The 141,523-nt window shown below is 42.8% G+C and overlaps 8 protein-coding genes across 10 annotated transcripts; 5 read left to right on the top strand and 3 right to left on the bottom strand.

Annotated features, from left to right (window-relative positions):
- The first annotated feature begins 24,956 nt into the window (after positions 1-24,956).
- On the top strand, positions 24,957-34,023 carry LOC133423289 (vitellogenin-1-like). Its single transcript, XM_061713468.1, has 34 exons — positions 24,957-24,996; positions 25,755-25,775; positions 25,917-26,068; positions 26,155-26,406; positions 26,490-26,651; positions 26,739-26,887; positions 26,976-27,126; positions 27,215-27,372; positions 27,470-27,635; positions 27,717-27,842; positions 27,935-28,153; positions 28,242-28,459; positions 28,550-28,647; positions 28,734-28,858; positions 28,946-29,047; positions 29,127-29,246; positions 29,333-29,522; positions 29,819-29,912; positions 30,024-30,209; positions 30,326-30,446; positions 30,519-30,732; positions 30,821-31,161; positions 31,250-31,285; positions 31,398-31,466; positions 31,551-31,754; positions 31,849-31,991; positions 32,078-32,207; positions 32,288-32,411; positions 32,513-32,693; positions 32,791-32,873; positions 33,041-33,135; positions 33,296-33,461; positions 33,644-33,805; positions 33,897-34,023. Exons 1-34 carry the CDS (start codon positions 24,957-24,959, stop codon positions 33,998-34,000), a joined length of 4,902 nt encoding a protein of 1,633 aa, XP_061569452.1. The 3' UTR covers positions 34,001-34,023.
- Positions 34,024-58,647: 24,624 nt separating this feature from the next.
- On the top strand, positions 58,648-74,786 carry LOC133423665 (cyclic nucleotide-gated cation channel beta-3-like). Its single transcript, XM_061713938.1, has 17 exons — positions 58,648-58,882; positions 59,236-59,290; positions 60,592-60,763; positions 63,341-63,501; positions 65,041-65,555; positions 65,631-65,681; positions 65,764-65,850; positions 65,948-66,012; positions 68,031-68,153; positions 70,343-70,484; positions 71,579-71,738; positions 72,569-72,666; positions 72,750-72,833; positions 72,922-73,040; positions 73,553-73,705; positions 73,960-74,104; positions 74,200-74,786. Exons 1-17 carry the CDS (start codon positions 58,748-58,750, stop codon positions 74,215-74,217), a joined length of 2,283 nt encoding a protein of 760 aa, XP_061569922.1. The 5' UTR covers positions 58,648-58,747; the 3' UTR covers positions 74,218-74,786.
- A 2,745-nt stretch (positions 74,787-77,531) lies between these two features.
- Positions 77,532-90,752, top strand: cngb3.1 (cyclic nucleotide gated channel subunit beta 3, tandem duplicate 1). Its single transcript, XM_061714057.1, has 18 exons — positions 77,532-77,538; positions 77,628-77,684; positions 78,529-78,643; positions 84,748-84,908; positions 84,995-85,294; positions 85,373-85,581; positions 85,670-85,720; positions 87,333-87,419; positions 87,523-87,587; positions 87,696-87,818; positions 88,454-88,595; positions 88,690-88,849; positions 88,973-89,070; positions 89,355-89,438; positions 89,512-89,630; positions 90,166-90,318; positions 90,405-90,531; positions 90,650-90,752. Exons 1-18 carry the CDS (start codon positions 77,532-77,534, stop codon positions 90,671-90,673), a joined length of 2,082 nt encoding a protein of 693 aa, XP_061570041.1. The 3' UTR covers positions 90,674-90,752.
- A 622-nt stretch (positions 90,753-91,374) lies between these two features.
- On the bottom strand, positions 91,375-108,322 carry nsmaf (neutral sphingomyelinase (N-SMase) activation associated factor). Its single transcript, XM_061713937.1, has 31 exons — positions 108,190-108,322; positions 105,533-105,622; positions 103,135-103,213; positions 102,773-102,834; positions 102,514-102,550; positions 102,304-102,354; positions 102,075-102,146; positions 101,900-101,947; positions 101,699-101,751; positions 101,457-101,586; positions 101,288-101,359; positions 101,097-101,205; positions 100,660-100,836; positions 100,491-100,570; positions 99,579-99,669; positions 99,394-99,457; positions 99,232-99,283; positions 98,986-99,106; positions 98,133-98,264; positions 98,010-98,052; positions 97,767-97,933; positions 97,543-97,654; positions 96,652-96,710; positions 96,341-96,408; positions 95,017-95,084; positions 94,789-94,912; positions 94,561-94,644; positions 94,205-94,355; positions 93,333-93,435; positions 92,601-92,710; positions 91,375-92,265 (listed from the first exon to the last, which is right to left on the bottom strand). Exons 1-31 carry the CDS (start codon positions 108,225-108,227, stop codon positions 92,171-92,173), a joined length of 2,742 nt encoding a protein of 913 aa, XP_061569921.1. The 5' UTR covers positions 108,228-108,322; the 3' UTR covers positions 91,375-92,170.
- Positions 108,323-109,344: 1,022 nt separating this feature from the next.
- On the top strand, positions 109,345-115,123 carry LOC133423506 (transmembrane protein 241). 2 transcript variants are annotated; one of them, XM_061713702.1, is made up of 15 exons: positions 109,345-109,533; positions 110,037-110,083; positions 110,418-110,495; positions 110,995-111,076; positions 111,198-111,275; positions 111,465-111,490; positions 111,659-111,710; positions 111,794-111,842; positions 111,961-112,006; positions 112,112-112,147; positions 113,271-113,305; positions 113,387-113,456; positions 114,298-114,391; positions 114,483-114,547; positions 114,743-115,123. In XM_061713702.1, exons 1-15 carry the CDS (start codon positions 109,462-109,464, stop codon positions 114,807-114,809), a joined length of 897 nt encoding a protein of 298 aa, XP_061569686.1. In that variant the 5' UTR covers positions 109,345-109,461; the 3' UTR covers positions 114,810-115,123. The 2 variants fall into 2 exon arrangements, with proteins under 2 accessions (XP_061569686.1, XP_061569685.1); XM_061713701.1 differs by having other exon boundaries at positions 113,154-113,305.
- rbbp8 (retinoblastoma binding protein 8) lies at positions 114,799-122,580 on the bottom strand. Its single transcript, XM_061714056.1, has 18 exons — positions 122,139-122,580; positions 120,823-120,925; positions 119,413-119,455; positions 119,214-119,309; positions 118,793-119,054; positions 118,611-118,708; positions 118,144-118,325; positions 117,972-118,052; positions 117,672-117,742; positions 117,481-117,548; positions 117,142-117,406; positions 116,752-117,039; positions 116,561-116,678; positions 116,283-116,432; positions 116,141-116,183; positions 115,655-115,742; positions 115,441-115,582; positions 114,799-115,351 (listed from the first exon to the last, which is right to left on the bottom strand). The coding sequence occupies exons 1-18, from the start codon at positions 122,547-122,549 to the stop codon at positions 115,251-115,253; spliced, it is 2,610 nt and encodes an 869-aa protein (XP_061570040.1). The 5' UTR covers positions 122,550-122,580; the 3' UTR covers positions 114,799-115,250.
- Positions 122,581-124,460: 1,880 nt separating this feature from the next.
- Positions 124,461-129,980, bottom strand: fam168b (family with sequence similarity 168 member B). The gene is made up of 7 exons (XM_061713667.1): positions 129,827-129,980; positions 127,465-127,556; positions 127,279-127,362; positions 127,002-127,144; positions 126,709-126,907; positions 125,962-126,087; positions 124,461-125,884 (listed from the first exon to the last, which is right to left on the bottom strand). Exons 2-6 carry the CDS (start codon positions 127,532-127,534, stop codon positions 125,975-125,977), a joined length of 609 nt encoding a protein of 202 aa, XP_061569651.1. The 5' UTR covers positions 127,535-127,556; positions 129,827-129,980; the 3' UTR covers positions 124,461-125,884; positions 125,962-125,974.
- A 479-nt stretch (positions 129,981-130,459) lies between these two features.
- fbxo45 (F-box protein 45) lies at positions 130,460-134,186 on the top strand. Of its 2 annotated transcripts, XM_061713179.1 has the most exons (3): positions 130,460-130,935; positions 132,250-132,606; positions 132,691-134,186. In XM_061713179.1, exons 1-3 carry the CDS (start codon positions 130,621-130,623, stop codon positions 132,874-132,876), a joined length of 858 nt encoding a protein of 285 aa, XP_061569163.1. In that variant the 5' UTR covers positions 130,460-130,620; the 3' UTR covers positions 132,877-134,186. The 2 variants fall into 2 exon arrangements, with proteins under 2 accessions (XP_061569163.1, XP_061569162.1); XM_061713178.1 differs by having other exon boundaries at positions 132,250-134,186.
- Positions 134,187-141,523: the final 7,337 nt, after the last annotated feature.

Genomic DNA, 141,523 nt, shown 5'->3' with positions numbered 1-141,523 from the left:
GGACTTAAGCGGTGAATTATAGATGGATGGTTGGATAGAGACTTAAAAAATTAAAAGAAATTGAAGCAGATGGGAGAGCTTTTGAGCGATAAGACAGCTCTCAGATTCAATTCATATGAGAGAGAATGTGGTTGGGGGTTCGTGGGTGGTCCGACGGCATGCATGAGAGCATTTGTGTGTTCGCATACATATGCATTAGTGTGTCCAGTCCAACATCCATATCTAATGACCGTCTGGGTGTAAATAGACAGACAGATTCACCCTGGTTGTTTTGTATCCTGCTTCCCTGCAGTTAGATCTGATAGACACATAGGCCACGTCACCAGATCCCTTGATGTATTTAAATAGCTTTGGAGGGTACAATGAATAATAGATTATGATTGTACATGTTTTTTTCTCTCTAAATATGATCAAAGCCAGTGAAATGGAATAGAGATGTATAAAAGAATAATATCAAAATGTATTTCAATTATGTGCCAACAAGAAGCAGAAGAGCCATAACTACATGATATATTTTTAATATTTGTTGACTTCTCTGTTTTCTCTGCGTCTCTATCTTCAATATTTGACGATGGATTACACACCAGCTTTGCTTTTCAATTTAAAGTACCTAATAGGAATCATAACTGTAAGTACTTTAGGCAGTGACAATGTCATAATAAACAGGGTTCTTGATTAAAAATAAATAAATAAAAAAAGGATGGGCCCCAATATTGGTAACACTGCCTACACAGCGAGTGAGTAAATTATCTCTACTACTGGTTAATCCAGGGCTGTCGGCTTTGATTCACACAATTTATACCATTCTCACAGCACTTTTTCTCCATTTTCTCACACAGTAAAACAACAACAACAACTGGGGCTGTTTTGAAACTACCTGCCACATAGGAGTATAATAGCTGTGTCATAAGCGCTAACTCAGATTATTGGTTTCGATTTGATTTGAAGGAACATTTGATTACTTTTAGGAAGCTCTCGCTGTATCCTGGCCGCACTTTTGGGAAAAACCATTCAGAGGAGCTTCGGTCTCCTGTCTTGGTCGTCTCCAGTGAAAAAACTCCAGCACATTAATATCAATGAAACCAGTTCAAAGAGCTGCAGTGGACATCCCAGCAGAGGGGGACTATGAGGCCCCGTTTACACGGAGAAAAAACTGAGGAGTTTTCATGCGTTTTGGCCATTCGTTTACACGAAAACGCAGCTCAAAGCCCCCAAAAACGATCATTTCTGAAAACTCCGGCCAAAGTGGAGATTTTCAAAAACTCTGTTTTCACGTTTGCGTCTAAACGGAGGAAAACGGAGGAAAACAGAGGAAAACGGATATTTAAGCTTCAGAACGTCACATTATGCACCAGAAACTCACCAGCGTCATGTGTGCGACCTGTTTACAATTAGTTTGGCCACCGTCAATATTTTCTTGTATTTTACCTGTTTTATATTCTAAAGTCACACTTAAAACTAACTCCACTTCTCTGTCACTCCAAACGAAAGACTCTTCTATGGTCCCGCGTTAAATCGACGCAGAGCCAACGGCGTAGGGTACGCGGCGATGCGCGCCGTACGGTGTGCGTCGCCGCGTACCCTACGCCGTAGGCTCTGCGTCGGTGTGCGCGGAACCATTAATAAGCCTGGAAGTTACATGTGTCATTTGTTGATGTTTTTTCCAGAATTCTGATTGGCTGGCATGACGTTAACAGCGTTTTCATGCGGGTCCGTGTAAACTAGGATATTTTTGAAAACGTAGAGGGTAAATACCCGGCTACGTGTAAACGTGGCCTGAGAGCAAAGAAAGTAATGACGGAGGAAAAACAGATAGAGTGAGTAAGACCACAAAAGTAAGACCACAAAAAAGAATAAACATTAGCGTCCATAAAAGTGTCTTAATCTGCACGCCTGTAGGGGAACCACTGAACTAAAATTTGCAAAGGTCTATTTGGTCCAGACTCCCAGGTTGTGCTGGGATAGCAGCTTCCATCTATCTGACAGAAGTATTGCACAGTTTTCATGATGTTTCTCCAACAACAGAAGGAAAAATCTGCATAATACTACTCAGGTTGGCCAAAGTGCCTGTTGCTGTGATTTACTGCATTGAGGGATACAATAATTGAGGTATATACTGTATGTCAGTTGCATAACGGAGATATTTTACAAATATTCATACCACCCAGGTACTTTTATGCAAATTCTGCAATAGTTTCCATTCTGTATAAATCAGTGCATGAGATGAATACAGCGTGTAGTTGAAAACAGCATAATTCATGTCACTGATATCATTGCATGGATCTGCACTTCTGGATTGCAGCAAGTGCATTTTATTGCAGTAGTTTGATTTGAGTGCAAGACTTGGGCTCTGTTCCAGACAGACACGCTGATAAATGAAATGAAGGCGCAGCTGAGGTTGGATGTTGAGCGAGTGCAGACACTAAACACATTATTATGTGTACAAGAGGAACAAAGAAAAAGAGATAAGCAAAACTAAGGGCTATACATATTATTTACTTTGATGTATGTGTTCCAAAGTAATCCCGCAACTCGACATGAACACATTTCTTCTTTGCCTCTTTTGCTATCTGCACTGTAAACATCTACAAAGACATAACATTTGGAGCAAAAGTCAAATCTACAAGACCATTCAAGATAAGTAACACAACTCACTGGAGAAGTGACAAAAGATCTCAGCAAGACATGAATGAAAGTGACGGCCTGTCCCGGCTCAATGAAAGTCAGAATTTAAGACGCTCCAAGATTTGAAAGACATTGGACAGAAATGGCAAATGTAAGTGACAAATTAGATGAAAACCACTCCCAATCCCAAAGATGAGGAAACAAGGAAGAACAAACTCCAGTAAGAGCCTACCGGGTCTAAAAATTGGAGGTGGCAATGTATCAATGTGGGCAAGCTTTGCTTCTTCATCATAACTGATGCAAACACTTCTCACTGTAATCTCATAGATGTGTCCTAATAACTCGTTACACCCTGAAGCCCCCAGTACAGGGGGCAAATGCCATATACAGTAAGAACATAAGCCTGAGATTAGGTAGGGCGTTGAACTCATGTTGACCATTATAGCTGCAAAAGTTACCAAAACTGGCCGTTAAGTTAATTCATCATGATCCTTTTTGCTTCAACACCCTTCAAAACCTATAAACTGTAGATAAACAGGTTGGATTTAATTTATGCTGGATTATATCTTATTATCCGACTCATAATGGAGTGAGACTGATAGCTTTTCATGCCACTGCATCCACAACAATAGCCTATATACTTCACGTCTAAATATTTACTGTATCTAACTATATTTAAACTGGATGCTCAAGGAACACAGTACTTGTATGAAGCACAACTAAACAGTAAGCTCAGCAACTGTGAAGAGACTGTACGACAAAGCAACAAAGACAGAGGGCGTGTTCACTGTTCCTATAAACATTCTACAACACAGACAATAAAGACGTGTGAGCTAATCTGAAAAGAAAAAGGAAGGCGCAACCTTTTAAGAGAGAAAAGTGCTTTCTCTTTGCTGTGTTTAAATGCTCTAAGGGATTACACTGAAAACAGCCCATTCTGCTCTGCAGGCAGTTTCTGAGGGCATTTCTGAATTGAATTTGCTCACATCCAAACCTGCAACTCGCATGAATAACTCTTCAGAGTAAAGACTTTTATGTAGTTTTTAAAAAGCGTACACATGTTTGTGCGAGCATGTATGTGTGTGTGTGTGTGTGTGTGTGTGTGTGTGTGTGTGTGTGTGTGTGTGTGCAAGCATCCGTGTATGTGTGCGTGTGTGTGTGTGTGTGTGCAAGCATCCGTGTATGTGTGTGTGTGTGTGTGTGTGTGTGTGTGGAAGCATGTGTATGTGTGTGTGCAAGCATGTGTGCGTGTGTGTGTGTGTGCAAGCATCCGTGTATGTGTGTGTGTGTGTGTGTGTGTGTGTGTGTGTGTGTGTGTGTGTGTGTGTGTTGTGTGTGTGCGTGCGTGCGTGTGTGCGTGTGTGCGTGTGTGTGTGTGTGTGTGTGTGTGTGTGTGTGTGTGTGTGTGTGTGTGTGTGTGTGTGTGTGTGTGTGTGTGTGTGTGTGTGTGTGTGTGTGTGTGTTTCGCGCCACCAGATAGAGCGGCGGTGATGATGGGGTAATTAGGTTGCCGATGTGGCTTCCTGCTCGCAGAATAGGTCAGAGTCATCAATCACAGAATCTTCCAGAGCGAGGCTGCTGCGAGGCTGCTGATGCTCCAGTGTTTGTGTGTGTGTGTGACTCTGAGAGGGACAAACAGAAATGTTTTGGTGTGTGCTTCGTACATTTACTCATAAGGGTGTGGGCTTGCAGTCCGTGTAATTACAGAAACCTCTGTTTGTCCAAACTGGAGACGTGTTCGCAAAGCAGCTAAGAGCCTCATCGCACATGCACACTGGGGGACTGAAAATAATTTTTTCAATTTTTTTTAATGAAAAAAATCTGATCATTGGATTCTATGGTCTTTAAAAAATAGTCAAAATCTATTTCTCTGTCAAAAAGTATTCACTTTCTATCAAGTCTTGCCTTTTTTTTGATACATTTTAGATTAATAACATGGATAAGATTGATTTTATAATCATGTTCTGTCAATAAATCAAGAAACAAATCTGGAGATCTTCCACTCTGACTGGTTCCAGGTCTTAAAAAAAAATATTCTACAAGAAGCTTTCTGGTTGAAATATATTTTTTTTCATCCAGTTGCAATAGTGCTTTTTTTTTTTTAAATCAGAGTTTGAAACTACTCCCCGCTTTTATTTTTCTCTGTTGCCCACGTTATCTTGTTTTCCTGAACTGATGCTATCGCACATTGACAAGCGATTCGGTAACAGGCCGTTGGCATGATTCATGTTGTGGAGCACGGCGGTGATGAAGAGGCACGCGGCTCTCCCTGCTGTCAGCAGAGACGATGGAGATGTCAGAATATCAAGCATTTATACCACCAAAGACAAAAAAAACCTGAAACTCTGTTGTCAGCGGCAGTTTCATGGGATGAGCGAAGCGTATCCAGCGGGGTCTAGTAAAATGCACGTGGCTTCCCTGCGTGCTACCTGCTAAGTAAGATGTTCTGACTGAATCAGAAAACACTGCGTGATATTGTGAAGCCATGTATTCCTAGGAAATAATAGCTGATAAATGCTTATTTTTGCCAAATTTCAACAGCCAGTGGAAGTTGTGTAATTTAGTGTGTAGACCAACATTTATGATTAAAAAAGAAGAAAATCCTAATTTAGGAAGCAGAAAAGAGTTTCCCTCTCGAGCATGCGTGCTGCTGACTCACCTACCAAACCATGCGTGGCCTCTGACGGCCGAGTCCTCCATCAAGTCTCGCATGGCTGTCGCTGAACTCTGCCGTACCTCCAGCTCTCGCTTTATGTCAGGCCTTGGCGAGCTCAGTGAGCGTGACAGATCGTCACTTTTACATCTCGTCACAGTGAGGCCACCAGGAAATAACCTGTCCGTTATCTGCATTTGATTTCCTTTTCATAGTGCAGCTGCTTCTTTAATCGGTGCTTAATAACTAGTTTATGGTTACTGGGCTTCATGAGAGACAGGATGAGCTCAATTTTTCAGTTTGTCATACTGGAGCCAAAGTAATTGGTGTTTATATGCTGAGCGGCGCTCTTCGAATCTATTAAAGTCATATTTATTGGTTTGTGGACAGTTTCCCTTTTCTTCTGAAGAGTCTGGTGGGAGAGTCTGCAGATGACTTTGCTTTTGTAACCACCAAAGTGAAGCCTGAAGTCTGCCGCAAATGTAATTTTCTTCCATGCATGACGAAATCAGCAGATCATGACAGGTTCCTAGAAGCGCGGGGTCCTAATATCATCTCTAGCATGAATAAAGAATTGGAAAAGTTTGATGGGAAGACACTCAATTCATGTTTTTTTCTAAAGAAAAAAGTTGTTTCTGTCCTTTTCTCCTTTTGCAGAGAATATGATGGACAGCCCTTTAAATAAGTAAAGGAAATTATTCAGCCAATTTGTTGCAGCTCTTTATGTAAAACTTCAGTTTCAACCTTCACAATGACGATATGGTGATTTAGTGTTTTATCCACCGCTTCAGCCATCAACCACACCAGGAAGTGTTGACACCCTGGTGGTATAACCGACTCCAAAATAGTGAAGGGCAAAGTGACTCTCTTGTGGATCATACCTGGCTTTATGAAGTTGATTTAAAGCATTTGCTCTGATGCATTTATGGATTTCTTTTTCGTAGAGGCCGGTGTATTTTGGCCCCGTCTGAAACAAGGATGTTTGGTTCAGTCAGGACAGAGAAGTCCACTCCCCCACTCGCTCTGACGTCCCTCTGCTTTCCAGTCTGGTGAAAATGGTCTGTTTCCAGTAGGCATATACCCCGTGATGTGAAAAAGGAAATAGGTCCTCTTTCTGATTTGAGGTTTTACCTGCCGGGATTTCATGAATCAGCTGGTCCTCATCAGGTCTTGGAATTAGATAAATGCAACCTTAGATCCATAACGACGACAAAGTTATACAGTTTCATGTGTATTTAACAAAGATTAAGCCATAATTTAGCACATCCCTTGGTCTTGGTTTGGGTTTTCAGATTAGACCCTGTGGCAGGGTGGAGGAGCAGCCACTCAGCGGATTGGGCACAGGTGTGCCCAATCAACCTCTCCACCCTGCCTGCCTTCATAAGGAGCAGCTGCACTCCAGAGAGCGGCTGCTAGAGGGGTCTGCTGGGAGAAGGTTCTGCTGGTGCACGTGTGGCAGTGTGATTGAATAAAGGAGTTCCTGCACTAAAGCCTGTGTCGCCTGTCCTGTCGGTCGGCCCCAGTGGCAACGAGCTTGCTACACACCCGTTATTATCCCAGGATGAAGATGAAGCTGGGCTATGTGACTGCCAGGCCAAATCCCACCCACAACGTGCCACGCCACGTCACCTATGCTTACATTAGTCCTGACCCACGATTAAGTGTACCCTCGGAGGTGAGTTGTTAGCGAGGCCAGCTCGACACGCCACCCATGGTCAGATAAGATAAAACAAAAGGACAGGCGCCACGCTTGATGAGGGTGTTAAACGTGGGGTATCCACCAATGTAAAAAGGACTTATTGGTCCGGAGCATTCATGTGTTTATCTTCAGGCATCTTCAGTGATCTGAGAAAAGGCAACTGTTGCCTTTCATCCATCTCTGAAGGGTAATTGGTAATCTTTCCTAGTGTGGACGTCCCACTAAGTTCTTAAAGGAGCATGAGGCTCCTTTTAAGAAATGAGACTCATTAGCGCCACCCTTCACCACGACGGCCGTCGAGGGTACTGCAACCAACAGCGAAGCCGGCACAGGAGAACAGGGAGAACGTGCATGCAGCGTCATGTGACGTCACATCCACAGGACAGCACGGGAAATTCCGGGCACAATTGCAGCACATTTTGCAGCACACAGCCTGTTCAAGGCAACAGAGAGATACGCTAGAGGGCTCATTCTTTTTGGTTTGGAACGCTTCATCTGACATTATTACTAGAAAATTTAAAACGTACACAATTTTTTTTCATAAATCCTGCCTCAATCCTGCCTCATGCTCCTTTAAGGCAGACTGAGAAATGCTCATAGGAAGTGAAGCGACACCAAAGGCTACAGACGTCAGGTGGAATGCTGAATGTCAAAGTGTCAATAAGAAAAAGCTCAGACCTGTTGTCAAACATGGTGGCAGAGTCTTGATTTAGACTTGTTTTGTGGTCCCACCACCTGGGAAACTGAATCATGGGATTTCACTAGTTTTTCAAACACTGCTAAACCATTTTGAGTTTATTTCCTTCATTATGTGTTGATAAAACTCCCAAATTAACCCTGGGTGTCACTGGCCTGATTTCATTTTCTCTACAGACATTGTTCAAGAAAAACCTCTGATGAGACAATGATGAACCTAAAAAACAACAACACATTAAGCAGAGAAGTGAGGGCTGCATTGTTCCCAGATGGGACCGGTTCAACCACCACTTCAACCAGCCCAACTTCAAAGCAACGAATGATTACTGATTCTTCTTGATTTTGAGATTTTTTTTTTTAAATATGGAAATGCAAATCAGAAACTGCAGCTCTGTGTATTTGTTTCTGAAAGCATGTCCCCATGAGATCCTTCAGTTCTCACTTCAGAGGGTGAATGAAGCTCTGAAACAGCAAAGCTCTGCGTTTCTGGAAAGCTCAAGGTTAGGCCACGAGCGGCGCTGGGTCTTCATCCTGCTTTCACAGCACACAAACAGCTCTGATTCATTCAGGTTTCAGCTGTATATTCTCATACCGCACTTGGTCACACTAATCATACATTTCTGAGTGATAGTAGTAATAATAATTGCTCCCACTAATCCTTCCATAGATTTGTAATTAACTGCAGAAGTTTATCATCAGGAGTGCAGGGATGACTTGAATTATTTTTATGGGGAAAAAAAACCTTTTTCTGCAGTGTCAAGGATTCCAAGCTCCTTGATAAACACACACACACACACACACACACACACACACACACACACACACACACACACACACACACACACACACACACACACACACACACACACTCACACACTCACTCACACACACACACAAAAGAATGGTGGCAGATTAATTTATGGAGTGCTTGGACTTTAGATAGCGTGCGTCGTGCATGCGCGCATGCATGCATGTGTGTGTGCTAAGCCAAAGGGTCACTTATGTGCTGTTGCAGTTTGGTGCTGCGTGTAGATTTTATTCAAGAAAACTGTTGTCGTAAAGAGACACGCAGGAGGATTACCCAGCCTCCTGCGCCGACACCGACACACTCCATCCATTCTCGCTCTTGTCACTTCCTTCTGCTGGTATTTACTTTGTCGCTCTGCTTCAGTTTCTCATGCCAGTCATACTTTAAAGGGATTGTGACATGAAAAACACATTTTTCTTGATTTTTTGTGTTTAGTTGGGTGTCTTGACATCAATTACACCCGAAAAAAACGAACTTTTAACATTCAGTGTATTGTGTGCTTTCTGGGAATTTCCGCATAATTATGCAAAAACGGCGCATGTGGTTGGGTGGCGGACCTATACGTATAGACCCGCTAAATCACCGCCCCCTCCAGGAGGAGCGGGGCAATGATTGACAGGAAAGGGGGAAAAGGACGCGTTTTTCACTGCGCAAAAAACACCGTCATAAAAAAAGCCAGGCATGGAGTACTGGAGTGAAGTTTTTCTTGTTACACTCTTTTAGACACATTTGAGGGATATTGGCCAAGACTTTTAATAGTGTTAAAAGCATGTTAAAAATTATGTCACAATACCTTTAAACTCATCCTTTTGTTTTTTTATTAGGCCCCAAATAAAATACCAGTTTACCACGACCTAACACCTACTTAACCTTCATTTAATCATTAACCACCTAACGTGGAGGGGTTTTTTGTCAACAGCAACCACTGGAGCTACATGATGCTTCCTAAAATAGATAAATATTTCTTCATATTAAATTAATATTGATAGTTTAACATGAGACAGACGAGCACGTAGCCCACTCCTGCTGTGCGCCAGATGCTTTTCATGTAGCGTCGATCATTAATCAAAAAAGTCCCAGATTTTATCCACTTAAGGGGGGAACCAACTGTCACTCTCTTCATTTCAATTTTCCATCAAAACAGACAAACACACTCAGACAGAGTGGGAGCCCTGAGTAGCTGCCTGGTTTCCATCAGAGTTGGCAAAGAAACGGACAGACAGCAACGCAACTCTCATAAAAGCAGTGGCAGGCTTTCATGAGAATCATCAGAGCTGCAGGGACACATTCGAGCAATCTCCGTGGTGCACAACTCAAGATAATCTCACGCTTTGGAGTTGTGGCCGCGTGCTGGTGGCCTCTCACTGCTGGAAAAGATTACGGTCCTTCACCATCAGGCTGTCATGATTAATAATCACAGTGATGCTGATCCCAGCCTCTGCCCATCCTCCTCCTTCAGCATCATCTCATCTCAGGTTTCACATGCAGCTCTCTGGCTGTCAAGGTGGAGGATCAGATTAGTCTCGGGTCCACCCGTGTTCAAATCGTCTTGTGCATCAGGGTGTCATTATCTGCGAGAGACCTGTTGTTAGTGACCCAACTAGACGGAAAAGCCCCTCAGCTTTGCCTCGCACTCAAACAGTAACCGCTCTTATCGAGCAGCCTTCGTTCAGACCCGCAGACACTATCTCGCCGGTCGCGTTTCCCACTGACTCCGGTGGATGTGGCAGCAGAAAATTGCAGTTAAAGCAGAGTCAGCCGGTGACATAAATCACTGGGATGTGGCGCTGTGGATAAGAGCTACTGGGGCTGAAAGTTAGGGAGCAAACGAGCGTTGTTGAGGAGATGAGTGGCAGAACTGGGATTAGGACTGAAAAAAGAAAAGCGTTGAGCTTAATTCAAAGTCAAAGTGCCACTTTCTCTCTGAGATAACAACGGGGAGAGGCTTGATCAGCGGGATCTGGACACTTTGATTGCCTCTGTGACGGCCGTGGCTTGTCTGGTCGTTGTCTTGCCTTTGTTGCTCTTTTTCGTCTATAAGAACCTGAAAGGAGGCCAGAGGTCGACGCTGAGGAGGAAGGTAGATTGGTTCAGTTTTAGTTTTCAGCAGGACCAAAGGCCTTCAACAGAAGCCGTGAAATGACTGCGTCTTCAGAGGATTATGGGGCAATGTGATTCTGGTAAAGCCATTTAGAGTTTTATCAGCGCTAGCCAATCATCGTGGTCACTGAGGAGCACTGAGGGCCATCCATCATGGCCAAGACAGCAGGGCTAGGAGCCTCTGTCACCAGATAATGCATTGTGTGGAGAAAAGAGGGGAAAAACACCTCCAGGGGACGGTGCATGTCCTACACTGTCCTTTATGGGCCTGTCTTATTTCTGCTTGATGTAGTCTTTTATTGTAGGAGTAAAGGCTGAATTATGCTTCTGCGTCAAAATGGCGCCGTGCCTACGGCGTGTGGTTTGGGTCGACGCAGACGACACGCCGTCACCTGCGCCGTCATTGACGTGCACCTCCCGAAAATTGTAACTACGCGTCAAGGAGACGCAGACCAGACGCAGACTGAGAGGGCTGTGATTGGTTCGTTTGAAAGCGAAGCATTTCCGGTTTCCGGTTCAAACCAGTAGTGAACTTCCAGGGCTCTTTTCTTCGTTTATATGTGATTTTTTTTGTTTTGGTTTCATGCACAATAGTTGTCCTTATTTCTTTGATTTACTGTGACCGGAAAAAGTCGGATTGTAGGAGTGCGGTTGATGTAGGCAGAGAAACGACGGAGATTAATTCCTCTTTGGAGAGCACTCCATTTAATTCAATTAACACAGTGAGTAACCAAAAACCACAAAACAGCAAACTCTCGCGCAGGTAAAAACGTCAGCACCTCCGAGGTGTGTCTCTACTCTTAAAGTAGCACGTATAATTAAAAGGGAAGAATATCCCTTGTAAAAGGAACAACAAGACATTGTAACATGGGCGAGGTCGCCGTGAATTATAACTCTGAGAATTAACAATTGTCCTGTGTGTGTATATCCACCACAGGATAAACCATTCAGAAAAAGATCGCTAACTAGTGGCCGCGGGGGGTACTGCACCGCGGCGAAATGGAGTGACGGAGAAGTCTGAAGGGTTCAGCACGGCGTCACGGCTGCGGCGTGTGCTCTGCGTTGGTGTGACGCAGAAGCATATTTCAGCCTTAACTTTCGGCTATGAGCAGATACATTTAAACCTTCCCACAATTAAGCAGCCGTGTTTTCCCAGAGACCTCCACGAGGCACCGGAAGTATCGAGGGCCAAAAGGCTCAACGACCACCATTATCGGCCCTACAGTGTGACCAACCAGCCACCACAACAGCACTTTTATATAAATGGCTTTACTTTCCCAGCCGTGAACAAGAGGGAGACATTGTGATCCAGAGGAACAGAAGAGGATAAATGAGCAAAGGCCGGCCGTTTAGAGAACATCTTCTCCCCCTGGACTTCCTCCAACAGCAGGAACAGCGGCCGTCTTTCAGCTGAGAGAGTGACCCGGGCCCCGGCGGTGGGATATTGAGGTTGTGTCCTACGTCTGCCAGAGTGAATTGAGTCCTAGCGAAAAAGAAAAAAAGCCACCACAGAAATTTGAGTGGTAATATTTCAGCTCAAATCAGGCTCTGCGGTGGCCAGTCCTCAGCTCCATGAGAGGGAGCGAAAATGGGTAAAAGCACAGGATGTTTTCCTGAATCAATATAAGATAGATTTGTTCCATTATATCACCAAGGAGTCAGGGTATGTATTTTATTTTATTATTGGCAATAACATCTGCGCAATACAGTATGCTGAAAGCAAGAATATAAACTCTTTTTAATAAAACTGTCTGCAAGATAGCTGCTCTTTGGTTTGCAAAACATAATATATCTCAAAGTTTAATTTTTACCAGGACTCTCGCGGAAAAGAGTGAAATAACATTTCAACAAATCAAAATAATATAACAGTTATGCCTGAGTACAAAACTATCAACATTTTTGATCAGGCCGAAATTAAATGAAAGACCATACTGCATAAAAACTTGAGAACAAAAGTACCTTTTGATTATTATTCATGAATCATATTCTACTTTTCTGTGAATAAAATGAAAGTTTCCTTTAGTAAATCCACATTTATTACAGGTTTGAGACCTGGCTTTTGGGATACTTGTACCTGTTGACCTGCTCTACATGTTTGTTTCCAACTTGGCCTAAACAGACATTTGAAAATCCAAAGGGGGGGGAATCGTGCTGGCATAAATAACAGGATGATGGTCTAGACTTATTATTTTTTACAGAAACCTGCCTTCTTTGGCATCATGTTGGCATCACTGAGTCAACCCCTTCTAGTTACATGTATTTCTTTTACAGCTATCCTTCGGTCAGCCCCCTGTATCCAACATTAGAGGACCTGACTCTCAGTTTTATTCACACAAAGTTAAAAAGAAGAAAAAAACACCCCTGTTCTTGTGACATTATAATGAAAACTTAATCATTCATATAGATATTGTAAAAATAGAAACCTTAATAATTACATCAGTCTCAGCTGTCTTGTCTCCAAATGAGCACGTTGCTATTCAGCCTCGTCATGCTCTCGTTCTGACAGCAGAGAAAATGAGCAACAAACACTATTCCCTCTCAACGTATCACATCCAATCATGCTTGACAACCTTTGAATTTTCAATTTACATTAACTGACGAAACAGCCTCTGTGATGAAACCATGCTATCTGCTAATCAGTCAATCAACCCATGAGCTGGCTCCGGGTGGCAGCAAACTGTCACTCGGAAGGTCCTGAAATGACCCTCTCTGGCTCCTGACTTTTTTTAATGAATGAATGAATGGTTTATTTCGGACAGAATACATTGAGACATTTACATGTTCATTTCACAAATAAAATAAAAGGTAAATAGAAATGTCCGAAAAAGGACTAGGCTGAAGCCAAGGGCTTATTATAGCCTATCCTAGACCCTCCAGAAAAACGCGGGCAAAAATCCTTGATTCTGCGGGCTAAAATCCTTGATTTTGCGGGCTAAAATCCTTGATTTTGCAGGCTAAAATCATTGATTATGCGATTAAATGTGCAGGTTTTTTATGTGCTTTTATGCGGTGAAATTGCGGAATATGCTGGAAGTTGCGGAATATGCGGGAAGTCGTGGAATATGCGGAAAGTTGCAAAATATGCGAAATATGCAGGAAGTTGCGGATTCGGCACTGAGCTCTTCCCTCTTCGCTCGCCGCTACTGAGGGAATCCCTGTTAGTTTATTTTCCTCCGCTTAGTAATATGCTTAAATTCAGCAGGCTGTCTCGTCTGATCTGAGGTCGTAGGCGAAAAAAAAAGGAGAGCGCGAGTGGAGAGGAGAGGGGCGGTGGCGGCCCGGAGGCCGGCCGTCTCTCTCCCTCCAGCCCGCGGCTCAGTGCTCGGATGATTGCCGGGCGCACAGGCGCGGCGAGGGGACGAGCCAGAGCTCCGTCACCCCACGCGTCCGCCGCCAAGATCCCTCAAGTGGATGGGAGCGTGCGTCCACCTCCGCCGGCCTTCGCGGGCGCAGTGGTACGCGGTAAGCGCGGATCCTGAGTCCACCGGCAGCCGCGCCCACCGCGCAAGCGGGGGGCTCGACGGAGACGGCACTCCCTTTTTCCTCTCACCCCCGCGGGTGAGAGCTGCTGTTTGGGGGGTGGCGGTTTCTGCGAGGGGTGCGGAGGTCCCCGGGCGGGTCCCGCACGTCGCGACCGGGCGTCCCGACATGTCACTCACAACACTTCCCCCTTTTTCCAAACTTTATGCGAAAATGTGCGGCTGTGAAATCAAGCGAGCCCCGCATAATTCGCATATTCAATGCGGACATATGCGATCATCGCGGGAAATATGCACCCTTTTAGGAATAAATGTATCCCCGCGTAATCTGCGCCATTTGGCTGATTATGCAATGAATTATGCGATCGCATAATCGCGTTTTTCTGGAGGGCCTACTATCCTGTGCAGTGTATATCTATCTTCTTCAGCTGAGCGACACCAGAGGAGCCGGGGAACGTCATTCCAATGGCGACATCAGAAATCACCACCGCATTTAGCTGACACTAACGGCCTGCTGTTTAGCTTAGCTTCATCCTTGGATCCTTGCAGGCCAAGCCACGGTCATATTCTCTTTAAAATATGAAGGAACTTTGCTCTGTTAGCATTTCATTCACCGCTCAGAAATCGATACGCTGATAAGCACCAATTGGCTAAAATGCTGACAGCTAGGCATCATTTAACAGACCACACCTGTTGTTTCCATTATGTTCAGTTCTAGTGGGAGCTTGGGCCCTGAAAGGGCCGTCCTTTATTTTTCTCCTTGGAAGGTAGCAACCAATACAGAGGTCATCTACCTCAACTTTACTCTCGCACCAGTTGATTACCCTTTTGATGATGCTACAGCCTCACTGCATCAACACCTGACAATGTGTCCCCTCTGAAGAAGAAGGTAATCAGTCAGAGGCTGGCTCCTTGCTGTTGGTTCACAGCTGTGTACCTTAAAGCAGACCTTGAGAAAACTGAAAATAGAGGTCTAGTCCACTAATTTGGAAGAGTTCCACTGACTGTGGAAAGATAAGTAGATAAGATTTTTTTTTTTCTTTTTTGCAAACTGCTTATTATTCATCATTAATCAAGAAGAACAAGAACCAGTCCAGGTTACTGTTCAGCGCTGTAGCCAGACTGATTAAGAATTATAGCCAAGTTTAACTATATATTCCATTAACCTTTTATTAGTGAGTTCTTCTTCCCAAATCAAAATCAATAGCATTTTTTAATCATTTCTATTAGTTCCCACTATCATTACTGATGTTTCATCAAGTACAGCAGCTGTTAAAATAGCTGAAGAATCTGATCCATGCTAAGACAGTCTCTGTCCTTTTGAATGAAGAGCCCCTTCAGCATCCCTTTCGTTGTGCTGTGCACACTCTGCTATCTTTACTCTGCATCCATGCTGCCATTATAGCTGTCATTAGCTTCGTCTGTATCATTGCTGGGGATGAATCTCAAACATGTCCGCCGACGAATGTCCCGACAACCGCCCTCTCCTCCTTATAAGGCCAAGCGGTCACTGACAAACATGCACATTTGTCTTGTTTAAATGTCAAATGAGTCACATGATGACAGGCCCATACACAATGGTATGTAGCAATACTCGTGGAGTCGCTGTGTTGGACATCATGATGTAAGCTCTCAGAAAAGAACACAGTCGGAGCAATTTTTCTATCTCATATTATGATATCTTGCACCATATGATCCAGTGTCACCATTAAACATTCTGTCCTGATAAAAAGCCATTTGCAAATAAATCGTGAAAAGCACATGACAAAAAAAACGGACTGCACTGCCAGCATCACGACAGTAAGAGAAAAATTCAGGCAGTAATTTCAGGTGAAGGGAACCACACATTTTGATGATATTATTGTACTTGTCCTGAAAACTCCTATTTTTTCCCCGGTTTTCTCCTTTTAGTCAGATGGCTGAACTAAGCTGTACTCTGTAATTTTCTATGCCCCTGGGAACTTTCAGTCTCTCTCATGTTTCACCACCAGACTGGAGGCACTCCATGGGCAATTGTGGAGTGAGGAGTTCATGCACTCGTAATGAATGACGCTGCCAAATCCTCTGGCCTTTCACTCAGTCCTGAAATGACCGCCCAGCCCAGACAAGCGAAATAAAACACGGTGTTTCTTGCCCCGAAGTAAGAACGGCTTAGGATTTCCATGCACCTGACTAGTCCTCAAAGACGCTCTACCTCAGCTGACCCTCAGGAGCAGGACGGGAAGGAAAAGTCATTTGGCCTCGTGGCGTTACTCGGCATGACTCACTTGTCCTCTGCCTGGACCAGATGAGAGGGGAACTTCCATCCTCTCTTCCTTCAGCTACTCCCGTCTCTCCACTCCTTTTTTCAGTGTTGATGTTTCCACATCATGATGAGCGCCAGGATGACATTTATGTCTTGCTCTTTTCCCCCTCACCCCCTTCCTGGCACAGTGTCATATTTAAATAATAAAAAAAAAAAGGAAAAAAAGATTAATGGGTATAAAATGAAGTAAGAGTCACAGTGAAAATAATGGGGAGAAGGTAATCTGCAGAGATATTGTATTTCTAGTACTCTTTGGCTGCAGCAGGGTTTTATTGCTGGAAGGGTTTCCAAGCACCTGTCTCGTGTTGGAGAATGACGCTCTGCCTTCCAGTCTTATGCAGTCCATCATCCCCGCAGCAGGCAAAGTGCTGGCAGTGGTTTTAACTTATATCTGCTCCATCTCCTGAGATACCACCACAACCACGCTCATCTTTTCCTAAACAGATCTGCTGCACACGTCCAGGAAATAGGGCAAGAGATTTGACTCCCATATATTATGACAAAGCATTATCTGCTTAACAGTGCCTTGATCTGAACTGCATTATGGAAAGACGCTACAGCTCTTTTGTTTGATTTATGGAGCACACAACCCTCCTTTACGTGAATGTGGCTAAGCAGAGAGCAGGATGGTGAAATCGTTTGCTCGGGAGACAAGACATCAATCCCACTCAGAGTTCTGGCCTTACAGGTCTCTCTAAAATACTTCAGCAGACCTGTTATCCTGTCTGGTTTTCTAGGTAAGGCAAACCAAAGGACAGATCTGATGATACGGTGATTTCACCAAAAAGGAAATCAGGGGGAAAAAAAGCGGAGATTACTGTAAACAACAATGGCAACACATTTTTGTAGCATTTAGTCACCCGTTTTGTGCCCTCTCTTGTGTGCGTAGCTGCACTCGGTGCACAGATGACGTGTTTATTTCTTGGTGATGAAGTCGTACACAGGAAAATACAAGTTTAGCCCACGAGGGATTATTGGCTTCCTATCAAGTGTTTCCACTTTCACTCACAAAACATGTCAGATTGATATCAGTGTCACCTTGTTACTTGTTCTCTTTTTCTTTTTTTAATCCTCTCTCCTCCCTTAATCAGTGATCCTAAACTATGAGACCATGAACAAAAATGACATATTGAGGCTGCAGACTCTGCATGAACTACAGTGCAGTCACCACGTTACGCTGGCAGAATCAATGAGCTGAGCCGCTTCACCATGAGTCACTGAGTCCGATGCCTCAGGACTTGCTGCATATTGATCACAGCTTCTAGTTAAGTAGGCAAACACAGACTTAAAGCCAGAGCAGGCTGGCTATCACATATCCATATCCATTCCTATGATGGTATGTATTGATTGCACTCACTACTATGACTGCTAATAAATACCTTGTTGCTTCAGCTAGTGACGTTTTCTGTGAGCTTACAGCTCTCCAATATAGATCGCGAGCGCTTGACAAACCCCCCTTTTGCTCAAAGTGAGACCATCTGCCATTGTTTTGTAATAAAGATTAAATATATGATAAATAAAGAATTAAGATCTTGGATAATGGTGCTGAGGCTGATACAGAGTTAATGATAATAGATGGCTTTATGAAGAGCAGGGGCATCAGCCAGGGCAGGCTGAACATCAGGAAATGAATTGTGTAGCTGTGTGTGTGTGTGTGTGTGTGTGTGTGTGTGTGTGTGTGTGTGTGTGTGTGTGTGTGTGTGTGTGTGTGTCAGAACAACGCCACGTCACATAAGACCTCAAAGAGAGAAAGCGGACACGGGCTTTTCAAAACTGCGGAGGAAGGTTTCTTCACCCAGTGATAACTGAAAGTATCGGAGGCCTGATGGCCAGGATATTAACTTGTCCGCGTGGGTTAGTAAGGAGGGGAGGAAAGCTGGCGTAATCTCTCACCACCGGTACCTTTATCGTTCTACTGTTTCCCACTCAGGAACCAGTCTGTGGAGCTAAATCCACCACACTCGCTTTAAGCTTTTGACAGGGAAACAGGAGCACCAACCGCTTCGGTAGTGAGGGAACACGTTATATGGATCCACTTACAGTATATTAACACAAACGTAACGATATAATAATACAAACGTAACGACCGTCGGTCTGTGTGAGAGATCGTCGGCGAATTACACAGTAATAAGCAAAACAACAGCAAACACCTGTAGAAGGTGGAAGAAACCATAATGACAGATGTGCAGGCAGGTGAGTGAGACAGGTGAATGTGAAAGACAGGTATGGAGGTGGAGTGGATGTGGCAGTTATGAAACTTGGGTCATATCTGGCTCATACATGAAATGTGTGTCACACTTCATGAATTTTAGAGGACTTCCTATAAACACATTCCTTACCAGTGCAATAACTGGACCAAATGTCTGTTAATTCTTTTTACATTCTTTTTACATTCATCCATTAAGTTGGATGGGTGTTGAAGTTGCTGGGTGTTTTTAAGTTTTTCATGAAAACAAAAACATTCTCTGGTTCTTATTAAGTCTTGCATTTAGGTCAACCTCAGACGAACAATATGACACATTATAGAGTTTCATATTTTACAAAGACTACCATAAAATACAGAAACATTGTGTGAAACACTAAGAACAACACATGATTTAATAAAACAACCTTTAGCAGCAATAACTCAAAGTAAATGTTTTCTGCATGATGTCAGACAGACATCTAATTTACAAGAGTGCTTTTAGCAATATTAATAGTATTTAAAAAAATATATATTTACACTAAATTTTCTCCCAATCATAAAGATCACAAAACATCAGCAGCTGAAATGTTTGGTTTCCACTCTTTATAGGTGATCATTCAACATCTTCAGGTGGTTGAAATTCACAAATCAAATATTCTTGTAAAGCCTCCCGATCATTGGGCATGAACAGCAATTAGGATTGAAATGGTGACAGTATTTGGCTTCATATAGAGCTGTTATTTTGCAGAGCGAATGAGTGGCTGTTGAAATCTTCCTTGTTGTTCCTCATTTCGTGTTGGACGGGAACGTGTCTAGAGGGGCTGCTTGATTCTTCAGCATCTTAAGTCTTCTTCTTTAGTTTGATTGAGCTTGAGATCAAATTTTACAAACAATAAGTTGGAAACCATAGTTGAACATGTTAAAAATGAACAGTCGTGTGGAAAAGAAAGTGCACTCTCTTTCAAAAAATTTCAAAGAATCCTCTGGCCCTTGCCAGGAATCACAACTGGATTGCTATAACGTTAGATGACATATACCTTAAGTAGAAAGTAAAAGTAAAACAAAAAGTTAATATAGTCATTTACACAATTGTGAAGCATAACCATATGTGAATGAACAAGGTAGGCCGCGGTCCTACCTTGCAGACCCTTTCCTGTTGGACGGTACAGTAAGTTTAGTCTCTAGCGTGTGTGTGTTATTGTAGATCTGCTATTTTTGTTCCAGGTTCCCTCCACCCAAACCAGTGTCTCCCCGCTCCACAGCAATGGAAATTTTGATCAGAGCAAGGGCTTCTTGGCACAATGTGAGTTACTTTTTACTCATCAGCCTTCAAGATACTCTTCTGATGGGTCGAAGATTGCCCTGGTCATGTCCTTGTTGGTCGACGACGCCCTCAGCTGGGCTATTGCCGCAGTAGGGAACAACCCAGCCTTTGCCATCAACTATAGTCAATTCAAGAGTGAGTTTCAAGCAGTATTTGATCACCCTGCAGACGTCCAAGACGCTTCGAGCCGTTTGCTAGCTATCCGCCAGGGGTCACGTTCTGTGGCCCAGTATACACTGCGGTTTCGCATCCTTGCGGCGGAGAGCCGTTGGAATGACCACGCCCTGCTGAGTGCATATCGCAAAGGTCTGAATGATTCCATGAAAGATCTTATTGTCCATGACAGTCCAACGACCCTCAACAAGCTTGTATCCCTGGCGCTCAAGATGGACACCCGACTCCAGGAGCGCCGTGCCGACAAACGAATGCCTAGCCGCTCTGGTTCAGTGTCCCATGGCGCGTTTTCTTCTACGGCAAGTCCAAACCCCCATTCACTCATGCCTCCCCCTTCTACGTCCGGGCCTCCCGTCATGAGTCACGACGGGAGCAGATTTCCATAGGTCGGCCTCCGCTGCTGAAACCACGCCCACAACTAACTCCGCCGGCTGGAGCTCCGCCATTGTTCAGAAGCGGTGACTGCTTCCACAGCGAGGGACAGTTTTTGAATCGACATTTACCTTCATAAAAGGATCAGTAGCAACAGCACGGACCCGGCAACTGCACACGAGTCAGCGGTAAGTGACGTAATTTTTTTTAATGTTATTTATATTTGTCCGAGCGTCCGACTATCGCGTCGAGCTGCGTGACATCGGACGCTCTCTGTCCACACTGAAACCGTTAAACTCGCGACCAGTTAGGACAGTGCAATACAAAAAAAATAAAGCAATGGAATTTATTTTGTCGCAGAATCTCCCTCGCATGGGACACGCTTTGTGTACGCAGCCGGCTCTTCAGCCCGGAGCGAGGCTTTGTTCCCTCCCCTGCTACACGTCATTCAAACAGCCAATCAGCACAGAGCCTCATTATCATAGCCTCCCCTCCCCTCAGGATCACTCACAGAAAAGAGGTTAGAAGCGCTAACTGTTGCTATGCAAAGTCAATGGGAGGCGTGGCCGTGATATATACACGGATTATGACATTATTATTATTTATATGTTATTCTTTGTTAAAAGCATGTTTTTAACGCTGTTTTAAACTTAAACTTTAACTTTATTTATTTATAAAGCACTTTTCATGCAACCGCCCGTACCCTCATTCATAAGACATACACACACATACAAACAGCATACTATACAGATGCAGACCCACCCGGCACCCCCCACCCTTGTGATAAAAATGGAGTATGGCTGAGCACTGATAGACCAGGTGAGGAAACACCGTCCTATGGGAGCCATCCACACCGAGAGCTGTCCAAGCCCATGACTACAGGGGAAGCCGCCGCAGAGACCCCCCGGACCCAGACAGAGAGGGGCCCACACCACGGCTATAAAGCCCTGGAGCAGGACCCCAACTACCCAGGCCCTGGAGCAGGACCCCCAACTATCCAGGCCAGGACAGCAGGACCCCCAACTATCCAGGCCCTGGAGCAGGACCCCCAACTATCCAGGCCCTGGAGCAGGACCCCCAACTATCCAGGCCCTGGAGCAGGACCCCCAACTATCCAGGCCCTGGAGCAGGACCCCCAACTATCCAGGCCAGGACAGCAGGACCCCCAACTACCAAGGCCAGGACAGTAGGACCCCCAACTATCCAGGCCAGGACAGCCCCCCATAGGCAGACCAGTGTGGCGTGGAGGGCCCCCATGAGGAGAACACTGGCGCTGAGAACTAAGAAACAATAAACAAGATATGAACAGAACTAAAAGGAGTGTAAAACATACTAAAAACAGCATAAATGAATGTTAATATAAAAGATAACTTATGGGCACTAACAGTGCCCATAAGTACACTGACAGTAGAAGCAACATTAAAAAATAAATGAGTAAATAAGTAATAAAATAAATAAGTAATTAATAAAAGCTTTAAGAGGAATAAAAGTTTCAGTTAAAAGCTAATTTAAAAAGGTGAGTCTTGAGCCGACCTTTAAAAGCATCGACAGTCCCTACGGCCCTGAATTCCTCCTGCAGGCTGTTCCACAGGCGTGGGCCATAAAAATGAAACGAAGCTTCACCAAAGGTTTTGGTTCTAACTTTGGGAACAGATAAAAGGCCGGTACCGGAGGATCTTAGGGTCCGTGAGGGTCGATATGGTAAAAGCAGGTCTAAAAGATAAGAAGTGCCAAGGCCGTTAAGACACTTAAAAACAATTAAAAGAACCTTAAAATCGGTTTTAGCAGTGTTTTATTGAGGTTTTCAGACTCCTAGCTAAAAGCGTTAGTGAACTATACAAAAGAAGACACAAAATAGGCCCCATTCCATTAGTCAGGAGGCTCTGAGACCTATACGTTTCTACACCCTCCTAACTACCCAGGACGTTTTGGAGGAAACACTGTTGCAGAAGTCATAGAAGTCTGAATTTTTTTTATATGTTGTTTGGGGGCATCCCATGAACAGACAGACATTAGTTTGGTGCAGATCGGACCTGTACTTTTCGATGGGTGGGGCTTTGAAACTTCACCTTCAACCCTCTGCAACGCCAACTAGCTCTGATGAAGTCGTACAGCCATGGGACCAAAAGATCCTAGCAAAGGGCCTTCTGCATTGCAATATAGTCAAAAATCAGCCTCCCAGCTCAAAGCGTAAGTGAATTATTCTAAAAACACACAAAAAAGGCCCAAAAAAGTCACCACACACGGTGACCTTTGGCACTTCCGAAGGTCGCACGGGTCTGGACCTCGGCACAGTGGATGAGAGTCACCTCCTGATACAGAGTCTAGAATAACAGCCTCCTAGCTCAAAGCGTTAGTGAACTATGCAAAAAAATACACAAAATAGGCTTTGCAGGGCCGAAACGCAACACACGCGGTGACCTTTGACACTTCCGAAGGTCACACAGATCTGATACTCGGCACAGTGGATGAGAGTCACCTCCTGATACAGAGTCTAGAATTGGAGCCTCCTAGCTCAAAGCGTTAGTGAACTGTGCAAAAAAAGACACAGAATAGGCTTTGCAGGGCCGAAACGCAACACACGCGGTGACCTTTGACACTTCCGACGGTCACACAGATCTGAAACTTGGCACAGTGGATGAGAGTCACCTCCAGATACAGAGTCTAGAATTTCAGCCTCCTAGCTCAAAGCGTTAGTGAACTGTGCAAAATAAGACACAAAATAGGCCCCATACCATTAGTCAGGAGGCTCTCAGACCTATAAGTTTCTACACCCTGAGCATTAATAACTTGTCATAATCGAAGGAGAACTAATTAAAACGGATGTCCTTAACATGAACCTATTGTATTTTTGAATTATCAAGGACACTTTCATGTTTTTGTGTTTAGAAATGTTAAAGATATTAAAAGAAAACCATAACACAATGAATAACTCATTAAAAAGTCGTGCCCAGAGCGTGTCTCGAACCACAGTCTCCCAGACCACAGTCAACTGCACTAACAAATCGGCCAAATGCTGATGTGTTGCCCAGGCGGGCAAGGCCTTATCTATCTGTGGTCGTTACACTATGTTCCAAAACGTATTGTTTTTAATGGACAAGATCCGGCATTTTACGTTGAATTCTATTGTTCAGGTTTTAAAATTCTAGCTAAATACATAATAAAGGGAGGTGAGGTGTGAGCTTCATAACAAAACTTCTGTGCCTACTGAGCATTAATAACATGGGGTTAGCCATAGAAAGGGGCGATAACAGCCTCCTGCGCCTACTAGTAGGTAGAGTAGGGCCCTACTGGCCCATATCTATGGGATGATTGTTATCGTTTTGTCCTTCATTCAATGGTATGACAAAATCAAATCGGGTGATGGATCCCATTGACTTCGCATAGTACTATATCCATGGTGCTCCCATTAAAACCTCATTAAAACACTGCTAAAACAGCGTTAAAAACGTGCTTTTACAAACGGACAGTAAAAAACAGTACCTTGCGCGACAAAAATGCATACTTTAGCCACTATAACAAAGAATAATATATAAATAATAATAATGTCATAATCCGTGTATATATCACGACCACGCCTCCCATTGACTTTGCATAGTACTATATCCGTGGTGCTCCCATTAAAACCTCAATAAAACACTGCTAAAACAGCGATAAAAATGTGCTTTTACAAACTAACAGTAACAAACAGTACCTTGCGCGACAAAAACGCATAATTTAGCCATTATAACAAAGAATAATATATAAATAATAATAATGTCATAATCCGTGTATATATCACGACCACGGATCCCCTTGACTTTGCATGGTACAATATCCGTGGTGCCCACACGGAATTATACCACTTTCCGTGTTGGTACCACGGAAAATAGTGGTGAGAGGTCATGGGCATTTCACGGATTTTTGTGAGATCAGGTTTGATGGAAGACAGGTGGGGCAGAAAAGAAAACACAAACTGGGGGAAATGTCAGACACTGACAGGATTAATTTTGCTTATTAAATCATCCGTTTGCAACTCCAGTCTCAGTGTCTTTGCTTTTGGGGTCCCTGGCATATTTGGCTATTCAATTCTTGAGTGACATAACACAAACCACAGATTCCATATTCTAAAAGGAGATTATATCTTTAACTCATCCCTCTAATAGACAGCATATTTTCATCCTTTTCATGTAGTAGAAAAATAAAAATTGGAACAGCATTTCATGGAAAATCTAGTGTAAAGCATTTGTTAGCTCAAGCAGCAATCATGATACAAAGTATATGCACAGCAAACATTTTGAAACAAAGTGATCAAGTTAACCCTGGCATATTTGAATAGAACAAGGTCAGGTGGCCCTAACTTGTCATCCTCTGATCGACCCTGGACAAATTGAGCACAAGCTCACATCACTCTAAAAAGTTAATAAGTTATCTATGTACTTTCATATGCAACAACAGGGGTCATTACATCACAAACATCTTTTTTTCTTTTTTTCCACACAGAGTTTTCCTTTAAAAGGCTGCCCGTCACCTCAGAATGTCGCAACCCCATCAGCCATGAAAGCGGTTGTGCTTGCCCTGACTCTGGCCTTCGTGGGTAAGAAGCATTCTGCATTAGTGAAAGACTGCCACTTTTGCACAAGATACGCTTTTGAGCATTATTTGAAAAACTTCTTTTGTTGTTTGCTTTAGTTTCTTAAATTTAAACCTTTTAGATTTTAGATGCTTCTCTTTACAGCAGAAGAACGTTCAGGAATCTTGTCATGTCATGTCTTGCTTTATTATAACTCAATACAACATACTTTTCTGTAGCCTTAATGTCATATAACTTTACTATCCAAAAAGGAAAAAAAATTTCCAAGGGTTTGATCAATATACTTATCTTCAACAGTTTAATTTTAGGAAAGAAACTATTTTTGCATTTCTATTTAGGACTGAAAGGACATTTTTACAGTTTTAGCCAGTGGCATACAACTATGTATTTGTTGTTCATTTTAAGCATGTGCATTTCTGACATAGATTAAATTAACCATTAAATGAAATGTAACACAATGTTTTAGCTAATTTTAATATGAAGGTTTGGGAGTTTGGAAAATTTTGAAAAAATTGCTGAATAACTGGAGACAAGAGAGAAGGCACCTTTCAAATCCACTATCAGAATGCCAATAGCTGTAAACTGTTCATGTGTAAGACAAATACTGAACCTGTATTTGAAAAAGTAATTATTCTATGGTTGATAGATATACATACAAAATATATGTATGTATTTTTTCCCCAAATTATAAATAATGCGATGCGTAATAATACATTCGATTTGCATAGTGGACTATTAACTTTATTTTATTTCTGTTTCAGCTGGACAAAGTCCAAATTTTGGTAAGTTCAGTACTTAATATTACCTATATTACTTATCTTTTTATTAGCAATGATACTAGTAAATTCTTCCAATAAAACTTTCTCATAACTGTTTTGGGGCTGAGGTAGAACACTTTTCACCAACTAAAACTGTGCTTACAGCTCCTGAGTTTGCTGTTGGTAAAACCTACGTGTACAAGTATGAGACATTGCTCCTGGGGGGTCTCCCTGATGAAGGTCTGGCGAGGGCTGGACTCAACATCTCCAGCAAAGTTCTCATCAGAGCAGTGTCTGAAAATACTTACCTGATGAAGGTAAAGATCAATATCATGAGCAAGCAACATGCATTTTAACTTCGAAATGCAGACTGCCTCTTATAAATCTAATTTCTAAATTATAGTTTGCAGAACCTGAGCTCTATGAGTACAGTGGTGTTTGGCCAAAGGATCCTCTAACTCCATCGAGCAAGCTAAAGGCAGCCCTGGCACCTCAGCTCACAATTCCCATCAAGTTTCAATACACCAATGGTATTGTGGGACAGATTGAGGCCCCGGAAGGAGTCTCAACTTTAGTGCTGAACATCTACAGAGGCATCCTGAACATCCTTCAGCTCAACATCAAGAAGACACACAATGTCTACGATCTGCAGGAGGTTTGTCAAAGATCCCCGGGTAGATTATTATAAGTCCACTGTGAGAAGTCCGTTCTCCACTAAACAGGTGCTTTGTTGCACAGGCCGGAACTCAGGGTGTGTGCAAGACCCTCTACTCCATCAATGAAGATCTAAAGGCTGAACGTATCCTCCTGACCAAGACCAGGGACTTGAACCACTGCCAGGAAGAGGTCATTAAAAACATCGGGTTGGCATACACTGAGACATGCGACAAATGCCAGAAGGTAAGATCAAACTGATTTTGTACCACGCATACATGTATGATAGCAAAATATTGTACAAATAAGCATATGTTTTACTCATATTCACAGGAATCCAAAAACCTTAGAGGTACAACATCATTCAGTTACACCTTGAAACCATCTCCAAGCGGCACCATGATCATGAAGGCAGCTGTCAGTGAGCTGATCCAATTCTTACCTCTCTCTGAGGTCCATGGAGCTGTTCAAATGGAAACCAAGTATGTCAAAATATACTGAGAATGTAAAAGCTGTAATTTATTGGTGTACCTGGGTTGAAGATTGATTGTTTTTCACTTTACTTCAAAGGCAGAGACTGGTGTTCCTTGAGATTGAAAAAGACCCAATTCCATCCATCTCAGCTCAGTATACTCCCCGTGGATCTATCAAGTACGAGTTCTCCACCGAACTTCTTCAGACACCCCTTCAGCTTATCAAGATCAGTAACTTACAGGCCCAGGTATTGTTTCAGGTTCCTTAAAAAGATGTGATGTCAAAAATGAAAACATGTGAATCCTAATCACATTTAATGGTTTCTTGTGCCTTAGGTTGTCGAGATTCTGAATCACCTGGTTTCAAACAATGTTGAGAAGGTCCATGAGGAAGCCCCTATGAAGTTTTTGGAATTGATTCAGCTCTTACGTACAGCTCGTTATGAAGACCTGGAAATGTTCTGGGGCCAGTACAAAAAGATATCTACCCACAGGTGGCTTTGGAGTGACTGAAAATTCATATATATTTTTCTAAATAATGTATGACTATAAATACTCTAGGTGTACTTAATTTATCCTTGCTTTTTTCAGACACTGGTTTTTGGATGCAATCCCTGCCACTGGAACTCCTGCTGTTCTTAGGTTTATCAAGGAGAAATTCTTGACTGATGACTTGAGTCTTGTTGAGGCAACTCAGGCTTTGGTTGCAGCTGTTCACATGGTGTCAGCAAACCTTGAAACTATCAAGCTGGTAGAGGTTAGTAGATCCTAGAGCAAGTAACTTTGTTAATATGAATAAGAAATATGTGAAACGTTTCTGATATTTGCACTGTTCTAGACCCTGTCACTGGAACCCAAAATATTGGAAAACCCAATTCTGCGTGAGATTGTCCTCCTCGGCTATGGTACAATGATTTCCAAATACTGCGCTGAAACACCTGCCTGTCCTGTTGAACTTATAAAGGTGAGTTTACCTGATTTATCTAATCACTTCAAACATTGAGGAAAAATTGAGAGTAGGAAATTTGGATCTCATAAACCCATTTCCTCCCACAGCCCATCCAGGACCGTCTTTCCGAGGCTGTTTCTAAGAGAGAGATAGAGAACATCATCTTGTTTGTTAAGATTTTGGGAAATGCTGGACATCCTTCAAGTCTCAAGTCAATCACGAAGATCATACCCATACATGGCACTACTGCTGTAACTCTGCCACTAAGAGTCCATGTTGAAGCCATCCTGGCCCTCAGGAACATTGCAAAGAAAGAGCCCAGAAGGGTGAGTTCTGAATACTGGAGAGTATTTCAGAGAACTTCGATTCCATGCACTGAGGTCCATACTGAGTTTGTTTTCCCCTCTGAAACAGGTTCAGGAATTGGCTCTTCAGCTCTACATGGACAAGGCTCTTCACCCAGAACTTCGCATGCTTTCATGCATTGTCCTGTTTGAGACAAGTCCTAGTATGGGATTGGTGACAACTGTTGCCAACATTGTGAAGACAGAGAAGAATTTGCAAGTGGCCAGCTTCACTTACTCTCACATGAAGTCCCTGAGCAGGAGCCCCTCCATCATCCATCCTTCACTGTGAGTATACTGTCAGATCCCTGTTAATCATCAAGCCGATTTGCTCATAAGGATTCATGTTTATGAATCTATTTCATGTTTCCTTTATAGTGCTGCAGCTTGCAGTGTGGCCATGAAAGTCTTGGGTCCAAAGTTGGACAGACTGAGCATGCGTTTCAGCAGAGCAGTCCATGTCGACCTCTATGACAGTAAGATCTAAGTGAAATACAATCATGTTGGGGTTTTTACTGTTTTACGGCATCAACTAATTGTACTTCTACAAACTCTAAATTAGGTTCCTTGATGCTTGGTGCGGCTGCCACTGCTTTCTACATCAATGATGCTGCCACCCTTCTTCCACGATCTGTTGTTGCTAAGACCAGAGCCTTCCTTGCTGGAGCTGCAGCTGATGTTCTGGAGGTGAAGGAAAATTAAAACTTGACCAGCTGTTGAATAACTAAATTGGAAGTTGTTGTTTTAACATTGTGTGTGTGATGACTTTTTAAGATTGGAGTGAGAACTGACGGCCTCCAAGAGGCTCTTCTGAAAAACCCATCAATCACTGAGAGTACTGACAGGATCACCAAGATGAAGCGTATCCTTAAGGCTGTAAGCACCAGTAAAAACCACAAATTAAAAGTATTACCCTATCTGAAACAATGAAACATCACATTTCCTCTGTCTACAGCTGTCTCAGTGGAGGTCTCTGCCCACCGACAAACCCCTGGCTTCCTTGTATGTCAAGTTGTTTGGACAAGAAATTGCCTTTGCAAACATCGAAAAAACCTTGATTGAAGAAGCTATTACGGTATGTTACAAATATAAACTTGTCAACCTCAAGTCAGACAAAAGTCTTGCAAAGCACAATATCTACGATACATTTGTCCCCTACAGTATGCCAGTGGACCTTCTATTAAGAAATACGGAAGAGAGGCTCTGGAGACTCTGCTGCTGTCTGGTGTCAGCTTGAGCTACGCCAAGCCTGTGCTGGCTGCTGAGGTGCGACGCATCTTGCCTACGGCTGCTGGTCTTCCATTGGAGCTCAGTCTGTACTCTACTGCTGTAGCTGCAGCTGTTGTCAAGAGTAAGGAAAAAACGTGTTTTGTTTTTTTTTCAGCTAATTAGGAGAACTGGAAATACCATCATAATATATACTGGTGTAGATTCTCTGCTAACTCTCAAAGGTTTGAATCAAAGCAGCTGGACGTACTTTTCTTTGTTGTAGAAGAACAAAGAAAAGTAAGTCCTACATAGAATATCATGAAACATATAGTTTTATCAATACTAAATAAGTTATTTTTCAACAAAAATAATAATATGAAAAAGGATGCAAAAACAAAAAGAACGGTTGATTGCTAATGAGTTCATTTGTTTGCTTAGTCAAACCCACCACACAACCACCACTGTCAGAAGGTTTCCCCATCGTGAGCCTTCTGGAGACTGACATTCAGCTTGAGACTGAAGTCGAACCAAGGTAGGTTCAGTGTCTTATTGTTTGGCACAAAATGAGCAGAAGCCATTTAATGTGACAATATCAAAAATACTCTACTCATACTTATTTACAACATACTAATTTTTCTCCTAGTGTTGCAATGAATACCTTTGCTGTGATGGGAATTAACACCCCCATTATTCAGGCAACCATGGTATCAAGAGTTAAGCTCAACTCTATTGTTCCATCCAAAATTGCTGCAAGACTTGACATCAAGGAGGGTGACTTTAAGATCGAAGTTCTTCCAGTGTCTGTGCCTGAAAACATTACATCCCTGAAGTAAGGCTTACATGTTTAATTCACCCTGGACTTACGAAAAGAAATCCAATTGTTCAATCAAAAGATTCAAAATGACCTCTAGCCACAGCTTTAAAACTTACATTCCTTCCCAACAGTGTTGAGACCTTTGCTGTGGTGAGAAATATTGAGGATCTTGCTTCTGAAAAAATCACTCCCATCATTCCTCCCAAAGTCTTGCGATCTGTTTCAAGCGTCTCATCTATTACAGTGAGAGTGGTTAAATTAAAAAAGATTTTGATAGCTAACACGGTATCTTCAATTATCATTGATATCTATTTCCTCTTATAGTCAATATCTGAAGAGGCCATTTCCATGGAAGTAGAAGATGCCAAGCTTACGGAACACAACATCCGTCTCCTTTCAAAGAGATATTGTGCTCAGTATGTTGGTATTGGACTCAAGGCCTGTATCAAAGTTGCTACCAAAAATGCTGGATCTATCCGGGACATTGCCCTGTACAAACTGGCAGGAAGTCACCATGCTTCTTTATCCATCACACCAAGTAAGTGTTGAAAATACAAATGTTGTGCATTTTAAAAAGGCATTGTGGACAAGTAGGTTATAATGCTATAATGTTCTGATAATTTCAGTTGAAGGTGAAGCCGTTGAGAAACTTCAGATGGAGGTCAGGGTTGGAGCAAAGGCTGCAGAGAAGCTCATTAGACAGATCAACCTGAGTGAAGAGATCATTGAGGAAACACCAGTCTTGATGAAGCTCAACAAAATCCTGGCTTCCAGCCGCAAGTCCTCCTCATCTGGCTCAAGCAGCTCTTCCTCCTCCATCGCTTCCAGCTCCTCATCTCGCTCCAGCAGCAGCGGCAGCATAAACAGCTCTTCCAGACGTTCTTCCAAATCCAGCTCTGCATCAACCCTTACATCACTCTTCAGTGCTGGCTCAAGTTCCTCTAGCTCCAGCATTCATCGTTCAAGGGTAAAATATAAAAAATTATTTTGTAAGTCTGCAAAAAAAAATTATAAGTGTAGAGTGCCTGGGAAATAATGATATTTGTTCTTAACAGCAGATAAGTCACAGGTTTGAGAAGGATCACAAGAAGGTAAGTTTGTATTGTACTTCAAAATATAAGGTTATATTGTAGTGTTTGAAAGTGTAGTTTAATTCACATATTTTGCCTGGCATTTTTTAACTTTGATATATCTTTCTTGTAGGCTGTCAACTCTGCAATGTATTCCAAGAGCAACAGCAGGGACTCAAGCTTTGAGGCCATTTACAGACAGGTGAAATTTGGATATCAGAAATCCTTATCCAGTCTTCTTTTCCCTGGTGGTTTGTGAGCACTCACACAAAGGTTTTCCCCACAGAAAAAATTCCTCGGTAATGAGGCTGCCAAAGTTGTCGCCATCTTCCAAGCTGTTAGAGCTGATAAGAAGCTGCAGGGATACCAACTCTCTGCCTACCTTGACAAACCAAGTGCCAGACTTCAGATCGTTTTCGCTCCTCTGTCTACTGAGTACAACTGGAAGATCTGTGTTGATGGAGTTGTGCTAAGCAAACACAAAGTCACAGTAAGACACTGTCTTGTTTTTTTTTTTTAATGAAAATAAGAGGACTACCTCTAAAGCAAAATGGCTTATTCTTGTACCTGCTGTTTCTTTGTAGGCTAAGATCTCCTGGGGAGCAAACTGCAAGGAATACAGCACCATGATTTCTGGAGAAACTGGTCTTGTTGAATCAAGCCCTGCAGCTCGCCTCAGAATGTCCTGGGAAAGACTGCCCTCTTCGCTTAGACGCTACGGAGAAATGTAAGAAATTTCATATTTGCTGTAGTAAGCTCAAAGACTTTCCATGCAAAGCTTGCAAAATACTTGACACAAAAATTCTTCAACAGGGTGTATAAGTACGTTCCTGCGAAAGTGCTGGCTGACTTGATCAAGGGAAAGAACAGCACCAGACAACTCTCATTCACTGTGATTGCAGCGTCTGAGAAGGCACTTAACTTCATTGCAAGATTACCAGTGGTATGCAAAATCATGTTTTTCTACCTAAGGTTCTAATTATGTTACTGCTTTTTAATAAACAAGATTTATTCCCTCAACAGCGTACAGTCTACAACATGACTTTGAGTCTTCCCATCACTCTGCCTCTGAAAGAGATCAAAACTTTCATCCCCTTTGATGAAGTCATTAACAAGGCCCACTACGTTTTTGCCAAGGCTGTCGCAAGTAATGGCTGATGCTGTATAAATCATAACACAATTGTAGACACTTTTTTTAATGTTTTTTTTTATGCAACCCAAGGTTAAAAGCACTTTCATTTCTTCCAGCTCAATGTAGATCAGTCGAGGACACATTGATTACATTCAACAACAGGTCATACACAAGGGACATGCCCGAGTCTTGCTACCAGGTCTTAGCGCAGGATTGCACCGAAGAGGTGAAGTTCATGGTTCTGCTGATGAAGGACTCCACTGGACAAAGCCATATCAATGTCAAAATTGCTAACATGTGAGTAATCAGAAACATTGAGGTGAAAGAGAATGTTAGATTTCCTTGGCACGCTGATCAAACTGATGATTGAACTGATTTTCTTCTATTCTTGTAGCGATATTGATCTCTTCTCCAAGATTGAAGTGGCTGTGAAGGTCAATGGAAGGGAAACCACACTCCCATACGACCATCCAACAGGTGTCTTTACACAGTCTTTGTCCTATCAAAGTTTTTTACATTAACAAAAGATAATTTTAAACGTAATGTTGCAAAATTAAAGCTACACGTTCTCCAGTTTTATAGTTCATCCTGAATTCCTGAATTAAACTACTTGTAAAAACTGATGATAAGAACTTGTTTTGCAGACGGCATTTTGATCAGAAGAACTGGAGAAGGCATTTCTGTCTATGCACCTAGCCACGGACTTCAAGAGGTTTATGTTGACAAGAAGTCATACACGGTAAAAACAATATTATACATGATGAAACTTTCTGCACAAATTATCAGAAAAGAGTGTGATTTTGGAGAAACCAAAACACCAGCAAAGCAAAGGAGTTTTCACAGTTGCCACATATGTCTGATGTTTCTACCACTTAATGTGTCATCATTTTGCAATGTAGATTAAAGTTGTGGACTGGATGAAAGGCAAGACCTGTGGACTCTGTGGAAAGGCTGATGGGGAGATCAGAGAGGAGTATCGCACACCTAATGGACGGGTCAGCAAGAATGCAGTCAGCTTTGCTCATTCCTGGACTCTTTCTGCAGAGAGCTGCAGGGACAACAGTGGTACGACTCTAAGATCACTAAGCAATCATTTTTAGATTAAAACTATGACATTTTATCTTAATTTCCAAACTTCTACTCCACTTTTATCTAATATTTATGTTGCAGCACATCCAAGTCTTTTAAACATGTCATCGGCTCACTGCATCCATCAGAAATCCATTTATCTGTACTATTTCTTACAGAGTGCCGTCTGAAGCTTGAATCTGTGCAGCTTGAGAAGCAGGTGAACATTGAAGGGGAGAACTCCAGATGTTTCTCTGTTGAGCCTGTGCTGCGCTGTCTGCCTGGCTGCTTCCCAGTCAAGACCAGCCCTGTCACTGTTGGCTTCAACTGTATGCCCTCTGGTGAGTTTTAAGAAGAAATAAAACCAATCACTAGAAAACAACATTTTCAAAACAAACTGTCTCTAATTGCTTTGCTTCCTTGCTTCTGCAGATTCTGCTCCTGAGCGCACGAGCAGCATCTTTGACAGCAGCGTGGATCTGAGGGAAACTACAGAGGCTCATCTGGCCTGTAGTTGCACTGCTCAGTGTGCTTGAGAACAACACTGTCTGTCACTGCTATCATGTGTATGTTTGTAACTGTAACTTTAAATAAAGAGCATTTCAATAGGATTTCACTGATTTGAGGTTTTTATTGTGTTTATCTTCTTGTGTTTTAAAATGAAAATGCTCAACTGCAACAAAAAGCTCACAAAGATCTGGGAAATGGACTTTATGAGAAAATCCAGCTATGAATTAATGTGTGAAACAAAGTACACCTGCAATTGTTGGAAGTTCACATACACCTGAGACAAAATATTAAAACAGAGTACTCTACATTTTATGGCATTTAATCATGATAAACTTTCCTCGATTTGCCTTTAAACATCCCAGCAATAATAAAGAGTTCCCACATAATTGTAAAAAGATTGATCCGTTTTGACCTCTGCATCTTCTATACCATTCCCACAATATCAGAGATAGCTGTACTCACTTTCTCATCATGTGGTAGAACCTTAATAGTACTCGAATATTTACAAATATTAAAGTATCTAGAAGGATTCTGTGGCAGGGTGTAGGGTGTATAGATGGCTGGCAGCACTGTCAACATTCTCATTCAAATTCCTTTACCGGCCTGGGAAGCAGAACGGAGATGCAGATGGTCTCTCCCGCAGACCGCATGCAAAGTTGGCGGATGACCTCAAATCTCAGAAAGAGAGAGAACGTATTCTCAAATTCACCCAAGATCACCTGTCTGATCCAGAAAATATTGATGCAGTCGATCAAGCAGTTGCGTGAGCAATCTGCAAAAGGCACTTCATCTACAGTGTCGATGATGCTGACAGTAGCGCCGATAGTGTTGCTCTAGTTGAATGCCTTGCCATCTCTGCTGATGCTGTGCCAGACAGCTATGAGCAAGAGGGTCAATTTGGAGGATTGCTAGTCATCCCCCATCTATCTGAAGCAGAGCTGATAGATAAACAATGAGCAGACCAATGTATAAGGCATGTCATTTCCCAAATTGAACATGGTGACAAACCACCCCCCACCTTGCGAAATGAACTCTCTAACATCCCACTCCTTCTAAGAGAAATAAACCGCCTTGAGCTCTTGAATAATGTCTTGTACAGACAACGTCAAGAGGGTCACAAGACAACTTACCAGCTTGTACTCCCAGCTGAGCTTCGTGACACTGTTCTGACTAGCCTGCATTATTATATGGGTCACATGGGAGTGGACCGTACAATGGATCTTGTAAGGACTAGATTCTACTGGCCAAAGATGGCTGCGGATTTGAAGAGGACGGTGAGGACTTGTGGCAAGTGTGTAAGTAAGTAAGTAAGTAAGTAAACTTTATTTGTACAGCGTACGGAGGAACGCACTGCCTGAGAGAGCTGCACCCCTCGTTAATATCAAAACCACAAGGCCCCTTGAGCTTCTCTGTATGGACTTCCTTTCTCTCGAATCTGACAAAAGTGGGATCAAAGACATCCTTGTTATCACGGATCACTTTACCAAATTCGCGGTTGCCATTCCTACACCTAATCAAAAGGCTTGCACAGTGGCAAAGTGTCTGTGGGAGAACTTTATGGTGCACTACGGCATGCCAGAAAAGCTACACAGTGATCAGGGGCCTGATTTCGAATCTCGTATGATAAAAGAACTCTGTCAAGTAGCTGGCATACAAAAAGTAAGGACAACCCCATACCACCCTAGGGGCAACCCTGTTGAGCGATTTAATCGCACCTTACTAGATATGCTAGGCACTCTTCAGAACCAAGAGAAGTCTCGTTGGCGTGATTTTGTACAACCTCTGGGGCATGCTTACAATTGCACCAAGAATGATATGATAGGTTTCACCATATGAACTCATGTTTGGGCGCCAGCCTCGCCTGCCGGTTGATCTGGCATTTGGACTGCTAGTGCATCACACCCAACACACATCACACTCTGAGTATGTGCAGAACCTCAATTCATGGCTCGAGGAAAGCTACAAAATAGCCATGGATAATGCTGCAAAGACAGCACACAAGAACAAAACACGTTTTGACAGGCGTGTAACTGCATCAGACTTGAAAGCTGGAGACCGAGTGCTGGTCAGGAATGTCCGCATATGGGGGAAGCATAAGATTTCAGACAAATGGGAGTCAGCTGTCCATGTAGTGGTGAGCCGAGCAGGTACCCTTCCTGTCTATACGGTCAAACCTGAAAACAAGGACGGCCCCCAAAGGACACTGCATAGGGACTTGCTTCTCCCATGTGGATACTTATCTACGGAGGAAAGCAACAAGCCTGTTCAGCAGCCTGCAAAGCGCAGACCAGCAACTCGTGCAAATCCTGCAGTAGATGCTGATCACTTTTCATCGGAGGAGGACGATGAGCTTGTTCCAGTCTACTGGTACAGACAACCCCCAAACACTCTTCAGTCCATGAGAGTTCACTACGGCCTGATCCACCTATGTCCAATGAACAAGATACACAGCATACTGAACCTCCAGATGTATGTTCTGTTGAGCCCAGTAAATGCCCAGAATGTTGATTGCATTCCCGAAACTGACAAACCACCTGGTATGCCTGAAGGCACACCAGACAGTTCCCTGACACTTAACGAATGAACCAGCTGTCAGGGTGACACTGAGTACTTACCCAATGAAAGAGACATCCAAACCGAACAAGTACATGAAACAGGAAAAATTGAAAGTGACTCACCTGATATCGAATGTCCAGTAGAGGACAGCGACCTACCTGAACGTGTACGCCCTGTGGAAAGAGAACATTTGCCCAACAATGTCGACGATATCCGGAATGAGCAGCTTCCGGTGTTGTCTGACATGTCAGAGAGTGAAGAGGAAGTGGACGGGACTGGAGGTGGAAAGTTTGAGGAGAAAGGAGAGGATGAGTCGCATGGAAGGGAAACAGACACTGAAGAGGAGATGGAGAGATGAACAGGAATAGATACCTCTGTCAGAAGATCAGAGAGGAATCGTCAACCGTCAACCGTCAACCGTCAATACAGAAATATCTCCGCTTTTTCTCATCATCAGTCGCTGCATCGGCAGGACTTGGAGCTCTCCAGTCTCCCGACGGCTCTGGTTGAACGGCCCAATCGCGCAGTTTTCTTTTCCGAGATCACAAGAAAAGTAGAGCAGTGATCTCCTCTCCATCCCAGGTTGCTGTCTTGTTTATTTATCTTTACTCCACCAACTCGAAATATTGAATCAGTTTTCTAAGCGAACGGTGCGAATGCAGGCTCAAACAGCAGGTGTATCCGCCCCTTTAATCTGACTGGTTTACGAGTAAATCGTCCCCCATGTGAGGTGCGCTCTTATGATTGGCTGAAACAAAGGAAGGTATCTGATTGGTTGCTCCGTGCAAATCCAGCGCAGCTCACAGAAAAAAAAAAACACAAAACGTTTGTAAATCAGGTTATATTTGTGTGTGCATCAAAAATACATTTGTGTATCTTGTCCTACACACGTGTGAATTGTTCTGTGCATTTGTGATTCGGTCTGTGCATTTGTAAATCTTGTCCTGTGCATTTGTGGATCGGCGTGTGCATTTGTGAATTATGAGACTGTTCTAGCTCCATACTTAGAGCTGTAACTCATATTGTAACTAAGGACCACCCTAAGGAAATAAAAAGAGAGAGGTCGGCAGAGTCTTTATTAAACGCAACCTCACAGCAGGCAATAGAGCAGAGTAAGATGCAGAGCAGAGTTCAGTCGTCATGATCGTGATAACGCGCAGAGTGGCAGGAGAGCGAATACCAGAAAACAGCTGGTGTGATCATTGAGCAGATCTAGAAGAGTGTTGTGCCACAAAGGGGGTGCTGGTTCAGTTAATAAAGAGGTATTAATAATTGTCGTACAATAGTTATTAATAATTAATAAAGAAGATGACTTATCACAATATATTATCAAAATGAATCAATCAAAACGGGGCCCCACCATACATCAGAAAAACAATAACTGAACAGTAAAATCAGTCTTAAAGTAACCGTTATTCCATACATGCCAGCCTTTTGCCAGGGGTGGCGTTACAGAATAATGGCACTTTTCCATTAGTACCTACTCAGCGCGCATCGACTCGGCACGCCTCGTCCCGCCTCCACTCGCCTCGTCCCGCCTCCACTCGCCTCGTCCTCGTTTGTTTTTAAACACCCAGGTGAGAAGTGGGCGGGTTGGGGTGAAGCTGCTGTGACGTACTCGATTGCGCAACACATTTGTTTGTGTCTGCGCTGATGAGAAATCAGCTGGAGCAGCGACTGAGAGTAAAACAGAGCACCTGGTAGATCTGATCGTTCCTTATCGCCCGTCTACATCCCTTTTTAATTCTCTCCTCAGCCACCAGGTTTATGAACATCTGCACCTCAGAGTGGGATCACCAAACAGATGTTTGCGCTGCCATTGTCTGTCGGATAAAATCGCCGCTTGCGCTGATTCCCGCTTCCTGATTCAAACGTCTGACGGCCCCGCCCTCCGACCAATCGGTAGCGTGTATTGTGATGACGTCAGATGCAGGGCCGACTCAGCACGCTTAGAACCTCTGCAGAATAGGTACAAAAAAGTACCTACTCGGCCAGCCTCTACCCGCCTCGGCCCGTAGTGGAGAAGCGCAAGACGGGGGCGTGGCGACTAGAGGTACTAGTGGAAAAACGTCATAATAGTGAAGGAAGGAGTCCGAGCACAGACCTTTGCAACCAGCAGCCGTAACCAATATGTTTAAAATAAACATTCAAATTAATCAGAATGTATTTACACAAGTGTTAAAAGATAGTGAAACAACACTTGTGATAAATTCTGATGGCTAAACTTCACATTAACAACAACTAACTAAACATTAAACACAAACTTCAGATCATGTACGTGTGTGTGGGTGTCAGTGCCTATGTGTGCCTCAGTGTGTGTGTGTGTGTGTGTGTGTGTGTGTGTGTGTGTGTGTGTGTGTGTGTGTGTGTGTGTGTGTACATATATATATATAATCGTAGCGGACAACACACAGACAGACTAACTGTCGTCCAGGCTTCAATATTTAGGGCCCGAGCACTGAGGGTGCGAGGACCCTATTGTAATTGTAGCGTTTATTATTAGGGCCTGAGCACCTTCAGTGCGAAGGCCCCATTGTATCTATTGTATCTGTAGGAATCCCGAACCGTAACGTGCACCCAGGTGTGTTATACATCAAAGTGTACGTCTCCATCCTGCGACGAAGCGCATTACTTTTCTCAGTCAAAAGTGTTACCGTGGGGTTCGCCGGGGTTCGCCTGGGTAGCGGTCCGCCGAGGGATCCCTGGCTGCCTATTCCCGTAGTCGTAGGGGCCCCACCCGCTGGGCCTCGCTGAAAGAAACAGGTTCTGTTCTGTTTTTACGCATTTAAGAAGCAGGTTCCGGTCTGTTTTTATGTATTTAAAGAGCAGGTCCTGGTCTGTTTTTATGTATTAGAGAAGGAGTTTCCAGTCTGTTTTTATATATTAAAGAAGCAGGTTCCGGTCTGTTTTTATGCATTTTAGAAGTAGGTTCCAGTCTGTTTTTATACATTTAAAGAGCAGGTTCCAGTCTGTTTTTATATATTAAAGAAGCAGGTTCTGGTCTGTTTTTATGCATTTTAGAAGTAGGTTCCGGTCTGTTTGTATACATTTAAAGAGCAGGTTCCGGTCTGTTTTTATGTATTAAAGAAGCAGGTTCCGGTCTGTTTTTATGCATTTTAGAAGTAGGTTCCGGTCTGTTTTTATACATTTAAAGAGCAGGTTCCAGTCCTTTTTTATGTATTAAAGAAACAGGTTCTGTTCTGTTTTTACGCATTTAAGAAGCAGGTTCCGGTCTCTTTTTATGTATTAAAGAAGTGGGTTCCGGTCTGTTTTTATGTATTAAAGAAACAGGTTCTCTTCTGTTTTTACGCATTTAAGAAGCAGGTTCCGGTCTCTTTTTATGTATTAAAGAAGTGGGTTCCGGTCTGTTTTTATGTATTAAAGAAACAGGTTCTCTTCTGTTTTTACGCATTTAAGAAGCAGGTTCCGGTCTGTTTTTATGTATTTAAAGAGCAGTTTCCAGTCTGTTTTTATGTTTTTAAAGAGCAGGTTCCGGTCTGTTTTTATGTATATGAGAAGCAGGTTATGGTTTGTTTTTATGTATTAAAGAAGGAGTTTCCAGTCTGTTTTTATATATTAAAGAAGCAGGTTCCGGTCTGTTTTTATGCATTTTAGAAGTAGGTTCCAGTCTGTTTTTATACATTTAAAGAGCAGGTTCCAGTCCTTTTTTATGTATTAAAGAAACAGGTTCCGTTCTGTTTTTACGCATTTAAGAAGCAGGTTCCGGTCTGTTTTTATGTATGTCAAAAGCAGCACTGAGGTCCAGTAGAACAGTGGTCCCCAACCCCCGGGCCATTTGGTACCGGGCCGCACATAAAGAAAAAATAATATCTGTAGCATCCCCTACTGATGATGGATGACTCTCAAACTAATGGTTCACAATGTTTTTATTCCTTGGATGTAAATACACTGCAAACACACCGTAAGAGCTATAAAGGAATAAAATAAAATAGATTGCACTGTGTGGCATGAAGCTTTCATCCATCCAGTGTGCTGTTAAACTTAAAAGTAAAAACGTTTTACCACCTCCTCTCGAAACACTGACTTTGCAAATATTGCAAGTTGCAGTCGCAGGTGCTGAGTGAGGTAATGTGAAAAAATTACATATCGCAGATCCTTTAGCTCACTCCATTTTGAAAGGTGTAGACTTCCGCACGGCGTGACATTACGTGACTAGCGCGTGACGACACTCACATAGCACACATAGAATTAGAATTGAATAGATCTGTTCCTATGGATCGGCCCATTGTTACCGATACCCGATCTAGAATTTTTTTCAATATCGATGCCGATATAGATACCAAATATCGGATCGGTGCATCCCTTATAGTGATGTTTATTTTTCCATATGAAATTACAATTTATTCTATTAATTTCTTTTATAATCCTTGGTGGGATTGCGAGAGTATGCTGGATAGATTTACCTGGATAATGATTCAATTTTGGTTAACAATGTTCCACCAAACAACGTTAAGCCCCTTTGCAGCCAGTTATTTAAGTTTTTTTTATAATATTCTCTTTTTGGGGGGACCTGGAGGGAGGGCGGTGGCCTGGAGTGCGAGGGCCCGATCAACGCTGCTTGCAGCTTTAATTCAATCTATTTTTTCTTTACTTTTGTTAACCTGACAGCACTGCGACACTTTGAAGAAGCTCTATCCATAAAATGCAGCACAATGAAATGCATTTTACCTTGCTGATTGACTACTCAAAAAAGTAATATATTCTTCATGCCTAAAATAATTTATGTTACTCTTTTCTGTATTTTTGGTTGCCTCGCATAAAATATTGAGTTGCTTCTTTTCTGCTTTAAACACAGACCTGCAGGTGAAGCTGGGAAAGCAGAGCTAAAGCCCTACTTTCATAGGACGCGTATAACCTTTTAAATTCAAATAACTTGTAAATGTAATTACGGACATGAGAACATCTCTTTACAATTAAGGCTGTTCCTATAAAACTCGTTCTACAGGAAATACTGAAGCAGTTTTCTTTTCTACTGTATTTATGAATCTGTAAGTTCAGAGTGCATGTTTAATGTCTGTAGATGTTACCCCCTCGTCCTCCTCTGCGTGGTCAGAACAGGCAGGCTGGTCCATTTTAACCACCTTTGCTCCTTTATCGTGAAGTCGTTGAGAACATCATAAATGTGTTTAACTCCACAGCAGCTTTCATGCAGCACAAACTTGACCCAGTATTCCAATAAACCGTTATCCTGATAAAATGTTTATGGTTAGTGGACCAGTTATTGCCAGTCGTAGAGAGACAGGCGTGGGAAGAGTCTTTGAACCAACACACACTATACATTTCACGACGCAAAAATCCTGTCATCTTTCCCTCTTACATAATCAAAGCAATGAGCATATTTCCAGCCGGTGAACACGAGCAGATGAGGCTCCATGTTCCAGGGTAACGTGTTATCCGCTGCTCTGTGTGGTGATGATGATGCTTGCCTGTAAAGCCAATAGAAGTAACACGGTTTCATGGTTATTAAGCGTTATGGTCATTACTTACTCTTTACTGGCTTAATATGTTGCTGCCCAATATTGTTCTTACGCCAGTTAACAAAAGCATCTTCATTTGTTAAAAAGTACAGCTTAACGAGGGCAGTGAACTCCTTGTAAAACTGCCACGGCGTCTTTCTGTACTAATTTACGTTCTGCCTGAGCGAGAGAACTTTTTTTTGTGCCAGTTGGAAACGTCCTCTCTTAAAGGAGCTTGAGGCCGGATTGAGGCAGAATTTATGAAAAAAATTTGTATGCGTTTTAAGTTTTCTAGTAATAATGTCAGATGAAGCGTTCCAAACCCAAAAGAATGAGCCCTCTAGTGTATCTCTCCGTTGCCTTGAACAGGCTGTGTGCTGCAAAATGTGCTGCAATTCGGAGTCCGAATTTCCCGCGCTGGGCTGCGGATGTGACGTCACATGACGCTGCATGCACGTTCTCCCCGTTCTCCTGTGCTGGCTTCACTGTTGGCTGCAGTAACCCCAACGGCCGTCGTGGTGAAGGGTGGCGCTAGAGAGTCTCATTTCTTAAAAGGAGCCTCAAGCTCCTTTAATTTACAAATGTCATACCTGGTGCTCCTCAAGGGTCTATCTTTGTCTCTTTACTGTTCTTTATAGTGCAACTTAGTTACTTTAAGACAAACTCTGGTCTAATCTATTGGTGCACCGTCTGTTGTCTCTGGACCCCTAGTGATCATTGTTGAAGGCTACAGTTAATCCATGCATTCCTCAACAAATATCAGCTGACCGCTTCTCATGGCTTTTTTCAGAAACCGTAGATGGAGCTGACGGGAAATCCTTCTCCAAAGCCTACTGCTGCATAGACATCTGCATCCCATCTTCAGATCGTCCACCCTTCAACAACGAGCCATCTTCCCTTTATCTGCTCACATACACTGTTTGTATTATTGCTTATGTTGAGGAATTTATCAAAAACCAGTTCAGAAGTCCGCTCGTGGTATAGAGAGTTTTTAATCAGTAAGCCGGCGGTGGGCATGACCAGCACAGATCAAGTCTGAAGTTGGTGTGCCGACCCCGAGATAGTTTACAACAGAGTTTTTATACAAGAAGCCTGTGATCTTCCAATTCGGGACTACCCCCTGGGTCAGGAAGTCCTTATATGGTATCGAGTCCTCGTCTCTGCAGGAGCTGGAAGTGGGAGCCACTCCCCCGGTGCCTGTCTTGGCAGGGATGCAAGATGCCGGAACTTGCGTGACAATGTCCCGGCAGGGGTCTTCAGGAACTGGAACCTGCATGTCAATGTCTTAAGGGGGATATGAGGCTTGAGCAATCTGCAAGGCGTAGTTATGTCCCTGCAGGGGTCACATGCTGCTTCATCACTTATTTAACCATTATTGCATGGCAGCATGGTGGCTTAGTGGTTAGCACTGTTGCTTCACAGCGAGAAGGTTCCCAGTTTGACTCCCGTCAAGTTTCTGTGTGGAGTTTGTATGTTCTCCCTGTGCTTGCGTGGGTTCCCTCCGGTTACTCCGGCTTCCTCCCACAGTCCAAAACATGCGGTTAACATGTAGGTTAAACGATTCTAAATTGCCTGTAGGTGTGAGTGTGAGTATGTCTGGTTGTCTGTGTATCTATGTGGCCCTGTGATGGACTGGTAACCTGTCCAGGGTGAACCCCTACTTCTCACCTGTAATTAGATGTGATAGGCTCCAGCAGACCCCCATGACCCTGCAAAGGATAAAGCGGGTATAGAAAATGGATGGATGAATGGATAACCCTTATTGCTGGGCTGTAGCCATTGCCCCAGGCATTTTGGCTTCCCAGCACTTCTGAGCTCACTCCATGCATCAGTCGATCGAATGATAATTCACACTGGGACAACAAAAGGAATACAAGCTGCAAGCTGCTGAACCTACTAAATGACTGAAACAACTTTTTGTTTTCCACTTTTTATAGCTGCGGTGATTCTGTCTTTATTTCTGGAACGATTCCCGGCCCGTGGAGTTGGGTGTTTCAGCAAGATGTTCTGTCTTCACACTTAGCTGCAGCGCTCTAAGCCTCAAACTCCACGCACGGTTTTAATTTCTTCTGGGATACCTCCTCTCTCTTTGGGACTGACGATTGTTCCCAGACATGCTTAAAACCAGAAAACAAAAACCTTTCTTTGACTCAGTGATCACAATCAAACTCTCAGAAGGCAAAACTGAGGAAACTCACACACAGCTACACACACACACAGCTATACACACAGCTATACACACACATAACAATAAAGCCAGGACATTACGACATGATCGTTTTCAAGTGAACTGAACTAAGTTCTGTGAAAAAGACCAAAATGTGAGCCAATGCTTTCAATTTGTGATATTTGAAATAAAATCCAGTTCTGTCTGTTTCACTTCTTATCTTTGTTCACACTCGCCCCCTTAGATTCTGACCTTTTCGTTTTTGTATAGTGAGCCTAAACACAACTGACAAAATGTGAAGGGAACCTGTGGTTTCATTAGTTGTATATTTTTTTCATGATTCTTATGAACCACAACTCAAAAGCAGTGTGTAATTTTCATTCGTCATTGTTCAGTAATCGATCATTCATTATGACTTCTGTCAGTTTTTTCAGCGACCACTGTGGGTTTCTCTTTCTCTAATGGAAGGATACCAACAGATTTGTTGTACATATGCGCAAAAAAGCAGCCTTTCCTCCGAATTCACTTAGGCAGAAATGTTTTCTGATTTCTGAGGAATTTATACTGGCCGTGTTAATGCCGCCTTTATTACACAGTTGGATGTACTTCGCTAAACGAGTTAGACTGCACCAACTCCCCAACAACATCCTCTTCCTGCATTCTCAACACGCTTTCCATTACGCTGTTTAAGGAGGTATTCTCCACAATCGGCCTTATTATCTTAAACATTTTTATTCATTCTCTTTCCCAGACAACATTAAGCCTGCTGCTGTTCATCTGCAGCTAAAGAAACTTTGTTTGGATTCCCTATCTTTACTGTAAGTCATTTTAGACCAATTTCCAAATATCCTTTTAATTTGAGGTTCTGGAAAAAATCATCGCTGTATTCTTGACGTCAAAAATGATTTACAAGAGCCTTAAGAATTCCAGTCTGGTTTTAGAGGGTTTCGTTGTACAAAAAAGCATCCGTTAAGGTGACCAATGACCCACTGCTGAACGCAGTGAGAGCTGACTGCTCCATTTCATATCTTTGAGACTGAATTGCCCCTTGCGATAGTGACAATAACAGCACCCTACCGTGTCATTTGGAAGTCAGAATTAGGGGTTTGGCTTTTATAGTTTATTCCTTACAGAAACATTTCCATTACTCTGAATAACTTTAGCTTTAATATAGTTCAGGGGATTTGTGGCTTGCTTTTCATGGTGTTAGTCCGACGCCCCATTTTTCTTAACCAGCTTTTTCCAAACCCATCGTGCATATTGGAATTTTTATGCAGATGACGCTGTGATCTATGCTCAAGGAGAATTCCAGTTTGAAGCTATTACTTTCTCAGCGTTTCTTTCTGACATTCATTGATGAAGTCTTAATAATCTATTAAACGTTATCACACAACCTGCTAGATATCAGTGTTGGATGCTAATCCCTACTTTGATTCACAGCTTTAATGTGTTCTGTATCTTACATTTTAAGACTCAAAAGTAATGTCATTTCTTTATGTCTTTATGTTATGTAAGTTTCTGTTTACTTTCTCTGTGACTGCTGTGATGCAGGATTGCTTATTAGTCAGGGCTCTTTTCCAACCTCTTCATTTGGTACAGAAGGCTCATGACTCATGATGATGACAAAGAAAAACAAAAAAAAAAAACATTAACAGATCACCCATGCGCTTTGCTTACTGCACAGGCTCCCAGGGAAGCTTCTTACATTATTTCTTTACATTTATATTCTGGAAGAACCAATCAGGATTGCATATGTATAGGATGTTTTATTGTACCTTTCGGGTCAGGAATATTCAAGCTTTCCATGGATGAGCATATAGGACTTTTGCAGGAATCCCTTTTCAAAACAAAGGTCGTCCTGGTGCAGCCTCATGGATGCTGCAGATGAAAGAATTAACATCACGCAGGACTTGGAATATATAAAGAAGCTTTTACATGTAATGACAATTTCAAAGTTATGTTTGCTCAACTTTAGCCTTTTTGGTGTTGATATGATAATAAACTGTACATTCACCCCTGTATTGCAGATCTGCAACATATTCAGAGACTGGGATTTTTATTTCTAGCCCCTCCCTAGAGGCAACAACGCATTTATGGATTTGAGAGGGCATGTGGATGTGGATATGACTTCCCTTTTTACTGTTAAAGACAGCAAAGGGCACGACAGGAGTGGTAGAACTGGCAGAAGTTTGCCCTCTGGGCCGTAAGCCAGAGACACTCTCTAGGAAAGAAGCTTTAAGAAGTCAGCTCTGATATAAGTGCTGCAAAAAGTGATAAAGGCCCTGTACGTTTCTTACTGATGTCTTGCAAAAATACAGTGCAGTTCAGCAGAAATTAATGAATACTTTTATGCAACTTCTCCCTTATTTTAATACTGCAAATATTTTGTAAACTGAACACCAAAAGGTCACTTTCAGCTTTGGAAGCAAAATATTCAAATTCATGATTTCCTATTACACATGTAAAAGCCGTCTACAGTCACTGACAAAATAATTAAAGTCTCTGCACAGAAGTAAAGACCCAAACCGCTGAACACAGCGATCAACTTCTTGTTAAACTGAAAAAACTGGCTTTCTTCAAATACAGGATAGAATTGTGGCAAAATGTAGCTGCATTTTAAAAAAAAAATGTATTAAACCTATATGCTCAAAGAAGTTTGCCATAGCAGTGACCAAAGAAAAGAGAGCTGGGGGAGAAAAACAGATTTCTCTCTCTGAGTTCATCTGCTGCTCTGATGTCGGAATGGCTGGAAAGAGGAAATGGAAATGGAAAAAACAGACAAAACACCGAAAGAAAAACTGTGTGAAAGTGCAGACAAAGCAGGTGGAGCCCCGTCTTCCTTCAGAAAACACACCATGAGGTGTGCTGAGTTTGTGTATCAAAAGCTTTTGTCCCCCTGGCCGTTACCCATGAGCACCGGGGCTGGGCGCCCATCCCATCCCAGGAAAAATGCATCATCCCACATGGTCGAGCTGCAGGGAGAAGTGCTGCGTACCAGCAGGACGACAATGTATGCAATTCCTGTCTGGCACGCAGTCAGGCTCTCACGGGAACAGGAAAGAGAGAGAAAGAGAGGGAGAGAGAGTGTGTGTGAGTGTGTGTGTGCATGCGTGTGTATACAGTACTGCTGACCTTATATCACATTCAAATGCATTGCATTTTTTTTCTCACCTATGCCTGCTGGCTCACCAGATTTTCCCTTCCAAAGAGCCATGGAGTCCAAATAGTAGTATGTACTTACACACACACACACACACACACACACACACACACACACACACACACACACACACACACACACACACACATACACACACACACACACACACACACACACACACACACACACACACACACACACAACACACACACGCCTAGACGGTGTGTAAGTGCCTTTCAGCAACACTTTTGTGAAAGTCAAGTGATCAATCTGAATCACATTGTAGTCGAGCTGCACCTCTACCTCACCCGGAAGCTCCTTAACTAAATTCTCAACAATGTTGAAACAATGAAATTAATTAAAAAAAAAAAAATTAATTCAGTTTTGCTTACATGATGCTTTACCAAACAATGGAAAACAGTTCACCAGGTTCACCTACTCTGTTGTTGTGCATAAGCAGAGTCACGCTTGAACATCACTCCCGGTGAAAGTGTTGAATTTGAACTTTCAGTTTTAAAGCCACTCCATGAAGCAATACCACCTCCGACCAGATGGGGGCATCATATTAGAAGAAAGTTCACGCGTCAGCTTTTGGAGTGTAAAGCACAGTGACGTGCGCCTCCGGTGGGTCAGATCAGTATTACAAGATGAAACTTTTATCAACACAACAGCGCCATGTGCCCTCTTGTGGCCAGAAGTGGAATTGTTACATTGAGTTTTCAATGTCCAAAGTCAGGCTGCTTTTGAGATGTCGGTTTCTTTTTCTCACTGATACTAGCTCCACCTGCAGGAACTCAGGCTACAGAAAAGGTATCTACAGTTTAATACCTTAGGGTCCATGTTTACGCAATTTTAGGCTTTGTAGTGTCCCTACAGTACGTACACATTCATCATTTCTTACATGAACTCTGGTGGGGTTATATCCATCCGCTTCCTTTTGGAGGTGCAGATGACGTCTGTGGGTTCAGTTACAGCATGGCGTCTGGCATATGCTGGCCCTGGTCTGCTCATACAGGGACGTCTGAGTTTAGGATGAAACTCTGTGGGAGTCGAAACGTAGGCGCAGGAGGTTTACATACATTTTGCTATTGTAGATTCATATTCTGCCAAGTTTGAGAGGCAGATATGATCAAAAATGCCTCACTGCAGATGACAGATGGCAGGTGGCCCTTTCCTGTGTCCCCAAGAATTGTTATTGTAGTCCTTTTCACTGGTTAAATGGGATAACTTGCTTCATTTATCCACGCCATAAAAGCTTGCTTGGCTACATTTCTGAGCAGACATTAAATAATTCCCCAAATAAAATCTATTAACGAAACAACAGTCAAAGTGATGTCATCATGTACATATAAAAAAAAATGCTTAAAAGAAACCTTTGTGAGGTTTACGTTTTAACCAAGGCTAGCCAGCATGCATTGCAATCCCACATCTAAATTTACATTCGTCAACGTACACTAACATTTTTTGTCATTCCTTTAACTTGTTTTTGAATTCCACATTTGCCTTTCTGGAAGTTTTATGTCTGCTTGGTTTCTGCGTGACAAACAAAAGCTCACAGGAAGGGATGTGTTTACATCTCCTGTTTCTTTTGGAACAAACAGAAAAATAATTACAGCCGGCGGTTACTGTGGACGGTGCCCCCTCACCACCCCCCCAAAAAAAGACAGAGATAAACAGCAACACAAAACCATCTTCAGTAACTAAAACGAGGCTGACGTCTTTGGAAATATCCAAACGGCACCATAAACATTGTTTGACTGTACCCGTGAGATTTGAAAAGTGAATTATACACGAGAAAAAAGACAAGGAGAGGATGAGGACATGGGGGAGTAGATTACCGGTTTTAAAGGATGTGTTTCAGTCTCCGCCTCCTTTTTCCATTTTTTAAGATGTGCATTGCTGAACTCTTTTTAGAGCCTCTAGCTCTACAGTTATGAATCTCCGTCATTTTTGATCAAGACTTTGCTTTAGATTCTCATATAAAACAGGTCCCAACATTAATTTTCTTTTGTTTGTGTAATGCAAAGAAAACATCCCGACTCAAGAGCATGCAAACAAACAAATCCATGCCGTTGCTACCTCTGGGCTGGATGATTGTAATGCGTTGCTGTCCTGCTGTACAAACAGTCATGTTAAAAACCTTCAACTGGTCCGAAATGCTTCAGCACCAGTACTAACCCAAACTGTGAACGGAGATCACATCTCACCAGCTGAACTCAAATATTACTTCTTATACAAAACCTTAAATCATACATTTCCAACATATCTGAAGGACCAAGCAGAACCGTCTTCCCCAACAGTCTCTCGGTGTGGAAACAGTGGGAGAGCCGTCAGCTATCGATCTGGACTGCCAGCTTTGGTCCGGGAGACTGACTTCCTCTTTTCATTTGAGGATTCACATTTACTGAGTGGAGGGGGGGGGGGGGGGTACCTTCACCCTGCCTCTCTTACCACTGTTTAAGTTCGTCCTGGGTCATTTGATGGCATCAATATGATTTATTCCAGCCCCTGGGTCTCGCACTCAGAAGGCACGCCGATTTCTCCCAGTGTCCAGCCGCGGTACTGCAACAAAAAATCCCATGGGGCCCAGAAAGCTTTTTTCCCATTGACCGCAATAGTAAAAGAGAAGCCTCTAAAACTGTTCACAGGAACCTCCAGCTGTAATCACCTGCAATTACTAATCTTTGTATTCTATATTTTTAAGTCATGGACTTTATATCCGTCAAAAATGTTTTATAACGGCCAGAAAAGTCAAAGAAAAGTCTCTTTCTGGGCGTGACGTCAAGGCTGACGTCACAGTCGTGTCCGTGCATTCCACGGATGTATTATATTAATGTATATTATGTAATTATATTATATTAATACATTAATAGTATATGTAATACTATACATGTAATAATATACATTAATTAATATATTATATTAATACATATTATATTAATATTTGCGTCATTGCCCCGGGGCATGATGGGAGGCCCCAGAGCATCATGGGAGGTGACTCAACTGCGCATGCTCTATGGGCCGCTGTATGCGGAAGTAAACACGGAAGTCAGAGATTTTTTTCGGCGTATGCGCTGGTGAGCAAAATGCATTGAAATGAATGGGCGGCCATTTTTGATGTCCCATCCAGCTCTATAATACATCCATGATTTATTCTCCATAGTCCCTCTGCTTCCTGCTTCTGCAGGTTCCTACTGCGGTGATGCTGGTTGTTCTTGGTTTGCACTGTCACATCCCAGCAAGGACCTGGATCTGGGTTCAGCTGGGTCTTTCTGTGTGGCGTTCGCATGTTCTCCTTGTATCTGCATGGGTTTTTTCCAGGTACGCTGATTACCCCCCCCCCAAAAAAAAATACATAGTCCCACCCAGGCTTTCTCTAATGTAAGTTTCTAGGGGCAAGCATAGGAATAATTCAGTCTAATAAAGGAAAAAAGATCTAATTAATGGGTGTGTGAGAAAGAGAGATAGGAAACAGAGAGAGAGGGATTGCGTATGGCAGTAAGAGGAAGCTGATTGTGTAGTAAAAGCACATTGAGTGGTCCCTGGACTAAAAAGGTGCTATATAAGCATGCTGATAGAGAAAGGGAGAGAGAGAGCTCAACAGAAGTGGAGAAGAGGGGCTGTGGGTCAGAATCCAGCCTGTACGACAGCAGAGGAAGAGGTGGGATGTTATCAGCGTCTCCATCTGTGCAGGGTGGCACAAGACAAGATGGGAGAAACACCTTTCATTAACCTTCACCTTCCTCCACTTGTCTCCTGCACGTGTGTGTTTCCTTCGGCGGAGGGGAGATAAAACCCTGCCAGCGATGGGCGTGGTGCGTCATCGGGTGAGGTGGGTTTTCCATACGGACGAGTCAAAGGTTGCAGCTGGTAAAAACAACGTTTTTATTCTTTGAGTGAGGTGTTTTTACACCGTTGGAGACGCGCGGCCGAGCGACGTCAACCTTTGAACCGCAGCCCTCTCGGGATGGTCTCACCCGGGTTGGGCTTCACGCGCTGAGCGGCCAGCCGGTCCTATCTGCATCGTAAATACTCGCCTGGCACTCGGAGCAAACAACAGCACCTACCAGAAGTTTAAAATTCAGAAAGTCGTGGTGATTTCCATCCTGCCTCCAGGTGTGCAGCTGCTCCGTGTCGACTGCAGACTAATGGAGGGAGCTAAAGCAGCCTGCTCTACGTCGCGAACAGGCTTCACTCTCATGAGCGGGAGAATAAAGCCACCAACAGTGAATGAACAAGCTCTATTTTCTATTCCTTCTCTCTATCTCTGACCTCATTGGTTTGCATCAGTGTTGCACGAAGGTCCTGCAACAACGTCAACCTCTCCAGCTTCATGAGCAGCCATGTGCATGAACTGTGAGCAGTTCTCGGCAAAACAAAGTGACTTCCTGGTATGTCTCTGTAGCAGGGCGAGTGCTACCGGGCCCGACCGAAGGATGGAGAGACACGGAGTTTCGTGCAGACCCAATTTATTTACCCAGTTCACCAACACCACACACAGCTCCTCAGCAGCAGCTCCATCAGCCCCTTTGCTGCTGTCCAGTTCTGCCTTATGAAGGCTGGCAGAGTGGAGAGGCTGATTGGGCCCACCTGTGCCCTAATCAGCCTGAGTGGCTGCAGCTCCTCCACCCTGCCACATACCCCCAACGCCAACCTCGAGCCGGGGTCCGTCCGGCCGAGCCTACTCCCCCCCCCCCGCCCCCTCGGAGCGGGAGAGGAACCCTCCGGGCTTCCTGGTCGGGTGGTCGCCCCCGGCGTCGGCCTGAGCCGCGGAACGGTCGGGGTGGTCGCCCCCAGCGTCGGCCCGCCCGCCGTGGAGGATGCGCTCGGGGCCGGGCCCATGGTGGCCTCGGGCCACCCGGTGCGCGCACGACTGCCTCCTTCACCTCCGCAACGCAGCCCTGCGCGGGCTGCTGGTCCGCCTCCAGGACCGCCTCTTCCCCCACACTCTGCTTTGGCCGCAGGTCCGGCCCCGTCTCCGCGGGACCCGCCGTCGCTGGCGGCTGCGCCTCCGAAGCCGCCTCCCCCGCCAACTCCGCCTCCGCCTCCGTCCCGGGAGCCGTCGCCTGGCGGCCTGCAGCCACTGCCTCACGGCCGGTCGGCTGCAGCGCCACCAGCGCTGCTGCGGCGAACCTCAGACGGGGTGCAGGGATGGGTCGCTCCGCGGGTCCCGCCGCCTCGGGAGCCGTCGCTTGGCGGCCCGCAGCTTCTGCCTCCCGGCCTCTCAGCTGCGGCGCCGCCAGCTCCTCCCGCGTTGCTGCGGCGGCCCTCAGACGGGGTGCAGGGGTGGGTCGCCCCGCGGCCACCAGGGCTTCTATGGCAGCCAGCTGCCGCTCGCCCTGGTCCCGGAAGGCGGCCGCCATGCCCGCCATGGCCCGGGCGAGCGCGTCCAGGGCCCGCTCCGTGCCTCTCTCGTCCATTCTTCGGCCCCACGTTGGGCGCCAGATGTAGCAGGGCGAGTGCTACCGGGCCCGACCGAAGGATGGAGAGACACGGAGTTTCGTGCAGACCCAATTTATTTACCCAGTTCACCAACACCACACACAGCTCCTCAGCAGCAGCTCCATCAGCCCCTTTGCTGCTGTCCAGTTCTGCCTTATGAAGGCTGGCAGAGTGGAGAGGCTGATTGGGCCCACCTGTGCCCTAATCAGCCTGAGTGGCTGCAGCTCCTCCACCCTGCCACAGTCTCCTTGTGTCCCGGCGACTTCGTGATGACAACCTGATTCCAGGAAGAGGAAGTCATCGCTCGCAGCCTCTGTTTCCCCAGAAATGGCTTCCGTACTCATGAAATATTCGAGTGGTGCAGCTCCACTTCAGCAGAAGTTAGAAGTGCATCTTTTAAAATGTCAGGCTGCTCCTTGAGTGTCATTCGTCTGTACTTTGATTCCCTCTACTCACGCAGGGCTTCGTTTATATTCGCCGCTGTTTTCCTGCTCGTTCAGCTGTTTTCCCCTAACATGCACGGCAGCCGTACCGGCCTCTGCCAGCGGGGGTGAACCTGCAGAGAGGTGTCTCTGAGCAGCGGCAGACCTCGGTCACGCTCAGAACAAACACCACGAGGAGACTCGGCCTTGTCATACGGGACGTGATTGGAGCCCGGGCCGTCAGGCAGCAGCGTGAAAAGCAAAAGAGAAGAAATTTGTCTGTCAGCGTTTATGAGGAATGATCACCGTGTCAAAGGAGGACATCCACTTGTCATCCCTCAGACACCACTGATCAATTTGACTTGAAATCTTTTTTTCTGTTCTTCCTCCTGATGTGCATCAGTTTTCTCCTCTTGTACCTGCTCTCTCTTTCCCACCGACGTTACTTACCCATTACCCATTCATCCTTCCTCCTTCCCTTCTCTCTTCACCCCTTACTTCTATCCCCTCACTATTCCCCTTTTCTATATTTTTCTTTCTTTGTTCCATTCCTTTCTATTTCCTTATTGTTTCCTCCTTTTATCCTCTTTCCTTCTTCCCATCTATCTACACTGTCCTCTTCTTTCATTCCTTCCTTTCTGCCATCATGCAAACTCTTCCTTACTCCCTTTCCTCTCATGCTGTTGGACGCTTTGCTTCTTTCCTTCTTTCTTTCCTGCCAACATCTAATCCTTCCTTCCTTCCTTCCTTCCTTCCTTCCTTCCTTCCTTCCTTCCTTCCCTCCTTCCTTCATTCCCTTCCTTCCTTCCTTCCTTCCATATTTCTTTCCCACCACCATCTAATCCCTTCCTTCCTTCCTTCCTTCCTTCCATATTTCTCTCCCACCACCATCTTATCCCTTCCTTCCTTCCTTCTTTCCTTCCTTCCTTCCTTCCTTCTTTCCTTCTTTCCTTCCTTCCTTCCTTCCTTCCTTCCTTCCTTCCTTCCTTCCTTCCTTCCTTCCTTCCTTCCTTCCTTCCTTCCTCCTTCCTTCCTTCCATATTTCTTTCCCACCACCATCTTATCCCTTCCTTCCTTCCTTCTTTCCTTCCTTCCTTCCTTCCTTCCTTCCTTCCTTCCTTCCTTCCTTCCTTCCTTCCTTCCTTCCTTCCTTCCTTCCTTCCTTCCTTCCTTCCTTCCTTCCTCCTTCCTTCCTTCCTTCCTTCCTTCCGTCCGTCCTTCCTTCCTTCCTTCCTTCCTTCCTTCCTTCCTTCCTTCCTTCCTTCCTTCCTTCCTTCCTTCCTTCTTTCCTTCCTTCCCTCATTCCTTCCTTCATTCCCTTCCTTCCTTCCTTCCTTCCGTCCTTCCTTCCTTCCTTCCTTCCTTCCTTCCTTCCTTCCTTCATTCCTTCCTTCCTTCATTCCTTCCTCCTTCCTTCCTTCCTTCCTTCTTTCCTTCCTTCCTTCCTTCCTTCCTTCCTTCCTTCCTTCCTTCCTTCCTTCCTCCTTCCTTCCTTCCTTCCTTCCTTCCTTCCTTCCTTCCTTCCTTCCTTCCTTCCTTCCTTCCTTCCTTCCTTCTTTCCTTCCTTCCCTCCTTCCTTCCTTCATTCCCTTCCTTCCTTCCTTCCATATTTCTTTCCCACCACCATCTAATCCCTTCCTTCCTTCTTTCCTTCCTTCCTTCCTTCCTTCCTTCCTTCCTTCCTTCCTTCCTTCCTTCCTTCCTTCCTTCCTTCCTTCCTTCCTTCCTTCCTTCCTTCCTTCCTTCCTTCCTTCCTTCCTTCCTTCCATATTTCTCTCCCACCACCATCGTATCCCTTCCTTCCTACCTTCCTTCCTTCCTTCCTTCCTTCCTTCCTTCCTTCCTTCCTTCCTTCCTTCCTTCCTTCCTTCCTTCCTTCCTTCCTTCCTTCCTTCCTTCCTTCCTTCCTTACTTCCTTCCTTCCTATTTACTTCAATCCCTTCTTTCTTCTGTCCTTCCTTCCATCCTTCTTTCATTCCTATAGCCTATACCATATATATGATGTACTGTATATGTGAATAAATAAAGCTAGGGATGTTGCTATGACGAGACTGATGTAAAAGGCTCAGAGTAAGCACCGTGCCACCTCCTAGCCACCTGCCGCCGAGCCCCCTGTGTACAATCAGTGGCCCAGAACATCTGAGCTCCAGGCCCGTCCCTCCCTCGGCTCTGCGCTGTGACAACGGGAGACGTGGGACTTGAGCTTTAATGAGCGACCTAAATCACAGGTCTGCCGCTGATAAAACAAGAAGCACCAAAACAGCACCTGAAGTTTCAGAAGGTACCGACGTCGTACGGCACAAAACCCACGCCGAGCTTCTGGCACTCAAGTATCAGCAGTCAGTCGCTGCCTGAAAATGCCTCACCTCAAAGAATCATAAGATAATTATTATTTTTGTGGCGTTGGGGAATTGACTATTAGAGGCTCAATTCACTTTCTGTGCTGGCAGCAGATGCTGCCATCTTTAAAACGCTCATAACTCACCCTGGTGTCTTTCTCAGGGTGATTCTAAATAGCATCTGGCTAATTCTAATGAACACGGCGTCATCATCCGTGTGTGCGTGTGTGTGTGTGTGTGTGTGTATGTGTGTGTGGGGGGGGGGGCTTATATGAAGGGATGCTCTGCCCTCATTTGGCAGCTTTTGGAAGTGCAGCTGTGAACACAGAGAAAGACTTTTTAAGCCCCAACAGCACCGGTTTGGACTTTAGAGTTGAGCTTAAATCAATGTCCTTACCGGTAGATCTGAGTATACCAGATCTACCAGGGTTTGTGTTTCCTCTTGTGGTCACGTCCTGGGAGGTTGACTACGGTCCTGCATCCTAATAATACCTGAAGTCACAGCAACATGAAGCTGCGTTTAGATGCTCTTATAGCCTTTACTTTAGTTTATGAGCTCCTCTGACAAATCTCCTCCTTGTTTGCCCCGGTTCGCCCTCAGAGCGGTGCACACAAGGCTACCAAACTACACAGCTAATACCTACTGAGGGAGGTGCAAATAAGCACGATCTTAAATGAAGAAAATGTCACAACAAAGTAAATCTGGTGCCAGAGAGAACCAGGGTTAAGCTATCTCCCCGAGGATTCGGTGGCTTCAAATGCTGGAAATGTGCTCCTTCGTGGTCTTCATCACACTGACCCAGCAGGAAATGAAGCCTCTAGACCTTGTTGTGGTCTGATGGCCGATGGCTGATGGGGGAGACAGATCTGTTATCTACAAGCAGGGTCGCGAGGTGGAGAGTCAAGGGTTTGGGTTGCAGCTGCAGTCTTTTCTGTCCTGCTGGAAGTGAGGTGCGAGCAGCCCAACATAGACCTGAAACTCTGGCTCTCATAATGTAGCACAGCGATGTCAAAGGCTTAACTCCGCCCCTTCCAGCTTAATTAGATTAATGAAAGGAATGTGGGAGGATCTAATGACCCATCTCTCTGCTGCACTGGACGCCGGAGAAATGGAGAGACGTTACAACGTGTGCTGGCACTCACTTATCCCTCCCTCATCCCTCCCTCCCTTCTGTCCCTGACGACTCAGTGGTCCTTTCTCGACATCAGAGACACATCACAGGGAACCCCCAGCTGTGACCAGCCCCGTCTGTGTCGCCGCCGCTGGACTGATCATTCCTGATGCCATCAAATAAAATCAGCTAAACCTAGATCGAGGAGCTGGTAGGGGAGTCATTTTGAACTGTAAAGAAAGATGAAAATGTCGAGCAGTGGAGCTAAGGATGATGCAAAAGTGAAATACAAGAGCGGAAGAGAGAAAACCTTAGGGGTACATTTCATATCAACCAAAAGTGACAAAATCAGTTTTCTTTTTTGATAAATAATCTAGTTGTTTCCATAATATGCCCCCTAAATGTGCTAAATTCATTAATTGCCAAGCTTAAACTCTAATTACTTATTAAATATTTTAATGAAAATAAACATTGGACTCATTATTTTGTCAACCGTGTTACGGACAAATGTTGTGTCATATACAACAAGAACTAGGTACTACACATTTGATAATACATTTGTTTGAAAGGTTTTGAGTCTATTCACCAGGGGTTTTAAGGTTGCCAGTCTAATTGATTTTGAAAATGTGAATTTTGAGCTTCATAATGGACATTCTATGGGATGTTATCAGGAGGGATTAATCATTTTTTCAACATAAATGCATATTACACTGAATTTAAAGTTATTCACCAATCTTATGTAATACCTCCCTCTCTACAGATATCCCCCATCTTTTTTGTTACAGTTTAGTCAATATTTAAAAGATATATGACACAAAAACCATTCATAACACAGTTGACAGGAAAAATTTCTATGTAATTTATGTAATATGTAATTACTGATTACTTATATGGGTTTTTTCAATGGGTAACACAGTTGACAGAGATTTCTCGGACACACACAAAGTGGATGATTTAATGTACATGCATGAACCAAATAGTTTTTAAAACACCTTTCTCATATTTTAATGATTATTTTGAACAAATAATTATGGAAATTAAATACAAAAAAAATGTATTTTAGTGTTAATCTGAAGAGCAAAACCTGACATTTAGCAAATCAGACAGCACAAAAACAACAAAATCCAATATAAAATAAGCATTTTTTTTAATATAAATGATGGAATCTGTTGACTTTTTTGTATTAAATGAAAGAAAAATGTGCCCTGATATAAAGTTGATCATTGCTTTAAGTGAATATTTAGTCAAATTGATAAATACAGCCCATGGACATGACATGTACCCCTAATTATAGAATGACTCAATATAGATGAGAAGTTGGGGAGTTGAGGTCCTGGAAAATGTTGCCTTGTGCTCCTCGAACTACTATCTGAGTCTTTTTGAGCCTGAAGAGTCCTGACATTGTCATCTTGAAGTTTGGCCCTGGCATCAGAGGGCTCGTCTGATCACATGACCACCGGGACCTGATCACATGAAGAAACGTTTCTTTCTTCCAAGATTCCTTCCAGGCTTTATTAACGGGCTGAGCGCTTTTAAACCCTCCCGTTACATTCTCCTCTGACATTTTCTTCGTTTGATTCAAACAATGAAAAGAATAATAGAGCGAGAAGCTACTTAAAGCAGCGAGATGAGAGCAAGATCCTAAGTTTGCAGACAGACACGGTCGCTGAACTCTACTTCACCTCTGAGTGTTATTCTGATCACTTATTGCCCCCCCATGTGGTCTTCAAAACTTTACCGTAGTAGCAGAGTTGATCTGTAATCTCCCACTGATACGACATAAGTAAATACACAACCATTCTGTTTGCCCTCACTGCTTAAGTGGTCACCAATAAGCCTATTTGGATGCTAAATGAGATAGCGATGGGTTTATTAGTCACTGGTGATGGCAGAGACTATTCTGTGTGCGAGAGTATTAGTGCTGCTAAATGCACTAATGCCATCAGGGCCAGCCTAGTTATGAGGACACGTTTACCCGGGAGGCGGTGGAGAGGGTAGTTTGAGATGACAAAAAAGAGAGCTTGGAGCCAGAGCAGAGCTCCTGCAGCTCCACGAGTGTCAGCGACCATATAACGTATGCGCCTTTAGCTTTTCGGATATGTTTTCCAAGTTCAAGGGCCTCTTCCAAGGCCCCCAGGTGCCAGCGGGGTCTGGGACCACCAAGGGGACCCCTGACCCGGCTCCGGCTCCGGCTCCAGCTCCTCCTCCGGCTCCAGCTCCAGCTCCAGCCAAGGTAAGGGTTGCTGTCATTAATCATCTTCCCGCTAAACCGAGTGATTTGTTTGCGATACTCTGTCATGCTGCTTCCCCGTGTGCCAGCAGCAGAGGCCAAAACCCAAATCAGGCAGAACCACAAATATTAGAAGTTCGCGTCCAGCATGGAGTACTCAGAAATGATTTCCCCCTTATATCAGAGCGTTGTTTCTTATTTGTGCCCCCGTCCGTTCGGCTGATTTAGATTTATTCGTTAAATGGTCGAAGTCCTCATTCCTTGAAACCACTCTCCAAATTAAAATGCCGTTTTAATAGCTGTTGCAAACGGAGCCAAGTATTTGACTCTGTGAGAAATGTGGATTTGTCGTGTAGGAGGAGAAGCCAGACGAGGAGGAGAAGGAAGCCAAGAAAGAAGAAAAACCACAGGGTAAGTGATGTGTAGATGCTGGATGCCCGTCCAGACGTCTGTCTGTCTGTGCGGACCGAGACGTGTGGCACCAGCTGTATCCCAGGGAGCTGCGCACCAGATATGTCATTATTTTTACGTCCAAGTGCAGAACGTCGGTTCTTGATGAAACGCAAAGCTTCTGAAATCATTTATTTTATGTTCCCGAGGTTTCTTCAAAGACTGGGAATCTTGTGAAGATGGTTTAAACCAGCTTCACATGCACGTGAAAGGCAGAACATACTGATCATAAAGCCTTGTGAAGCTGCAGACATGCAGAGATACAGAGGTGACACATGTTTGATGTAACAGATGAGACTGTACTGGAATATTCCTGGTTTTAAAACACAAGAAAACTGATTATTCTTTTAAAAGTATAAAACATCCCCCATCCAGGGTCTGTTGTCATACTCTGGTGCTCCTCGAGCTGCTACCACAGACGGTTGAGATTAACCCCTGGTCAAGTTCTCAGCTGAGGTCTTTTGCAGTTATGATATCGGGGGTACAGATGACAACAGGGAGCATAAAGATATGTGTCTCTCCAATAATTTAGGAAGACTTTTGACAATCCAGAAACTGTGAATCACTTTACTGTTTAGTCCTGCTAACTTCTTACGGGAAAAATACAGATTTTTAGATGGTTTTAAACCTCAGAGATTTGGTTACTGACTGATCTACAGGAGAACCAGGGTTAGAAAGATATAGCTTTTGTCGGGAGCTTGGGGTCAGAAAGAAAAGGAAAACTGATATACCGTATTTTCTGGACTATAAGCCGCTACTTTTTTCATAGGTTTTGAACCGTGCGGCTTATACAAAGGTGCGGCTATTCTGTGGATTTTTCTTCCACCGCTCGGGGCGCTCTAACCGGAATTAGAATCAAAACTAAGACAAAATAAATGCAAAGAAGAATACGCTACTTCTTCTTTAGCAGATAGAAGTAGGTAGAAGCAGATTTCAAACAGATAAATAGATAAATAAATAAATACCAGTTATTTTCTCTTGGTTCTGTCCCGTTTTAATCAGCAAAGTTTCTGCTGTGTTGAAATACACTGTTAGGAAAGATCTATTTAGGTACAAACATGTACATCATTTACAGTTCAAAATCCTTCTGTACATGTAGTAAATATCTAATCTAACAACATAAATATCTGCGGCTTGCGTATCTTTTTTTTTTTAAATAGAGCGGATGAGGCTTATATGCAGGTGCGGCTTATAGTCCAGAAAATACGGTAATTATAATCTGGAGGAGATTAAATATAATGTTGATTATTTCATTCGATCAGAATCAACCCCAGCCCCTGCACCAGCTGATGCTCCAGCTCCAGCCCCGGCCCCGGCTCCGGCCCCAGCTCCGGCCCCAGCTCCGGCTCCAGCTCCAGCCCCGGCCCCGGCTCCAGCCCCAGCCTCGGCCCCTACAACCACACCAGCTAACCCTGACCAGCCTGGGCCTGAGGGGTAAGTCCCGTCTCCATGGTAGCTGCTACGGCTCTCAGTGCCACGTCATCTGCTCTGGAACTAATTGGAGAGAAGATGCACATGAGGAGATGCCACATTAAAAGAGAGCATCTCCAGTCTTTTTTTCCCCCCTCGAGAAACTGACCAGCCTGCAAACTACACTTTATGCAGAGAGTGGCACTGAAAACCGTATCAAATTAATGACTCGGTGTACACTAATTAATCAGATAGCCTGGTAAGTTGCAGGAGAGAAACACTGAAAGGTGAACACAGCATCTGAGATCTTTTATCCCTGGGTGATGACCCAAAAGTAGATTAAAAGCTTTTCAGCTCTTTAGGCATAAGGAGCTCACCGGGGCAGATTCTGGCTCAGCCCGACTGTAGATGCCACGGAGGCAACAGGTACCGGCAGCTGCAGCTGTCAATCATCTGGTCTGGAACAGACCGGGTCCCAGATGGGACATGTTGTGAATGATACATGGGTGGATGATAAAGGTTTGTCAGGGAGAGCTAAACGGTGAGTGGATGGATGAGGTGGAATGAGGTGACGTGAAGATACCGTTACTCAATCTACAACTGGTTTAGACTCATGGTCCATGAGCCGATTACTGCTCTCAGGAGGAGCCGGTGATCCAATGAGTCAGAAATATATCTGCAGTAGAGTATCTTACATGACTACATGTCTTCGGTTGCTCTTTGCGTTCATTCCTGTTTATTAAAAAAGAAAATCTTCATCATATGCAGCCCATCTGTAACTTTTTCCTTTCCGTTTGCTGATTCATCACTCTCTCACTATACATGTACCGGTAGGCAGGGCCGCCGCAAGGGGTGTGCGAACCGTGCGACCGCACGGGGCCTCGCGCCCCAGGGGCCCTCGCGCTATGGGCCGTTTTTTTTTTTGTTTTTTTTTTTCAAAATTTTTTTTTTTTCGTTTTTTTTCCCTTTTTTCCCCTTATAAATATCAACAGTCACGTTCCATTACAGACCTAAATGTGTAGTCTGTGCATATCAATAAATATATGTGCAATGATGCGCGTGTCTGTTGTTCAATACAACTGATCAGACCAAGCGCAGACACAAGCTGCTCTGATCCAGACGGTGGAGTTGGAACAAACTGTCACACAATGTCGAGAGAACAAGACAGATCCAGGAAATTTCCATCAGGGGATGAAAAAAGAAAAAAACGAAAGAAAATGGAAGAGTTTAATGCCTCTCTGAAAGGCTCATTTGATACATTTGTTACAAAAATCACCGATCCGACCGGGTCTCAAGCAGCCGTGGGGCCCCGCGTCGAGGCAAGAGATGATGGTGAGGCGGGGGAAGGTATCCAGTATTTTGATAATTGGAGAGTTAAATTTGCACATATAGACACCCGATCCAACCCGAAAAACCCAAAAATTTCGCACGCGCGAGGGCCCCCCCAGCCATTTCGCACAGGGCCTCGCAAATCTCCCAGGCGGCTCTGCCGGTAGGTTTTATTTTCTGAATTATGCAGCCTACTTAAAGAAGAAGCCTCTTCTTTTGGAGAGATTAGAAGCAGCCCCTGTACTTTGTGAGGTCCATTAGTGAGATGAAAAGCTGCAGCTTTCAAGGTAGATTAAGTGTGAGGTGGCAGCAGCTCTGCAACTTACTGCTCTCACAGTCCAGTCAGCAACACTGCAGGGGTCTCTCTTCACCTCTTAAAACAGAAATAGGAACTTCCCAGCTTCAAATATCGACTCACTCCACTTTTTTTTAAGAATCCTTACCTTCTTGATTTAGATGTGGCTGTTAAAACTACGTTTATCACCTTGACCGTTGTACATAAATAAAAAAAAAAGCTCCTTGTTGTTGCACTACCGCATGTTGTCCACAAGGTGGCGGAACATGAACGTCCATGTTGTCCAACTCCTTCACTGTTGAAAATATAAAACATGGGTCCAACCTGCCCATCTTAAAGTACCACAGACAACATCAGACAAAAGTTTGTAACAGTAATAACGTTTAGGAGTTAATTTAAAGTTACAACAAAGCATCTTTGCATTTTTTTAATATATTTTGTATTTTTGTGGACAAGTGATTTCTTGGACATGCAGGTCCATTTCAACTCAATGGGAAGCCAAAGGAGGTTGCAGTTTTGAGAAATTAGAAGTCACTCTTACATAGAAGTTACTCAAATAATTAAGGTGCAAAAGAGGTCAGGACTTGTGATGTAAAAACTTTAACATCCTTTCTATTTAATTAATGCATTGCAAGATTATATGACCAAAGAACAGAGTGAGGAAGAGAGAGAGAGCGTGGAAAGCTGCAGCTTTCTTTATTTTGTTATTCATCAGTGTTCAATTAAATATAGACGTCTTCTCATGTCTTTATTTTTTCATTGCAACAATGTTTATGTTAGTCTGGCTCGGTTTAGTGATAGAAAATGTTTTAAAGTATGTTAAAGTATTATTATCTCTGCTGAAAAATTCTCCAGGCTCATTTTACCTCATGTGTCTCACTGCCGACACTCTTATTCTGCAGGCTGCACACGAAGCCATTCATTTATGTGACATGTCCACAGCAACAAATGACACTGTTGCAAAACTGTTTTTTCAGGGAGGATGCGCCCCCTCCTCCGCCCCCACCCACAGTCATCAACCCGTACTCCGACGAGCAGCTCAGGAGCATCATCCAACGAATGAGAGAGAGGTTGGACATCTACAAGGAGAAAGTGACTGATCAGTACGCTTCATCCCCCGAGATAACTCCTCCAGTCAGTGAGTACCAGCACGACGCCTGTCACAAAACATCCTTAACGTTAATACCCTTTACTGGGGGGTCGGCCCACAAAGTGATGATGGTGTCAGTTTCCATAGCTACCGGTACATTAGTGACACACAGCTTTACATAGATAGCCCATTTAACAGTAATTTAGATATCAGAATTACGAATCCATTCATAAGTCATTCATTCATTCATTCATTCATTCATTCATTCATTCATTCATTCATTCATTCATTCATTCATTCATTCATTCATTCATTCATTCATTCATTCATTCATTCATTCATCCAAATGCTTATTTAAGCAGGAACAGGTTGTTCAAAGCAAATGGAGCCACACATTTAAAAGTCGGCCCACATTTGGCACATCCATTCTACAGATGTTTGTCTGGAGATAAAAAAGGTAGCAGACCAAGAATAGATTTATAAATAAAAACATGTCAGTGTGTCAGTCCGCTGCTGACAATCAACGCCATCCAACGTGAGCGTGTTTGTCATAAACCTCAGCGTTCCCTGGTGAACAACGTCCAGAGCGCCGAGGCGCTGTGACGATGCATTTATAAACATAGACAGAGAGAGACTAGAGTTTAAAACTGAACTTCAGTCTCAATCAGGCCGACGACGGCGTCACGGGAGTGCAGCAGCCAAACCCATCCAAACTGTTTCACATTTAGATTTATGGAAGATAAAGAATGTGTTTGATCATTTTATGTGAGGACCACTCCCAGAGTGTGGCCACTTCTTTCTCAAGTAGACGCAGAGACTCTTTTCCACTTTGATGACCAGCATGCCTGTGCACGGTGACGCTCTGCTGTCTGGGCCTCACAAGACCAGCAGCTCCACCTGCGTCAGGCTCAGCATGTTCACACGCTGCACCTCATTTAATGGCTCTGCTTTACAATTGTTGTAAGGTTCATTTAATTAGGTTATATAACTCTTAATAACCTTGGCGCTGCCCTTTAATACCATGAACTCTAAAAATCTCTGGAAGAAGCCTTATGATCTTACTTATGAACTATAACCTGTGAGGGAAGTGTCCATATTTTATTTTCTGTTTTTTTGTTGTTTTTAATGGTTTTAAAAACAAAGTTTTAGTTTATGATGGATTCTTTAGTCATGTTTTTGTTCTACTTTACTTTATACATACTGCATCTTTATAGGCTAGTCCCACATTACATTTTATTTACTCTATTCATATATATACAGTACAGACCAAAAGTTTGGACACATTTCCCATTTGTTTGAATGAGAAGGTGTGTGATGTATATATGTATATATAAATATATATATATATATATATATATATATATATATATATATATATATATATATATATATATATATATATATATATATATATATATATATATATAATTCATGAGAGTTCTCATATGTTTTTTAGCGTTTTTCTTTTAGATTTTTTCCAATTCTGCACGATCAGTTTGTAATGCCCCTCGTGTTGCTCTCAGCTGTACTGAAAGTATTCAGTAAAGTAGCTAAAGTCTGATTGTAACCCCCGTATCATCCTTTCAGCCCCATTGCTAAAGAATGATGAGTACACCCAGGTCGTGGAGGAGAGAGCCAAACAAGCAGAGGAGGACAGGATAAAGAAGGAGGAGGCTGACAAGAAAAAGAAAGAGGAAATGGATAAGAAAAAGAAGGAAAATGAGCAGAAGAAGAAGGAGGAGGAGGAGAAAAAGAAAGAAGAGGAGAAGCAGGTGAAGTTGCCCCTGAAAGTGAGGCTCATTGCAGCGTACTGGTCTTCAGTGGACTTCGTGCTGGCGCCGCTTGAAGACATGATGGACTCAGTACTGGGACACACCATCGACCCCTTCGGCGACCGCCGCTACGTGGCATGGCTGAGTGTGGTGACCGTGGCCATCAACTACAACCTGTGGTTCATCACGGCCCGACTGTGTTTCCCCTACCACAACGAGCACTCCAACCTGTACTGGTTCATCATGGACCTGGTGGCCGACCTCATCTACGCCGCCGACGTCATCCTGTTCCAGCCTCGCAAGCAGTTCGTCAAAGCGGGAGACATCATCGTAAGTCTGCAAGAGCAGCGACCCAGTCAAATGTGACGCAACAGCTCTGACAAACTGTCACCTTCTGTCTTTCAGAAAGATCGTGTGATCACAAAGAAGCACTACAGAGATTCAGAGCGATGTCTGGTATTGTTACTGGAGTTCACTGAACTTTGACCTTTTCTCTGATGTAACGTCGGCGATGTCTCACTGTGTTTCTCCTCAACAGGTTGATGCGATTTCTGTTTTCCCGATAGATTTATTGTATATTCAGTTTGGATTCAGCTCTATTTTCAGAGCCAATCGCATACTAAAGGTGAATTTACTAAGATGTTGATTCTAGCTAGAGGTTGAGGGTCCAAACGGACCACATGGTCTTCTCTCCGCCTCATATTTCCTCTCTTTTCGTGTAGATGGACACGTTCTTCGAGTTCAGTGATCGTCTGGAGAGCATCATGGCCAAGGCTTACATCTGGAGGTGAGGACCATGTGGTGCATCCATCATCCATCCATCCATCATCCATCCATCCACCCATCCATCCATCCATCCATCATCCATCCATCCATCCATCCATCCATCCATCCATCCATCCATCCATCCATCCATCCATCCATCCATCCATCCATCCATCCATCCATCATCCACCCATCCATCCATCCATCCATCCATCCATCCATCCACCCATCCATCCATCCATCCATCCATCCATCCATCCATCCACCCATCCATCCATCCATCCATCCATCCATCCATCCATCCATCCATCCATCTACCATCCACCCATCCATCCATCCATCATCCACCCATCCATCCATCCACCCATCCATCCATCCATCCATCCATCCATCCATCCATCCATCCATCCATCCATCCACCCATCCATCCATCCATCCATCCATCCATCCATCTACCATCCACCCATCCATCCATCCATCCATCCATCCATCATCCATCCATCCATCCATCCATCCATCCATCCATCCATCCATCATCCACCCATCCATCCATCCATCCATCATCCACCCATCCATCCATCCATCCATCCATCCATCCACCATCCATCCATCCATCCATCCATCATCCATCCATCCATCCACCATCCATCCATCCATCCATCCAGCCATCATCCACCCATCCATCCATCCATCCATCCATCCATCCATCCATCCATCCACCCATCCATCCATCCATCCATCCACCATCCACCCATCCATCCATCCATCCATCCATCCATCCATCCATCCATCCACCCATCCATCCATCCATCCATCCATCCATCCATCCATCCATCCATCATCCATCCATCCATCCATCCATCCATCCATCCACCATCTACCATCCATCCATCCATCCATCCATCCATCCATCCACCCATCCATCCATCCATCCATCCATCCATCCATCATCCATCCATCCATCCATCCATCCATCCACCCACCCACCCATCCATCCATCCATCCATCCATCCATCCATCCATCCATCCATCCATCCATCCATCCATCCATCATCCATCCATCCATCCATCCATCCATCCATCCATCCATCCATCCATCCATCCATCCATCCATCCATCATCCATCCATCCATCCATCCATCATCCATCCATCCATCCATCCATCCATCCATCCATCCACCCATCATCCATCCATCCATCCATCCACCCATCCATCCATCCATCCATCCATCCATCCATCCATCCATCCATCCATCCATCCATCATCCATCCATCCATCCATCCATCCATCCATCCATCATCCATCCATCCATCCATCCATCCACCCATCCATCCATCATCCATCCATCCATCCATCCATCCATCCATCCATCCATCCATCCATCCATCCATCCACCCAACCATCCATCCATCCATCCATCCATCCATCCATCCATCCATCCATCCATCATCCATCCATCCATCCATCCATCCATCCACCCAACCATCCATCCATCCATCCATCCATCCATCCATCCATCCATCCATCCATCCATCCATCCATCCATCCATCCATCCATCCATCCATCCATCCATCCATCCATTGAACTACATTGTAGATCTGTATCTGTATGTGTATACCTTGTGCTGTATGAACTGAGCCAGTGATATCACGTGCAGCATCAGGGAGGAATACAGGTCAACTCTCTCTGGAGAAAACTCCAGTAACCACGGAAACCTATCCAGGATTAGACCATCTGTTGTTAATAAGCCCTGCAGATCCCTTTGTTCAGTCTGTTGCTCCCACATGTAAAAGTTTATCCAAACTGGAGCGGGCCAATATTAAAAAAAAATACTTGTTTTAACAAGAAAAAACTCAGTTGAAAAGCTCAAGATGTTGCACTTGGTGTCTGACATGAGCAGAGCAAGAGGTTGCCAGTGATATCGCTGGCTAGGAAGACCATGTACTTGTCACTGTACCGCTGAAATTCTGCAAATTGAATCCCCCAAGACAGGAAGAACAGGATATTACAGTATCTAACGCCGCTATTCTGCCCTTAGAGTGATTCGCACCATCGGCTATCTCCTCTTCATGCTCCATCTCAACGCCTGCGTGTACTACGTGGCGTCAGATTATCAGGGCATCGGGAAAACCAAGTGGGTCTACTCCGGCCTAGGCAGCGCGTAAGTACGACATCAAGGGCTTCCATCATCTCGAGTCAGAAAAACCTCAAGTTTGACGTCTAATGAAATAAGCAGATATTGACTGATTTCATCAGGTCAATAATACAGCAGAGAAATTTGAAGAAGTCAAACTCTCACTGAAACATTCACCAGAATTTACAGCATTATATGCAGTACTCGAGTTGTAAAAAAAGTCTCTATTATTTGTGCTGATTCCAAATAATATAATATATTACAAATAATTGCACTGACCAAAACACCTGCAGAAATACTGCAGGAATGACATAGCAGCAGTTAAATGCAGCCTTCTGTAAGCTTTAAATATCCACTGGGCTTACATCAAATACATCAAAACACAACAATAAAAAACTGTTTTCTGAACTTATCAATATGACTCTGTCCTTCACAGGATAAGTAAAATGGATCACTGCAAAAACTCAAAATCTTAACAAGAATATTTGTCTTATTTCTATTTAAAATGTCTCATTTTAGTTAAAAAAAATCTCATTAGACTTAAAACAAGACTCATCACTGGAAAAAACAACAATTTTCACCTGTTTCAAGTAGATTTTCACTTAAAATAAGTAGAAAAATCTGCCAGTGGAAGATTTTTTTGCTTGTAATAAGAAGATAAATCTTGTCCCAATGGCAGATTTTTCTACTTATTTCAAGTGAAAATTTACTTGAAACAGATGAAAATTGTCAAATAAGTTATTTTTCTGCTGTTATTTTTCTGGTGATGACTCTAAATGTTGAAATAGCAGTAAAACCACATTCATTGATGAAATGACATAAGTGATGGAAAGGGGGGATGGCAGTTTTACAGGGGGGATGATTTTAACCGTTTTTATTTCAGGAGGGATGCCATCCCCCCTCATCTCCCTTCAACTCCAGTACTGATTATATGTAACAGAAAACCAAAACTAACATATACATACCGTATATAGACATTTAAAAATCCTTCTATCTAAAACAGACACTTGTAGGTGACTTGAGCAGAATGAGAGTCACCAAAACCTTTACCAGGACAATCTGCAGCATTGTGTAGTACTCTCTGGTCTGAGTCTGGCTGGTCAGGCGTTCATCCTGCAGCAAGATAATGACCCAACACATAAGTCCAAGCTATGCCAGACATACCTTAGGACAAATAAGGACAAGAGAGTAAACTTGAAAATGTGAAGTGTCCAGCTCAGTCTCCGGACTTAAACCCCATCAAACTGATTTGGGATGAACTGGACAGAGGAGTGAAAGAAAAGAAACCTACAAATGTGACACATTCATGGAAACCTCTGCAGCAGAGTTGAGACAAACTTTCTGAATAATATTTGATTTCCATTGCAGGAAGTTGCCAAACAATGAGTGTGTTCAGCTGTTATCTCTGCTAAAGGTGTCTACTTTGATGAATCCAAAGTTTAGAAAACAGTTTGCTTCATAAATTAATTGATTTATTTTTTCTTATTCAGAATCAACAGCATAGAATTTCATTTCAGAGTGCAAGAAGACATTCAAATATAAACATTTCAATAACAAACTGGACAAGGTTAAACTTTTGAGCATTAATATGTCTTTGCTCCCTTTCCCTGCTTGTGTCTTTTTTAATTACATGTATAAAATTAGATGACAGAGAGCATTTTTGAGTGCTGCTCTGCAAAATCTCCATGACTGGAAATGTAAGAGTGAATGTGTGGTGTGTCCATCTCTGCTGCCGCCGCAGTTATCTCAGCTGCTTCTTCTATGCGGAGAAGTCCCTGCTGATGATTGCTGAGCTGCCATTTCCAGACTCCATGTTCGGACAGATCTTTGTGATGACGAACTACCTTTTTGGGGCATTCTTTATGTCCATCATTCTTGGCCAGGTAGCTTCTGTTTTTTTAGCATGTCTGTGCCGTTTCTTTGTTATTCTTTGTAATTAATTGTAATTGGCTTTAAATGACATACAGCATGTCATTCTATGCTTTTCTTGTCATTTCCTTTTTTTTAATGCACTTTTTTTATTGAAAAGTTTAAGATATTGCCGAACGACAAAGTGCATCAAGACATCAGGGGAATCATATTTGAAGAGATCTTCTCAAAACTGAGGACGGCCCACTTCCTCTAAAGCCCAATCTAGAAATTAAAGCCCAAATCAGCTACCTGTTGGTGAAAGCCCCTCTAACGCCCCTCTAACGCCCCGCTCACCCTCTCCACAGGTACCTGCGTTGCTACTACTATGCTGTCCGCAGTCTGATCAACATCGGGGGCCTTAACGAACCCCACACCGTCTTTGAGATTACCTTTCAGATGACTAACTTTTTCACGGGCGTCTTTGTGTTCTCCAGCTTGATTGGACAGGTAACACAGGCCCCGGGTCTGCCCTGTAGCACGAGCCGTAGCCCCAGCATCCTCAGTTCATCCCAATCCTGAAATGACCAAATACAAATTAGTTTGTGTTTTAATAGAAAATGAAGCTCGTCCTGTTAATCACGTTACTCTAATTAGTCTCAACACCCCGTAGTCCATCGTCCTGGTGTATTTTCCTGGTTCCCTGTGAGGTCTTGACTGTCGAAGAGCTCATCAAGCATGTTAAATGGAGTATTTTAACAACAAAAAGGAAGTTTCTGGAGTTAAATAAAAAAACAACTATATTAGATGGTAGCTGGATTACATGGCTTCATGTTAGATGGTCAGGAGTATAAACTTTGTGGACCAAAATTATGTGAATTCAGCAGTTTTAAATATGAATTTCATGTTTGCAGCAAGGCACGTTAAAAGCAATATTAAAAAGAAAAAAAGCTTTAGCTATAAACAAAATTAAAAGGAGATAGACATAAGTTAAAAAAAAGAAAACAGATGATATGGAAGAAAAAAAGTTACGGTGCATTGTGGGAGATTACTGAAATAAAAGGTCTTTTAACCTCGATTTTAAATCTGCTGAGAGTTTCAGCAGTCTTGTTGCACGGTGATAGTGCATAAAAGGGTCTCTGCAAACAAATCCAGCTCATTTTAACTTTATATGTACAAGAGAATAAAAACTAAGTCTTGTGTAGTTGCTGCGATTTTGTCATAAGTCCCTAGTGCAGGAAACTCAGCGGTCCGTTACAAACATCTACGTGTGATCCAGTTCTGTATGAACAGGCCGGGAACTTTCCTCTTTTGTTGTGACATCACCATTTGACTTCTACAGATTTATGACAAGACAGCAGATTTGACAGATTCCTTTTTTTTTAACCCATAAAGATAAACCTGGGTTTGTCTGTTTACTATCAATATCATTTATTTAAATAGCTCCTTTGCCCTCTATTCTAACATTAGTTCCCATTTTTCTGCTTCATGTCCTTTTGGTGTCATAATAAAGTTTTTGCTCATTAACATGTAAAAATACAGCTGTTCTAGCTCCAGACCGGTCTTTAACAGCAGTTCTCTCGCTTCACATCACATCTCCTCAGATGAGAGATGTCATAGGTGCAGCCACGACAGGACAGACGTACTTCCGATCTTCCATGGACAACACCGTAGCCTACATGGTGGCCAACAACATTCCTGTCCTGGTGCAGAACAGAATCCGTACTTGGTACACGTACACCTGGGACGCTCAGGGCATGCTGGGTAAGTATCACAAACCCCACCCTCTCTAATACATAATACTTAGTCTGGTTATAACCAGTACTCGAGTTGTAAAAAAAAATCAGGGGGGATGGTGGATTTTATCATATGGGTACAGATAATTTGTGCTGATTACAAATAATATAATATATTACAAATAATAGCACTGACCAAAACACCTGCAGAAATACTGCAGGAATGACTTCTGTAAGCTTTAAATATCCACTGGGCTTACATCAAATACATCAAAACACAAAAATAAAAAACACTTTTCTGAACTTATCAATATGACTCTGTCCTTCACAGGATAAGTAAAATGGATCACTGCAAAAACTCAAAACCTTAACAAGAATATTTGTCTTATTTCTAGTTAAAATGTCTCATTTTAGTAAAACAAATCTCATTACACTTAAAACAAGACTCATCACTGGAAAAAACAACAATTTTCACCTGTTTCAAGTAGATTTTCACTTAAAATAAGTTAGTAAGACTTTTTTGCTTGTAATGAGAAGATAAATCTTGTCCCACTGGCAGATCTTTCTACTTATTTAAAGTGAAAATTTACTTGAAACAGGTGAAAATTGTCAAATAAGTTATTTTTCTGGTGTTATTTTTCTGGTGATGACTCTAAATGTTGAAATAGCAGTAAAACCACATTCATTGATGAAATGACATAAGGGATGGAAAGGGGGGATGGCAGTTTTACAGGGGGGATGATTTTGACCGTTTTTATTTCAGGGGGGATGCCATCCCCCCTCATCCCCCCTCAACTCCAGTACTGGTTATAAGAAACAAAAACATGCTTCATGCTGTTGCTCCATCTTGATGTTCAGATGAGTCGGAGCTGCTGGATAAGATGCCTCTAGTGATGAGAACCGCTATCGCAGTGGATATCAATCTGGCCACATTTCAGAAGATTGCACTGTTTCAGGTACAGGAATATAAATATATAATATACACCTCCAGCATCGGCACGATACCAAAGACTGGTCATTTCTGTAAATGTCTCCACAGGGCTGCGACCAGCAGATGTTGGTAGACATGTTGCTGAGGCTCAAGTCCATCATCTACCTGCCGGGAGACTTCGTGGTGAAGAAAGTGAGTACTTTAACGTGAACGTTGCAAACTCTCCCTCCAAAATCCAAACAGGATTTTCTTTCAGTGTCAATGTTTGATGTTTCTGCAGGGCGACATCGGTAAGGAGATGTACATCATCAAAGCTGGAGCGGTGCAGGTGGTGGGAGGACCTGATAACAGCATCGTGTTCGTCACGCTGAAGGCCGGCTGCGTGTTTGGAGAGATCAGGTAGGTACTAACACACGCACACACACACACACACACACACACACACACACACACACACACACACACACACACACACACACACACACACACACACACACACACACACACACACACACACACACACACACACACACACACACACACACACGCACGCACACACACACACACACACACACACACACAGATTAAACATAAAACCTGCAGGCAGTGCAGCCTACAGTTCAGTAATGTTTTGTTAATCCCTCAAGGAAAGTTAAATATTGCAGTAACTGTCAGTATTTAAGTTTCTTCAAGCGTCAGTGTTGCCAAATGGACAATTAATATTGTATTTGCAGGATGATTTCGATTTATGTACAATCAATAGTTGAAATGTATGCACTCAAAAAGGGAGCATTTGAGCGATTATTCACTATTAATCTGATTTGGGATCAGATTAATAGAATTCCTCCTTCAGTTAGATCCATGACAGGTTGTAACGCTGTTGTAATGTTGTTTTTTTTTCTTTGTCCTAGTCTGTTACAATCTTCCAAAGATGGCGGCAACAGGCGGACGGCTAATGTCAAAGCCTACGGCTTCGCCAACCTCTTCGTCTTGGAGAAGAGGGACTTGTTTGACATCCTGGTGCATTACCCGGAGTCTCAGAAGGTCCTGGCCAGGAAGGGCAGGTGAGTCCAGGACCCGACTGTAAAACACAGTAAAACAACAGTTTGCTGCTGTTTTTTTTCTTTTTTCTTCTCATTAAGATCTTGTGGATCTGTGGTTGCAGAATGTGCTCAGTCTCATGTTTACCTCATGGATGTGGCATTTATTATTAACATGAGAAGATGTAATGTTTAGCTACCAATACAAATCAAGCCTTTTACCTCCTTGCTCTCTCTGACCACCTCTCCAATAAATGTTTGTGTGATTGTGTTTGTAGGAGCCTCACGAAGGCCAAGGGCCCGGGGGCAGCTAAAGCAGAAGAGGAGAAGAAGAAGGGCCTGGCCCTGTTTGGACCGAAGCCCCCGACACCCAAACTGCTGCGAGCTTTCGGAGGAACCAAAAACTTTCTTGAGAAAATGAGGGTACATAAATGATCATTGTCTCCGAATATAAATCATCATTATTACTGTTTGAAGCTGTTTAACACCATTTATTTTGCCTTGTTTTTTTTCCGCAGGCTTCTGCTAAGGAGTGAGGCCCGTAGAGATCTCGCTTTGATCTTTAATAACTCCTTTTTGGGAGTAAAAGTACAGTTTTTCCCAGTCTTTTATTACTCTTTTGTACCAAGTATCGTTTTCTATTATCAAGATTATATTTAAGATGAACACCTATATGTATAGAATGAAATCTCGAAGGCCTGTACTACGCTACCAGATTAAACCAGGCCTGTAAACTTGAGCAGAAGTTGGTATGATAACGTGGATATGACAGATTAAACACAAATCTGTGGGCTGACACAGGAGTCTGTGAACTGAGTCTCTCAATCAATTACCCTTTCCAGAGATTGTGGCGGGAAATTGAGCTTTGTAGCGGTGTGATAGGAGTTTGCCTGACAAATTCATGTTTGCACATTTGCAGAAAAGAATTTGTATTTGTAAAAGAAAAAAAAAACCAAAAACATGGTAATACAAAGACACTAAAAGATTTGTTGTAAACAAAGATACAATGCAGAAAACTACGACGGAGTATTAGGGCCAAACAAAAAAACAAAAAAAGGAAATTACGAGAATAAAGTCATAATGTAATGAGAATAAAGTCGTAAAATTATGAGAATAAAGTCGTAATATTACGAGAATAAAGTCGTAATATTACGAGAATAAAGTCGTAATATTACGAGAATAAAGTCGTAATATTACGAGAATAAAGTTGTAATATATTATAAATATATAAATATAACTTCACAAGATGCTCAATATTCTTCATTTTAACACAGGGAGAAGATTGCTCTTCCTGTTAGAGTTCTCATAAATTACCACTTTATTTTCATAATATTATGACTTTATTCTCATAAATTACCACTTTATTCATTACGACTTTATTCTCGTAATGTCACAACTTTATTCTCGCAACATTACGACTTTATTCTCGTAATGTTACGACTTTATTCTCGTAATGTTATGACTTTATTCTCGTAATGTTATGACTTTATTCTCGTAATGTTATGACTTTATTCTCGTAATTTTACGACTTTATTCTCGTAATATTACGACTTTATTCTCATAATATTACGACTTTATTCTATTACGACTTTATTCTCACAACATTACGACTTTATTCTCGTAATGTTATGACTTTATTCTCGTAATGTTACGACTTTATTCTCGTAATGTTATGACTTTATTCTCGTAATGTTACGACTTTATTCTATTACGACTTTATTCTCACAACATTACGACTTTATTCTCGTAATGTTATGACTTTATTCTCGTAATGTTACGACTTTATTCTCGTAATTTTACGACTTTATTCTCGTAATATTACGACTTTATTCTCATAATATTACGACTTTATTCTATTACGACTTTATTCTCACAACATTACGACTTTATTCTCGTAATTTTACGACTTTATTCTCATTATATTATGACTTTATTCTCGTAATTTCCAATTTTTTTTGTTTTAGTTTGGCCCTAATACTCCGTCGTAGAAAACTGTGAATTTTGACCCTGTTTTTTAAACCTCAAACTAACTCTGATTAAGTTGCCTTCAACTCTTTCATTATCATGATTTGCAGCAGAACTGACAGCAACAGAAACCATCAGCCCAGTTTCATTGTCGACTGAGTTTAAGGCTGTGATTTCAGTCACCTGAGTATCCCATCAGACGAGGAAGCAAAAAGAAACAGCTGCGTCACAATTTAGAGGTGTCCCAGAAGACACCGTCTGCTCTGCTCTGCTAAAAATACATACACGTCGCGTCTATTTTGGCGCTTGACTGCATGTAAGCCGTTTACACAGCAGCTCCAGCCGGCAGGGAGTCAGAGACGAGGACAGTGTAGAGAATCCAGTGAATCTTCAAAATTAAAGATTTAAACCACAGACAAGAAGAGGTTCAATTTAGAGGTGGAATCTCAAAACAAACCACCATGACCAGACTCCGACTCGTCTATTGACATGACATTAACCTTCAGTGCAAACAAGTCAGATAGTTTTAGAGGAGATTCCCACGTAGGAGCAGAGGTTCAGTCCAGTCATTTGACACCCGTCTTCATTTTTATATGAATAGTTCCAGAAAGAAGGAGACACAATGACTTGTACATGTTTTAATGAGCAGACAGCGCTGGTGTTCCCCCGTGATCTCAAAGGCTTCAGGTCAACTCGTAATCCCACAAATCCAGCCTGGCAGGCGGTCCGTGGAGGCTCCCGCTCCTGAAACGCTCCCGGCTGATCTGCTGCAAAAACACTGTTCTCTTGTTGATTTCAACAGATTTTCACATCATTTTTTCTTTTATATATATTTATATATCAAAATCTTTTTTGAACACAAACTCTTTTCTACAAATACACAGACTTGAATGTGTCGGCAAATTTATTTCAACCGAATCTATCGCTACAAACTCTGAGATCATTAATAAACCAGCTACAAATATTATTTTGCTTTATTTTCAGCTTGTGTAAACGACCCTTCAGACAGCAGTTCTGCCTCATTGTAACGAGCATACACTGGAAAAATATGTTTGTCCACTGATTGTTTACCAGTTGTTATGGCACGTGCACCGTTACAATCCACAGACTGTGATCTGATCTACTGCTAATCGTCGACGCGTCTTTCACCTCTTGATTGGCTGTCCTGTCAGATAGGACACCTAACAGACTTTCTACATCACTGTGATCCATAGCAGTTACGTTGACTCATCTTGTCTCACGAATATCTGCTCAAATAAACAATGATATGATTTAATGGCGGTTCACGTTTTGTCCTGTGAAGTTTGTTATTTTGTCATTGTTCTGTAAACTCCCAGCTTGAGGTGTTCCCCGTGGAGATCTGGTCTAATCTCCTTACCCAGACGGGAACACCGTGCAGGCAGATTACCTCCGTGGTCTCTTAGCCTGTGAACTCTGCAGCCAGAGACGACTAATAATCTGCAATAACAGCAACCACTTTCACCCCACAACTGTGTTACTAACACATTTATTTTCTTATACATAAAGGTGACCCTAGTCATTTATAATTGCTAGATTATATAATCAATGTGTGGTTGGGTTCTCTCGTCCTCCAGCATCACCTGTAAACATCATGCACTTCATCCCTCGTGTAGATCTATTTTATTTGAATCACTAATATCCATTTTCCAACCCTGCTGGGTTTTTAGCCCGACTGTGGTCACTGCAGCTAGGAAGCCATCATCCCGCCTGGCAGAGAGGTGATGGCCAATCTGGTGTTGGTTCCAGGAAAAAAAAGGGGGAGGGCCCAGAGGGAATTACTCTTTCTAAGAAATGTAAAAGCCTCAGTCGGTTGCACGGAAGGGAGACAAGAATCAGAGGGTTGTGTTCAGCTCCAGGAGGAGAGATGGACGGTCGGACCCGCTCGCTGTAGCCCGCTCACAGCCCCGACATGTTCAGCAGGCTGAAAAGCTTGTTTGGTGCTCCTGAGCCTCCTGCTCAGGCTGCTGCCCCGGCTCCTGCCCCGGCTCCACCGGCTCCTCCTGCTCCTCCTGCCCAGGTAAGACCCGATCTCCCTTACCTATCACTCTAGGTTAGGAAGAGTAAAATCAAAATGATTTTCAGATCCAGTCAGTTGTTCCTCTGCTGTGACCTTTTACGTAGATTTTTTTCTGTAGATATAATTTAATCAAGTCTGTCCGCTACAGGAGGACAAGCCACCTGAACAGAAGGATGAAAAGGTAGAGGAGCCGGAGAAAGAAGAGGAGAAGAAAGAGGAGGAACAAAAAGAAGTGAAGAAAGAGGAGGAGGACAAAAAAGAAGAGCCAGAAGCAGGTGAGGTATAGTTCCTCGCATTTCTTTAGACGTTTTGATGTCATCAGTAGATATTGAACGTAGGGTGGTCCAGGTCTTACGAGTTTTGCAGCCTTTCCTTTCGCCTCGTGACTCGTTTTGTTTCTGCAAGTGTACACTTTGTCTTGTTTGTTGCTCACTTGTTTGTTGCTCACTTTCTATGTGAATCTGATCTATGTGAATATGATAAAAACAAATCTGTGCTCAATGCCCCTTTCTCAGAAAAAGCCAGGAGGGGAAACGAGTAGATGCTTTCACTGACTCTTTTTGCTCACTTGAGCGCGTTGATGAGTAGTTACTTCAATGTTGCTGAAGAATGTGTCAACGCTGTTTGTTAACAGCGCAGTAGATTTACATTAAATGCACCACAATTATAAATTGACAACACATCGTGGACTCTAAAAACATTACATGACCACATTCAGCTTTCACGATCACGATCACACTTGGATTTATGTGAAACTGTCAGCTTTGCCGTCAGGCGGTTAGAGTAACGCATAAAAGATACGAGGTTAATGTTAGACTGTTTCCAACTTCTGCTCCAACTACAGCTCCGGCTCCGGCTCCAGCACCGGCTCCGGTTCCAGCTCCAGCTCCAGCTCCAGCTCCAGCTCCAGCTCCAGCTCCGGCTCCGGCTGAGGGCGCAAATCCAGAGGGGGCTGAAGGGTAAGAATACATTAATATCATACACTGTAAAAAAAAAAAACAATGGACAAAGCATTACCCACAGGATTCCGAAGAGCGGTTTTGAAGCCCGTTTTTCTTCGTGCCATGTTGCTTAGAAGCCGACGGAAACAGGCCCAAAATTCTTAGATTGCTTTGACTAACAGTTCCTTGAGCGAAATATCTCCAGATCCACCAGCAGATGTTTGCAGCAGAATATTAACATGTTCTCGATGGTAAATTCTAAGCTTTTAGCCATCGCTGGGTTCATACAAATGGATGGTTGCTTTTCTAAGCACGGTAGCATGACAGTTAGCGATGATGAAATGATAACGGCTAGCCATTGGTTGAGCAGACTGTCAATCAGTCATTTTAAATAAATACTAACATAAATTCCTCCAACACTCCCACTAGGGGAGTTTTTACCTGCCATTGTTTATGTAATAATTGCTCGGGGGTCGTGTTCTGGATGCTATATAAATAAAATTGAATTACACTTAACTGTTGGGGATGATATTGTTATATTGGAACCAGTGCTAACTAACAAATACATTTATTGCTTCATATAAAATCTCCTGGTGTGTTATTTCTGCTATAAGGTTTGACATTTAACACAGGAGTCAACGAAGATTGGCTCGTTTTCGCAGCCACCCTCTAGTGGTCAGTTTAGGAACTGCAACAGATCTTAGTCCTGCATGAGACTCAACCCAGACGTTGGATAGTTAGCGCTTGGTTTATATACATTGTGTCTCTCCGTCTCCTCCAATGTGGGTTGGATTAGGAGCAAAGATGATGTAGATAGAGCACTGTGAGTAGTTTTTCTGACAGGCAAGTATTTGGATTGTTTTTATTCATAAGGTTAGAAGTGATCGTTTTTCCGATCAATGCATTTTTATGGTCAGTTATTATGATTCAGTTATGACAAAGATGAGCTAGAGGGTCAAATGTTTGGAAGATCGGAAGAGCGAATGATGAGCAGTTGCATGAATACCAATACAAATGCAGGAGGCCAACAAGTCTCGACTCCAACCAAACCTAGGATGATCCGCTGGCTGAAGAAACTAAGCACTCAATCACTTGTTAGCATAAATGAATATATTGCTTACTTACTCACTCGCTCAGACTGGCTAACAGAGGGCAGATGAAGATCATGACCATGATCACACAATGGTAAAAAACGATTTACGAAGACTCCGATACCCTGCTTACAGTATCTACAACATGTAAGCTAGGAAAGGCATCAGAAACAGCGTTACAGGGTCAAAACACCAATCAGCGGTCTATTGATCATCCCAGATTAAATGGACCAACCTCATCAACACCTGCAACGATCACTACAAAGTCTCCCAATCAGGCCTCTGTTGTTGGATGCTGGATGGCTGGCACCTTTATAAAATAACCTTCAAGGATTCAATGCAATGATGTGGAGAGTTCAGTGCTGGGGAGAACAACAGTTGAAGAGGAGACCAATGCAAAAGTTACTAGTATCAAATATTATCAAGTGTCGAGTTCACTTCCATCGTCACAATAATGGGCATGGATGAAGATTCAGAAGAAGATGAACCGTTCCTTCTGAATGGACTGGTGGTGGCAAGTGAGAAGATGAGCAACACTCAGTACATTTACATGCACTAACTGAAAAAAAGCCATGTATACTGTACACCTTAGCCGGGCTGTAGTCGAACCGGACTTGAGATTGTCTTATTAGTGCCATAAAATGCGGTCCTAATTAGAGTTATTCCGGCATGTAGTGACTGCCCCGGGATTCCCCCTTCCGGAAATGATGACACTGCGAAAACCTGAATATCAACAGAGTAGGAGAAGAATAAGACAAACAACAAAGAACTAACCAGAAGAACCTCAACGCAAAAGAGCTTGTGGCACCACCTAGCATCGCGTATTCAAATGCAGCTCACTCAATAATAGATTGTCTTCTCGTGCATCTATACTTAGATTTCTCTGAAACTCCAGTTTAATCCTTAGCTGGATTGTTGCCAATAGCTTGATTTAGATGTGCGTGTAACCGCACTAAGTGAGAAACAGAGCTGTCACGCATATACAGTGGGGGAAAAAAAGTATTTAGTCAGCCACCAATTGTGCAAGTTCTCCCACTTGAAATGATGAGAGAGGCCTGTAATTTTCAACATAGGTAACTTCAACTATGAGAGACAGAATGGGGGGAAATAATCCAGGAAATCACATTGTAGGATTTTTACTGAATGAATTGGTAAATTTATCGGTAAAATAAGTATTTGGTCACCTACAAACAAGCAAGATTTCTGGCTTTCATAGACCTGTAACTTCTTCTTTAAGAGGCTCCTCTGTCCTCCACTCGTTACCTTTATTAATGGCACCTGTTTTAACTGGTTATCAGTATAAAAGACACCTGTCCACAACCTCAAACAGTCACACTTCAAACTCCACTATGGCCAAGACCAAAGAGCTGTCAAAGGACGTGAGAAACATAATTGTAAACCTGCACCAGGCTGGGAAGACTGAATCTGCAATAGCTAAGCAGCTTGGTGTAAAGAAATCAACTGTGGGAGCAATTATTAGAAAATGGAAGACATACAAGACACTGATAATCTCCCATGATATGGGGTTCCACGCAAGATCTCACTCCGTGGGGTAAAAATTATCACAAGAACGGTAAAAACTCACATCATGCTTTGGGGATATTTTTTTCTGCAAAAGGATGACTGATCCGTGTAAGGGAAGGAATGAATGTGGCCATGTCTCGTGAGATTTAGAGTGAAAACCTTCTTCCATCAGCAAGGGCATTGAAGATGAAACGTGGCTGGGTCTTTCAGCATGACAATGATCCAAACACTTCGCTCGGGCAACGAAGAAGTGGCTTCGTAAGAAACATTTCAAGATCCTGGAGTGCAGTCTCCAGATCTCAACCCCATAGAAAATCTTTGGAGGGAGTTGAAAGTCCATTTTGCCCAACGACAGCCCCAAAACATCACTGCTCTAGAGGAGATCTGCATGGAGGAACGGGCCAAAATACCAGCAACAGTGTGTGAAGACCTTGTGAAGACTTACAGAAAATGACTGTCATTGCCCACAAAGGATATATAACAAAGTATTGAGATTCACTTTAGTTATTGACCAAATACTTATTTTCCACTATAATTTGGAAATACATTTTCTGGATTTTTTTTTAGCTCGGCGGACTCCCGAGGCAGCTGACGGGTACCGGCAGGCCAAGCGGACTGCAGCCCGGGCGGTCGCGGAAGCAAAAACTCGGGTCTGGGAAAAGATCGGGGAGGCCATGGAGGAGGACTACCGGTCGGCCTCGAGGAAATTCTGGCAAACCATCCGGCGCCTCAGGAGGGGGAAGCAGTGCTCCGCCAACACTGTTTACAGTGGAGGAGGGGAGCTGTTGACCTCGACTGGGGACATCGTCGGGCGGTGGAAGGAATACTTCGAGGATCTCCTCAATCCCGCTGACACGCCCTCCGTCGAGGAAGCAGAGGCTGAGGACTCAGAGGTTGATTCATTCATTACCCAAGCTGAAGTCACTGAGGTAGTTCGGAAGCTCCTCAGTGGCAAGGCACCGGGGGTGGATGAGATCCGCCCTGAGTACCTCAAGTCTCTGGTTGCGGGGCTGTCGTGGCTGACACGCCTCTGCAGCATCGCGTGGCAGTCGGGGACAGTGCCTCTGGACTGGCAGACCGGGGTGGTGGTCCCTCTCTTCAAAATGGGGGACCGGAGGGTGTGTTCCAACTACCGGGGAATCACACTCCTCAGCCTCCCGGGGAAAGTCTATTCCAGGGTGCTGGAGAGGAGAATTCGGCCGATAGTCGAACCTCGGATTCAAGAGGAACAATGCGGTTTTCGCCCTGGCCGTGGAACGCTGGACCAGCTCTACACCCTCCGCAGGGTGCTCGAGGGCGCATGGGAGTTTGCCCAACCAGTCCACATGTGTTTTGTGGACTTGGAGAAGGCTTTCGACCGTGTCCCACGTGGCATCCTGTGGGGGGTGCTCCGAGAGTATGGGGTCGGAGGCCCTCTGCTGAGGGCTGTCCGGTCTCTGTATGATCGAAGCAGGAGTGTGGTTCGCATTGCCGGCAGTAAGTCAGACCTGTTCCCGGTGCGTGTTGGACTCCGGCAGGGCTGCCCTTTGTCACCGGTTCTGTTCATTATTTTTATGGACAGGATTTCTAGGCGCAGCCAGGGGCCGGAGGGGGTACGGTTCGGGAGCCACTTGATTTCATCTCTGCTTTTTGCAGATGATGTGGTCTTGTTGGCTCCCTCGAGCCAGGACCTTCAGCATGCACTGGGGCGGTTTGCAGCCGAGTGTGAAGCAGCTGGGATGAGAATCAGCACCTCTAAGTCTGAGGCCATGGTTCTCGACCGGAAAAAGGTGGCTTGCACCCTCCAGGTCGGGGGAGAGTTCCTGCCTCAGGTGGAGGAGTTTAAGTATCTTGGGGTCTTGTTCACGAGTGAGGGGAGAACGGAGCGCGAGATCGACAGGCGGATCGGTGCGGCGTCCGCAGTAATGCGGTCATTGTATCGGTCCGTCGTGGTGAAGAGGGAGCTGAGCCGAAAGGCAAAGCTCTCGGTTTACCGGTCGATCTACGTTCCCACCCTCACCTATGGTCATGAACTCTGGGTCATGACCGAAAGAACGGGATCCCGGATACAAGCGGCCGAAATGAGTTTCCTCCGCAGGGTGGCGGGGCGCTCCCTTAGAGATAGGGTGAGGAGCTCTGTCACCCGGGAGGAGCTCGGAGTAGAGCCGCTGCTCCTCCACATCGAGAGGAGCCAGCTGAGGTGGCTCGGGCACCTGTATAGGATGCCCCCTGGACGCCTCCCTCGTGAGGTGTTCCGGGCATGTCCCACCGGGAGGAGGCCCCGAGGAAGACCCAGGACACGCTGGAGTGACTACGTCACTCGGCTGGCCTGGGAACGCCTTGGAGTCCCCCCGGAAGAGCTGGAGGAAGTGTCTGGGGAGAGGGAAGTCTGGGGATCCCTGCTCCGACTGCTGCCCCCGCGACCCGGACTCGGATAATGCGGTGGACAATGGATGGATGGATGGATGGATTTTTTTTTTCATTTTGTCTCTCATGGTTGAGATATACCTGTGATGAAAATTGCAGCCCTCTTATCTTTTGAAGTGGGAGAACTTGCACAACTGGTGTCCGACACAATACTTTCTTGCCCCACTGTAGAGGATCACTACAGAAACAGGCCTATCCCGTTTGCCAACGGGAGCCACGAGGAGAAGCAATGAGAAAGTTCAGCTCATTCGTCCATCCATCCATCCATTTTTCTATACCCGCTTTATCCTGTACAGGGTCACGGGGTTCTGCTGGAGTCTATCCCAGCTCATATCAGACGAGAGGCCAGGGTACACCCTGGACAGGTCGCTAGTCTCTCATAGGGCCACAGGAGTCCAGCTCAGTTATGGGAACGAGTTCTTAGAGAAGGAGACCAGGCCAAAAGAGGGGGATGCCAACGATGTTAAAACATGAAAATGACTCAGGGACTCTAAAGATCCAGGATCCTGCTGACCAACCAACTCAACCAATGATCTTGAGCATTAAAAATAACGTCCACAAGGAAGGTTGTGACCTCCACTTGATCTATGTCTATTTTAAGAACTAATACCTTCTCACATTGGTGGACTGCATCTGCTTCTCCAAACCACAGTTCTTTGAACAATAAAAGCTGATGGTGAACACGCACACATCACCTACCACTACCAACACCACCAGTAAGACCCTCCCAGTAAGTTAGCATATGTATACCCTGCCCGAGGCGGCCACAATGGCCACTGTGTGATCTGCAGCATGTGACTTCTAAAGCGGGAAAGCAGATTAGGAGCTTAATGGGAGAGGGGGTGTGACTAAGAATGATCAGGGATGGTGTTCGCATGCAAGCTACAGTTGACTTCAAAGATCTGCATGGTCTTTGCAGACAGTGTAGATGTTACCAAGAGGACTTGTCCATTAGAAGTTAGGTTTGTGTTTTATTAGGTGATTTTGGGTTGTATCTGCCTCTTGTAGCCCAGTAATGACAAATCTTCATTATTCACTCATGCCTCTTCACATTGACCCTATCCGTCTGTCTTTCTGTCAATCATTCCACCTGGTTTTTAGGGAGGAAGCCCCTCCTCCTCCACCTCCACCCGTCGTCTACTCCCGTTACGCAGACGACACCCTCAGACATGTCATCCAGATGTTAAAAGAGCGAACGGAGGTGCTCAAAGAGAAAGTCATTGACCCATATGCCACGTCTCCAGAAATCACTCCACCCGTCAGTAAGTTGGTTTGGACATGAACTACAGCTGCATCCATGCAGGTAAACGACAGAAAACCCAGCGTCTCTCTCTCTTTGTCTGCTCAGCACCCATTCTGAGGAAAGATGATTACATCCGACTTAAAGAAGAGGAACGGATAGCTAAAGAAGAGGCAGACAAGAAGAAGGCAGAGGAAGCGGCCAAGAAGGCGGAGGAGAAAAAGAAGAAGGATGAGGAGAAAAGGCTGGAGAATGAGAAGAAAGCGGAGGAGGAGAGACTGGCAGAGGAGGCCAGGAAGAGGGAACAGATCCTCCCGGACATCAACTGTTCCTGCTTCGACGTCCTCTTCCAACCGGTGGAGGAGATGATGGACAAAGTCCTGGGAAACACCATTGATCCTTTCACAGGTAGATCAGGTCCTTCCTCGGCATGTTACAACCTCCAGAGCTCCTTTAAGTCCTTCCAATCTTTCTTTCTCTCTTCAGATCGTCGCTATATTGCCTGGTTGGCGGTCGTCGCAGTGGCATACAACTACAACGTGTGGTTCTGCACTGCTCGCCTGGCCTTCCCTTACCACAACGAAACAACCAACCCATTCTGGATATTCTTTGACGTTCTGTCTGACGTTGTGAACGTCATAGACATCATGGTTTGGCAGCCGCGACTGCAGTTTGTCAAAGCCGGAGACATCATCGTAAGTCACAGACCATCGCTGCTGGCGCTTGTGAACTTACATCATATTAACGATATACAATGAGCGTTGACCCATGTGTTGCTTACAGAAAGACCGAACTCTGACGAAGGTGCATTATCGGAAATCACAACGATTTAAGGTGAGTGTGATCAGATCAGTACAGTCAACTGTTAGCTGATACTATTTCAATGCCATGTCTTCTTTATAAATTACCTCCATTGGACTTAAAGGAGCATGAAGCTCCTTTTAGAAATGAGACTCTCTAGCGCCACCCTTCGCCACGACGGCCGTCGGGGGTACTGCAGTCAACAGTGAAGCCGGCACGGGAGAACGGGGAGAACGTGCGTGCAGCGTCATGTGACGTCACATCCGCAGCCCAGCGCGGGAAATCGCGGCCCGGAATTGCAGCACATTTTGCAGCACACAGCCTGTTCAAGGCAACAGAGAGATACACTAGAGGGCTCATTCTTTTTGGTTTGGAACGCTTCATCTGACATTATTACTAGAAAACTTTTTTTTCATAAATCCTGCCTCAATCCTGCCTCATGCTCCTTTAAGAAAAACATATTACTACTTTCTAGTCAATCACAATATGTAACTGTTGCAGAGTGGCAAGAAAAAGTATGCGAACCCCTAAGAATTTAATAGATTTGCTGCTTTAAGTTGCCATAAAATCAGATGTGACCTTGAGACAAACATTTCAGGTTTACTCTCTGGCCACTTCAAAAGATTTAATATTATTTTTATCTTTATTTTTCTGGGGTTATTCTGGGGTGGGTTTGCTTTGATGCTTGAGGTGCTAATCCCGCTGTTTCACCCAGCTTAAGCTTGATCCACCACAGAGACACCCTGCCATTATCCTGTTGGGTGTTGTAGTTCATCCCACCCCTGATGATGGTACACTCTCCAGACCCTCAGGCGGTGAAACAACCCCAAATACTGAAGCTCCCTCCAGCACAATTCACTGTCGGGGGGATGTTTTATGTTGGGACCAGTGCCAAGTATTCCTCCTGAACATCAAACTTTTCTTACATCAATCCATGAAACACTTCCCCAGCAGCGTTGAGGATTACCAAGGTGCCCTATGGTGAACTTCGGTTTAGGATCATCTTGAGTCGGTGCATAAGAGATCAATGCATGTGAGTTTGCCCGTTATCCCTGCCCAGCCTCATGTGGATCGCTGCTCCTTTTTGTGAGACATGGTTCACACCAGCAGATGCTTCTTATTGACAGACTAAACTTGAAATATTGAAGTTTTTTTGGTATTAAAAATACCTCTAAATCACACCTCCACCATTGTAATTTCATTATTTAGACTCCAATTAGTTTTAATTCGGTTATTAGCCTATGAGTTCACTTACTTAAACCACCAGCTGTGTGAATGTTTAAGGGGCTTGTCTACCGAAGAAACAAGACATTTTTAAGTGTTTGTTTGTCATCAGCTCGGGGACAATTGAGTTTATCTATTACTGTCACCTGAAAGACGATCAGATCACATTTCATGGCAACATAATGCAGAAAAGCAGTTCATTTCAGCGGGTTCTGCAACGTTTCCTTGCCTTAGTTGTAACCAATGACTACAGATGAATATAATCACAACCAAACCTTTGATAGCATCATGAAACACAAGGTGGTCTCACAGATTTTAAAAAAACATAGTGTTTTCTTTCTCTTGTCGTGTCTCTCTTCTGATCAGAAGAAGCGACTACGGTTCGGTTCAATAATTCATCTTCCGATTTGTCCCTGTTCAGAATGACATGGCCAGCATCTTCCCGTTTGATCTTCTCTGCCTGCAATTTGAATTCTCCTCCATCTACCGCTTCAACCGCTTCATCAGGGTGGGTGGGCAGTTAACCCTTTTAACCAAAAGAGAGGACGTGGTCTTTGAGACGTCGCCTCGTTCCCGCATCAGCTCTTTAAGTGTTTCCCCGTGTCTTCCAGGTCGAATCCTTCTTTGAGTTCAGCGACAGACTGGAGAGCATCATGGCCAAAGCTTACATCTGGAGGTAGGAGCTCGTGCAGCAATCAAAGTGGACAAACAATACAAATAAAATACAGAGGGGAAACAGTAAAAGACATTTATATTTAAATATGTAAATGTGTGTGTGATGCAGAGTGGCCCGGACCACAGGCTACCTGCTCTACGTGCTCCACATCAACGCCTGCATCTACTACGTGGCGTCGGTTAACCAGGGCCTGCGCTCCACCACGTGGGTGTACGACGGGCAGGGCACGGCGTACGTACCAACCTGACCTGATCAGAGACATCCTGAGGTTTAATGTTGTGTCCCAAATCAACATAACATAAACTAGGAAAGACACAGAGGCTGTTAGAATGATTTTTAAGGCCTTCTGCAGAAGGGAAGCAAAGTCGGAGCTTGCAGAACAACATGGCCCTCTCGGATGCTCTCAACAAATGCTTTGCTGGCTCCTCCTTTGCATCAGCTTTTATTGAGAAACTTTGACAGGAACATTACCATATTAGGAACAGTGAATGGACAATGGGAGGAAACATATGGCGAAACAGACATCGGGGTTAAAAAGGTCACACATGTGACATTTTCAGTTAAAGAGGCTTGGTATGAAGAAACAAACAGACATCTTTAGCTTAAAGTCTTTAAAAGAACACAAAGGTCAAGGGGTCAAATGCCTTCCTGGACAAAAACAGGAACTTCATGGGGGTCTTTAACAGATAGTCCAGGCTAACAATGAGACAGTTGTGGGACAGTCGACCCCCCTGACAGAACTCAGGAAGGTCTGCCCTGTCATCTGTTAACATGTGATAGTTTCATGAGGACTAACTAGTTCAGAAGTTTGATTAACTTCACATTTAACATCAGCTGACGGCCGGCCCCCTGCTGTCCCCCCACAGGTACCTGCGCTGCTACTACTACGCCGTCCGCAGCCTCATCAACATCGGGGGTCTTCCAGAACCCGTGACGGTCTTTGAGATCATATTTCAGATGACCAACTTCTTCATCGGGGTCTTTGTGTTCTCCAGTCTGATTGGACAGGTGCACGGCCTTAGACTTGCTTCTTCAGTGCATTTAACCCTCCCCTCGGTCCTCAGCTATCACACACCTTATCCATGTTCTTGATTCCTGTCAGATGAGAGACGTCATCGGAGCAGCGACGGCAGGTGAGACGTACTTCCGAGCGTCCATGGATGGATGCGTGGACTACATGAACACCTACACCATCCCTAAACTGGTCCAGAACAGGGTCCGCACTTGGTACAACTACACCTGGGCGGCTCAGGGAATGCTAGGTGAAAACTTTACCCTGCTCTTGTATCCGTGTGCAGAAAAGCAAACTAGTCCCACTCTTATCATCAGCTGAACACTAAAACAGTTGACTAATGGACCAACTAATGGTCTCTTGTTCTCTGCAGATGAGTCAGAGCTCCTGGATAAGATGCCTCTGGTGATGAAGACTGCCCTCGCTGTGGACATCAATCTGGCCACCTTTCAGAAGATTGCACTGTTTCAGGTGAGTCCGCTCCTCTGCTGGCCGCCGCAGGCTTGTTTTAACAGGAAGATACAAATAAAACAACATGTAAAATGTAATTGATGTTTAAAGTGTCCAGGGGGTGTCTCCGGAGAATGAATATTTGCTTTATTGTTAAACGTTTTATAACTAGAGAGATTCAAAAGGAAAAATAATATGAGAAAAATATGACATATTGAAGATCACTGAGTAGTTTGGGTAAACTAATGCACACGTGGAGCTCTGCAGCTCCTCAACAGCACCCTGACTAAACACCGTCTCCACAGGGCTGCGACCAGCAGATGTTGGTAGACATGTTACTGAGGCTCAAGTCCATCATCTACCTGCCAGGAGACTTTGTGGTGAAGAAGGTGAGTTGTGATGCTTATCATGAAAACAAAACTCTGACCTTTGACGTGACAGCAACGATCGTGTCCTCTGCAGGGTGACATCGGTAAGGAGATGTACATCATCAAGAGTGGGGCGGTGCAGGTGGTGGGAGGACCTGACAACAGCATTGTGTTTGTCACGCTGAAGGCCGGCTGCGTGTTTGGAGAAATCAGGTGAGTCTGAAGCAAAGAAATTAAATCTGGTTCCTGAGGATAAATCACAAGCGAGCGGGCCTTCCTGGGCCTCGCTCTTCTCTGGAAGCTCTTCCCAAAGTCCAGGATTACAATCGCAGGACTGTTTGAGGCTACGACAGCAAACTAATACATCAGATATGGTTTTCACATCTGAATTTATCCCCAAATCCAGACTTTAACCCCCCCGGAGAACCCTTGGGAAGTTCTGGAGGAGAGTTTACGTAGCGGCTGGACTCCAATCATAAATACAAGAAGGAAATGTTGGAACATTGCATAAGTGTGACATGATGGACAGGGAATGTAATTAATATTGTGTAATTATATTCTAACAACCCAAACAAAATGTAATTTAATTTAAAAAGCCTGTTTGTAGCGAGAGGAAGCATTTATGATACATTTCAAAGCTGTAATCATTAAACCCTCGTAAACCCACTCATGTGATGACAAAGACCAGTAGGACAACATCAAAAAGTGTTATTTGACACCTGAAGTATTCGTCTTTCCTCAAACTCAGTTTACTACAGTCTGCTAAAGATGGGGGCAACAGGCGCACGGCCAACGTGAAAGCACACGGCTTCGCAAACCTCTCTGTCCTGGAAAAGAAAGACCTGTTTGACATCCTGGTCCACTACCCAGAGTCCCAGAAGGTTCTGGCCCGGAAGGGCAGGTGAGTCGTTACAACTGTGTGATGCACAACTGTAATCCTGCTGAATACTGACAACCTCCTGCTTTGTGTTTTGTGATCATAAAAAGGGCACTGGTCAAGGCCAAAGCTCCAGGAGGAGGCAAGGAGGACAAGCCGAAGGGTCTAACTCTGTTTGGACCCAAACCACAAACACCAAAGCTCCTCAGACTCTTCGCCAACATTCGCAAAGCTAAGGTGCAGATTTCACTCTTGAGAACCAGAGCAGGAGCAGCTTGTGTTGCTTGTTTCAAACAACTGGACCTCCGTGTCGTCCAGGCAGAGCTGCTCACGTCTTGTTTTCTTCTGTTCCCAGAAAAACGCAGAAGAGCAGAAGTGAGAGCGGGATCTGTCACCATCTCATCGCTGCATTATTTTATATATCTACTTCCTTTAGCTACTGAGAAAACACTCAGGCGAGTGAAGTTGTGAAACAGCCTTTAGCCCAAGTTAAAACTACTTAAAATGTGAATGTTGTATATTCTGCTCTGTTTCTCTATTTTTTATAAAACATTTAATACAAAATGTATCCTCAAATTTTCTTTTTTCAAAGCTCAGACTGAGGTTAAGCTCATTTGCTTCAAAATACAGTTTAGAAACAGCTGGACCAATAAAGGCACGGAAAGCGATTTCTGGACAACCTAACTCGAGATGTGAAACAAAAACTATACACAGAGAAAAAGCTCTTCCGTCAAGCTTCCTCCAGCTCTCCTCGATAAAACGCATCCGATCACGAACTCTCCCACGCCTCGACTTCATGAGCACCAGTCAGTGACGGGACGGGTTTGAGGAACAGACTCACCCACTCTTAGTTTCCCTGTTTAAAGGAACCACAGCTGTGTATGACGACCTTCGTCTGGATGACATGAGGATTTAAAGAGATTACTGAGGCGGGAGATGCGTAGTCCTAGAGTCTTTGGTACAATTAGGGTCCAGATGTTAATTAATTGTGGACAGTTTGTCCATCGCTCTCCTTCTTGAAACTAACAACTTTTGCGAGAAATAGAACTCCATTTGTTGAAACAGACATTTGTGCAGGGGAGAGTAAATATTTAATTAATATTTTAATTCCCAAATGCTCAGCTCTGTTATAGTCATGTGATAATGATCAATACCGTAAAGCTGCAGGTCTGGAGCGTCACAGACACCCTCAGCTCTTGCAGCCCGGCCACAAAACAAATACTACAGGCGATAAAAATGAATAAAGAGTCTTGTGCAGCTCGTAGAGCAAAAACTAGACACGGCAACTTGTGGAGGTAACTGTGTTTTTGTAATAACACCTGAGCAACATCAAGCTCTGAAACACTCTTTAAGTCCACTTGGCAGGATAAAAAGCACATAAAGCTATAGAAAAATGATTACCAATTATAAAAAAAAAAAAAGGAAAAAAACCAGGGTTACATCCACTCGTCCTTTAGCTACACTTGCTTTCATCCTCATGGTCATGGCCAAGCTAGCATGAAAAAAGGCAAAAATAAAATCTACACATACACAGGAAGAACATGATAAAAGCAGACGCAAAAAAAAATAAAATAAAAAATAATAGATAAGGCGAGGATGATGTTTTAGCTTCCGTCATGCAGAAACTTGAACTGGATAATTTCTCTCATGATGCGGGTAACAAGGATGTATACGATGTATCTAAGACAACAGTTGAGGAAAGCAGCTGGTTGTCTTCCTCAGACTGTCCAAAGTTCACGTCTTCACGTTTCAGCAGTCTCTTTCACGGACGGCCGAGTCACACGGTCGGCAGGATACTTGGATTGGGTTGTCGGGTATATTGCACGGGAGGTTTCGTCTTGCCAGCTGACGGATTTGATTCTGCAGAAACTGAAGTTTAACTCTCCAGCTTCCAGAAGATGATCTGTCTGTCCTCTCCTCCGGTGATCACCGTGTTGCACAGCTCGTTCATCCACATGGCTGTGATGCCACCTGCACACACCACACAGCCTCGTCAACATAATCATGAACTACCACCTTGTTCTTTTGATGCTATTCTCGTTTTAATTTGATCCCTTTAAAAACAGGTAGAACCTGACAAAATAATGCACAAATGGTTTGAATTTTAGCACTTTGGGTTACATTAAAAGAATAATTGCCATAATGGTTTGCAACAGTGACTTTTTTGAAGACCAATTCCTGACTTTCTTCTCAACAATGTCTTCACACATCTAATCCGGTTTAACTGGGTGGAGTTTGCATCTTATCTCAAGTCCAGGAAATAAAGCACAGGGATTAAAAATAAAAAGTGGGAAGGAGGGGTGTACCTGAGTGTGCAGGGATCCTCTTAGTGACAGAGTTGCTGAGCAGGTCCCACAGAAAAAGGTCACCAGACTGCCCTCCGCACAGCACAGAGCTGCCATCCCAGCAAAAACACCTGCACACACAAACATGCACACACTGCTTCAGCCAGCAAGGTAACTATGGTTACGTTTACACTGGTCTTAATGCTCACATCACATCACAGTATTTTAAATCTGTCGTATATGAGACTTTGTTATGAGACTTTGTTGTGAACAGGCTTGTAAATTGAAGCGACCCGCAAGTGCAGTAAGGGGAAGTGATGTCAAACGCTGCACGTTGGTGTGCGGGATGTAAAGGAAGATGCAAAAAAACAACAATGTAAACAAAAGTGTAGCAGCAGTCAGCCTGTACGATGTCTTTTTGATGTTTTTGTGGAGTGGAGGACCGGGACACGACCGGCTTCACTGAAGCAGATATCCAAAACCAATGCCGCCAGCGCAGAATTGTGCAGGTAAATATTTTCCAATTACCACAATGAATTTTAAAAAAAGGTGCAAGTCTAAATGCACTGAAATTTAAAAAAAAAACAAAAAAAAACAAAAAAAAAAAAAACTACTGAAGGTCACTAAAAATGGAAATAATCATTTTAGGTGTTACATGTTTCCTGGACTACGTGATATTTTTAGTGACACAGCCTCAAGCTTTTCCAAGGAGCTCCAGATATCGACACCTCTGGTAAAACTAAAGCATCTTACCTCTGCTCCACCTCAGCCTTCACAGATGAGATCACCATCCCCGTCTGAACATCTAGTACCTTCATGCAGGAGTCGGCGCCGACACTGAGGACATGTCGGCTGTCTGAGGACATAATGCATACGGATCACGTGAGCCGGATACGTTCAAATCATTTTAAACCAGAAGCAGGTCATGTAAATGTGTTTTTAAAACAATTATAGAGAGAAAAATCTAATTTGGTCGCATTGCAACTACAACCATGTTTACTCTCCGTGCTGTTGAGGCGGCAGCAAACAGAACAGTTTTCTCAGTAACCAGCTCTACCTCCTACACGGCTGCGTCTGCACCGATTTCAGAATCATTTCATGGGATGATGACAGGATGTTACAGTCAGTAAATCTGTCTCTGAAGGAAAAGTGCAGTGCTCTCACTGAAAGTTGGAAGCCTGCCCAGGTGTTGCGTTTACAGCCACTGACACTGCGGACACACTTGACAGGAGACTGAATAACAGTTTAAAACTCTTATTGCACCCAGAAACGGGCTGGTAGCAGGTGTTAGTGAGGTTTGAGTATTTAAACATGGCTCTTTGCACAATCAAGTGAATCCGCAAGGAGTCTTTCCAGTAACGTTCCCACCTTCCCAGTATTTAGTTTCCTCATGAGCCACGGAGGAAAAGAGTAAATCATCCACCTCCAGTCTGAGTGTTAGATGTGCCGTGCAGACGAGCAGGAAATGTGGAGTAATGTGCCCTGGATTGGTATTTCATTAAAGTTTCTCTAAAAGGTGCAGTGCGAGGGTGAACAGTGATGAAGTTTACGAACCAGCCTTAATAAAGTTTAGCTTGTCACTGGGTAAAGTTCAGGGCTTTGATTGCACACAAAAAGCTTCCTACCTGGACTGAAGGCCAGGTGGTGGATGTTCCCTTGGTGGCAGTGGACCTGCTGCAGAGCCCCATAGCTGCTGGTGTCCCAGATGCTGACCGTCCCGTCCTTAGAGCCGGAAACCAGCAGCGTTCCAGCGGGATTCAGACTGACTGTGTTCACCTGAAGGGGAAATGTTGCAGAGGGAAGCAAACATGGTGGTTGTTTAGTTTTGAGTATTTATTACAATAACACATTGGGATTAACCTAAAGAAAGATAAATGACTCGTATGCATATTTTAGCTGCAGGAGCAGCTTATTTAATGATGTAATCTCAGATACAGGTTGTTAACCAACGTGTGACGGTACGGAGAGCCTGGTCACTCACTCCGGCATCGTGCTCCAACTCAGCCAGCAGCTGGAACTGGGTTCTCTTGTGACTGGATGAGCTGCTGCAGGCAAACTGCCAGACCTGTCAAACATCAACACAGAACCTCTCATTTAGACCCCAGCTGTAAAGGACAAACATAGAAATGAAACTGCTGTTTTTAATCTTTCATTAACAGCTTCCTGACTGAACTGCAACAGAATGATGCATCGATTTATTCCCAATCACCTTGATGGTGGAATCCCAGGATGCCGTGTAGAGCCGGTCATCAAACCAACACATCTGGCTGACGGCGTCGTCGTGACCCATCAGCGTGTCCTGCCGCCGGCCGTATGGGATGGAATAGAAATAGCTGGAAAAGAGAGGAGAGCCAGACGTGGAGGAACCACCAAAATCTGTCTGAAACCTTTTTTTAAGTCACCTAAAATGTCATACAGAGTACATGTAAACACTTACACGTTGTTGTCCCATGAAGAACACACCACCGTTTTACCATCTGCCAGCATCAAGCATGACGATAGTGCCTGGAAAACAGCCAGGTGCATTAGAGTTCAGATGGAGAGCTGGTGCCTCATTTATAAAAGAGTGCGTAGGATTCATACTAAAAGTGTACGTGCGCTCAAAAGCCGAAAATGGCGTGCGCACAAAAAAAAAAAAAAAAAAAAAAACCTGATTTATAAAACCATGTGCACGCACACTTGCACGCAATGTTCGCTTTATAAATCACAGTCCAGCTGGAAGGTTGCGCAGGTGAATTTGCCTCATACCCCACCCTCTACACGCCCACTTTCTACCATAAATGGGCAATGCAAACTACATGATGACTGTATTTGCATATGAATGAGCCTGCTGAGCATGCGCAGGGGCTTCCTGCAATCCGTTTCTGCTGCGTCAGGATGAATGAGACGTGTCGAGCCACTGTGCCACTAAATTTCACGGAGGCTGAGATGGAGATGTTGTGGATGAGGTGGAGGACAGGAAAACTACATAATTTGGTGGTCACAGTAGTGACATCACTAACAAAAATAAAGCGAGTGAGTGGCAGCACGTCATTGCTGCGCTAAACGCAGTGAGTGCCGCGGACAGATCTGTGGCAGAAAAAAAAAAAAAAAAAAAAAAAAAAAAAAAAAAAAAGAAGAAGAAGTGGTGCGATCTGAAGGTGGAGGCCAAGATAAAAGTGGCCCGGTGTCGTACGACAGGTGTCGTGCCAAAAAGTGATTGTCTGCCAGAATCTGATTTCTGGCCGCGGGAGCGCCCACAGCAGCCCGTTGAGCGATAGCGCTAAAACGTCAGATTTTCAGATTATGAAGCTCAAGAATGAGATCAAGTCATATTTAGGCAGAAACAACTTTTCATTAACTGTATTTGGCCTTCAATCAATTTTTGGCACGACACCGGCCCAGCGTGTCCTGCACCGCGGCTGCAGAACCAGCAGCACCAGAGTCCTGACTGACGCTGTGCTTCAAACACAGAGGGACACGATCAGCGCTATTATATTACAAGTCTGATATGTGATGACATTAAAAGTATGACATGAATCTGGCTTCATTTCACCACCTCACCGTCTGCGTTGCCAGTTCCCCATATCTTCAAAATGTTCGTGCGCTAGGGTCAAGGTTTGTGTAAAGATACGCACATTTTCCCGTTAGTTTTTTTCTTTTTAAATCCCAAACTTTGCGTACAAGGTGGCATGCACATCTTTCAAGCCCTGTTTTGTGCGCACACAAGCTTTATAAATGAGGCCCCAGGTCATTAGAAGATTCATAGAGAGGAAACTCACCATGTTAGAGAAGGACATGCTTCTCTGGAAGTCCTTCAGCTCTCTGGAAAACATTTTAAGTGTCGAATCTGGAAAAAAAGAGTCACACAGCAGACAACATAATATCTCAACTTGAATTCATTCAGCCTGTATTTTGTTCATCGTAAGACACAGAAGACATCCGCTCCTGCGGTCCAACCGTATCTAAACAGCTCCATAAACGTGTAGCAGATTTTACAAACAATTAACTCCTCATCAGATTTCTGCCCACGTTTGACTCTTTTTTTTTTTCTATTAATATCTGAAACTATTTCAGAGGCATTTTTCCACACCTTGGGATGTAGAGAAAATAGATGATCCGTCTCGAGTCATGGCGATGCCCGTCACAGCTCTGCACATTTGAGAGAAAGAAGTAAATATATATCTAGAAAAAGCTGCACAAAAAAAAGGAAGTGGTTTTCAAATCTTACCGTCATACTAGGGCTGGGCGATATGGACCAAAAGTCATATCTCGATATTTTCTAGCTAAATGGCGATACTCGATATATATCTCGATATTTTTTCTGTGCCATAATTGGGGTTTCCCCCAAAGCATTATAGCATAGCATCTCTGTTAGCTTCATTTTTTTCTGAGGCAAACCCTTAAAAAAACAGTCAGTTTTAATACAAAGCCTCGTGCCAAATGTCACACAGGTACCTTTATTAACAGAGGTCTGCACAATATCAAAATGTATAAAACAAATGAAATAAAAATAAACTGCCTGCATATATAGAATAAAAATGCTTCTTGAATAAAATAAAACAAATATCCCTTTCCTGCATAACAATTACATTAAAATGTGCAATTAATACAATGTAGACAGTAACAGGCAGACTTTTCCACTGAGGTTGACAGTTGTGCAAATAACAAAACATTTGTGCAAATCTCAAATAAAACATTCAAGTCAATTTGTCACAAAATAAGCTATATCAAAATCAGCTTATTAAACGATATTGTCTCGTACCATATCGTGTTTGAAAATATATCGATATATATTAAAATCTCGATATATCGCCCAGCCCTACGTCATACTATCAGTTTGCTCTTTGAAATTACCAATATCGTCTCCAAAGGGAGAAAAGGAATCAGCCCTCCGGCCACCATTACCCAGGCTCTGTGCTCTTCAAGACCCAAAAGTGCTATATACCCGTTACTGGCATCTAGCGGACGGCTGCAGACTTACTCCTTATGGATCTTGTGGCTGGAGATGAGCGTGAGACTTCCCATGTTTGCCCAGGCCATCTTCCTGCTCTCCTCCGTCAGGTCTTCAAAGGACGAATCTTCCCCCTGAGAGGCTGCAACCACACAGACAGTTAGAGGAATATATGGAGACATCGTGTACGAGAGCAAGCAAAGGCCTCGACTGGGAGAGCGTGACTTTGGTTTCAGCTCTGCGTCTTTTGTCACCTGGTGAAAGGTCGCTGATGGGCGAGTTGATGCTGGGGCTCCTTGTGATGTTCTGAAAGCGGGGCGTGATCCTCTGAGGATGAGGGCTGGTGAACAGCTGTGTGGGGGTCTGGCCAAACTCCAGGATCTGCGTCAGCATGGCGATTCTCTGATCTGTATCCGCAATACTTCCCAGAGAGATGCAGAGGAAAGTTAGTCACAGGCCGGCAAATCTTCTGGACATAGCTGAGGGACTTATTTCACCTGTCACAGTCCACGCCACCTTCGTAGGTCAGCGGGTGAAACACTGAAAGACAATAACATGAGTATCGTCAGCTGAGTAGATTCGGTGGGATTGACGCTGACGAACGCCGGTGGCTGTTTTACCGTTGTGAGCTGCCACAGCTTCACTGCCTCTCTGTCTGAAGCCAAACACCAGATCTATCCACTCATGAAGGTGCTCTGACACGTACTGACTCTCCAGTGCTGCCTTGTGTTTTTGAAGGAAGTCCCTGGCATCTGGAGCGAACACAGACAGGTGCACACAGGTGAGACGGAGGATTAACTTCACTTTTCTGCACATTTAACCAACATGTCATAGGGCTGGGCGATATATCCAGATTTTAATATATATAGATATATTTTCAAACGCGATATGGTACGAGACGATATCGTTTATATAGATATAGCTTTTTCTTTATGATTTTGATATAGCTTATTTTGTGACAAATTGACTTGAATGTTTTCTTTGAGATTTGCACAACTGTTTTGTTATTTGCACAACTCAACCTCAGTGGAAAAGTCTGCCTGTTACTGTCTACATTGTATTCATTGCACAGTGTATTTTAATTTAATTGTTATGCAGGAAAGGGATATTCGTTTTATTTTATTCAAGAAGCATTTTTATTCTATATATGCAGGCAGTTTATTTTTATTTCATTTGTTTTATACATTTTGATATTGTGCAGACCTCTGTTGTACCTGTGTGACATTTGGCACGAGGCTTTGTATTAAAACTGACCGTTTTTTTTTTAAGGGTTTGCCTCAGAAAAAAATGAAGCTAACAGAGATGCTATGCTATAATGCTTTGGGGGAAACCCCAATTATGGCACAAAAAAAATATCGATATATATCGAGTATCGTCATTCAGCTAGAAAATATCGAGATATGACTTTTGGTCCATATCGCCCAGCCCTAACATGTCAGGAGCATATGGAGAGACGAGACAAGTCAACTTTACTTGAGGCCCAGGGTGGGAGGACGACGTCGCCGACTAGTTTTCCGTTCTGCCTTCTGCCTAAACTGAGATTCAGACGGTTTTCCAGGAAGCTGGAGTCATCTCCATAAAACTCTGGAATCAGCTGCATGAGCAGAGAGACGCAGCAGCTTAGAGGCTTATTTTGCACAAACTCATCAAGACAAACCCTGTTGAATCTGGACGCTGCAGTGGAGATGATGGAGAACACAAATGTGACTTCATATTCACCTCTTTGAAGTCCGTCGCTCCCTCAAGGCAGTTTTTCCACGTTTCACCAACACTGCAGCCAAACACAAACAGATATTCTCAAAGCATTGATCAAAATAAAAAGAGGTTGTTCACACACTGAAAGCCTTCTCTTCTTGTCTTTGATGAGATGTCAGAACGTACCTGTTGAACATTCGGTCTGCGTGGTCGTACCGTCCGTTCTGGAGACACAGCATGTGCTCCGGAGCTGCAGAGGAGAGTCAGCTGGGGTTATGATCGTCTACAGTCCACTCTGACTGCTAATGTATCCAACTTATATAAACGTCAGAGCTGCAGGTTTAACAGTTGAGGCAGGTGAGGTCACGTACCGACTCTGACCAGGTAGAAAAGCACGTAGCCTGGAGACGAGTAGTGACTTCCGTACATGAAGGGAGGTTCGGGCATCCCTCGGTACCGAGCCTGAGAGAAGAGAAGAGAACTACTCAATCATCTATTTTCACCCCCACAATTACAGCTTTCAGAAACAAAGAGGCATATGAGGAAAACAGGATGGAGCGTAAGTAATTATAACCGTCTTATTTCTGCTGGTATTTATCTTCTTTTAATTTCTGAATGCAGAGGATAAAAGTAGTTCTGTTTTTATTCCCCCTCCGTTACAGGGATGGAGTTAATTATGTTAAAGACAGCTGCATTTTGGCGAGTTCCTCCAGAGTCAGGACTTTTATTTCAAAAGAATAATTGCCTCAATCCTTTTGGGAATTCATTCAAAATACAAAGTGAATGAGATAATTAAAAATAATCACGTTCATCTCTGTGTTGTCTTGATTAATTAAGTATGAGCTGAAGCCTCGTACCCGTCACCTGATGTTTATCTGTAAACATCTGTTACAGTTTTGCCACAAATTGTTTACTTGCTTATAAAGAAAATGACACCCTTCTCAGTAGAAGAAGAAACTCTCCCTGCTCAGCTCCTGGGACCGGTGTTAATTGTGTTAATCACTGAGATTTCCATCTGTGATTAACCTGCAAAGGGAGGTATATCCCCAGTTTGATCTGCTGAGGCTATGAGGGAGGGTCGATCAATGCTGGCCACCGTTAACGGTCTGATCGTTAAATTTCCTCACCACCTTTGATCACATTTTTCTTGAAAAAGCTCTCCATCAATATGGCGAGGGAGGACTTCATCAACTCTATCCTTCATGTTTATGTCCATCAAAGACAGCTCACTATCTTTCCTCTCGGCCATGCAGGCGGGACAGAAACATGAGTGAACTTCTCACCAGCAGCCTGTCCAGCCGCTCCTTGTTTAAGGCCCCCACGGGTTTGCTCAGGTCTCTGAACGTGGCAGCGTTTGTGAAGTCTAGGGCGAAGAAAAACACATAAACTACTAAGACAACCTACAACAGCAGGTCTCCAAGCTCTTTTAGCAGGTTTAAGTAGTTAACTAACCTAAGTGCGTGCTGGTGTAGTCGTCGATGACCCAGGGGAAGACGGGGTACTGGGAGAGGTCGTTGCAGCTGCGGTCCGCCAGGTTGTTGAGGTGGAGGAGATACTGGTAGTTGCTGAGATGGCCGCGCTGCCACTGCAGCATGTAGCTCTCTGCCGTGTGTTCGGTCACGTGGTTCTCTGAGCCAGAAAGAGAAGAATCTCATCAAAAGTTTCAGTTATAGTAATATGATCTCTGCCTAAGGGTGCTGGCTGATGCTGGTATCATTTATTCATTTTAAAGTATCCGGTGTTGAATTATGTTTGTTGGTTCTTTGCTGCCGCCTGCTGGTCAAGACCATTTCATAGGAAAGCAACTCCCTGAATCTAAAAAGCTCAACAAATTACAGAGAAAAACACATTTTCTCTTGTATTTCCTCTGGTCTTCAGGGTCTTCTCACCCAGGAAAGTGGCTATGTAGTAGTAGATCTCATCTCTGTCAGCGGTGTTGTAACACTTCAGGTAGATGTCGGAGCAGAAGTCATTCTCCGTACAGAAAACCTCCAGACCCTGAACGAGATCAGAGACGTGAGCGCACACACACACGTAACCGTACTGCTGTCAGAAATGCACTGGGGCCGGTCCCGCTCACCAGAGGTCTGAGGCCGTGTCGTCTTTTGTAGATCCTCCTGACTCGGAGCAGTTTGATTTGAATCACATGCTCCTGAAATGACAAATGAGGTTACATGTTGTTCAGCAAAGAGCAGCTGAGAGAGCTCCAGGTAGCTCCTGGCCATCCACCGCCCATCTGAGCCACTCACCGGATAGCCGTTGAGCGGCTGGAAGTAGAGGTTTTCATCCGTAATGCAGACGTGGCCTGGATTGGACACCAGAGGGGTGACCATCTCCACTGCACACTCCATGTGTGGCTTCTCCGCAACGTTCTGAAAGCTGTACAGACGACTCAGTTTGCCACTATGCCACCACTGTGTTTTCAAATTACTATTTTGGATTAAATCAGTGCAAAAACAAAACAAAAACCAAACATGCTTCTGTTACATACAAGTTTTTGTCAAACGACGACCTCGCCAGGCGTGACTGCAGATTTGCAGCAATCTGGAAATTCACAAGCATAAATGTGGTTTTAATGTGGGTGACTAGATTATATTTAACCAGACAATTAAGAAAAGACAATGAAAAAAATGCAAACAACAGAACGGATTATTTAAATATTCATCATGCAGATAAGTGATGATCAACTCACCATGGCAGTCTGGTCTCCAAGCTTTTCCAGACAGGAAGCTCTGTGAAGCTTCCGTATTTAATGGTTTAAAAAAAAAAAAAACGAGAAAGATGAGAGAAATTCATCATAAAAAAAACACAAGGACAGCTCTGTAAGGTTTATAGGTAGAACCGGAGCTCCTGAAATGTCCACTTACCTGCAGTAATGTCTGGACTACATCCTCTGTTTTACTAGAAATCTCCAACTGAAAGGTCAGCTTGTTTTCTCCCTGTCAAAGCAGACGCGAGAGGGATAAACCATGTTGTCTACTTTAATTACAGAAATAAACAGTAATAAATCAGCGGACTGTGACTGATGAGTTATGCGTGAAATGAAGCGCGCAGTGAAAACAAACCACCTGGTGAAGACAGAAACGTCTGACTCACCCTTTCATTCCTGTACGCTGCTATGACATTGTTTTCTTTGATGAACATAACCTGAAATCAAAGTGAAAAACATGTTTTCACATTTACTTTAAAAGGTGGGTCAGAAAAAAAATACCAAAAAAGTACTAGACAGCAACTACAGTTGACAAATCTGTGCAACGATCAGTGATTCAGGGGCTTTAAGATCAATCTATCACAAGCATGTCTCACCTGCTCACAGGAAACGGTGATGGCCGGCGGCTGAGGCCTGTCGGACCAAAACAAGTTAGATAAGTCAGTAGGGAATGACGTAAATAAATTCAATATTCTGTAAAATGATACTATAAGCAAGAAAAAACCCATAACACAATCTGGGTTTTAAAAAAGTGCTTCCAAGCACAGCTGTGTCACACTCACATTCATATTTTCAAGTTACTGAACCAGTTGGCGAACTAAAAAGACGAGCGAGCTCAGAGATGAAAGCACTTACTCAATGAACGGGTTGTTCTCCTTCTGCACAAACTCAATATTCTTACAGTCTCGCAAAGGAATCTGCAGAAACAGCAAGGGAGAGCTGGGATTCAGAGACAGACATTCAAAACACACGGAAAACACAAAATACAGAGAATATGAATGAGTTTTAGTACGTTGGGCTTCATTCTGTTTTTCCCAATGTTTATATTTAATGTTATTCTTCATGGCTCAACTTGGAAATGATCCGAAGACAGCCTTCATGATTAAATCCCAAAGTTTACCAGGTATAGACAGGATGTTCAGATATGTTATGTTTTCTTTCATATTAAATTGTAAAGAGTCAAGAGACACACCATAGCTATACGTTATGAAACAAACCTTTATAATTGGCTCTGCAAGGTCCTCTGGATCAAATATAATAGATCTGGAACAAACCTTTAAGGAACCTCGAGTTTTTCTACAAGAAAAAAAAGAAGCCTTTGTTAGTTTGTTAGCATCTGACTTTCACTTGTATTAAAACCCTGATAACTGAAAATACACATTTAAAAACATGAAAGGACAAAATAAATAATAACAGCAGTAACACTAGGCATCAAAAGAAAGTTTTACTGCAAAGTAAATTACATTAAAACTGATTCCCTTGTTTATTTTTGTCAATTTTAGGAATAAAATGATAAAAATAGGATGTGAAGTAACAGTTACTGCAACATGAAGGAGGAAGTACACCCTCCTTCCATTGTAAGACCCATCCATCTATCATCTATTCCTGCCTATCACGGGTCTGCTGGAGCCTATCCCAGCTGTCTTTGGGTGACATGCAGGGCTACAACCTGGAAAAAGCTGCCAGACCATTCCAGGTCCACATTTAGACAAACAAACACTCACAGATGTGAGCAACTGCTGGAGTCCACCTGTTGTCAGCAACTGTGCTAACCCCTGTGCTGCGGTTTAACATATTAAAACAAAAAAAAAAATTGGTCCTCAACACGCCTTAAAATGAAGTGAAATACAACGACACATGCAATTTTACAAGACTTCAATATTTATTTTACAAAAACTAATCCGAAGTAGAAAACTTTTTGCACACCGGATTTGCAGAAAGGTGCGTCGGAGGAGGAAAGCTGCAGCCAAATATAAAAAGAAAACTCCCGCACACCTTCTCACTGTGCATTCGTTTATTAGGCCAATGTTTCGGTCATAGACCTTTTTCAAGGCATCAAAAAAAATGATGCCTTGAAAAAGGTGTATGATCGAAACGTTGGCCTAATAAACGAATGCACAAAAACGAATCCAAAATGAAGAAAGAGCGTCCGTCCTTAATGTCTCCATAAGAATTAAGATGGTCCGCATCAGCGAGGTTCTGCAGGTCCAACGCACCTGACTGGATCATCATTAGGTTTGGGCCGCGTCTATAAAAGCACTTTTACCAATGTGTTGGTCTGCAGCACATGAGTATCCATTAACATAATTCCAAAAGGAAAAGAGATCAGAAATGACCTTAGAGGTGATCTATACTTCTGCACTGGATTATTGTACATCTCCCCCACACCTAAATCACCTGCTCAAACACCTCATCTTTTTTTAATCTGTAATTTCACTGAAAGTTGTTGCTGTTTAATATTTATCACCTCATTTAAGATCTGCTTCCTTTCCATTTCTGACTTGAAGACAAAAAACCCAACAAAAATGAAAGACCAACACTGCAAGCTACAGTGCTGCAGAAAAAGGACCCGTGCCACCATCTGATTTGTCAGAGTACTTATTGATCAACACACACATGACAACCGTTGACTGAATAGAGAGAACAAGTAAAACAAATAAGTATCAATGCCAACTATGACGTAGGTTCTGTTTGTGGGCGACGTGCGTCGCTGCGATACAGAAGCACGAGTCACGTTTTATAGACACTCGCCACCGCCATCCAGTCTGGAAAGGGTTACGTTACCTCCAAACAGCTTGGAGTCGATTATTCAACAGAGAAACGATTCTGAAGTAGTACATTTCACAAATCTTCCCAGGAATGAAGGCCACAGCAGGTTTACCTGAAGGTCAGACCAAGCAATTCTGGAGGTAACTGCACAAAAACCCAGAGAGCCTCATCTCAGACGCTACAGGCCTCAGCAGCACTTCAGTACACTTACAAAAAGAATGAAAAGGTTTGGGTTGCTTATTCAAATTATCTTCTCTTTAAAAATAGCATGACGGTACAGTTTATGTTTTTACATTAGCACAAACCAAGCGACTTATGCAATAAAGTTGTGTCAACAGACAATACCAAAGTGGGTTGTTTATGGGGCCAGACTACATGATATCACCTGACACCCTGTGATGATTTGGGCTTGTTTTTACAGCCACGGGACCTTGAAACCTTCCGTTATGAGTCAACCAAGACCTCCTCAAATACCCTTGTATCCTAGCGTCTACATGTGGGGTCATCTGGCTGTTGGAGCCACAGCGGGGTCATGCAGCACGACAGGGATCTCCAGCACACCAACTTCCACCAGACTGAACAGAGCCGTACATTCATCCATCAGGAAACCTCGAGTGACTCAAGCAACATGTTGAAGAGTGTGAGAGTGGACCAAAGCTCTTCAACAATGATGTGAGACTGACATCATCACAGAAAAACGACTTTGAGTTGCAGCTCAACGCGGTTCCACCAGCTGCTTTATTGTGGAGTGAACTCAGAGATTTAAAACCTGGTAATGACATTAATCATCTCCCAATACATTTTCAAGATGCCGTATTTTCTCAGACATAAATAAATCCGACTTACTTCTCTTTTTTTGAGCTAGTCGTCGTCACTTGGTAGGCAGTATGCTGCTCAAAGTAATATTCCTCCAAATCCAGCAACAAAAGAGAAAACCTGGGGAAGAAGCACATCAGCTGCATTACATGATGAAAGTCAAGCTTGCAATCGTAAACCACAGGGGCCCGTGGAGACTGTCGTCCTCCACCAATGTCACTGCTTTATCCATCAACTCCAGGGAAAGTGCTACAGATTGTCCTTCTCATCATCATCATCATCAGGTATCATATTCGGCTTCATAGGTTGTTTTTTTCCTTGCTGACAGACAACAGATCACTAAATAACTAAGACTAAACAAAAGATTGAAAATGTCTTTTCATCGCCACGTCAACATGCTGAAAACCCAGATAAACAGAATGAAAAAAGTAAAAGTAATTAAATACTTTTGTTGTACCTTTTTGTCAATTTCTACTTGTACTCCACATAAATAATTCAGAAAATGTTTTCAGGGAGCAGGAAGAATGATGTAAAATGATCAGGTATGTCCGTGTGGACGTGGGTCTGATCCATCAGGCTATCAAGAGACGGTACGTCCACTTAGTGGGTCAATATCTCTATTCTTGTCGTCATCAGGTGCTCTTAATTTATTTAATAAAAACATCTAGGTGTAATACTAATAATACATGCATTTCCTCTTTTGTTCTGTGTCTTAATAAGCTTTTAACTGTTTCAGGTTTATATCAGAAAAAAAAAAAGCACAACAGCAAGTTACTTTAGAGCATATAAGCAAGTAGGGACGGATCAATCGCGGAAGGAAAATTACATAATTTTTGTCGGTTCAATAAATAAAATTGAACCAGATAAAAAAATAAATAAATAAATAAAGTAATAAAAATGTGAAATTGCTTGCTTACACACAGAAACTGACAGGAGGCCTTAAGTTAAGCTTTTGTAAAGCCAGTTGTACTCGATGAGTTGCACCTCTCAGGTTTTTCTTTCCACTGCTTGACTTTCCCTGATTCTTTATGGATATGAACGAGCCCAAGTTTACCCAGGAGTTGTTTTTGAAGCATTGCGGTGCCTCACACAGAAATATGAATGTAACATGAACAGTCAGGACTGCTGTTTGCTCAGATAATTTAACCAGACTTTACTGAAATATTAGTTTTTCATTCAGATTTTATTTTAAAAATAGTCGTTGGTGGATAAACTGGAGGTTACATGAGGATTATATTAAATATAAAAACCTTATCAAACTGGTAGGAGCCAAAGGGAAGCAGTTAATTATCGGTACATGTTTATGTTTTTAACATCATGGATAACTGCACTTTAGTATTTGTTTGAATATCATGAGTCATGCTGTTATCACATTTTTATTGATTTCACATGCTGCAGGTTTGGTGTGCTGATGCCAATAAGTCCTGTCGTATATGTGAATAAAGGTAAAACCTGTTTGGAGCCCAGAGACGTTTGCAATTTTTAGCTCAGAGCCTAAACCTGAAGGTTAAAGTAGGTTAAAGCACCGTCCAGGTTAGACTCTTGTTTGACCTCTTCCTCCGTCCTCTCCTCATTTTGGAGAGAATACCACAAAACTGAAACAGCTGCTGCAAGAGATGACGGGGGAGAGTCCAAAGTTACTGTGGTTAGTTTTAGTTGTTTGGTTTTTGGTTTGTTTTTTGGACACTGAAACTGATATTTTAAAATGAAAGAGAGACATCTGCAGTTCTTTGAGCAGAGTGGTTTCAGGGTTTCCCCAGCTACATCCGGTGCTGCAGCTTTCTTTACTGGGAAATGTGCTGCTCACAAAAGAAAAAACAGGAACACATAGTAGTATTACATCAACCAAATACTAAGATTTCAATCTGTCCATGATTGTTTTGGTTTCCACTGACCAATATTATCAATCACCACAACAGAAAAGATGATCAATCAGTCCTGACGCGTGTGATTGAAGTCTTCCCTTTAACAGCTGAGCAGCTTCAAGACACAATAACTGAAGAAAAGCGGATCTGCTCATACATAAATGTGGAGAATGACTTCATCTGAGCAGAGGCGCGTTCACGCGAAGGAAACCAGACCTCCAGCACAGATACAGCCCATAATACTACACACATTCATCAAGAACACCGTAAAAACCTACAAGACAAGTTCTGGGAAAATATTTCTCAATAATAAAATTTGAGTTAGGAGAATATCATGATTTTAATCAGCTGTGAATGTGCGTGAATGCAGATGCGCATTATGATACTCAACTCCGGGGGGGCTGACTTAAAGTTAAGTTTCTTTCCATCTTATACCTGGCCGTTTTTAAATATTAATCCACTGATAAAATGAAATGAAATGTTTGTGATGTGGCGGTTTGGGCTCCAGCAGAGCAGCTCTTTTACTTCAATACAACAGTCATAATAATCCCAGCTGACGGCGCAGCGCTCATTAAGGCTGATTTATGGTTCCGCGTTACACCAACGCAGAGCCTACGCCGTAGGGGACGTACGGTGCGCGTCGCCGCGTAACCTACGCCGTACCCTACGGCGTAGGCTCTGCGTCAATTTAACGCGGAACCATAATTCAGGCTTTAGCGGGCCAGTGTGACGCAATGAAGGACAGCAGCCCGCCGTCCTCCCCGCGCAGCGACCTGGCGGACACAACAACGGCACGATACCAACACCAGAACAGCTACAAACCTTGCTTTGGTTCGCTCTTGCGTCTTAAAAAATGCCATGGCTGCAGAGCATCCTCCCGTGAAACTCGACACCGACCAGGATCTGCTGTAAACACGGAAACTTGCTGCGAGCCACGTGACCGGCTCTCTGGCCGAGCAGCGGTTTAGGAGAACTAAAGAGAGGATGCTTCACTCCGACGCTATTTATGCACACAGCACTGCGAGGTTTCACTGCGCAGTGAAACCTCGTCTGAGTGACATTTATTTGCTCATCTGATGAGTAAATTAATGAAGCATTGAAACATTTTTCATGTAAAATCCTTTTTTTAATGGAAATATGAGTCATCTTTCCATGAATTTTTTTTAATATTTCGTTATTCGATATAATTACTGTTTAAATTAAAAAATGTCTTTATCTATATGTATCTTTGAAATTATAGAATGAAAAATAATTCAGAAAAATTAACAATAACAAAGAGGAAGTGATCTTATAAAGAAATACAAACTTTACAGTCTTGTTTGATCAACATTAATATATAAATGTATGCATGGTTTTATATATATGGAAATATGTACATACATATACATGTATGTATGTGTGTATAGAAAAGTACAAAGGCTTGAAATTTTGTGCTACTTTTTATTTTTTTATTCTGTTATTATTTTATTTATTTTATTATGTATTAAAGTACTTGAATTTACTTTAAGATTATTTTAATTTAAGCTATTTTTTATTTTTTATGAATTTTAATTTATTTTATTATTTTATTTATTTAATTTGCCTGAAGATGATTATTTTGTACTTTTGTCTGTTTGAATGGTTGTGTTAAAAAAATAAATCAGACGTTACTCAACAGTTACTCAGTACTTGAGTAGTTTTTTCACCAAGTACTTTTTTACTTTTACTCAAGTAATTATTTCGATGACTACTTATACTTGATTCATATTATTCTGAAGTAACAGTACTTTTACTTGAGTACAATTTTTGGCTACTCTACCCAGCTCTGTATATATATACATTATATGTATGTATACATGTATACATGTATATATACATATATAGAGCTAATTACTGAAATAGTAATAGGCAGCTGCGTCATAGTCAGGTTGGTTTGACCTCCAGCCAGTGAATGATCTTCTCGAGTATAGACGATCTTTGACCTCGACGTCTTGACGTGTCGTCTGGGGACAGCGAAGGAAGTTTCCGATCTTCAACATTTGGCACAATTAGATTAAATGCTGCACATTCTTTCATAGGAATCATGTACCTGCTGCAGCGTGTCTGCGGGTCAACATGCAGTGGAGAAGACACGTGATTGGCCTCGCGTTTAGCTTTGTTTTCGTTGTGTCATATTTCACTAATAAGGTGAGTGTTACGGTCTACTCACGAGAAACTAGTTTGAAGACGAATTTAAAGGCAGAGCTCGGTCTAGATCAGATACTTGACAGGTGGTGTTGTGTTCTCCTCCAGGATACAAGTTAAAGAGACCAAGGCTTTATATAAAGTCTGATCTTAAACACTGTGATCTGATCCCTTGACAAGCTTATCCACCATCATCATCATCATCATCATCATCATTAGTTACAGCACCTTAATGTCACCTGAGTCTCCCCTTTAATTAAGTTACACTGAACATGAAAGTACAAATAAATACATAAATAAAACAAAACATAGTTCAAACATTTTATATTAGTTGAAATAGCTATAGAGAGTAAAAATGGGTGTGTAGTAAAAAGGATGTACTGCATCTAGACAAGAATAAGTTATAAAGTCAGACAAATCTGGAAGAATCATTGATTGGGGGTTTGGTGATGTCAAATTTCAAACCATAACCTGAATGATACCTTTCCTTTTTTTCCCCTTTGTAGTTTGTCCTGTCTGTGTTAAACTTCACCTATCCAACCTTATTTCAAGGGTGAGTGTCTGGAAGAAATCATGTAACATGCTCCTAAAAAGTCAATTAAGTTATTTAAATTAGAGATGTACTAATTCAGAATCAGACTCAATGTTAACAGTTAATAAGAAATAGGAATCAGCAACAAAAATGACTTTTGGTGCATCTCTAATTTAACTCACATTATTGCTCTTCAAAGAAATATAATGTTCATTGAAATTTTAAAGAATCTCTAATAGTCTAAAGCGGCATTTCTGATCACTGACGTGTTATGTAGACCTTGTTTATGAGCGATAAAAGGTATAAGTGACGTTTTCTTTTCACTAACACAATGAAAACCTTGAAAAACTTGCAGATGGCAGACATTTATTGGAGCGGTTCTGCTTCTGATGTCCGGCAAGCTGGGATGGGTGGAGATGAGCCGGGTCTCCAGGTATTTATTTATTTTATTTTTTACCGTTTTCCTCACATTAAGTAATAAAGAGAAGCATTTCAGTAGGGCTGGGCGATTTTTGGACAAAAATAAAATCCAGATTTTTTTCTCTGAAAACCCGATTTTCGATTTCGATTTTTTTGGTAAAACTACAAAAGACAATGGAATAAATTGTTTAAAATATTTTATCTTTATTTAAAAAAAAAAATAGCAAACAAATTTCCCTATTGAGAATGAAGTGCAATTGAAAGATACTGTTAATCCTCCTTGAGTTTAGTAAAGTGACAACATTTACAATTTTCTTGAGACTAGACGAGCTCTGTCTGTAATGCAGCCAACTGCAAAAAAGGAAAATCGATTTTCCGATTTTCCTTTTTTAACATCGATTTTGATTAATAAATCCGATTTAGATTTAAAATCGATTAATCGCACAGCCCTACATTTCAGCATAAGCCCTCCAAACGCTTTTCTTTAGACGAAGTGTTTTGACGTGTTACAGGTCCGCTGCTCTCTCCTGGCTTCCGGGCTCATTGCTCTTCGTGGGAAACATCTACGCTGGTTCTCGGGCCTTATCGCGCATCGTAAGTCGCATACCTGCAAATTGTGAGCAACGTGCACGATGAACCAAAATGAACTATTGATTGATTTTTCCATAGAAAGTAACCACAGTGCCTCATTGTTCTTTTCCTCCTCTCTTTGCAGGACATTCCTTTCTTCTTCACTCTGCAGAATTCCTCTCATGTCGTCAGTTTCTGCATCATCAAGGTCCTCCAGAGGGAGGTAAGTGCATCCTGTCGTGTGTTGGATTCTCTCCATGCCGTTTCATCTTAATCACGAGAACCACACAGCAACAATAACAGGAGTCAGAGCCACCAGCGCCTCATGACTTTGATTAACCAACAGCCACATGCAACATCTTGGAGAAGTTTTAACCTCCTAACATGTTTGAATGCGTCTGTTCCCCAACAGAAGACACACTGGCTCAAATTTATAAGGTATGTGTTTTTTGATACAGTTATTCATATAGATAAAGAAAAAAAGGTTGCATCTATGAAACGACACAGTCGGTATGTTTTATTTGCATGATGTTGAAACCCGTTCCTAAAATGCTTTCTCTCCTCGCCGGCGTGGCTGCATGTGTGGTGCGTTTGTTCCTCCTCCAGCTTGTGCCTGATGCTGCTCTCAGCCTTCAACCTCCCTCTGTTTGACCCCCAGGTAACGACACTCCCAATAACAGTAACGATACTCGTGAGATGTGCCATGACACAGATGCCTTCACCCGTTTCTCCTTTTTGTAGCTGGACTACAGCGGTTACCTGTGGGCTGCCTGCCATCTGTTCTGTGTCGGTGAGGCTACACATTTACATCCACGTCTGTCACACAGACAATAACTCTAGTAGATGGTTCTTTTCTGGAAGAATAAATGAGAGGAGAAAAGTGAATGTTGCCTAAATGTCATTTCCAGGTGCATATAGGGTGTTTCAAGTTCACTCCAAGTCCAATAACCTGAGGTTAGTGTCTTATTATTGTGGTCGAAAAACAGCATGCAACATCTTTTAATGCTCAAATACTGGACATCAGAGACTCAAGGTCTGTGTTTTATATTTTTATTCTAGTGATTATGAACAGCAGTGCATTAACTACTTGTTCAGGTAAGAATTCATTTAAATGTCTCGATTTCATCAAAACTCTTGATTCATGGCAAATCAAAAGTTTTAAATCAAGTAAAAATGAAAATAAAATAAATTCAAAAAAAGCAAAGTTTAGACATGCCATTTGCTAGATTTCCCAGGAGTCCAAGCTCCAGGACGTTCATCCCAGGGTTGGAAGCTGCAATTTTTAGAGGAACTGTAAAAACCCCTCACACCAAAAAGCTGCAATTTTTAGAGGAACTGTAAAAACCCCTCACACCAAGAAGCTGCAATTTTTAGAGGAACTGTAAAAACCCCTCACACCTTTACAGGTCCCCATTGGGATGACGATGCTAAAGTTACACTGCTGTCGGCTGAATGAGTACTTGAAAGTTTTTGCCTCAAAAAAAGTAAGCAGTGCAGCTTCTGAGTGCAAAGTTTCTTCTAGGGGGAAAAGTCCTTTGGACTGATGAGACCAAAGTGGTAATGCATGGTCATAATGGCCCGGCCCATGTTGTTACAGTCTAGATTTAAAACGTCAGCAAAAACGTTTCATACCAGTGTCAAGCACGGTGGTGCAAGTGTAGTGATTTGGGCGTGTTTTGCTGAAACTGGACCTGGATGCCCTGCAGTAACAGAAACACAAGGACTGCAAAAAACTAAAACAATCAAACTGTTTCAAAGTACTTCAAATTAAATATCTAACAATGTCATACGCTAAATAATTAATTGTAGTTATTGCTGCTAAAGATGGTTTCACACGGTGTTGAAGTTTGGCCTGTATTTTTTTTTTTTAAACTGTAGCACATTTCCTTTGATTAATGATGAACAAAAACCCCCTTTATTCTCACACTGCTGGTTGTTGTAGCCTGTAGTAAAGAAAGAGTGAGGCAGATGCAGGTGATGATAGGGATGAAGAAAAAAAAAACCTTAATTTCAGCAGGCTTTCAGCAGTTTAGGTGCTGCAGATTGTTTGGTTTGGCTTTGTGGTATAAAAAAAAATTATGATACATTTCTTTAAGAAAAGCCAAAGGAATATGCAAGGGAAGGGAAGCTACTCTTGCGTCAATCCGACAAAGATCCTGTCAGATGTTCTTCTGTGTTCAGTTTCCACCACTGACAGCTCTTCCTGTCTTCACATAAGCGTGCTGCTGCTGGCCCTCGCTGCTCACCCCACAGGTACGGGCGGCTGACATCATCTTTCATGTAAAACGTGGCCTGGGCTCCATGTATCTCCTGTAAACCTTCCTCTCTCCACAGGTGACCTGACAGGCGCCTTGGAGTTCCCGTCTCTTCAGTCCCGCACGTTCCACTGTGGCTGCTGCGCCAGGTAAAACCCCCTGGAGGCAGAAGAAGCCCCGCCACATCATTTAACTCACAGTCCAGAGACTTCACATGATATTTCAGGGACTCTTTCCTCTTTCACATCAGACGGGTATTCCAGGAAGAGTTTGTTAAGCCTGAGATGAGGGAAACCCGGAGTTTTCAGTTCCAGAATGCTATTTAACTCAAACTCTGAGTCAGTTACTATGGCAACTGACCCTGTGAACCTAACCTGCTCGCTAGCAGGTTTACTTCAATAAAGCCTGAGTTTCTCTCTGTCTCCTCCCTCAGTGGCGTCAATTCAGCCAATGGGCCTTTATGCAATACGCATCTGTTTTCTGCACCACGGACAGCAAGCGGAAGAGTTAGAGAGCAGAAAAAGCCTATCTGACAAACGCAATTTAACTTTTTCCGAAATATGCTCTCATACTCGCCATACGCACGTTTTAACACTTCTAACTCCAGTGGTGTGAAGTATGTGGATCTTCAGATGCAAACTAATGTTTCCTCAAAGGGATTTTGTAAATTGAAATGTTAAAGTTAAAAAAAAAAAAAAAAAAGTATGTGGATCTTTTGTTGTCGCCGGTTGCCATGGTGAATCGCTGTATCAGGGCTCTACTGATGATGGCTTTTTATTTTCTTCTAGCACGCGCTTAACTTGAGCTTAACAAACTCAGAGTTGATTGAACTAACTCATATCTGCTGTTCTGGAACCGAAAACTGAGTTTCCTATCTCAGGATAAGTCAACTCGGAGTTCAGGTTTAAACTCAGTTTGTTGAATCTGCTTCCTGGAATACCCGTCAGGTGTCAACCTTTAGAACAAACATGTCTGTTTCCTCGTTGACAGTGCGTTGCTGGGTTTTTTCATGTTGTTGGCTTCAGTCAGACTGAAACGTGGGATCTCCCTCCACCACTTCAGGGTCTGGATTTTTTTGTCTAAGGTAATTAAATGATTTGATTTTTGCATCATCTCATACTAAAATGTACTCATCCAGAGGCAAAATTAAGAAAACAAGTCCTGATTACTTCCAGGTTACCGCCATGTCCCTCTCGCCATTTATTTTCTACATGAACATAAACATCTCGTCGTGTCTTTGGTGAGTAATTGGCTTAATTTAATTACCGACAGGAATCTTCTGGGTTTACTTTCATTTAAGTTGGATGTGACAAGTTTTGAGTTGTTTTGTAGTTTAAAGCTTTAGATGTCCTTTTTTGTTCCATCTTTGCTTACATCTGTGTAAACGCCAGCGAGTGAAGTGTAATAAACATCCTCCTGACCTCTTGTGTTGCAGCGTGGTGACGAGTCACGCCGGGGAGGCTCTGCTGCTTTACTCCGACAGCGATACCCAGCCGTCGTGACAAAAAGTCCAGATGTGTTTACAACCGACAAGTCTTAAAGAGATTACTTTATTTTTCTAACGCCTTTGATGGTCTGTCCGCCAAATAAACTCTGGTACAAATGTCCTTCGTCTCATCTGACTGACTACTACAAAATACTGGATTTTAATCTGAAGACGTGAAGAATTGAAACCATTGTATTGAGATGTTTCCTCCTCTGACCCGGGGCAGCTCCGACAACTTGTGAATGTCTCTTTTTTATTTTTCCAAACACACAAACAAAGAAATTGCTCTGTACATGTAGATATCACGTTTGAATGATGAGTTCACAGTTCACAACGGCCGCTGGCTGCTCTCTTTGTGTAGAAGACAGTGTCCTGGTGTCCCCGTGTCCTCCTGACGGAGTAACGGGACTGCTGGACGTGCAATCCTGGAGTAACCGAGTCAGTTTAATGCTCTGTTTTATGTCTGCTCCTGCTCCTGCTTCTTTGGCGTGAATAAAGCGTTGAGCGGTTGTCGTCTCCGTGAGCGCAGCTGAGGATTCTTCTCTTCCTTGATGTAGCCTACGACCAAAGAAGAGATCATCTTAAAGTCATTTCAGGGAATGGAACAAATAAAACCCTCTGAAGAAGAGTTTAGATGGTGGAGTCACCTCTGTCGATGCAGGTCTGTGTGGACGGGAAGCCCACTTCCCAAAAGTTCTCGGGAGTGGATGGAGGAATGTACAGGAAACGGTGTCTGGAGCATTCGGTCAGCTTCTTGTGCTTCTCGTCCTCCGGCAGGTGAGCGTAATACTGCAGGACAACACAGTTACTTCGGCAGGATCAGACTTTAAAGTGTCCGGTTCGGAGAGGAAAAACACTCACAACTTCACACTCCTTGCAGGTCGTGCCTTTCAGTTTCCTCCTCTCGTCTTTCTTGCGAATCACGGCCATGTGTGCAAACGTGGGCTGTCTGAGGCGCGGAGAGGACTGCGTTAGAACTCTTCCTGTTAAACTCTCCTTATTTGAATGACTGAATGAATTAATGAATTTTTATTTCGAACATGTATATAAAATGAAAGTACCGTAAAAATAATAATAAAAAGATAAACATTTACATCTTCATATAAACATATGTTTGAAAAAAAGGAGTAGGAAGAAGTATACACTTTTTCCTAGTTCCTACCCCTTTATAACACTATTGATTTACATGATTGCTATTACAGTATTATATCTACACTATATCCATATAAATATAATCTATATAAATACTCTGTAAACATGCCTATTATTACATAATTATCCATATAAGTATATAGACAATATAAATCTGAAAATATGTTTTTTGAAGAAAAACCAAGGGTTTCTTACCCTGTTTTACCCCGGCGTGGGCGGTCTTCAGGAGAATCTTGTTCTAATTTGGGGAATAAAACAACAAAAGAGGCGACGTCAAGCTTTAAGTTTACAAACACTGGTCAAATGACGCTGGTTGTGTTTGTATCTCAGTGCCTACCAAACTCCTGCTCTTCCTCCTCCTCTTCATCATCATCCTCATCACCAGGTTGGTTCTGGCTGCAATGTGAAGTGTTGAAGGACTTGTACTCCCCATAAGCTGTCGTGTCGAACATCATGTCCAAACTGTCGTTTGCCTTCTCGCCTAACCCTGGAAAACAGATTTAACCGAAGGATTTCTACACGTTCTTTTAAAACCACATTTGAAATACTTCATAAGAAGCGCTTTCAGTAATAATCCTTCTGTCAATGAGGCAGTACAAACGGGGTTATATGTACTAGACTTGGCGTTTCCTCTGTCCTGAGTTCCCTCTCTCCGACCCTGCAGCATGCTGTGGCTGATCCAGGTGCAGTCGGTGTCGGCCAGGTCTCCCAGATGCTGCGCTTCTTCCTTTTCCTGGAATATAAGAGCAGTCAAAGATTGTCGATAAACCATGAAGCAGCACGGCTGGTCTATGACCTTGTCGTACCTCGTCTCCTCCTTGTTCGTACACGGACAGAGTGAGCGCAGGATCGATGCTCCACATGTTCTCCACCGTGTCCGTCCCGCCCACTGGGAAACAACATTCAGCAATCAGCATCAAACAAGTGAAGAGATGCTTCTGTGAGACGATGCTCGCTGCAGAGAGCTCACCGTCTCCGTGTGGGTGCACGGGAGCTTTTTTCTTCCCGTCTGCATCTCCTTTGGTTTTACTGTGAGGCTTTTTGAAAGCAGGACTTGAACAAGGACCGTTTGGCTCCTGGTTGGACGTCTCGGTCTGCACAGATATGGTAGAGTTTACAGGAAACAACATTATTGTGTTCTAGGAAACTCTGAACGTACGGGTCAAACTGTGTTGTTTTACGGTTAGTTGAGATGCCTGATCGTTCTCCTTCACGTTTCCTGCCTTGCCGTTCAGCTCCTCCCTGCTGATTATCTGTCTGCTCCCTTCAAGCTGCGCGCGTTTGCCTTTCTTCCGCTCATCCCCCCCTTCCTGCACCTCTTCGTCGATCTCCCCCTTCTTCCGCTTCATCCTGGGAACGGAGCCTTCTTGTGAGAAGCGTTTGGCAGAGGCGAGAAGAGACGGGGATCTCTCCGAGGGGGAGTCTGGCCCTGGGGTCGGGGAGGCCGAGGGGGAGTAAGGCCTTAGAGAGGAGGGAAAGAAAGGTGACTGTGGTCCCGGGGGAGGCGGAGCCACCGCAGGTGTCGTCGTGCTTACTTCAAGCGAACGTCGTGCTTCCACAGACTTTTTGAACGGGTTTGCCGATTCCGATCCAACTCCATTTTCTGAAGAGAGAATTGATTCAGTGAAACATAAATAGCAGCACTTAACCAACTGAAAGGGCTCGTATAAGATTCAGTGCACTCTTCTCGTAAAATAATCACATACTATCGTCCTACAGTTCCTACCTTCTGATGCTTGTCAACCAGTTCAAAGCGACAGGTTTCTGCAATTTCCTCCTCCATGCTGTTCCCATCTTCTGGAACGAGACGGACATCTTTCATGTTTCCGTGCATTCAAGATACAGAGGCAACTGAGCATGCTCCAACTTCCCCTGACTGCAACATTTACTCCGTCAGATCATTGCACTTAGCAGATTAGGATCAAAAACAGGTTCCCACAGCCAGGCAGTGAATTCTCAGTTTAACCAGCTTAACAATGCTTTTATAGAGAGACTTTTGTCTTCCCCACAGCTGCTGAAGCCATACCTGGGATGTGGGACACATCCAGTTCGCAGGTGTTTGGTACAAGAACCTCTGCTCTTCCAGATTTGGTGGCTCCGTTTGGCTCTTTAGGAAAGAAAAAAACAAAATAAAAGCTTAAAATAAATCTGTTTTCAGACAGATGATGGAGGAGAGAGGTGCTTTAAAGAGGACGAACCGAAGAAGATGGACTTGTCAGATACCGACAGAGGCCTCTCCGCGTAACGAACGTGCTTTACTTTGTCAACGTGTTTAAGTTTCTTTAGTCGGTTTGTCGCCGGCAGCGAGCTCGACAGGATCGGCGAGTCTGGGATGACGCCGTCTTCCTGCTCCGGGGATGAATCCTCCTTGAGCTCCAAACTGAAAACAACACCTGCGGTGCATAACTGGGAACTGAAACTTTGCTCTCATCATTGAATAAAAAAGAGAATCACACGTCCTTCCCCTTATAGAGCGGGAGACAGACAATAACTATCAGTAAGGTTTCATGAATAGAAGAATTGATATAATAAAACCAGAAGCGAAACCGCTATGGGAATGTTTTGACTTACAACATCTTTATCCTAAGAACTTTTACACAACAAAAGCTGCTGGTAAAATATGAAAAAATAAAGAAATGCATTGTGAAAATATCTGAGAGCTTACAGAGAGGCTTCTAACTTCTGCAGTTCAGCTTGTAGTTGTGTCTTGTCATCCTCCAGGTCGTTTCTCTCACTTTCTGCACAGTTGACCGACAACACACTTTCATATGCATCACAGATAGTTCAGTTCTTGTGCCAGGAGATATTCTTTGTGCCATGCAGGCTGGTTACAGTATTTCATTCATTTAGGCGAAGCAGATGCTTAAAGAGAAGAACTACAGCCGACACAAACGTCTGAAGGGCAGCTGTAAGCTCATCCTCTTTTCTTGATTTAAATATTTCACAGATGACATCAGTGCTTGAACACACCGTGTTCTTCGGAAGGTGATCAGCTCTCTCTGTGGGATAAAACTCACTCAGGTTGGAGATCTGCTGCTGATTCTGACCCTGGCTGCTTTTCAGGGTTTCCTCTAAAACGGCACATCGCTGGCACTCTCCAGCTCGGAGCCTGGAAACAGTAAACATGTCATGTCAATATGGCCAATGCTGTTCTTGCTCCCATACAAGTCTTGAGTTGGGTTTTTTGTAACCATATTAGGATATCCAAGCCAGGAACATCTACTCCACTTGCTGATGAAAGAAGTGCATTGGGCTTTGAGGAGTTTACCTTTCCTCCAGGTGGCTGATTGTGTCCTGCAGGGTTTTGTTCTCCTCCTTCAGCTGCTGGTTGCGATTATAAAACACCTCAAGCCTCTGTGCATCTCTGACGGACACAACATTCACGTTTAAAGGTTAAAAGTTCAGAAATATCAGCCTTAAACACAAGCGTCCTTGATATGCATGAACCCACAGTGAAGCATACTCACAGACAGCGGTCCTTTTTCAGCTTGCTCACTTTTGCCTCTAATTCTAAAAGAAGGAAAAAAGACCCAAGTAATTATTATTTCATTTTAATTTTTTGCCTGCTACAACTCAAGCAGCTTTTAGGTGACGTTGACACCTGTGCACAACATGTCACCGGTCATCTACAGTGGAGTGAGGCTATGGAACAGTCTGAGTGAGGAGCTGAAACGATGTCCATCTACAGCAGGGGTCACCAATCCTGGTCCTCGAGGGCCGGTGTCCTGCATGTTTTACATGTTTCGCTGCTTCATTGCACCGTGATAAAAGTGACTGTGTCGTTAAGAGAATTGTGCAGACCTCAATGACAAGCTGATGACGATGATTAATTAGAATCAGGTGTGTTAAAGCAGAGAAAACTCTAAAACATGCAGGACACCGGCCTTCGAGGACCAGGATTGGTGACCCCTGATCTACAGGTTCAAAAGCAAATACAAAAGAAAAGATGTTTGCCAAATACAGGGAAGAGGAGACATGAGGTAGTGATTCAATTCAATTCACACTTTATTAAAGAAACATCTCGAGAAGAGGTCCATAGTACCATAGAAAATTATACATATAACATACACGATATAAAATACAACAAAAACCACAATACAGAAGACTTAAAAACAACAGTGACACAAAAAGAAAACAGTGTCAGGCGCAAGTGTAGAGACATGAACGCCAGTGGTTCCACAACGTAGATGTGAACCTGACTGAGCTGAGTGCAGGATTTGTTAAGCAGGTGATAATGCTATTTAAAGAGTTAGATTCTCTACATATAAATTTGTACATCAAATTCCGTAGCACAGCAGCACAGGTTGGTACTCCAACACCAACAAACAGATGACTGGCACTACAGCTCCTTGGGACTTTAAGATTGATTGTGTGGGGATTCAGCATAATGTACGTATATAAAATGGTATACATAATAATGATTATATTGTTTATGATAAGAGATATATATATATATATATATATATATATATATATATATATATATATATATATATTGTATATGTATATTTATTTATAATGCTCAGGTATAATATTTATAATGTTCAAGTATATTTATATTTATAATGCTCAGGTATAATATTGCAATTAAGTGCTGTACTATTTTTATAAGGTAATAACAGGTATAATGTTTTTGATAAAGTAAGGCATGCTGTTATATTTTTTTCTTATTTTTATTTTCAAGCAAAATTGAAATAGAAACAAGAGGTAGGACCTCATAGGTTTTTTACTTCCTCTTACTCCTTTTCGGGCATGAAGGTTTATTTCCTTTTGATTTTGTTTAATGACTGTTTATTTGTATTCTTTTTTGTTTTTTTTTGTTTTATGTAATTGTTTTTTCTGTATGCTCGAGATAAAGATTTCCCCCAACCCTGTACCTGTAACGGTGTTGTGGTGAGACTCCCCCAGCCTCCTCCACAGCTCCTCAAACGCTGCAGCTGCTCTGCTGTTCCCACAGCTGTCTCCAGAGCTGCTCATCTTCTGCTACACACAAACATGTCCAATGAAGCACTTGTATGCGTGAAAACCTCTCGTTATTAGGAATTGATCCAATCACACGTATAAACAGATGATGACATAAGTCCTTGTTGACCTGCGCCAAATTACATCTTAATTCCTACAAGTTAATTCACTTACACTCGCTTACAGTGCCGGTGCCGACAAAATTACATGATTATACGACAAATACTTACATTTAGACGGGGGACCAAACTGTACAGAAATAAAAAGTTACATCTTTAAAGGTTGTTATTTTTTTACGCTATAAAACTGTAAACATTGGAATTCGCGGGCCGTGGTGCATGATGGGAAGTCTTCTTTGTTTCGCTGAGTGGTTGATGGAAGCTTTAGCGCCCCCGTCTGGTTAACACCTGCTAGTGGCGGGAATTACTTCTTTTTTATTGGAAATATAATTAGGTAATGCGTTTATTAAATACATACATTCATTTCTATAACCACTTTTTACTCTATTTTCCCTCCCGTTTTTCGACATCTATAGCTAGGCATTTGTCTTAAAATTGCATCCAAATGGAGGCCTAATATTTGCAACATAAAGTGTTCATATGTATATGTTATGGTTAATGTAGAAAAACGGCTATTTTGCAAACTAGCCGGTGTTCTGCCAATTTCTGCTGCTTTGCCAAAAATGCTACCTAATGGTTTTCTACCTTTGTAGAGCTACAATTTCACTGTGTTTTACTCCCTAGCACACTTCCTTTCCCCCCCAAGTGGTCTTTGTCGCTTGCCAGGCCGTCATTGTAAATAAGAATGTTATTAATGACCTGCCTGGTTAATTAAAGGCGAATGACTGAATGAATATCAAATAATCTCTTTATCGCATAATGTTCACAAAGTGTAATGCAATTCATGTCATGGGTAGTGTATTTTAAAGGATCAAATACTCAACAACATCCCATATTATCAATTTTAAATCGTGCAAGAAATGATTGGCGTGGCAATCAAACTTTGAAAATCGACCGTGCGCATGCGCAGAACCACAAAGTAGCATTTTCGGCAGGTAGCAGAAATTGGCAGAACACCGGCTAATGTGCAAAATAACCGTCAGGGCGGCTAATGTATAAATACGGCTATTTTGCAAAGTAGCCGGTCAATGTGTAAATTGGCCGGCAGGGCGGTGAATGTGTGAGTTCATGTGGTTGGAAACGATGGGCATCACAACAATGTTTTTCCTCACCTTTTTATGTTTGAGCTGGCAGTTCTCACACAGCTCCAGAAAAAGCATGATGTTCTCCTGCGTCACGTTGAAATATGATTGTTGCAGCTCCTTAATCAATATGTTTCGCCCTGCATGTCCTGTTCTAATGTGAGCCTCGCTGATCACATCAAACAGATCTTCTTTCGCTACAAGCAGTGTGGTCAGCCCTCTTTTGGCGATTTTACTCTCACCATTACAGTCAACAAGGTGGTATTTTCTCATCCAGGCATAATCCTGTGGGGATCGGGGTTTTCCACCTCCCTGCAGCCGCTGAAGGGATGCTGATATGAGCCCGTACTTCTCCCGATCAATCACCACGGTGTTTCCTGACTTCCCGCTGAGCGAAACCTCCAGTTTCCTATAGTAAATGTCCCGCTTAGTCGTGCTCATGTTGTCCGATCTAGTTTCGTTAACGATATTTGGACGACACACAGTTGAATGGATGGAATTCGCGCTTCAAACCAGTCACTTACAATCTCCAATCAGGTCAGTTGGTGCAGCAGCCAATGGAAGAATCCCATATGCTGCACATGCTTGTTGTTGTTCTATTTATGGCTGTTGAAGAAGAATAACGTTACACTACTCGAAAAAGTGTCGGGTCTGACACATCCACAGTATTAATTATACACTCATATCATTTGCCAAGCCATAGGCAGTCCACAGTATCTTGCATGGGCCAGGCTGTGAGAGCGCGGATGTGTTTTATTAGCCGGTGTTCTGCCAATTTCTGCTACCTGCAGAGACATGCTACTTTGTGGTTCTGCGCATGCGCACAGTCGATTTTCAAAGTTTGATTGCCACGCTAAATTGATAATATGGGGTGTTGAGTATTTGATCCTCCAAAAATACACTACCCATGACATCCTTCAAATCTGCCCTAAAAATTTACCTACACGAGGCTGCTACTCGTAACTGGGAATAATCAAAGCCTCTACTGCCCATCCCGCTGTTACTTCTGATTATTGTTTCTTGTTTTTGTTTTTTTTGTTTTGTTTTCTGCTTTTGTTTTGTATTACCTGACTTATTCTATTTGTCTCATCACCTTTTTAGTCTCTCTCGGTGCAAAATAACAGTAATTCCCCCCTTTTCTTTTTTTTTTTTACAATCTTCCCTACAAAGTACTGCTTCTTACCTGTATGTCATTCAATGTTATATGAGTTAAAAAAGGTCTCAAATGTAAACAAGTGTAATGCTTTCTTGGAATAATGCCTTTTAGTTGACTTTGTATCAGCGAATCTGTACTGTCATGGAACTGTACCTGATCCTATGCAATTCTTCTAATAAATTCTTCAATAAATCAATCAATTTGATATTCATTCAGTCATTCGCCTTTATTTAGCCAGGCAGGTCATTAAGAACACGTTCTTATTTACAATGACGGCCTGGCAACATGGATCTATAATATTAACAAGCGATTCATATTAACAAGCCTGGCAAGTGACAAGGACCACTTGGGGGCAAAGGAAGTGGGGTAGGGAGCAAAGGTAGAAAACCATTAGGTAGCAATTGTTGGCAAAGCAGCAAAAATTGGCAGAACACCGGCTAATTTACACATTGATCGGCTACTTTGCAAAATAGTCGTTTTTCTACATTAGCCGCCCTGACGGCTATTTTACACATTCACCGGCTAGTTTGCAAAATAGCCGTTTTTCTACATTAACCGTAACATATGTCTATGGTTCAGACGCTACAAAAAACAGCGTGCAGGCCAGATCACATTTTTGTCTGTGATTTGAGGAAAAATTAAAAAAAAAAACAAAAAAAAACTGTCATAACTTTGTATTCCTTTTTTAAAACCATTTATAGTCCTGTATATATTTACAAAACTCCATCAGTAGCAGTGTTAACTCATTTCTACCTCTGACGATACTCAAATTAGGGGGCACACAAAAATATTCATGCTTCAGAGCATATTCTTCGGTTTTTAAAGTTATAACACTAAAACTCGTGTCCCTTTGTTTTGAACCATCTGGGTCTGAAAATATGACAAATGATGTGAAATGACCTGTTCAGATTTTAAGGACAGTGACGTCACAGACCAAGAAAGGAGCACAAATATCCAATCTCCTTTTTCATTAAACTGCTTAATTTTATGCATCTCCCATTTTTTAAGGAGGTACACCAAAGCCAAAGAGGAAGGTTAAAACCAGCCGCTTTTAATAAAAAGTTGTAAAAAAAAGCACAAAAAAACAAACAAACACAAAAAGCATATTTGGATACGTTTACTGTATTTCTGTGGTATTCTCATTAAATTCAGTCTTTACTGGTTTCAGCTTGAAATGATCCAATCACACAGCTCAGTGAATGTTCTTATAGTTGTTTTTATTTTTGGTCTTTCTTTAGAGTACAAAACATGAACCAAAATCACAAAAATAACATTTACAAAACAGATTATTTAACTGAGGTGACTGAGGCAACATAGAAAAGCATGTCTGAAACAGTGATATTGGTGGGTTAGCCTTGAGGTAAGACAGCGAGCAATGTCAAAAGGTAAAATATTTTCAACATTTTTGACATAGTGCCTTCATTCAGTAGTGCTATTCACAATTGGAGCTTAAAGTTATCTTGTTGTTCTAACATATCCACAGTTAGCAGTGACTTAACGATGTAGTGCATCAGAGCTACCAGAGAACGGTCCGACTATAGTGACATGTTGGTCTAAATTTTCTAAACGTGTCGCACTTTATGGCACCTTGTTTTATTTTCCTTTAAATGGTTCCTATTTTAAAGACACTTTCATACACACGCACAACACTGTTCCTGCTCATCCACCTTCTACGAATGGATGCGAATGATCTTCTCCATCAAGAACACTTCTGGCTAAAATGTGAAGACAGTTTTGATAATCACCCCGAAACGAAGGACTCTTATTTTCTAAAATGCGTGAAAAGGAAGGCAGGAACAAAATGAAAACACTCATTTAAACTGAACTGTTAAAGAGGAGGAAAGGCCTTCAGTCAGAGGCACAAACTCAAAGTCCCATGTTTTTTTCTTTTCCTTGTGTTTTTTTTCCCCCCTAAAAATACAAAAAATGGTGAGATGTGACGCATTACGCTGCATCACTCGAAGAAACAATGAGAACATCACTTACCTAAACACAAAGCAGTGGAGATGATACAGTTTGGTCTGAGCTTGAATACGCAGGTTTGTTTTTGCATGAACAACATTTATGTCATGGTCACTGGTGATCAGCATTGCAGATTATTACTTTTTTCTTTTATTTGTTCCTTTGGACGTGTGCCTTTTTCTTCACCTTGCATCTGTCACAGCAGGTAGATTGAGCTAGCATTACTTCATATAGCTATATATACACACATGCATTCAACACCATATGTATCCCCTAAATTAAGAAAAAAAAAAAAGAAACAAACAAAATCAAATCAGGACTCCCTTTTCACCACGTCAGAGCTTTTAGCTATAAAAACCTGCATGACAGTCCACAAAAGATTTTGCATGAAGGCTGTGCAGTTTGATGTGAGATATGCAGCAGGCTGTGGAGGTGCTGGCGCTGAGGAGGGGGTGTCGTGTGGATGGGGTCAACGGGGATGGGGCTATTCTTCATCCCCCCCTCCCTATCCAAACGGGCCTCTTTCTACGTAGTTGGGTTTTAGATTCACATTATGCTGGAAGAAGAGTAATCGTTTGCAGACGCTGCCGGGGCAGGCCGTCACCAAGAGCAAAAAACACTGGAGTAGAGTGTGAATGCATATCTACCACCGTCTGACCTGCAGGGAGAGGAAAGCCTTCAGTAGGAGCCTCGACTGTGCGGCTCTGCCGAGCTTTGACCGTGCACCGTACTCACGCGTCAGGGCTCTTCACCACTGCGGGGGCACGTAGCTGTAGCTGGGGGTGCCGGGGGCCCGGTATGTGGGCATCGTGACCTGGTGCTGGGCAACAGACGCTGGTGACGGAGATGTCAATAAAGTTCCTGAGAAGCAGAGCAAAAAAACTTGCCTTAACAATAAGGCCTGTGTTGAAAAAAAATCGATTTTCCGATTCTAAATCGATTCTCATATTAATTCCTAAAAATCGATTCTTATGTCTAAATATCGATTTTTATTTTTTTTCCATCATTTTCGCCAGTTGAACTTTAATCCCAGTAGTCGGACACAGTTTGTCATGACACTTCTGAAAAATGGCAGGTGCTTCATGGCAATATGTGTGCGTGGTGACAGAATAAATTAGATAAGCTAAAATGATTTGTTTACTGCATGAACTGTTGCAATTTCTTTCTTTTTTGCACTTTAAATGGATATTGAAAGGCCTGTTTGAGTTATTTATTTCTTAGTTATTTCACAAATTATTTCACAATTATTGTGAAATTATTATTTCACTAGTTATTTTACAGTCATATAATTCAGGCAACAGCTCAAAAAACATTTTAAATAACACTAAGCCAAATCAATATCGAATCGAATCATGATAATCTATTATGAATATTAAGAATCGGAATCGAATCGATTCTTGACATTTGAATCGATACCCAGCCCTATTAACAATTTGTGCATTTGTGTTGGGAATGACGGAGTGAAATGTTGCTGCCACTCACCAGCCGTCATGGCCATGCTCGTCCCGGCCACCATCCCCATGGCAACGCCGTTGGGGCGGGCAGAGGGGATCTGCGGGGCGTACATGGCTGCAGGCATCCCGTTGGGCTGGACCACTGTCGTGTGATGGATAACATGAGGCGGTGCGGCATACAGCGGCTGTGTGTAGTAGGGGCCCTGCTGCTGTGACGGTATTAGCGCCTGGATCGCACACAGGCGGAGGCTTGTTACGACTCAGAAACACAAAAACACCACATACAAACTCCAACAGCCTCCACCGTAGAGAAGTTCTGACCTGTGCGTAGGGGTTCTGTTGAGGGTAGCTGCTCCTGACTGGGTACACGGCAGCCTGGTAAGGATTGGGAGAGGAGGAGTAGGGGGGGACAGTCCCCGTGTTGGGAGAGCAGGACATTTTGAACGGAGTGCCCGGTCCATAACCTGGAGGGGGAGGAGAAAGCTTCATGTTAGTACCGTTTATACTGGAACAAGATGATGTCTAGTTTATAAACCCACATCTGCAGGGTACGAACATCACATATCTGTGCTGTAAGCTCCAGTAGTTTCATTCTTACCGCTGGGGAAGGCTGGGTTTCCTCCTGCATACAAGCTGGGAGTGTATGCTTGGGCTGCAGCCGCATAGCCAACAGGAAATCCAGCTGTCGTGACCAAAGAGAAAATCATCATTCTTTATCTGAGAATGGATTTGGGACATGTTTGTGCAATTAAGAGATTTAGTTTTAAAAACATACAAAAGGTACCTGGATAGCCTATACCCTTGGAGTTGGTAAAGGGGACACCCGTAGGTGCAGGGCTGTAAACTGGATTCATTTTTCTCGACTGTTCAAAGTTGCTGCAATTGAAGAAAAAAGGAAAAATATTACATTGATAAGGCTCTGCATGAAAGAATGCTCTGATGTTACTGAAATGATGCAGATCTGAGCAATTCAAATGACCCTCTCAAAGTAAAAAACACCAAAAGGGAGAAATGTGCAAGTTCAACAAAGTACTCAAGACACATCATGTTTGTTTCATCACTTAATTTAATCTGTCAAACTGCTTTGTGTGCATTTGAGATCTGCAAAACAATCTGAAATCAGTTTGGACCAACTCCAAATTAATTAGTCCAACAAGATATTTGGACAAAATCCTATTTGTTCAATAAAAATCAATTTAAGTATAATAAACAAGTGGAAAAAGACAGAATATCCACTTTGTCAACAAGTTCATTTAAAAAAAAAAAAGGGGGATGAGAGACATTTTAAAAACAATGTTTTTTTAAATCCAGATTGGAGGGGATTTGCACATTCTGGAGGAATTTCAGCACGTAAAAGGCGAGAGAGCAAGCTTAAAATAGATACCTGTGATCTCTTATCCCTCCAACGTCCCTGCATCTAGCATCATTATTCATCAATATCTGATATATCCACGTGAACAAGTTTGGGAATAATTTGTCAAACACTATAAGATGGACTTACAATTATAAATATCACTCAAAAATCGATCTTCAGATCTGCATCTGTGGGCTTCAAGGCATTCTGGATGAAGATATAGAAAGTTGAAGCATATGGCAGGAGCAGATAAATCTGTATTCCGGACCATCCAGACCTTTATCAGGAACTAATCCAGGGTCCAGGCTCTGTTGAGGTTTGGGGTTGGATCAGTGCCCTCCTAAAGGTCATTTACACTTCTGTGACGGCGGCAATAATGCAGAAACGTACACTGAGATTATAAAGCAGCAGCTTTAGGATGTCATCTTCTAAGGAGAAATTCCTTAATTTTGCTACAAAAAATTCAAAACTACATTCTGCACAAATTTCAAAGACATAGCTGAGGAAATAGAGGGTACTTGACTGGCCTGCCAAAACTCCTGTCCTGACCCATCCTCAGTAGATGTTTGAACAACTATTTCATGAAAAATGTGCCAGAACACCTTTTTAGGTGTTGTAAGAAGGAAAGGCAAGTTTGCAAAAGCTTTCCTGTCCCAACTAGTTTTTTGAACATGCCGCATGCCTGAAATACTAAAATTGGTGTATATTAACAATTTTATGCATAAAAAAACATGGTATTTCTTATTTTCAAATTGTCTGCCATAAAACGAAAATCTAAATGAATACAAAAATCACTGCTTCTTTTTTATTATTTGCTTCAGCTGATTTTCCCCCAATTTCTTACCACAAAGATGTGGGCGCCTTAAATAATGCATACAAAAACCAAAACCCATGCCCTCAGAAACAGTTCTGCAACAGTGTAACATGTATTTCCCAGTGGCTGCAGCCTCCTTCATGATGCTCCAGGTGAGCTCAGCTTCCTGCACGTGAGGGAAATGTCGCCCTCTAGCGGCGATGGCCAACAGCACCATTACATCACTTTACAGGTCTCGTGTCAGAGGAAACCCTGGTTCGGTTTCACTGCTATTATTAAGCCTCTGTTGTCAAAACATGTGCTTAAATGGGATGAAACGTCAAGTTGCATTAATATATTGAAAAGATAAACGCCAAAATGTTTTATAATATAAAAAAAATAAACATATGGGGCCTCACTTATGGCAATTCATTGGGTTAATGATTTTTTTAAATAAATAATATTACTCTCTGGTTTGCTGGTGAATTTGTTTTATGAAGATCAGAACACCATCGAGGGCTTGTAGTAAAAACTGCCCCAGAGGTGAGGGTAGGTATGGTGTCCGCATAAAATAAAGATGGCAACCTTTAAAAGGCTGATTTAAGGTTCCCCGTTACACCAACGCAGACCTTACGGCGTAGGGTACGCGGTACGTGTGCGTCGCTGCGTACCATACGCCGTAGAATCTGCGTCGATGTAACGCGGAACCATAATTCAGGCTTGAGCAGCAGGACAGTGAAGGTGCAGCCAGCGGGGCTTTGTCGTCCCCCGCTGGCCGAGCTCGCCCGCGGCTGCAGCAGCCGCCTCCCTGCCCCCGCTGACCCGCGCATCACCTGCCCGCCGGCGGAGCCGCCAGCCAGCCCCGCACAGCACGCACCGCGGCGGCGGGGACGAGCCCAGGCCGCGCGGCCCCGCACAGCTGCTCCCAGTGACGGAGATAAAAACACCGCGGAGAAACCCCGAGTGTTCATGATTTGATCATAACAGTCAACTACTTACTGATATCTGCCGTCCCTGTCCGTGTATGCCTCTGCTCTGGTCCCTCTGCTGTTAAATGAAATTGGAGCTAGCTGGTGTTTTGTTCCCAGATGCTTTGCTGAACTGTTTTGAGCTCCCGCGTCACTTCCGTGTATGGTCACGTGGCCTTTGCTTTTTCAGCGATCGCTGTGTGGTTTTTTTTGTTCGTCTTAAAACGTTGAAGCGGTAATATTTAATGTTTTAAATATCTTTTTTTTCCCTACGATTACATTCCTGCACGGGATTATGAAAACAACAAAACGGTGTATCAGGTCATAAAATAAATAGGGTGCCCGATTTTTTTGTTACGTGCTCGCTATACTTTAACACTGCAATGATGTAACGTTAAATTTCGCAACCGTGCAATATCGTGTCTATCCTCCGTGAGCTCATTATAATGTGTGCTATGCGGTCCTGGCAGGCCATAAAATAAATTGCATTGAATTCACGTTTATATTTATCACACGGCTGGTTTTTAATATATGTGTATATAATTACGTAACATTTAAATTTGAGAGTTAGTTTTACAAATGATTGTGTACGCTTATCGAGCTGCTTTATCATCATTGTTTTTGCTCTTTAAGGACCTTGACGCATCATCTCCATTCAGCCATTGAACTGGGAAGAGTCGAGTCCACACTGTTGTGGTTAAAATACGACGGTGTGTGCAGCTCTGCGGGGAGGATGACGCTACTTCTGATGTTTTAGAGGTCATCTATCGGTGCGAGGTGAAACTACTCGGTCGACTGGTGTTGTCGGTGAGGAGCAAGGCTAGGATGTCTGGTGCGGCCGGTGGGGGGGGAGGCTCCTCCTGCTCGGGCGCAGCAGCCGCGGCCAGCTGCAGCTCCTCGGCCGGGGGAGGCGGAGGGGCGGCCGGGGTGGCCGGGAGGCTGCCGGCCCGAGTCCTGGAGCACATTTTCTCCTATCTGGAGCTGTGTGACCTGATGCAGTGCGCGCTGGTGTGCTGGCACTGGAACAACATGCTGGCGGACGAAAACAGCGAGGTGTGGCGCAGCCTGTGCAGCCGGACCCTCACCGACGAGGCGCTGCGCTCAGACATCCTGTGCAACCTGCCCTCCTACAAGGGGAAGGTAGGTTTACCAAAACACACCAATATCTGTGCAACCTGCCCTCCTACAAGGGGAAGGTAGGTTTACCAAAACACCGATATCTGTGCAACCTGCCCTCCTACAAGGGGAAGGTAGGTTTACACACACCAATATCTGTGCAACCTGCCCTCCTACAAGGGGAAGGTAAGTTTACCAAAACACCCCGATATCTGTGCAACCTGCCCTCCTACAAGGGGAAGGTAGGTTCACCAAAACACACCAATATCTGTGCAACCTGCCCTCTTACAAGGGGAAGGTAAGTTTACCAAAACACCCCGATATCTGTGCAACCTGCCCTCCTACAAGGGGAAGGTAGGTTCACCAAAACACACCAATATCTGTGCAACCTGCCCTCTTACAAGGGGAAGGTAGGTTCACCAAAACACACCAATATCTGTGCAACCTGCCCTCCTACAAGGGGAAGGTAAGTTCACCTACACCCCTATATCTGCAGCCCAGGGTCGGCTGGTGGAGGCCGAGCTGCAGAAAAGCAGCATTTCTAAATGTTAAATCTGCTCCAAACGAGTGACATTGTGACTCTGATTTTGAAACAACACACAGTGTTTCTTAGGCACCATCTTTTTGATGAGTACAAAAAGTCTTTTCAGGATGTAAACAGTAGATGAGTTCAAGTATTCGGTCGGGTACTTAGTTTGAATTCATTATTGTGATTAGACTAAGCAGGGTTAACAAGGTTATGTCATCATATTTCTTATTAGTGTGTCCATCACTGCCTTATAAGCAACAAAATAATCTGTGTATTTAACTGCCCCTTTTATTTAACATGAGTTTGAGAGTGGGACTTTGTCTTGTGATATCAAATTATTCTTGAAAAGACACTTTAAGGTCCCCAATTACCTCATGGGGTATCATATAAATATAGTTGTCAACATTTGAAGTGGATCAAACGCACCCTTAGACCTAATTCCAGAATTTTGAACAATTCCCATTCCTGTCTCAGGACAACTTTGATGAAATGTTTTGATGCACTTCAGATCTTGAATATTTTAGTTCAGCAGTTAAGGAATAGCATTTTATTAGTTACAGATCAGATGTGATTTTTTTTTTTTAATGGACACAATGCAGTTTTCTAACTTAATATCCCACGTTTTTTGTTTGAATTGATGTCTGATAGAGGTTATTTCCAAACCTTTTAACTGTGCATATAAAAGTATATCTGTAATATTTATATGTACTTATTAACCTGACCAGTATGCATATGTAAGTTTGTAAGTAGTAAGATATTGTAACTTTAACAGCTGTATGTCAAGTGATTAATTTCCTCCTCCTCTGCAGCTCAAGTCCTACCAACACGCTTTGAGCTCCCACGACTGCTCCCGCAACGTTTACGTGAAGAAGAACGGCTTCACCCTGCACCGCAACCCCATCGCCCAGAGTACCGACGGCGCACGGGGCAAAATTGGCTTCGCAGAAGGCCGGCATGCCTGGGAGATCTGGTGGGAGGGCCCTCTGGGCACGGTGGCCGTGATAGGCATCGCCACCAAGCGGGCAGCGATGCAGTGCCAGGGCTACGTGGCCCTGCTGGGCACCGACGACCAGAGCTGGGGCTGGAACCTGGTCGACAATAACCTGCTCCATAACGGGGAGGTCAGCGGGAACTTCCCACAGTGCAACAATGCACCGAAATACCAGGTAGGAACTAAAGTCACAGTCCGATGTAATTGTTTTTGTTGGTATTTGTGTAATCCGCACCTACAATGTGATGCTCGTCCACAGATTGGGGAAAGAATACGAGTCATTCTCGACATGGATGACAAGACTTTAGCCTTCGAGAGGGGCTTTGAGTTTCTGGGAATAGCGTTTCGAGGACTCCCCAAAGCCTGCCTGTTCCCCGCCGTGTCTGCGGTTTACGGCAACACCGAAGTCACCATGGTCTACCTGGGAAAACCTCTGGACGGTTAGAACCAGAACAACCTGTGCTGCCAATTTTAATTTATAAGCTCTGGACAAGTGCAGGACTTTTCTTTTTTCTTTTTTTTTTTTGTCAACGGACCGACGGCGCCGTGCAAACACGATGACTCTATTCACGTAAGCAGCAAGCACTGCTGGCGTTTTCTACAGGACAGTAAAATCCACCTGGAATTAGTTTCTGTATCAACCGTGGAAGTTTCCACTTTTACAGTTAAGCTGCAGGACAGAGTAACATTGTTTTAATTGATGATAACCACATTAACAGCACTATACTGTACACTCACTTGAGATTTTATGCCCGCTTGAACGAGGCCAAAAACTACTCTTATATGTGGCAAATACTTTAACATTTTTAATGAAACAGTGGTTGTTTGTCGTACAAGTTACTGGAACAACTCTGTTATTGATTCACACAGTTTAACTTTCATCTATGACTGGATAGTAATGCATTTATGCCAAACCATTGTGACCCGTTGTGTTACTTGGATATAGTTAAACGCAGAGGATATGCAGCCCGGCTGGACGTCACACTTGTGCATGGATGGCGGACTGAAAGATCTCCCCTCTTAAAGAACTCAACCAGTAATGGTGCAATGCCGAACTCGGTTCATGGTAATGTGTCCTTTTTCATGTGCTCTTGAAGTATTACACATTATTTATTTTGTGGTTTTATCCCTGGTACTCCAGACACTCTAAGGTTATAATACCTGTAGTCCATTATAGTCCACATGGTGCCACTATTAAAATAAAAATGGTGTATTTTCTTTTTTTTATTATTATTATTTTTATTATTATAATGTATGATGATCATATTTGGCTTTTATTACAGTTTGTTTTCATGTATTTCCAATAAAGGCCACAAAGGAAAAAGGGAGACTGCAAGAGCTACACAATGCTGTCTTAAAAAAAACAAAAAGGAAAAAATTTCTTTAAATGAAATAGAAACTGGTATTTTAATGTGACGGGACTAATTTGATGATATAGACACAGGTTTTTTTTTTTTTTTTAAAGAAGAGAAATTTAACACAAGTCTGCTGAGTAAATTTAAAATCAAAATAAAGGTCAACTCAAATGTTCAAGTGTCTTGAAAACAAAAAACACTTCTGCAGCACTTGAGCCAGATCAAGTTCATTTTAGCGGTTTTATTTATCTGAAGAAATACAAAGATAACATCCCGTTTTTTAACTGAAATATATTTATTTTTTGCCAAAATTTGTGTTTTTTTCTTCCGTCACAAAAAGTACTTGAGCTAGGAAAAAGGAGACGAAACACTGGAACAATTGTAACGCTTAACAGAAGATGCATAGAATACGCATTTGTTAGCACTATTAAAGAAAGAAAAACCCACAATGGTCACTGAAATCATGTGAAACTGAAAAGTAATTATAAATAATTTATTGACATTGACTTATGAAAATGATGTTCAATAGGATTTAGATGAAGACTCAGAATAAATAGTTAAGTCTCTAGTTCTCAGCCATTTTTAGTTGTGTGTTTGGGTTCCTTATCCTGTTTGAGGTCTCATGATCAAGATTTCAGAAACTGAGCAGCACGTTTAGCTCCAGAATGTCCTGATAGTTTTAAAATATCATAGTATCCTGGACAGAATCAAGACACCCTGCACCAGACGCAGGACAGCAGCTCCAGAACAAAAACCCTCGTCCCTGTTTTACAGCAGTAGGCCACTTTCTTGAGTTTTTTTTTTTTTTTTTTTTCTGTTGAAAAGTACTGTCTCATTTTCATAATTTAAATTTAAGTAAATTATTTTTCAATACTTTTGTCAGTTTCAGGTTATTTCAGTGACCATTGTTGTTTTTCTTTCTTTAATTGAAGGGTGTAATTCCAAAATTTAAGGAAATCATTTCCATGTGGGAATGCAAAGAATGTGGAGCATTTCATCTACTATGATTGAAAATGGAATTAAAAGATCCTGAGAGTCAAGAGAAAGCATCAGGACCGACATCTGATTCGTTAAAAACAGATCCAGCTCTTTAGTTGGTCTAAGAAGCACTGAAATCTGTTGTCAGTGAACACGATGAACATTAAAATGTAACTTAAAATTCTAGTTCATTTTTAACTAGGCTCCTTTATCTTTAGGATGTAGTTAAAAAAAAAGACCTCCTTACCAGGTCTTAGAATCCCTTAAATAAAGACTTGGATGAAGATGAACACATGGCATACACTCTGGACAAACATCACACTGTAATTATTGAACAGGAGGTGTCTCAATCAGGTGCTGCTACAGAAAATCCTCAACATCTTTCTGTCAAAGGAGGTATTTCTGTTTTAATACACATCAGCTCTGAAATATCATTCTGCAAAGTCCAGTGTAAAAGTGCCTGGTGGCAATCATTCTTACTCTGTTCAAGCTCTCTGAGAACCTGGGGCCGGATTCACCAATATGTTCTTAAGAACAATCTTAAGAAATGTCTTAAGATCTAAAATTAAGAAGTTCATTAGAAAGTTCTTAAGTGCAATTCTTCAATATTTTCTTATGAACAGTCATTTCTTACGAATTTCTTATTTTTATTCTTATTTTTCCTACTTAAGAACTTCTTAAAATATGTCATTGCATTGCACGCGCCAACAAACAACATTTATACAGGTAGTTTGGGTCTTAACCGTCAGTCACTCACTAAACATGGAGAAGGAGAAAAAGAGATGCAGGAACTTTTCAAGGTTATGGTGGATGAGATTAATGTGCGAAAAAAAAGTCTATTGGGGAAAATTAATAATAATTAACTACCACGCTAACTAACATGCTAACAAACAGTTAACAGGCTCTTTGTGTAATTAATTACAAAGTATATCCCCAAACTATGACCTACTAGTCTAAACTTGTCTAAAATGTGTTGAAAAAGGTGATATTAGAGGCTTACCTTTTCACAGAAGAAATTTTAAGACAGGTGAAGGTTGTCTTAAAGTTAAGAAAAAAAGTCAAAAACAAATTTGAGAACTTTTATTTCAAGAATACCATTTATTCTTAAGTTTTTTCTTAAGAAGAAACTTAAGAAGAAAGTTGAGACAATACTTAGAACTTTTTTGGAGAATATGACTTCTTCTCTTTTTTCTTCTTAAGACTGAACTTAAGAAAAAAATGACACTTAAGACGATTTTTTTTCTTAAGAATGTTTTGTGAATCCGGCCCCTGGTTCTGGAGAATACCCGAACGGCGATCCGGCAAGCCTGGACGCTCACCGCTTCTGAGCCAACAAAGACAAACTGAAGGCTCTTAGTCTTAAATGCAAGCAGCTTGACCTGATGAAGAGCAGCTCCCTTAAACTTTCATACCCAGAGGATTGAGTACTATCAAAATGTAATTTGTGACCATGTGATTAAAAAAATACTGAAACCTGAAACTAACAAGGCAAGCATTATGTTTGAAACATACCTCATCAGTAAAGTATCAGGGGTTTTGGGTCTTTTTAACTTCAGAACCCGTCCCCAAGGAGACCCAACTAGGTGTGATCAACACCTGGCCCGTATCCAAGCACCGTTAGACCACACCTTGCCCCTCAGGACCCACAGCCATCTTGAGGTATTTCCTGCAGCTTCTGCAGTCCTACTGATGGCTTTCCATTTTGCAAGCTCCAATGAAGCAAAGGTTGCTGTGGGCTTTCCAGAGAGACCGGCCTCCAAAGCCCCTGCATCCCACTTCAACGGGAGTACAATAGAATTGTCGTTATTGTCACTGTACCAGTACAACGAAAATTGGCAGTACAAACCCTTAAAGTGCAGAATAAAAAAAACATTTAGTGCAAAACATTAAAGTATATAAAAAAAGAATAGGCTAGATCTTTAGGTTACACACACCCTCACACACACACCGTAACAACTTATGGAAACAGAACAAAAAAACAGTAGATTGCAGAGACCCTTGCATGTCATTACTATAACACAGATGGAGGTTTATAGATAAAGGTTTTTGTCGTGTTAAGCACTGTTATAGCCTTTGGATTAAAAACTGTATTTAAGTCTGTTAGTCCGAGCCTTCAGAGACCTGAAACATCTGCCTAAGGACAGTAATTGAAAGTGCTGGTGACCTGGGAAGAATCCCTCAGAATGTTTTTAGCCCCAATAAGACAGCGAGAGCTGTATAGTTCTTCCAGGTTGGGTAGTAAGCAACCAATGATCTTTTGCGCTGTTTTAACAACCCTTTGGAGGGATTTCTGGTCAGCCACTGTGCAGCTGGCAAACCACACACACATGCAGTATATCAGGATGCTTTCTATAGAGCAACGATAGAATGAAACCAAAAGTTTCTGAGTCCGATTGTTATTCCTGAGAACTCTCAGAAAGTACCGTCTCTGTTGTGCTTTCTTGATGATGGTTGTGGTGTTAATGTTCCCAGAGGTGTCAAGTAACAAAGTACAAATACTTCGTTACCTCCTTAAGTAGAAATTTTGGTTATCTATACTTCACTGGAGTAATTATTTTTCAGACGACTTTTTACTTTTACTCCTTACATTTTCACACAATTATCTGTACTTTTTACTCCTTACATTTTAAAAACAGCCTTGTTACTCTATTTCATTTCGGCCTTTTAAAAAAAACTATCCAGTTAAATTGCTCCATCCGGATAGAGTGAATTTGGTTGTGGTTGTTTCAGATGTTCTTGTCCAGTTTTGTTCTTACATCCGTTCCCTCAGATTCCTGCAACTAAACTTGGATGTACATTCCAATAAAGGTTAGGATAAAAGATAACATGCCTCTGAAGTTTGACTTTTTGCACCATTACAATACTTATAGGCAACTAGTCATCATATCTTCTGCTTTCTGAAACACATGTTAATGCTCAATAGTACACATATATAGTTCTTTAACATATTTGCATTATACTAAGATGCATTCATTTTCAATGGCTTTTGCCCTTAATGGCTTTTTTCCCCCTTACATTACTTTTACTTTTATACTTTAAGTAGTTTTGAAACCAGTACTTTTATACTTTTACTTGAGTAAAAAACTTGAGTTGATACTTCAACTTCTACAGGAGTATTTTTAAACTCTAGTATCTATACTTCTACCTGAGTAATGAATGTGAATACTTTTGACACCTCTGAATGTTCCAAGTTAAGTCCTCCTGTATGTGCACACAGAGAAACTGGAAAACCGAGAAATCGCCGTTGTTTCTGTTTGGCCCCAACAGAAGAGGTTTGAAGGGCTGGAGAGGGGTTCATATATTGACGGGATGAGGAATCTAATGCCGTAGGGTTCAGCCTTCCACATCGCAGTCCAAGAGATCTTTCTGTGACTTGTTCCCATCTGGTCCAAGCACGCTGCTGCCTCAGTCCCACCACCTGGTGTGGATGCACCTCCTTGAATCCAGCTCTGTCCTCCTTTGGGACCAGTTCCCACCTCTCTTTGCCCTTTAGCCTGCGAGTAAGTAGTCAGGATGCACTTTCTTGGAGAGTCACCTCAAAAACTGGATATCAAGCATCACCTTGTCTGCTTTTAGTGCAAACGCTGAGGTTTAAATGCAAAATGCTTTCTAAGCAATAATCTGCATGGATGTCACTGTTATTGAAAACTTAAGTCAATTAAAAAAAAGCGCAGGAGAGTTTGGGAATAAGAACGGGAGAGAAATGCAGTACCCAAGGACCTACAGATACGTCTGAAGTGCAACCTGTTTGAGCGTTATCTAGCATCACCAGGCCAACAGTTACTGAGCAATCACTGAAGCTGGTCAGACAGATAAGATTCTCTCCTTGTGGACCAGCGATTTTAGTGTCTCCAGCCCTACAGGTGTCTGGCTTCACCGGTGCACCGTGACAAATAAGCCCTTGAATTGTGACTGCTGATAATCTTTACAGATACTGACTTATCCCAGTCGCAAAGTTGCAACCACGAACCTCTCCAAATGTCGGACTAAACACTGTGCTGCTATTTTTAGAAGTATTAGTTCAAAAGACTGCTGTTTGCAATATTTAGCACAAACAAACACGTTCATAAACACTTATACTCAGTACTCGAGTTGTAAAAAAAAATCAGGAGGGATGGTGGATTTGATCATATGGGGACAGATAATTTGTTCTGATTACAAATAATATAATATATTACAAATAATAGCAGTGACCAAAACACCTGCAGAAATACTGCAGGAATGACATAGCAGCAGTTAAATGCAGCCTTCTGTAAGCTTTAAATATCCACTGGGCTTACATCAAATACATCAAAACACAACTATAAAAAACAGTTTTCTGAACTTATCAATATGACTCTGTCCTTCACAGGATAAGTAACATGGATCACTGCAAAAACTCAAAATCTTAACTAGAATATTTGTCTTATTTTTAGTTAAAGGAGCCGTCTGTAAGAAATTTCCAAAACTGGTACTGCAGTCACTTTCAAAATATTGTTGAGCGGCGTGTACCCTCCCCCTCCTCCCACGACCAGAGGTTGCCAGGTCGGCTGCAGAATGCAGCAGGAACGTAGGCTGCCATGGCTGCGATCATTAGAGCCGAGCTGGCAACCCGGATGCCGAAACATTACTGACTTGGTGATTGGGAGATAGGTGGAGGGTGGAGCTTCAGAAATAATACTGACTTGGTGATTGGGAGATAGGTGGAGGGTGGAGCTTCAGAAACAATACTGACTTGGTGATTGGGAGATAGGTGGAGGGTGGAGCTTCAGGCCAAAACAAAAAATGAAATCATAAACATCAGTTGAGGGCTGCAACTCCTCTTTTTAAACTGGAATATCCTGGCTTGAGTGCTGTTGTCAGTGACATAAGTATTTGAAATGAACATGATTTTTAAATGTCTGTTGACATATCGGGGTCATTTTATGATTCGTTTTATTATTGCTTTTACATACAGCTCCTTTAAAATGTCTTTTTTTTTTGTTTTTTAGTAAAAAAATCTCATTACACTTAAAACAAGACTCATCACTGAAAAAAACAACAATTTTCACCTGTTTCAAGTAGATTTTCACTTACCGTAAAATAAATAGAAAAATCTGCATGTGGAACAAGATTTTATTGCTTGTAATGAGAAGATAAATCTTGTCCCATTGGCAGATTTTTCCTACTTATTTCAAGTGAAAATTTACTTGAAAAAGGTGAAAATTGTCAAATAAGTTATTTTTCTGGTGATGACTCTAAATGTTGAAATAGCAGTAAAACCACATTCAACGATGAAATGACACAAGGGATGGAAAGGGGGGACGATTTTTACCGTTTTTATTTCAGGGGGGATGCCATCCCCCCTCATCTCGAGTACTGCTTATATTTATGTCTGACTTCTTGTCAATAAAATAAGAACTGTTTGAAAAAGTAAAACAAGCTAAGTTTTTTTTTATATGAACTCAGCCCTGTTGGATTGTGAACTCGGGGTATATGAGGTTTCTCTGGTTTTCCGAGCCAGATTTCTGACTTTAGGAGGTATTCCAGTTGAAATGTCCAACTGGGAACTTGGAAATGACATGCTTTTTGAATACAAATGAAACGTACAAAAAGTATAGTTTAGTTATAGTTTAATCAATTACATGACACCAGTGGTGGTGTCTTTTATGGTGTAGCAAAGTATTTCTGAATAAGGCTATTATTGGTTGAGGGGGAAGAGGAAAAGGAAAAATAAAACTGGGGCAGGAGCTCTAAAAAAAATAAAAAACCATTCAAACAAAAACGAAAGTCTTGCTCTGTTAAAGGAAACCTGGGAATATAAACACTGAAGGAAATAATGAATAATGTGATACAGGCAAAACTAAACAGACCTTACAAGGCAAACACATTTTACAAAATAAAACAGAAAGTAACGCTACAGTGCAAGGAAACAGTCTCCTCCACAGGCCAAAGCTCACTTGTTTTGTTGTTCATTCCTCATTAAATCCACGTGATTAGTGTCTTTACAACTGCTCACAGTGTTGTGGTTGGTCATGATCAATCCACTCTTAGCTCCTAACGTTGTGGCTCTGGTGTGCAGCTCAGCAGAGTTGCAGGGCCAGCGGAGCTCCAGTTTTTCTGTCTCTGAAATGGTGCTTTATCAGTTGTTACCAAACCGGTTCCAGGTTAGGCCCTGGTCCTGAGGCAGCACTGGAGGGCTTCGGTAGAAAACACACAACTGATTACTTGTTCACTCTTTTTTCTGCCTGTCTGTTTGGAATTTTCCTTCTGACAGTTTAATGAACACTGCCACAGTAAATCTTCCTGCAGGGTTCTAATGTTATACAGTTTCCCCATCCTTTGTAACAACACTGTTGGTTTTAGTTTTTTGCCTCCTTAACTTATTCCCCCCCCTCGCACACCGACTTTTTAACATCAGTAGAACTGTCTGAGTTGTTTTTGTTCACATAAAGTATCCGTCAGTATCTTTATGGCCCTGAAAAGATAAAGATTTGCTCCTTTTATCACTAAAGAAGAAGTGCCTGTATAATTAATTATTATCACATCTGATTTGGTTCAAGTGTTTTTGTTTAATTTAAGTAAGGACTGAAAAGTACTTGAATTATTAATACTGAGATACAGTCTTTGTTGAGCTAACTTTGCTCTTGTAAATTGTCCTCCCGTTTTTTTTTTAACTTTATCTTTATTGAAAGTATTTTATATCATGAATAAAAACCTTAAAATAAAATAAGGTGTTTATGTTATTATAATTAAAAGTCCATCCAAATTAAATTTGTGTTTAAATATATGAATTTGTAA

Source organism: Cololabis saira, chromosome 22 (genome assembly GCF_033807715.1).
Source record: "Cololabis saira isolate AMF1-May2022 chromosome 22, fColSai1.1, whole genome shotgun sequence".
NCBI lineage: Eukaryota > Metazoa > Chordata > Actinopteri > Beloniformes > Belonidae > Cololabis > Cololabis saira.
This window is presented reverse-complemented; position numbering and strand designations above follow the sequence as displayed.

Bases quoted from the DNA above. Each gene is read 5' to 3' on its own strand.
- LOC133423289 (XM_061713468.1), top strand. From the start codon at position 24,957: ATGAAAGCGGTTGTGCTTGCCCTGACTCTGGCCTTCGTGG. The intron at 25,776-25,916 runs GTAAGTTCAGTA...CTGTGCTTACAG, and splicing joins TGGACAAAGTCCAAATTTTG to CTCCTGAGTTTGCTGTTGGT. The intron at 26,652-26,738 runs GTAAGATCAAAC...TCATATTCACAG, and splicing joins CATGCGACAAATGCCAGAAG to GAATCCAAAAACCTTAGAGG.
- LOC133423665 (XM_061713938.1), top strand. From the start codon at position 58,748: ATGTTTTCCAAGTTCAAGGGCCTCTTCCAAGGCCCCCAGGTGCCAGCG. The intron at 65,556-65,630 runs GTAAGTCTGCAA...TCTGTCTTTCAG, and splicing joins TCAAAGCGGGAGACATCATC to AAAGATCGTGTGATCACAAA. The intron at 73,041-73,552 runs GTAGGTACTAAC...TCTTTGTCCTAG, and splicing joins TGCGTGTTTGGAGAGATCAG to TCTGTTACAATCTTCCAAAG.
- cngb3.1 (XM_061714057.1), top strand. The intron at 89,631-90,165 runs GTGAGTCTGAAG...CCTCAAACTCAG, and splicing joins TGCGTGTTTGGAGAAATCAG to TTTACTACAGTCTGCTAAAG. The intron at 90,532-90,649 runs GTGCAGATTTCA...TTCTGTTCCCAG, and splicing joins CCAACATTCGCAAAGCTAAG to AAAAACGCAGAAGAGCAGAA.
- nsmaf (XM_061713937.1), bottom strand. From the start codon at position 108,227: ATGGCATTTTTTAAGACGCAAGAGCGAACCAAAGCAAG. The intron at 102,147-102,303 runs GTGAGTCAGACG...CTGCTTTGACAG, and splicing joins CAGCGTACAGGAATGAAAGG to GGAGAAAACAAGCTGACCTT. The intron at 99,458-99,578 runs GTACGTGACCTC...TCTCCTCTGCAG, and splicing joins TTTCTACCTGGTCAGAGTCG to CTCCGGAGCACATGCTGTGT.
- LOC133423506 (XM_061713701.1), top strand. From the start codon at position 109,462: ATGCAGTGGAGAAGACACGTGATTGGCCTCGCGTTTAGCTTTGTTTTC. The intron at 110,084-110,417 runs GTGAGTGTCTGG...AAAAACTTGCAG, and splicing joins TATCCAACCTTATTTCAAGG to ATGGCAGACATTTATTGGAG. The intron at 110,496-110,994 runs GTATTTATTTAT...GACGTGTTACAG, and splicing joins GAGATGAGCCGGGTCTCCAG to GTCCGCTGCTCTCTCCTGGC.
- rbbp8 (XM_061714056.1), bottom strand. From the start codon at position 122,549: ATGAGCACGACTAAGCGGGACATTTACTATAGGAAACTGGAGGTTTCG. The intron at 118,709-118,792 runs AATGAATGAAAT...GATGCATATGAA, and splicing joins TTAAGCATCTGCTTCGCCTA to AGTGTGTTGTCGGTCAACTG. The intron at 116,679-116,751 runs GTACGACAAGGT...CTTATATTCCAG, and splicing joins ACGAACAAGGAGGAGACGAG to GAAAAGGAAGAAGCGCAGCA.
- fam168b (XM_061713667.1), bottom strand. From the start codon at position 127,534: ATGAATCCAGTTTACAGCCCTGCACCTACGGGTGTCCCCTTTACCAAC. The intron at 127,145-127,278 runs GTAAGAATGAAA...CTCCCCCTCCAG, and splicing joins AAACCCAGCCTTCCCCAGCG to GTTATGGACCGGGCACTCCG. The intron at 126,088-126,708 runs GTGAGTGGCAGC...TCTGCTTCTCAG, and splicing joins GAGCATGGCCATGACGGCTG to GAACTTTATTGACATCTCCG.
- fbxo45 (XM_061713178.1), top strand. From the start codon at position 130,621: ATGTCTGGTGCGGCCGGTGGGGGGGGAGGCTCCTCCTGCTCGGGCGCA. The intron at 130,936-132,249 runs GTAGGTTTACCA...CCTCCTCTGCAG, and splicing joins TGCCCTCCTACAAGGGGAAG to CTCAAGTCCTACCAACACGC.